Source organism: Drosophila pseudoobscura, chromosome 4 (assembly GCF_009870125.1).
Source record: "Drosophila pseudoobscura strain MV-25-SWS-2005 chromosome 4, UCI_Dpse_MV25, whole genome shotgun sequence".
NCBI classification, from domain to species: Eukaryota; Metazoa; Arthropoda; class Insecta; order Diptera; family Drosophilidae; genus Drosophila; species Drosophila pseudoobscura.
Genome location: NC_046681.1, coordinates 22,079,373 through 22,194,578, shown reverse-complemented (window position 1 = coordinate 22,194,578; position 115,206 = coordinate 22,079,373). Strand labels below are relative to the sequence as shown.

At 44.7% G+C, this 115,206-nt stretch overlaps 13 protein-coding genes and 1 long non-coding RNA gene across 20 annotated transcripts; 5 read left to right on the top strand and 9 right to left on the bottom strand.

The window, feature by feature from the left end:
* Nucleotides 1-1,080: 1,080 nt before the first annotated feature.
* LOC6902941 (pyruvate dehydrogenase E1 component subunit alpha, mitochondrial-like) lies at nucleotides 1,081-2,453 on the top strand. Its single transcript, XM_002132631.3, has one exon. The coding sequence runs from the start codon at nucleotides 1,134-1,136 to the stop codon at nucleotides 2,376-2,378; it is 1,245 nt and encodes a 414-aa protein (XP_002132667.2). The 5' UTR covers nucleotides 1,081-1,133; the 3' UTR covers nucleotides 2,379-2,453.
* A 1,670-nt stretch (nucleotides 2,454-4,123) lies between these two features.
* RpS26 (ribosomal protein S26) lies at nucleotides 4,124-4,917 on the bottom strand. Its single transcript, XM_001356614.4, has 2 exons — nucleotides 4,759-4,917; nucleotides 4,124-4,686 (listed from the first exon to the last, which is right to left on the bottom strand). Exon 2 carries the CDS (start codon nucleotides 4,673-4,675, stop codon nucleotides 4,331-4,333), a length of 345 nt encoding a protein of 114 aa, XP_001356650.1. The 5' UTR covers nucleotides 4,676-4,686; nucleotides 4,759-4,917; the 3' UTR covers nucleotides 4,124-4,330.
* A 138-nt stretch (nucleotides 4,918-5,055) lies between these two features.
* Nucleotides 5,056-9,501, bottom strand: ncm (pre-mRNA-splicing factor nucampholin). 2 transcript variants are annotated; one of them, XM_002132630.3, is made up of 3 exons: nucleotides 8,649-9,501; nucleotides 7,340-8,585; nucleotides 5,056-7,271 (listed from the first exon to the last, which is right to left on the bottom strand). In XM_002132630.3, exons 1-3 carry the CDS (start codon nucleotides 9,381-9,383, stop codon nucleotides 5,224-5,226), a joined length of 4,029 nt encoding a protein of 1,342 aa, XP_002132666.2. In that variant the 5' UTR covers nucleotides 9,384-9,501; the 3' UTR covers nucleotides 5,056-5,223. The 2 variants fall into 2 exon arrangements, with proteins under 2 accessions (XP_002132666.2, XP_033235331.1); XM_033379440.1 differs by having other exon boundaries at nucleotides 7,340-9,501.
* A 1,387-nt stretch (nucleotides 9,502-10,888) lies between these two features.
* bsf (bicoid stability factor) lies at nucleotides 10,889-15,742 on the bottom strand. Its single transcript, XM_001356613.4, has 5 exons — nucleotides 15,489-15,742; nucleotides 14,758-15,283; nucleotides 13,387-14,698; nucleotides 11,621-13,327; nucleotides 10,889-11,554 (listed from the first exon to the last, which is right to left on the bottom strand). The coding sequence occupies exons 1-5, from the start codon at nucleotides 15,626-15,628 to the stop codon at nucleotides 11,007-11,009; spliced, it is 4,233 nt and encodes a 1,410-aa protein (XP_001356649.3). The 5' UTR covers nucleotides 15,629-15,742; the 3' UTR covers nucleotides 10,889-11,006.
* A 16,372-nt stretch (nucleotides 15,743-32,114) lies between these two features.
* On the top strand, nucleotides 32,115-39,264 carry Glyp (glycogen phosphorylase). The gene is made up of 4 exons (XM_001356612.4): nucleotides 32,115-32,543; nucleotides 36,650-37,178; nucleotides 37,249-38,855; nucleotides 38,934-39,264. Exons 1-4 carry the CDS (start codon nucleotides 32,301-32,303, stop codon nucleotides 39,078-39,080), a joined length of 2,526 nt encoding a protein of 841 aa, XP_001356648.1. The 5' UTR covers nucleotides 32,115-32,300; the 3' UTR covers nucleotides 39,081-39,264.
* Nucleotides 39,265-40,501: 1,237 nt separating this feature from the next.
* On the bottom strand, nucleotides 40,502-49,085 carry tho2 (THO complex subunit 2-like protein). Its single transcript, XM_001356611.4, has 13 exons — nucleotides 48,740-49,085; nucleotides 48,422-48,590; nucleotides 48,111-48,358; nucleotides 47,906-48,039; nucleotides 46,682-47,835; nucleotides 45,793-46,530; nucleotides 45,138-45,731; nucleotides 44,357-45,065; nucleotides 43,668-44,285; nucleotides 43,338-43,381; nucleotides 41,006-41,177; nucleotides 40,904-40,947; nucleotides 40,502-40,839 (listed from the first exon to the last, which is right to left on the bottom strand). The coding sequence occupies exons 1-13, from the start codon at nucleotides 48,940-48,942 to the stop codon at nucleotides 40,702-40,704; spliced, it is 4,965 nt and encodes a 1,654-aa protein (XP_001356647.3). The 5' UTR covers nucleotides 48,943-49,085; the 3' UTR covers nucleotides 40,502-40,701.
* Nucleotides 49,086-49,673: 588 nt separating this feature from the next.
* On the bottom strand, nucleotides 49,674-50,732 carry LOC117183957 (uncharacterized). The gene is made up of 2 exons (XR_004469101.1): nucleotides 49,904-50,732; nucleotides 49,674-49,829 (listed from the first exon to the last, which is right to left on the bottom strand). It is a non-coding gene; the product is annotated as an uncharacterized lncRNA (long non-coding RNA).
* Nucleotides 50,733-51,661: 929 nt separating this feature from the next.
* LOC4816777 (uncharacterized) lies at nucleotides 51,662-53,153 on the bottom strand. The gene is made up of 2 exons (XM_001356610.4): nucleotides 52,928-53,153; nucleotides 51,662-52,862 (listed from the first exon to the last, which is right to left on the bottom strand). The coding sequence occupies exons 1-2, from the start codon at nucleotides 53,064-53,066 to the stop codon at nucleotides 51,952-51,954; spliced, it is 1,050 nt and encodes a 349-aa protein (XP_001356646.1). The 5' UTR covers nucleotides 53,067-53,153; the 3' UTR covers nucleotides 51,662-51,951.
* Nucleotides 53,154-53,472: 319 nt separating this feature from the next.
* On the top strand, nucleotides 53,473-57,386 carry Tbcd (tubulin folding cofactor D). Its single transcript, XM_001356609.4, has 5 exons — nucleotides 53,473-54,453; nucleotides 54,510-55,652; nucleotides 55,707-56,129; nucleotides 56,190-56,656; nucleotides 56,723-57,386. Exons 1-5 carry the CDS (start codon nucleotides 53,508-53,510, stop codon nucleotides 57,326-57,328), a joined length of 3,585 nt encoding a protein of 1,194 aa, XP_001356645.3. The 5' UTR covers nucleotides 53,473-53,507; the 3' UTR covers nucleotides 57,329-57,386.
* Nucleotides 57,387-58,581: 1,195 nt separating this feature from the next.
* AIF (Apoptosis inducing factor) lies at nucleotides 58,582-61,870 on the top strand. 2 transcript variants are annotated; one of them, XM_015180573.2, is made up of 7 exons: nucleotides 58,582-58,953; nucleotides 59,027-59,265; nucleotides 59,352-59,717; nucleotides 59,788-59,902; nucleotides 59,976-60,225; nucleotides 60,284-61,098; nucleotides 61,172-61,870. In XM_015180573.2, the coding sequence occupies exons 1-7, from the start codon at nucleotides 58,836-58,838 to the stop codon at nucleotides 61,594-61,596; spliced, it is 2,328 nt and encodes a 775-aa protein (XP_015036059.2). In that variant the 5' UTR covers nucleotides 58,582-58,835; the 3' UTR covers nucleotides 61,597-61,870. The 2 variants fall into 2 exon arrangements, with proteins under 2 accessions (XP_015036059.2, XP_001356644.4); XM_001356608.4 differs by having other exon boundaries at nucleotides 58,583-58,953; nucleotides 59,027-59,064.
* A 149-nt stretch (nucleotides 61,871-62,019) lies between these two features.
* Nucleotides 62,020-62,931, top strand: LOC13036414 (uncharacterized). The gene has a single exon (XM_033381105.1). The coding sequence runs from the start codon at nucleotides 62,128-62,130 to the stop codon at nucleotides 62,626-62,628; it is 501 nt and encodes a 166-aa protein (XP_033236996.1). The 5' UTR covers nucleotides 62,020-62,127; the 3' UTR covers nucleotides 62,629-62,931.
* Nucleotides 62,674-87,585, bottom strand: aop (anterior open). 2 transcript variants are annotated; one of them, XM_015180571.2, is made up of 4 exons: nucleotides 86,449-87,585; nucleotides 65,432-66,669; nucleotides 64,544-65,363; nucleotides 62,674-64,478 (listed from the first exon to the last, which is right to left on the bottom strand). In XM_015180571.2, the coding sequence occupies exons 2-4, from the start codon at nucleotides 66,579-66,581 to the stop codon at nucleotides 64,211-64,213; spliced, it is 2,238 nt and encodes a 745-aa protein (XP_015036057.2). In that variant the 5' UTR covers nucleotides 66,582-66,669; nucleotides 86,449-87,585; the 3' UTR covers nucleotides 62,674-64,210. The 2 variants fall into 2 exon arrangements, with proteins under 2 accessions (XP_015036057.2, XP_001356642.3); XM_001356606.4 differs by lacking the exon at nucleotides 86,449-87,585 and adding an exon at nucleotides 66,873-67,186.
* A 14,593-nt stretch (nucleotides 87,586-102,178) lies between these two features.
* LOC4817359 (coiled-coil domain-containing protein 28B) lies at nucleotides 102,179-104,740 on the bottom strand. 4 transcript variants are annotated; one of them, XM_015180568.2, is made up of 4 exons: nucleotides 104,539-104,740; nucleotides 104,199-104,430; nucleotides 103,021-103,452; nucleotides 102,179-102,945 (listed from the first exon to the last, which is right to left on the bottom strand). In XM_015180568.2, exons 1-4 carry the CDS (start codon nucleotides 104,665-104,667, stop codon nucleotides 102,722-102,724), a joined length of 1,017 nt encoding a protein of 338 aa, XP_015036054.1. In that variant the 5' UTR covers nucleotides 104,668-104,740; the 3' UTR covers nucleotides 102,179-102,721. The 4 variants fall into 4 exon arrangements, with proteins under 4 accessions (XP_015036054.1, XP_001356641.2, XP_015036055.1 ...); XM_001356605.4 differs by having other exon boundaries at nucleotides 102,179-102,942; XM_015180569.2 differs by having other exon boundaries at nucleotides 103,021-103,098.
* Nucleotides 104,741-105,510: 770 nt separating this feature from the next.
* Nucleotides 105,511-106,142, bottom strand: COX7AL2 (Cytochrome c oxidase subunit 7A-like 2). The gene is made up of 3 exons (XM_002132629.3): nucleotides 106,003-106,142; nucleotides 105,800-105,869; nucleotides 105,511-105,742 (listed from the first exon to the last, which is right to left on the bottom strand). The coding sequence occupies exons 2-3, from the start codon at nucleotides 105,842-105,844 to the stop codon at nucleotides 105,599-105,601; spliced, it is 189 nt and encodes a 62-aa protein (XP_002132665.2). The 5' UTR covers nucleotides 105,845-105,869; nucleotides 106,003-106,142; the 3' UTR covers nucleotides 105,511-105,598.
* Nucleotides 106,143-115,206: the final 9,064 nt, after the last annotated feature.

Sequence of the window (115,206 nt, the reverse complement as noted above, 5' to 3'; positions counted from 1 at the left end):
ATTCTTTTATAAATATTTTATATTATTTCTGTGAGTAAAGGAAATATTTTCCTTCGAGGCACACGTGTCTCGACATGAAGATATGCGATACTCGGGCCTTCAGTTTCCTTCTTAATGAATGATAATTGCATACAGTCTATGGATTATTTGGGTCTTATTTTAGCTTATTCCCAGTAGACACAGCCTAAAAGGGTATTTTAAAAAACAGAATACTATGAAATATATCGTTGATATGTCATACGCATTTATATACATATATGTATAGAGAGATACATATGTACAATATGTGCATTGCTTGACTTTTTGCGGCCATTGTTGATGGTGCTCCTGGTCCTGCTTCTGCTCTTGGTCCTGTTTGTATCCCTGTGTTCCTGCTCCCGCTCCTGCCCGCCCTACTCCTTTGTTGTGTGGGGTGTGTGGATGCTGTGCTGCTGTTTTCTGGTGTGCCCAATTGCCTTTAAATTGTACCGAGTGTTAAGTGGCGCACGTTAAAAAAACATTTAACGTTTTTATTTACGATTCACAGAGTTTCCAGCAGCAGCAGCAGCCACAGCAGCACAAAAAAAATATATATACATGTATGTGGGGACAGTGAAAGTGTTTTGTTCTGGCCATGGCATTAGGTACTCGCAAAAAAAGAAATGTATAAAAAAAGGATATTGGCAACGTAAGTGAATGGGTGGGAGGCTCGCTCACAGAGGGACAAAATATAGCGGAAATTAAAGTGAAAATATAGCATGAGAACTCATGAAAGGCTACAGAGTGGAATCGATACAGAGACAGGGACAAAGCGACGATTGTGAATGGAACTGAAAGTGGGAGGAAAAGTGTGTGCAAGTGCAAAAGGTTATCATTCCGACAATGAAATCCATAGAATGGTGAAACAATTGAGGTATATAGTACATGTGTCTGTTACAGCAGCTGAAAGGAGATACAAAAAATAGTACATTTTGTAGTATATAGACGGTTATTTGTTGGCCATGCAACCATGCAAATTATGTAAGCTGAAAGATGAGTAACGACCATAGCTGGCTCTAGACTCTCTCCCTTGGGGCCCTTGAATGGACATTCATTTACCTGCAAAGTAGGCTTTCTTATTCTTCTATTTTCACATTTGAAATAATCGTACGAAAATGTTCAACTTGGCTAACCAAATTCAGTGCCGACTGGCAAAGCTTCTAATGGTGCGATTCTCCTCCACTCAGCTGTCGCGTCCCCCCACCGAAGAAGTACCGGAGGAAGGCCAGCCCACTCCCAATGCCCAGGAGATGGGACTTGGGGACGAATATCGTGTGATGTTGCTGCCGAATGACTTCAAGTTGCATCGCCTCAAAGAAGGACCCGAGCGGGTGGTGGCCATTAGGAAGTCGCAGGCCTTGAAGTACTACCGCCAGCTGGCGACCGTGAGGCTCCTGGAGACGGCTGCCTCGAGGCTCTACAAGGAGCAGTTGGTGCGCGGCTTCTGCCACCTGTACACCGGGCAGGAGGCCTGCGCCGTGGGCATTCGAGCGGCGATGCGAAGCAACGATAATCTCATCACCGGCTACCGTGTCCACGGATGGGCCTACATGATGGGTGTGCCCGCTGTGGGCGTGCTGGCGGAGCTGACGGGTCGCCGGAGTGGCTGTTCCGGCGGCAAAGGCGGCTCCATGCACATGTACGGACGGAACTTCTACGGCGGCACGGGTATTGTCGGCGATCAGGTGCCCCTGGGCGCTGGCGTGGCCTTCACGAGCAAGTATCTGCAGGATGGCGGCGTCTGTCTGGCCCTCTACGGCGACGGTGCCGCCAACCAGGGCCAGGTCTTCGAGTGCTTCAACATGGCGCTGCTGTGGAAGCTACCGATGATCTTCGTGTGCGAGAACAACAACTATGGCATGGGTACCCGCTCCGAGAGGGCTGCCTCGAACATCAATTACTACACGCGTGGAGATCTCATGCCGGGCATCTGGGCGGATGGCCAGGATGTGCTGGCCGTGCGCAGTGCCACGGAGTTTGCCATCAAGCATGCCCTGAACAAGGGTCCCATACTCATGGAGCTCGGCACGTATCGCTATGGGGGACACTCCATGTCCGATCCGGGCACCAGCTACCGCACTCGCGAGGAGATCCAAAAGGTTCGCAGGCAACACGATCCGATCCAGGGCTTCCGAGAGCTCTGCTTGGATCAGCAGATCCTCTCTCTGGACGAGATTCAGGAGATCAATCAAGTGGCCCGTCTCGAGATAGAGGGGGCCATCCGTGCGGCACGAAAGGATGATGAGCCGCCACTCAACAATCTCTGGAGCGATGTCTACTCGGGGCTCTTCGAGGGGAAGCTTCGGGGAGTTCTGGCCCTGGAATTGGAGCATGACAATACAAAGGATGGAGAGGTTTAAACGGTGCTTCTGTCTATGGAGGATGTATCACAAAATTGTTGGTTGTTGAATAAACTCTGGGCCGCGAATCTGCAACTCCTTTCTCCTCATCAAAACTTTCATTAACTCTTGTGTGGTGACGACCCTTTCATTCAGCCTTCGTTCGTTCTATTTAATTTATGCTAAATGATCAACGGCTGCTGCTTACGGCTGCTTATGTCTACGTTTTATTTGCACAACAAAACGAAAACAATAATTCAGCGCCTGGAACACTGCCTGCTGCTGAACAAGCGGAAAAGAGGCAAAAACTCCTCGAAGGCTCGAAGAAAAAAGGCAAGAAGGGGTAAACAGGAAAAGGAAGTGCACACACATACACACGCATGTGACCCCCATTGAGGGGGCAAGCAATATCCCTACCACCCCCCACGAACTCATTTGCCTTTGCGCTCACGTCTGTGTAATTTATGCCAACAAAAAACAGTATTGCATGGGCATGCCCATGCCAATTGGGTAGAATGGGTACATGGGAACATAGGAAGTGTTGGAGAGGTCCAATATAAGTCATATATCATCTGGAAATTAAACTACTTCAACGGATATGTACCGATGTACGGTGAAAACTATGCAAAGACTGATGTAACTTGAACAGAAACATCATTATTACAGAAAAGACTTTAGGGATTACAGAACAATACCTATTTTCATCAACTGAATGTGGATAAAGGGTACAACTGAAGTCGATTGTCTCCGTCTACTTACATCTATTATACATCTATGCTACATTCAATATACATCACTTTGTACATCCACAGTGGCGTATACATTTGGTTATGCACACAAACTCCTCCAAAAAGCCAACAATTCATCCAGGCATAATTATATATAAATTCATTCAGCACTAGTTTTGAGATTAATACTCCACTTGGATCCAGAGTTTATATAAATAGACACACGCGCCTATAAAACTTCTCTACATGTAGTTTACATATAACACGTAATACTGTTCAGTGACGCCATGTCAAGTTCTGAACTTCATAGCGGCCGTTTCCCGAACTATGGCACTTTTACACTTTTTCTACATGCATTTGTTTTGTTCTTTTTTCGCCGCGGCCACCTTGTTGCCACATAAGCCGGCTTCCCTGCTCTATCAAATGCGTTTTTCCTTATAAGAATTGCGGCAGGCAAATTTCGTCCAAGTTGATTCCATTTCGCTTTTCCGATCGATCGAGAATTGGCAACAGGCCACAAAATTCTCGTCAATTTGAAGCATAAATTGCAGAATACAAAGATAATGAAAACCAGAAGTATTTACCTAAGAATAATATGAAATTCAGACATGGGAATAGCTTAAATAGTTCCAAGTATGAAATGAATAATTAAGCCAATAAACTTTTGTTTGTACAATACAAATGCAAAGACCTTAAGCTGGCCACCAAAATTCTCACTTGCTGCCAAAAACTATTCGAAATTCGAGTACAAAAGCAATTATTTAATGGCTTAACCAAGGAAAAACAGTCACCTGAGAAAGTAGTGAAATGAAAGCTGCTGCTCATTCAACTCTTGCTCTGCTCTGCTCTGCTTAACTGGAGTGAACGACGTAGGAAACAGGTGCCGGAAATGAGATATCACAGATGACTGACTACGCCGCGCATCCGTTCAGGAAACAGATGGATGCTGCTGCTGCTGCTGCAACTGCCGATGATGGATTGCTGCTGATTTGTGTGCATACTTTATCCCACGTAAAACCACGTAAAAATGTATTAATATTCGGGTGTAATGTAAAAACTGGATGCTTATATTTCGTCTGCTTCTCGCCGGTTAGACCAGTGCCATATCGAAAACTTGTTCTAGTTTATAGTTGATGGATTCTAGTTGATTTTTACTGCTTTTGCTGCTGCTGTTCTTGTTGTTGTTGTTGCGGGTGTTGGTGTGTAGCATAAGCATCGACCCGATTCTCCAGTTAGATGAAAAGTTTACTTCCTATTCTGGTTGTTGCGGGCCATGTCCTTGGGGAAGGAGCGGAGTGGCGGCGTACGGATGCGACGTGCCTCACGGGAACGATTGCGCACCACCTTGGAGTGAATTGCGCACGAGACGCAGTAGTGCAATTTGGCGTAGAGTTTGGGGAGCACGTACGAGTCCCAGATGCTGGCCTCGGTGATATCGCGCACAGCAGCCGCCTCCACAATGTTGCGGATGACGAACTTCTTGATCGCCTTATCCTTGGGCACGCAGCGGGCACAGTTGGTGCAGCGCACGGGCTTCACATGGCCGCGATTGTGCTTGTTCCGCCCTCCGTTACGGCGCTTCTTGGTCATTTTGTTTTCAGCTGCATAATGTTCGGGGTACATTTATTAGCATTTCCCACATATTTATTTCATCGGATGGCACTTATAATTACCTTATTTAACAATTTGAAAATCCACCAAGTGAAATCCGCGTGTTCACGCCAGACGACACTTATGCGAAAAGGGGGTTGCCAGCTCAAAATTTTCGGCACTTGGACGGCACATTTGGCAACCCTTTTCAGAGTTGCTTTGTGGCGAGTTTCAGAGTTGCTCTGACAGAAAAAAAACAGCTGTGCGTAATCGCCGTTCACGACGGGTAGCAGTGGCGTAGCCGTTGAGCTCAGCCATCTTTCATTTGTATTTCAAATTTAATTATTGATTTAACAGATTTAACGGCTCACAGCAAAGAATTCGTGTAATAAAATTTGTTTATTTTTGCAGTTTTGCTTTTAGTACATTTACAATTGTTATAGCAACATAGATCCGGTTCTTTGTACACAGTTTACATGGAAATATTTATAAAAAAAAAATATTTGCATGTGGCTAAATTTTGTTGTCGTTACAGTCTAAATATCAACCTATCCGCGCCCCTTGGACACGCGCTTGTGAGAGCTGCGTTCTCGTTCTGGTTTTCTGGCGCGATCCTGGTCACGGGAACGTTCTCGATTACGTGGGTGATCACGATCCCGATCACGGTCACGGTCTCGATTGTCACGACGGTCATGATCCCGTTCCCGCTCCCGCTCACGTTCTCTATTTCTTTCCTGATCTCGTTCTCCTCTGTCACGTTCTCGATCACGATCACTGCCGAGGCGGCCACCACGTTGTTCTCCTCTATCGTTTCGGCGGCCTTGGGATTCGCCTCGTCGGGTTTCTGGACGACGGCCACCGGAGTCTCCACGAAGACCTCGCGATTCTCCACGACGGCTACCGGAGTCTCCACGTCGGCCACCGGACTCTCCACGAAAACCTCGTGAGTCTCCACGAAGACCTCGGGATTCTCCACGACGGGCATCTCGCTCCCCTCGCCGCTCCGGATGTCTTTCCTCGTGGGCAGAAAACGATGGCTCCCGCTTCCTGGCACCATTTCCATTGAGCTGATGATGATAATGTGGTTGGCGCTCCTGTTCTCGGCCCATGGGTGGTCCCTCCAGGTTGAATCCATCGCTGTCTTCCTTTCGGGTCTTCAATTTGTTGTTGCTGTTGTGGTTGTTGTGGATTTTGCTGCTCTGCTCCTGGCGCATGATCTTCGGCTGGGGCTGGCCATCGCTGTCGTCGTCGTCGCTGCTCGAGGCGGCCTCTGATGCTGAGGAGGATGTGGAGGAGGCCTTGCTGCTTTCAGAGCTGCTGCTGGAACTGGAGCTCTCCTGGTGCTTGCGCTTGCGTTTCGACTTCTTTTTGGCGGCTTTTTTCTTCTCCTTTTCGCGCTTCTTTTTCTCCTCGCGCTCCCGCTCCTTCTCTTTATCCTTTTCCTTTTTGGATTTCTTCTTTTTGTCTTTTTTGTCCTTTAACTTTTTGAGCTCTGATTTTCGCTGCTTTTTGGGCTTCTTCTTGCGCTTCTCCTTGCGTTTACGCTTTCGCTGTGGCTCGGACTCGGAGCTGGAGGATTCACTGTCGCTGTCCTCATCGCTGGTGCTCGACTTTTCCTCGCTGGAGTCTCCGCTGCTGCTGCTACTGGAACTGCTCGACGAACCGGCAGAGGAGGAAGTCACAGCAATGGGTACTGCCCCCGCTGCTGGGGCAGATCCTGGATCCCGGAATGGATTCCCCCCAGTGGACAGGAGCTCTGAATTGATCGCGGGCACTGCTTTGGGCGCTGTCTTTAGGAAACGTCGCAGATCATCGGTGAGTCCACCCAAACCAATGGACGTGAAGAAATTGATGGAGAATCGTGTGTTCCGGGGATTATCCTTGGGGAAGAGACCCGCCAGACTCTCCACCAGCACCTCTTCCTTGAGCTTGGAGTTGAGTTTGCCCAAGCCCATGTATTCGGCGAGCTCCTGGAACAGAATCTTGATAAAAATGCGACTGGATGAGGTGGTATCGTCCTCGTTCAGCAGGACACAGTCCAAGACATCCCAGCTGATGGAATCGGTGAAGAGCAGATGGGCAAAGAACTTGCTCACATTCCGCAACCGATTCGTGTCCAGGCGATGCGTTGTCTGGTAGGTGTCCTTGAAGATCTCCTCGAACGGGGGTATATACATTCGATTGATGTTGCAGAAACGCTGCGCCAACAGGCCGTAGAACTTCTCGTAGGTCCGCTGCTCGGCACAGCAGTCGAGGAACATGTGGCACAGCTCCACCTCCTGCCCCGGCTTCAGCTCCATTTTCATCAGCTTGTGGGCGCACTCCTCGTAATCCAAACTCGAGTTGATCGTCAGATATATGGTGCGCCGCAGAGCAATCAGATTCGTCTCCGTGTTGTCGATAATATCTCCGGCATCCGTCTTTTTGCCGACATCGGCATCCGAGTTGATTTCACCATCCGAATCGCTGTCGGAATCGGAGCCCGAGCCAGAGCCAGAGCCCGAGCCGCTGCCATCATCGCTGCCCAGGATTTCGGCACTCAGACCCTTGTATTTGTCCTCGTTTTCGGCAAAGTTCTCATCAAATTTGAAGACATCTAAAGAAGGATTTATGAATATAAGGATTAGTCAGGGATTAGAGAGGGATTTAGTGGATTATACTCACTCAGTATATCCTCCGTTTCGGTGGCCTCGTCCAGCATCATGAGATGCGTAAACTGCTCGTCCTCTTCGACCAGCTCCAGTTCTCCCACAATGGCCAGATGATCCTTGAAGCCATCCTTGCGCACTTGAAACAGCACCTCGATCATGTACTGTACTCGTTTGTCCAGCTTTCCCTCGTGCAGGATGTTGCGCAGCATCTCAAAAATGGCCCCAATGCCCTTAGACGAGACCTCCGTCAGTTTCATGCCGCACTCCTTGAGAAAGGCAATGGCCACCTCCACGGAATCATCGGTGGGCGTCTCCACCAGCAGCGTGAGAATCTCCAGGGCCAGTATTTCGTGGGCCACACGCTGATTCACCAGATGAGCAATGAATCGAGTGGACGACAAGCAAACGAGCTTGTCATTGCGCCGAAAGGCACGGCGGAACTGAATGACCAGACGCTTGAGCAGCAGCTCGCCGATATTCGGGAATTTCGAATTGATAATGGCCACCAGAGCGGCATACACGTGCGTGAAGGTGGGCGAGGCGGCCTGGGCCTGGATGATGCTCCTCGACAGCAGACCCCGTCCACGGACAATGTTCTCCCGCAGGAGTTCGCGGGTAATGATGGCAATATTCGTGACATTCACCTTGTTGATGTACCCGTGAATGGACTTCTTGAGCGCCTCCCAGGCGATGCGCTGATACGCAGCCGATGCCTTGTCCGTGATCCCCTCCTGCAGCAGCCGGAGCTTCGCTGGCGGTATGTAGGCGCCTCCGGTGCGCGATGTGAGCACATCCACAGTGCGACGCTGGCGTTCTGTGATCTTGGCCGTGGGATTTGTGACCGTGGCATTGTCGGCGATTGTCGAACCTGCCCTCTTGGAGCCGCCACTCGAACTGGAGCGCCGCTTGTCGCTGGACCTCCGCCTGGATTTCTCGCGAGAATCATCGCGCCGACTGCTGCGCGACTTTTCATTGCGACGACGATCTTCGCGCTCCCTCGCCCGCACCTGATCGCGTTTATCGCGCTCCTCGTGCCGCTTCTGACGTTCGCGGCGTCTCCGCTCCAAGGAGCTGGAGCGGCGACGCTTCGGGCTCTTGCTGCGACTGCGTGTACGGGTGCGACGGCGACTGCGGCTGGGACTGCGTCGCCGGTTACGGCTCTTTTCATCACCACTGCGACTACGTTTGCGCACTTCGCTGGCCAGCGTCTGCTTGGGCACAGGCACAGGCGGCGGCAAATTATCGTCGTCGTCGTCCTTCTGTGGAAGGGATTGCCATGAGTTTTTTTCAGTGGCTTGTAGTTTTGTTTGATCAAAACTTACATCAGTTATTTCGCCCTCTTCGATGTGATTCGATGGACTGGCAGCTGTTGTTGGTGGTGCTGCTGCTGCATTGTCCGCTCCATTAGTGGTCACGGAATGATCTTTATCAGGTTCCTCCTCTGTTACTGCCACTGCCGCTGCCTCTGGCTGCGGTTTCTCATCGGAATTAGTCACAGTTGTGGCATACAAGGGTCGTTGCGGGGTAGATGTTTCGGTTTCTGTTTCCGCTTCAATTGATTTTGTTATAGCTTCCTCTTCTGCTTTTTCTGCTGCCTCTGCAGGCGCCGCTGCTGTCGGTACTGCTTCTGCTTCTGCTTTTTCCACGCCAGCCGACACAGACGTGTCAACAGCAACAGCAGCTGTGGAAGAGTCAACATTTGATTGTTTTTCCGGCTTTGCTGCTGCGGTTTGCTTTTGCTCGTCCTCCTCTTTTGGAGAGGCAACTTTTTCGTCTGTTTGTAGCACTTTCTTTTCTTCCTCCTCCTTCTTTTGCGGCGGCTCCTCTACGGCGGGGGAATCATTAGATACTTCTGCCGGCGTCACTTCTTCTTCTGCCACTTCTTTTGCCTTCTGGCCGCGCTCTTCCTCTTCGTTTTCCTCCTGACCGCTTGCCAGACGGCTGCCAGCATCACTTTTGGAGGCACTGCCGCTGCCACTGGTGGAGGAACTGCTCGAGGAGCCACTGCTGCTACTGGAGCCACTGCTCGAATCACTTTCTGCATCGCTTTCCCCCATTTTTAGTGAGAGGCCTGGAAAAACTACTTTTGTGAAAATTTGACAGGCAAAACGTTGGCAAAACAGTATGGTTTATCGATAAAAATATACGGTACGATCATTACAAATATACCGTCTCGTTTTAAAAATATACCGTAAATATGCTGACGAATTCAAGTTCTATCCCTCGTTTTTGATATACCCTGGAATATTACTAGCTATATAGAACATTTAACCATGACCACATAATTTTAACCGATTAATGAATCAATTTTCTACTTGACCGGCACATTAAATACTTGGCCCTTGATTGTTTTTGCCTTAATTTTTGTTGCTCAACAACAATATAGCGACTCGTATGATGGAAACCCGAGCTTAGCCCACTTAAGCCCCCTATATTTAAATAGTTCAACTACTCAAGGTAAATGGCGGAAAATATTAACAATTGTACATTCTTATAGATCCATCCTATCCTTCCCTTTAACTTGCCAAACCCCACGAATCTTTCATATGAACTGCGCTAAAATGATTACCCCCTTGGCTTATAATAGGTTAATAGTTCTCCGGCAAGCATTGAAACCATATTGCTTAATTTTGATGTTCCGTCAAATATAATAAGCTACATAGAACAGTTAACCATGCCCACATAATTTTAAACGATTTATGAATTAATTATCTACTTGACTGGCCTATTCTAAATACTTGCTTTTAGTGGATTTCTATATACCGTTGAAAATTAAATTTAATAGATTGATGAAATTGACAAAATATGCCGAAAATATACCTTCATATATATATATATATATATATTTTTGTGGAATATATAAATTGAACTGATTTTCCTAATTCGATGCAATCCTAGCCTTTTTTTATGTAGTTTTATTGACGATATGCGAAAAAGAAAACCCACCTTTGGTCCCGCGTTCTGGTTCCATTTCCAGCTGTATGGTTCCGTGGGTAGCTTCCAAAATTTCTGATATTGCACCACTGAAATTATTTATAATTAAATAAATGTTAATAGTTTGTATTAAAATTGATAAATTGTTATTCAATTACCTTTTCTTGTACTCGCTCTTGAATATTTTCTGTTTTCGGCTGGAAATCTTGATCGAATTTAAGCAATATTTTTTTCAAAGCCTTATTCTTTCGTTAGTTGAAAATATTTAATATGTGAACTAGGTTTTTTCGGCAATCAATTGAAATCAAAGACAACTAGATCCGTATTCTCCAGAGCTGCATTTTTGCAGGTTGGATATGAATAGAAATTCAATACATAGGTTTTAACGGGAGAAACAAATATAAAAATTAAATAAATATGTTGAAGCTGTCAACAGCATCCCACCTATAAACGGATGATGGTATATATACCTGATATTACAGATATAAAATATCAAATTTAACTGTATTCTATGCTACTCAATTACTAACCCTCACAACCTATTACATGCCCTCTTTTGCAAAGATTCCTTGTATATAGTACTTATATCTAAAAATTCCTTATATAATAAAAAAAATCAACCTTAAAGCACTTGGAACAACGAGAACTAAAATATATATTTTTTTAGTTTACAATCAATATTATTTATCCATAGTAAATACTTAAAATAAAATTAATTACAATAGGTTTTAAGGCTTATACCCGATCTAGACCTGGTTTCCGGGTTTGCGTGGCACTGTTTCGGGAATATTCGGCGACACATCATCGTCGCTACTGTCCGACGAGGAGGTGGAGGACGAGGAAGAATCAGCCTTGGATACACGCTTCTCGGGTATCGAATAGGGGAACTTAAGATCCTTCTCCTCGACAGCCTGCTTGAGCCTCAGCAGGGCCGTGCGATTGATATTCTCCAGTGAGACATCTTTCACAGCATTGGAGAGCACATCGAGAGCCTTTTCGTGGTTTCCCTTGGTCGTTTGGATGTCAATCAGACAGGAGTAGGCATTGCCAATGGCTCCTTCGGATATTTTGCTATCCCTCAGCTGTGAGATCACCGACGTGGCCAGCTTCTCGTCCTGCTGCTCACGGGCCGTCTGCAGAACGCGCTGGAACATCAGACGCGGCAACTGCGACAGATGCTTGTCCCAGATCTCCTTGGAGGCCGCCTCCTGACCGCTGGATATCAAATGCATCCACAGCACATTCATGGGCCCCAATTGATTGTGGGCGGCAAATTTCTCCGCCAGCGTTTGATCTGTACAAAACAAAACAAGATTTAAATAGGGGTAAGTCCTCCCTCATGCATCTCCACTCTACTTACATTGCGGCACCAGTTCCGGATGCTTGTCGAGTATGCCAACGGCCCCGCCACGCGGGAACTTCTCCGCCTGCTTGGCCGCCTCCTCGGGCGTCTTGGCGGTGTCTATCTCGACGGTCAATTGCTTGAGGAACGGCTCAGCCTTGCCGGCCACAATGTTGGCATGGCAGAAACGATTGTCAAACGACACCATGCGCTTCTGCTCTTCGTTCAACTGCTTGCCAATCTTCTGCAGGGTTTCCAGATCCCCCGCAGCGGCAACTTTGTTCAAATAGAACCTGAAGATCTTTATCTGCGGATGGAGTCCATCGGCCAGGAGTTCCTCCACATATTTTGTGGCCTCGGCCAGACGATCGTCACGCACCAGGAGCTCAATGAGTCGGGAAGTGTCCAGAACGTTGATCTTGTCGGTGGCTGCCAGGTTCTGTTTGTGGCTGATGGCCGCATCCGGATCGTTGGCCAGCAGTGCCTTGCGGAAGCCAGACTTGTGGGAGACGGGCCTTACAGTAGCCTCCTGCTTGGCTGGCTCCTTCTTTGGTGTCGGCTCTTTCTTGACTGCGGACTCCTCCTTGGGCGTATCTGTCTTCGTTTGCTCCGGATTTTTGGGCGCTCTGTTCCTTCTCGATTGCTGCTGCGTTTCGGGCACCACAAATGGCACATCAATGTTCTTGCGCCTCAGAATTTCCGCCAGCTTCAAGAGGAATGCATCGGTGGGTGTCAGAGACTCTTCCTGCATTTTGGTCCACAATCCGAGAGCCTTTTCGGCCTCATCGGCCTTGTCGTAGCTCAGCAAAAGCGTGTAATAGATCTTGTTTCGGTCGATGTGTCCCAAGTCCTTGGTGGCTTCTATGAGACCCTCGAGGGGCTGCAGCAGACCCTCATTCCGATACCGATCGCAGGCACTGCTGATCCTCTGGGGGCGTGTGCGCAGGCCGGGTGTCTCCAGGATCTTCCTGGCCTGACGCACGCGACCGCATTCCACAAAGGAAAAGACCAGATCGTACAAACTGTTGACCTCGCCATGGATGCCCGTGCTCAGATCGGTCAGACGCTGCAGATTGACGGCATCCTCCTTCTGGATGAGACGGCACGAGAGCTCATTCTTCCAGGGTGTCACCTTGTACGTCTTGCAGATCCCCTCGAACGTTTCAATGGCCTTGGGTATGTCGTCCTTCACCAGATGCACCTTGATCAGTGGCCCCAGCAGGACATTTGTGGGCACAATATAGTTGTCGGCTAACAGAGCATCGAACAGGCGACGCAGCTTCTCCGGCTGCCCGGCCTCTGCGATGGCATTGAGCACACGCCACACGGTGCTCACATAATTGAAGCTTCCTTCGGTTTCGCTGATGGGTGCATCCTTTTTGTTATCCGCCAGCAGCTGGAAGGCCTCCTCCACACGCTCCTCCTGCAGCAACAGATCTGCCAGTCGCACTGTCTTCAGGTTATCCAACTGGAATGTAGGTTCTTTGGCCCTTAGCTTCGTGTAGACGTCCAGGGCCTCAGAGCTGCGCTTGTGGTGCGTATACAGATCAACCAGCTGCGCATGGATGCCCAATGGGATCTGGTACTTTTCCGATTCCAGTTTTTCTATGACCTGCAGGGTCTTTTCAATGTTTTGAGAACGGAAACAGGCATTTAGGAGCTGTCTTTTGATGTTGTTTGCATTCTCGCCCTTGGCCTCCACATTAACAATGAAGCGTTCCAATTCTGGGGGAGATTTCAGTTGTTTAAAAGAGCGATAAATAAATTATCTTTCAATTACTCACCATCGATGGACAGGGAATCCAATGTACGCTTGCCGCTGCTTGGCAGAGGCGTCGGCTCCAGCTCTCCGGAGCTTAGTTTTCCCAGCAATTCGGAAATCTTGGGCGTCATTTCGGCACCCAGTTGGTCCGAGAGCTGGGTGGCCTTTGCGCTGCTGATGGACAGCCCCTGCTTCACCAATCCCAGAAGGATCTTCTCCAGCGTGGCCACACGATCGCGATGGAAGTAGTTGCTTGCCTCCTGGACAATGCCACCCACCACATCGGGGACGCTGTTCTTCTCCGTAGCTGCTGCTGCCGCCTCTCCCTGTTCGGCCTCCTCCTCTTTGCCAGCAGACCGCTGTTGCAGACCCTCATGGATCTGCCTCACGCAGCGGATAAACGAGGCATAATCATTTGTGTGGCTTAGGGCGAGAATCAAGGGCTGCCTGAAGAGCATCGGGACATAGTGGGCCCTGTTCTGCTCCATAATCTTGGCGGCATCTGCAATTTGATGCGTGACTAAAGCGGCATAAACAGCAGAAGTGACAGCCGTGGAGTTGGAGACACCAGCATCCCTCAAGGCAGTGATGACACGCTCCCAGTTCTTCTCCTTTAAGCTGGGAATCACATAATCCCTGATCGTTTCCGAGTTGGGAAGCACTGCAAACTCCTGCTGCATGCGACGGACAATATCCAGCACCTGATTGGACTCCACCGAGCAGATGAGGGGCCAGAAGTAGTGCTGGCGGATGGGCAAACCGGCATTCTTCATCTCCTTGAGCAGCGGCAGAGCATTGTTCACGACGCCATTGGTGAGACCCGCCTCCGTGGCAATGGACAAGGCCTTGGGATTGAGTCCTTCTGCTTGGAGGGTCTTGCAGATGCTCAGAATCTTCTCCACCGGGCGATTGGCCTTTACCATTTGTCGGATGAAGAAGGCGCCCACATCCACGGGCTCGCCATTCACGCGATTCGATCTTGGCATCACACGCAGAATCTGCAGACCCACCTCTTCGTGGCCCTTGTTCACGAGACGTAGTATCACGTTGACGGCATCTTGATTGAAGCCCGGGGAGATGTGCAACTTTGCGAGCAAATCATCAACCTTTTCGCTATTGCCATTCACCGCCAGGGTGTACACAGTATCCAGCAGATCCTTGTCCTGCAAGATGATCTCTTTTTGGTCGCATTCTGTGAGGGTCTCCTGCAAAGCAGCCAGATCTCCATGACGGGCAAACGCACACAGCAAAGTCGTATAAGTGTCGGCACTGGGCTCTAGGCCGGCCTGCTTCATCACCGCCAGAATGCCCTTCGCCGACTCCAAATCGTTGGCCTACAGAGTGGGGAATATATGGATCAATCTATACATGCCTTAGGGGTTCCTCCACTCACCTGCGAATGTCCCAGGATCAAGGAATTGAAGACATTCTCATTCACAGGCAGACTCTTGCCCCGCATAAACTCCAAGATTCTGGTGGCACCCTCGATGTCACCCTGCTGGCAATAGCGTGCAATCAGTCGCTGATATGTCACTCTGTTGGGTTCGATGCCTTTAGCCTCAATCTCGGCGAGGAAATCCGTGGGTGCAAAGGGATGCTCGTTCTCCAGGTACACGCGCAGCAGAGCATTGTAATGGGAGATGTCCATGGGTACATTGAGGGCATTCAGGGTCTTCCAGATCTCCTGCACCAGGGCTGTGCGTACCTCGGGCAACTCCTCGGGCACCAGATTCCCACAGCATCGTATGACCATCAACGACTGCGAACTGGTCGCGGTGCGGTGTGTGCGTATCTCATCGAGGATTTCCTCCAGATCCCGTCGTGAAATGCGGCCAATGCGTCGCACATCGTGGTCCAGACGACGGATCTGCTTATCGAGACTCAGCTCCGACTTGGCGGCGGCATTCGTAGCGAAGCCACTGAGAAAAACACAAGCGAATGTTCCAGATCAGACCAGGTTCAATATCGAGGTTATGTAAACCATTTAACAATCTTTTTTGAATGAATATATGAAGGTATTCTTGTGTAAAGGACCCCCTCTGGATGACCCGTACTATTCTTCAGCCTTCCCTTGTTACATTTTCATGAAATTCTTGTCTTATTGCGTAATGGGCCGGTACTTACCTCTGGAATTGGCTGCAAATGCAGGGCGCACTTGTCAGCAGATTGCTCGCCTCGTTCTCGCGCACTGAGTTGACCAGCACATTCCGGGTGAAGCCAGCAAAGTAGCGAAACAGTTTCCCCGTCCGCAGTATGGAAGCCATGGTTCGAGTCGGTTTTAATTAATAAAAATTAAATTTATTATTTAAAAATCAGGAGCGCACGAGTCGGTGCCAGTGTGACCGCGGATTCATTCACTTAACCCACTTAACCCTCCTCTATTTAAACAGGGGAACAGTTTGAGCTAAAATGCGGAAAACATTACTGATTTTAAACTCTTCTTGTAGATCCATCCTATGCTTCCTTTTAACTTGCAAAATCTCTCCAAAATCCTTCACCTGAACTTTACTAAAATTTCTCAAAATTCCTGGAGTGTGTTCTAATACCCACTGGGCAACAATGGGTTAATTGTTCTCTGTCCATGATCGGAAGTCAAATTCGTCTAGCTAGGCAGAGCCCTCAGCCGATTTAACCGATTGATAAATCAATTTTCTACTGACTGGCTAGTTTTTAGTACTTGCGATTATTGTATTTTGACTATTTTGACGTCACAAATGCTCTATTCACCATTAGAATTGCAATAATATCCTAATTTTCTTGAATTTCCTTTAGAGGATATTTTTGATGGTTCTTTTCCCTGTTTCTCTAAACTGCTTGAATTTCCCTGTGATTTGGGTCTGGATAACAAAGTACCTTTCTGCGATGTTTTTGTATGGCGAATTTCTATCCGAAAACTGCTTTATTTTCACAACGTTTACTTTAACAGACTGTAAGAATCCACTTAACACAGCTCGAAATTTGTGCTATGTTAACGTACTGTAAGAATAGAATGTTATCACTTAACTGACTGTAAAGAATATAGGAGGAGCTTTTTGTTGGTGAAATATTTCCCCTTCATACTGTAAGCATAGACTGTTAATGCGAGGAGCTTTTTATTGCTGAAATATTTCCCCTTCAAAGGATGGAATTCGGAGTAAATAACTTTAAAAAAAAAATTAATTAATTTAATACTAATTACGTATAAAAACATCATTATAATTATTCAATTAAAGAAAAAATTTCCGCTAATTTAATTAGCATTGTGTCGTGAATTGATAATTCTCCCATTTTTACCCATTTTGGAGCAACTGATTGTTGTTATCATTTATGATTTTGATAGGCGACAAAATCCATGGTTTATGCTCTAATTCTAATAATTTATATTTAATTGCATTTAGAGCGTAATCAATTTAAACCGCCAATTTGTTTGTAGGTGGTCATGGATATATGTACATACATATATTTATATATAGATATGTAGATGCCTCCCACATACATATGTATGTAATAGTACCTGTTTAAATATTCCACCTCTCCTCCTTCTACACTTCCATTCCGCCCCCTTTCTACACGTATTCCTATCCATCTCCCATCATTCCATTGACTTTTGCCATTCGTCAGAGTGAAAGTGCGCTATCTCTTCTCTCGTTATGCGGTTCATCCTGCACCACCCACAACCCCACTCAGATTCGCACTACCCACTTTCACTCTCTCTCTCTCTCTCTCTCTTAGTCTCCCTCAAGGTGAACTCAATTGAATTCTCAACATTTGCACATCAATTATTTCACAAGTGAGCTTTTTTATGGCGCCAATGCGGAACATAGAAAAAAAAAATTGATGCGGGGAGCAAAAAATTGTGCAAAAAAATGAAATAAGTCCTGACGTTGCCGTCGGTGGAAATCAGTGAGCCAAACACTACAGTGGCCCCTGGATGCAGCCGGCAGTCATATCCTACCCATCCGTCTGCTGATCAGCATAGTCCCGTCGCCCGCCTAGCCTGGAGATAGTCATGCTTTTGCCACATCTCTGGGTGCATCACCTTCTCCACGTCTACCTTCTCTTCGACCTGACTCTGCCACTCCACCATCGCCAGCCACTGCATAACAGATTCAATGTCAAAAATTTGACAAACTCAACACCAGGCGAAAACCAAAACAGAACACGGAACCCAAGAACAACACGAAACTTTTCCAGATATTTTCGCTGACGAATTTGTGGCAGGTTCATAAATCCAGCAGCAACTAGCAGCAGGAAGAAGAAGTGCCATAGCGCAAAACCAAAGAACAACAAGAAAATGCATTAAAAAATCATAAAAAACAAAAAGATAGATAACAACAAAAAAGTAGCCAAACAATCGTCCGACCAAAAAAGATAGAAGCAAAAACTGCAGATGAAGGCTAAAGCGAAAGCATTGGATACGATACACTTTCAGTTCGAGGGAAAATGGAAAAACCGAATTCTATTCTAACGCAATAAACTGACAAGAAAATATAACTAAAAACTTTGAATGTCTTTTATGATTTTACTTGATTTGATTGTCATATATTTTCTTAAGTTTAAAGAGAGCACTTTTTTGAGGAGCATAATACCGACTTTTTCTTATGGGGTTCCGATTTTGTACCAGTTTCAAGGAGCTATATAGAATCATGAGACCTTAGAACTTATGTTTATTTATTGTTTATTCGACTTGATTATTATTAAAAAAAACCCTACGAAGTCGCTTCATTCGTGCGCCTACCCCTGACTCACTAGCTCTGCTCGATGGCGCACCCGTATACTTTTTACCACAAATTGATATATATTTTATAAATTGACTTGAACAAATATGGATAAATACAATACCCTTTTCAAAGCGTATCCAATAAAGAAAAATATGGTATAAAAAAGTGAAATTTTTGGCGCCAAAAACTAACAGAGAGAGAGAGAGAGAGGGAGAGGGAGAACGCGAGAGCAAGCCAAATGAAAGCGCGAGAAAAATTCCAAACAAATTGTGGAGGAAACCCAGCACAAAAGTCGACTTCAAAATTTATTCAGTCAGCGTCGAAGTTCATTTGAGTATCATAAATCAGTGGTACTCCCGGCAGCAGAAGCCCACACCACCCACAAAGCCACCCACGGAAGTCGTCGGCGGGGGCATAGAGTGCTGGGGGAGGGGGCTTAGATGGGGGCAGGGCTTATAGCGGGGCATATAAATGACAACTTTGACTATTGGCTGCCATTGCACGTACAACAAACTGCAGCTTGGGCACGATTCTACATCGTGGATGTTGCCATCCATGTCCCGTCCCTGGCATATTTGTGCAGCAGGAGCCCAGGATGAGCAGAGCAGAGGAGAGGAGCAGGAGCTGCCGAAGCAAAGGAAAATATTTTCGAAATCGTTGGAGCCAAATGTCAGGAGAAATCTTTGCCAGAGAGAGAGCACATACACAAAAACATTCCTTAAGCGGGTGGCGAGACAGAGACACAGAGGGCCAGAGAGAGAGAGCAAGAGAAAAAGAGTGGGTGGAACGTGAAGGAAAACCCATTTCCCCCATCGACTTTATAAAACATTTTCTTCGTTATAAATCAATTTGAATTGCGCGAGCAGCTTAAACGACAAACGATTTGGACGACCCGACCAGAAAAAGCAACCAAAAGAAACGCCGAAACCAAAACCAAAACCAGAGCCAGAAGCAGAACCAGAACCAAACCAAAGAATCAGACCAGAAGCCAGAGACCAGAGACCAGAGAGAGGGTCGCTCCCCGAAAAACAGGGTATGCGTTAAAGCAGAAAATTCTGTTTATTTAGGCAATTTGTTGAGAACACTGCTTCAGTGGTTCCTGCGAAAAGGGCAATTTGAGGGGCAGCAGCTGAAGGCGGCTAAAAGGCCAAGAGTTTGCACATAATATTTTCAGCAGATTACAAATATATGCTTAAGTAGTTCATTAAATAATGTTTTAGACCCGCAATGAAGTTCGAGTATTGTGATTTATAGTGACAGCTCTTTAAGAAGTCATATTTCCGGTTGTTTTAAAGTCCTCTCCTTCAGTAATCTCAGTCCACAAGTGCCTCTATGCGGCTGCAGTGGGTGTGCCACCGAGTGTGTACTGTGACTACAAAATATGCATAAATTATTCATACCAAATTATCAGCAAATTATACACTTAACAGGTTTTACAAGGATTTATTCTCACTTTTGCAATTAGCATATATTTTCATGACTAATGTACAGAATTTTTGTATAATGGAAAATATAATAAACAGATTAGGAAATGGTCTTTGTAGGAAAAATCCCAGAGCTTTAGTTGTGTTTTTTTGTATACAAATTCTGAATAGTTTAATGTATTTCAATTTATTTTTAGAACATCCATTACCACCATATGACACTGGTCCTATTTAACACTGTGGCAGATACAGGACTGATCTAATAATTCCATTTTTTATATGTTTTGACTTCCAAGGAACTATTGATTGATAGATAATAACCTTTTAAGTAAACCAAAAATTGATGAGGCATTGGAAAACCCATACCTTTCCATTTGCTTACCATTTTATAGCAATCCAAACTTTAAAGTAAATAATTTTCCTCAGGCAAGGAAAATAGAAAATGGAAATCTAACCAAGGAATCCACCAAAATCCCACCGCCGCCCGCCCCTCATTCAGATTCCCCTCCCACACTCGAAAGCCACCGGCAGCAGGCACTTGCTTATGTTAAACAATCCACCAAAAACTTGACATCAAATTTGTATGAGGATAAGGATATTCTGTCCCATCAACCATCTACCATGCCTCCAATCCCAGCCGCAGCCCCAGCCCCAGCCCCAGCACCATCCTACCGCTCCCCATTCGTGACACCCTTCATGGCCCATCTCTCTTTCAGCTGCTGCTGCTGCAAATGAAGCGCTAAATCTGCAAGTGTCAAGCACAGGAGCTGCAACAGCAACAGCAGCATCAGAAAACAACAACGGCAGCAACAGCGGCATTCAGCCCCAAAAGAGAATACTCTTTTTATCTTTTTGTATCCATTTTATTACAGTCGCTTTTCCCTGCACTCTCTGGGGGTATTGTGCATTTTTTGCAAAAGTTTGTCATGCGAGCAGAGCGAATCCACTTCGGAGACTGCAAGGACGGCCATAAAAGTATACTTTATTGGAAGGCACAAACCATGTCGCCACCGAATATGTCTCCACATACTCGTAATTCTGTGAAATTGTACCACCATTCAATGTATCTGTAGAACTGTATCTTATATAAATGGCAGACAAATCTATTCAATTTCTTGAAATAATATTCATATAAAATATGGGCTTGTGGTTTTTCGGTAAATTCTTGGCTTGAATTCTTTTTCGTAGCAAGAAAAACTCCTTCAATTCTTACAAATTTCCCACATGGGAGCACATATTATATAAAATCATAATAGCAATGGCATTTTGTAAGGGTATCCACTGCCTCGACTCTCCTTAGACAGCAGCTCTCCTTCCTTCTTTTTGTTTTGTTTGTTGTGTGTGCTTAATTTTTTTGTTGTGTTGTATTTTGCTTTGTTTGGACAGCAATGTGCCGCATTTCGCTGCGGACGGACACATGGACAAAAGGACGAATGGACCGAGGGACGGGACGGGCCTAGCCCATTTGCATAGTTGAGGGATGGAGCGATGGCTAGAGCGAGAGAGAGGATGCGGAGATGTTTCCATTTAACCCACTGAGCTCGTTTTCCCAGCCGCCAAAAACAACAAAACCACAAAAACCGGAAGTAAAACAATGTACAGGGAACAGGCAACAGCGAACAGGTTACGGAGGTGTGCGTATGTGGTATGGGTGGAGATGGTGGAGTGGAGTGGAGTCCCCGGAATGAGGGTTATCCTGGCCTAAACACATGGGGCACACCTTTTGAATGCTGCTGAAAGGTAAGCAGCATAAAAAAACCAACCAAACAACTTTACACCTGCCGTCGGCAACAGGGCGACCGAAAAGATTCTTGTTGTTGTTTGGCCTAATGTTGTCCTAATGCTGAACCGGGGAATCCCCCGCTGCTCATACGTATGTACTTTGCTCTCTCTCTCTCTCCACTCTCTTTCTACTTTTGTCCATCCCGTGGATTGTTGGCAGAACAAACGAAATATTTGTTTGCGGAAATCATCAGCATCATCATCACTTCCGCCATGAACTCCACTTCCCGTTCCCGGGGGCAGACCCTCACGTGCCGGTACCAGTTTTTTTTTCATATATATAATTTCACTTTGACTTAAGCTTTGCTCCTGTACCATCTACCATCTACACTCTGCACTACTGCTTCTTATAGCAGCAGCTAAAGGACTCAAGTATCCTGTTTGGCAGTCAAGAATTGTTTAGCAGTTTACGGGCCGGGGGGTAGGAAGGGAGGAAGGGGTGCTGTCAGAAGGTGTTGCTGCAATTGAGAGCAAGATGAGCTTCAGGTCCCCTGTCCCCCGGAGTCGCCCCGGGGCCCCTCCACTCGTCGGTGGTCACTTAAAGGGTCAACAGTCGAGTGCCAATTCAGAAGAATACCCCCCCGTACCGCCCCCTGCCTTCTGCTGAAAAGTTTTAGCTTACCTTTAACGCTCGCTTTGACTTGGCTTTTTGGAAGGGAAAGTGGCTGCAAAAGTTGTGTCGCCCAGCCGCAAAGTAGAAAATGTGCTTCGGTTGTACGTGGCGTATGTGGAATGGAATGGTCTGCCATCAGCTCTATTTCTGCTAGTTTCTCACTTAAATTCATTGAAATAGTGGTCACATTTCAACCGAAAACCAACTATAAGGCGTACCAGGACTTTGTACTTTCTTCTGCTTTCACTTTTAGCTCTAATTGTTTCACTCTTCTTCGTGGCTTACGCATAACTAATTCTCTCCACCCGTGTCTGCTCCTAATTAACATATTTCAAAGAAAAGCAATAATAATATTATAATTTATATTTAAACCACTTAAAGCCGCTCCGCTTAGCCTCGTATCTATAGTCGTAGCCCCAGGAACAAACTGCAATATGACAGGTCGTATACTTGATATGCGTAAGGAGAATATGTTGTGTTGTTGTGTGCTGTGTGCTGTGTTGCATGTGTTGACACTTGTCAGGGACTAATAAGCTGCTTCTGCCACAGAGAGACAGAGAGAAATACAGAGCGTAGCATGGCATTGAGTCGGGTCCACCGCACTAACGAGTGGCACACGCAAATTGCCAATTATGAGAGGAGAGTAGTCGCCTTCTGCTTATTTATGGCACGATACGAATATTTGATATATTTACGACAATATATTTTTGCTCCAACCTGGCCAAAAAAAGGGGTCCCCTCGCAAACTGTTGTACGTGCCGGGGCTGAACTTAATGCGGACCCAGGCATGTCAACAATTTATATGCTAGATCGAACCAGGCACAGCCGCAGCCACAGCCACAGCCGAAGAGCCACAGGGACAGGGACAGGGACACACCCTCGAAGCCGGAGAGCATGCCAGCATATGCATTGCAAATAATTCGCATAGCTGGCCAAAAAAAGTTGCCCTCTCAAGCAATTGGCATTGACTTGGCTTAATAGTATGCGTCGTGCGGAGGTGGAGGGGATCACATATATTTCTGAATTCGTGGGGTACAGGAGGCGGGAGGCGGAAGGCAGGAGGCAGGCTCGGGGCACTGCCAGTTTATAAGCATTTAAGCGGCTTAACTCGCCCGTCTCTGACTTATCGCATTGTCATCAATTTGGTTAAGTAGATTTCCCCTCAATTGATGTCCTTCGTCGTTGTCGATGTCGATGTCGTTGTCGTTGCCGTGCCTGTGGTACTCTCGTACTCTCGTACACCCCTCCCAAATTCGTTGATTGAAAATTTGGCACACGCCATTGGGCACGACATTGGGAAGGACGACACATAATTATTTCATTGATTGAAAATTCGCCAGTTAGCTCAAAAAGATAGGGAGAGGGGGAGAGCAGAGCGGAGCGGAAGAGGGAAACGGAAAAACTGGGCTACTCCCTGCTGCTGCATAATCAATCACGTTTATCAGGATAATTGTTTGGCACAATCCTCTCTTCCTCATGGAATAAATTGAGTTGGCTTTCCGCTATCGAGCGAGTCAATATCTTATTATTTGCGCTCAATTTCATTTCATTTGCATGGTTTTCTTTAAGCCAGAAGAGCGTGCCGCCAACCGCCAACCGCCAACCGCCCCCCGACCTCTATTATGTATTCATGCAACAGGGCAACAGGGCCAGGGCAAGAAGGCAAACAATTAGAAGCACAACAAAAGGCGCCAAAGAGTTGCAGCCTCAGAGGCATTCGCCATACCATTCGCGGCATGCAACTACAGGGATTACGAGCGAGGCAGGCATTGAAATTGTGCATATGGAATGGATGCTTATGCAAATATTTGCAATTAGCCCACAATTATCACACAGTAATTAATTTTCGGTACCTCAAATTATTGATGAGACTTTTGACATTGCGCATACGCAGTGTTGACACTCTAGAGAGGGACAGCCTTTTGGGCTGCTTTCAGCGATGACAAACATAAATCATACTACGTTTTATGACAGCTTAAAGAAAGCAGCCAGCGAAAATCCGTTGAATTTTTCATTGGAAAATGCATTCAATTCGACGGGTGTTTCGGCGTCCCCTCTGGCCCACAGCCATAAAACTTTCTCTCACTGAAAAATAGAATAGGACGAAACAAATAAAATACAAATACAAATAGAAATGCTGCATTGTCGGCCACAGAAGGTCAATGAATTATTGATGCGCCCAAGGACAAGCAGGACAAGACCACCCAAAAAAAAAATCAAGAAAAAGAAACTCTCCCCCCGAAAATACTTCCAGTTGAATGAAGTCGAAGCTGAAGCCAAAGCCAAAGCCATGACCATGCCCATTGTCCAAAGAGTTGCTACCAACCCCTCCCCATCCCTCCTTGGAAAAAACCAAACGCCTTTAAGTAAATAAACGAGAAATAATTTAAAGCCCAGAGCAAATAAATTCTACTCCTTTTGTCTGTCAGTTATCCTTGGGGAATTTTCGACTTTGCTGCTCACTTGACAAGTTTCAAATTTATTACCGAACCACTCAAGTGTTTCCCCTTCTGGGGGCCCCTCCCCCCCCCAGAGCAATTTACCCCGCCCCCCGACCGTCCCCGGCGGCATAATTCCATCAGAGTGAGAACAATCATGGCCGTAATAATGTTATGGAAATTGATTTCTATTATTTTTACCGCCTCACCTCGAAAAGCAGCTTAGCTTCTCATTCTTCTCCCATCAGAAATTGAATGCACTTGCTGTGCAAAAATTATACAGGCATTTGACAAGACCTGCCAAATGATAAACGAATTTTCTGCAACAACTAAAAGAGCAGAAGGCGCAGAGGGCCTTGGAGGTGGAAGGTAGAAGGCGGGACACAGAGCGAAAACATTCGGGATAACAATAAATCATATATGGCTTGTAAATTGATTTATCTGCTTGACAATGATGCTCGTAAATCATATTAAAAATATTAAAAAAAAAAACAAAAGAAATAACGCAACAGTTGAAGCACTAGACTGCTGCATACCCTTGCAAAGTTTCTACGGAAAGGTGTGCCCTTCCTTAAATTTCAGAACAACTTTTACAACTGAAATGAGGCACAAGAGCTGGCCAGCGAAACTTTCTGCAAAGAGCCATCCATCTCCCATAATGTGAGCAGCCTGTCATACCCTCTTGCACCCCTCATAGATGGTACATAAAAATCAGATAAAAACTATAAAATATTATAAATGCATTCGCATGTATCCCCGACTGGTTTTCTGTCTGTCTGACTGTCGGCGGGCATGTGTAAATGTGGCATTGTATTTCCTATAAAACACTCATTGCAAGATTGGTTTTATTGAATCAATAAATATAAATTCAATAAGGAAATTGTATATTCTTCAGTGGTATAGAAAGTATAGAAAGTGGTTCTAATAAATTGATAATTGGCAATCGGAACTGTCTGATAGTTTTAGTGCGATTAAATGAACAAGTGCTAAAGCTCGTGAATACTTAATCAACATTTTTATTCAAGTCGATGATGGTTTTGTTGTGTATAAATTTCGTTGGTGTTTGAATTATTTTTGCAGAGTTTTGGCCTAACAAAAATGATTTGTTTCTTGTTTTAATTGAAAAGGATTTTATTTTTCGGCAACGTTTTGTTTATTTTTAGAGCGTTGAAAGAGTGTTTAATCCTAACTTAGTATGCACTTTTATAGAGAAGAATATGTGCATTGTTTTTTTTTTTTTTTAATTATTGAATAAATAAAATGTATATTTTAAGTTCAGAAAAATAAGCTTATTGGCCGCTTTTGGCTTCAATAGCTTCATAACAGACAGCTTTAAAATGCTCTAGAAAAAATAGGTATATTTTTCGAAACCGTTTCCCACAAATCGATTCGTTTGTATGGCATATTTTCCATTCATCCATTGATATTTGCACACAAAAGCTAAAACAAATAAATCGAAATCAATTTCTAATTCATAAATTTAAGTGTTTAATGTGTTAATTAATTTTATGATTGCCTAATGGACTATGATTATCAATATAATTACTCTCTCAAATGCATACAATTACCATCACAATTAGCATCATTATTAATCAAGTGACTGGAAACGTGCTCTCTATTGTCTTACAGCTACGAAACGCACAGTATTTATGGCTAAGTCCCGGCAGGCAAAGGTTCTATTAAATCATGTTGCTGTCCCACAACAAATTTGTTACGCATACGCATAGTTGTTCCAACAGTTTGTTGGTTGCTTTTCATTGAAGAATGCCCCTCCCGGGCATACATACATGGGTATTTTTGTAGTTGCACATTGCACGTTGCAGGTTGCAGGTTGCAGGATGCAGAGTGCTTGAATTCAAATGGCACAGGCACGCATTGTTTTAGCCAGAGAACTCCCCACAGACAAAACAGAAACCAGATTAAACATTGACTTTGGCCACACACAAGTGAAAGTACGGCATGGGCATGGAGAAAGGCCTGCGAAATATAAGAGGTAATTGAATAGTTGTCGCAACAATAGTGCCGACTAGGATAAAACCAAGTTGGCTCCATAAATCGCATACAAATAGCCACATGGGAGTGTTCATATCGGGCCAGCCATCGAATGGAGTCCCCATATTGAGTGGGGTATTGGAACACAAAAGCCACAAAAGCAATTGCCAAACAAATACGGAAAAGCGGGCTAATTACATTCGTGTTTGTGTGTTTGTACGACGTTCGGTGGGAGGCCGGACGAGAGGGACACAGAAAACAATTTGTTTGGCTAAATTATCTGCTAAATTAAGCAATTTCAATTCAACAAACGAAACGAAACGAAACGAAAAACAAAGCGATACGAGACGAGAAGCGAAAGAAAAACAAATCCAGCGATTCCACCCTAAAGCCCTGGAACGGAGACTGAGACCCTCTTCGACACGTAACACTAATGCCGAGGAGAGTGCTTATATATACGAGTATATGTATATCCGTGGGATGTGTTGGAGGTGCGACCAAATGCTGCACAAATCGGTTGCTAAGTAGCTCATAATGGCCGCGCTCGCTGGCTTCCAAATGCTCCCATTGGGATTTTATTCCTACAGCAGCAGCCGTCCGTGTACCCCTTTAAAGTGTTTGACCGTCTTAGCCAGCAATTGCCGGCCATGGGAGGTGTATGATATGCTCGTAAAGGGATTACGGTAGAGTAATGGGCACTTTGAACCCGAGGTGTGTGGCCCACTGGTAGCATCTCTCTAAGTATATTTTTATTCCAATCGTATTCAGTATGAGCCGGATCAGCATCTAGGAGGAGTTTTCAATGAATTTTCATGAAATATCAGAAGATGTCTCAATATAGTATCTATGAATTCACAGTTTATAAAAGTCTTTAACCTTACAAGAGAACTATCAAAGCACCAGTAAAGACGCAGTACTGAGTATCTGTTCTACGACCAGCTCCAAATGTAAAAACATTAAACATTTCTTCTGCATAGAACCCTCTACTATTTTGCTAGGAGTCTCGTTCTAGTTGGTTCTTAGAACTTCTAAAGGGGTCTACCCATCAAATATCTATTCAGCAAGGATGCAACTCGGCAATTTCAAAGTTCCTTCAAGAGTATTCCGACTTCAACAAAAGCAAAGCAAAGTTTTCCCATACTGGGTTTTTGCTTTTGTTGCACCCCGAGTATTTTGCTTGATGCCCGGGGCCATAAAAAGGTTAAAGGTTACAAAATGGCACGCACACACCGAAATGCCGGCTTGCAACATGTTGCATGTGTATGAGCATTAGTGTGCGGACGTGTGTGAGGCCCTGCTTCCGTGTGTGAGTGTGTGTGTGTGTGTGCTTTGAACTTTGATAAATGCAGATTTTATTGTAATTCGATATAAATTTGTGTGGCAAGGGAAAGGTGGGGCCGAGGCAATCGAAGCGCACCTCTCGATATTGATATTGATATTGCATTTTTATGGCCAACATTTAAACTGCAAAAATAAAGGGCCTAAAACGGAAATCGAAACATGCAGGAAATTGGAATATACAAACAATTTAATAGCCCTCCAACAGCGCAGAGAATTCAAAATGACAGGGATTCACGGGGTTTTAGCTTACATTCATACGTTGCAGAAGGTTATAGGAAAAAGGAAACTAGAGTTGGCTAATCATGCAGTCATCAATACATCCTTTAACATAGGATTGTTATTCCTAAGAGTCATTTGAATCTGATTAAAATCTCGCTAAGACGTTGCACTGTAATTCAATGTGGGGAAAATTGCCATTGGCACAGAAAATCTGATGTTGCACTCACACTGATTGTCAAAATGCCAGTTACACGTTAACGTTGACTGATGGACAGACAGCACTCATTGAGGAAAGAGAAGGACTGGCGCAGAAAGCAGTATGGTAGGGGCAGGCAAGAGAGAATATGTAGTGGGAATGGGTTCTCAAATTAGAAAATTCTCTCGCTCTTCCATATCCATTTCTATTTCCAGTCGCTTTCCAGGCACATTAATCAGGCCTGTTACAGGACGCCCGCCTCCTTCTGTTCCGCCTCTGTGCTGGCAGGCAAATTACATCAGTTTTGTATGGAAAATGTTGCCATTTAATTTAATGAGGCATCATTATGCCAAAAACTTTAATCTCATCAGGAGGGAGGCTGGCTGGCTGGGAGGAAAAAAAGAACTGTAATTATTGAGATGCCGTTTTTTTCGGGCCTTTGGGGCGGGGCAGGTAGGTGTTTGAGGGTGGTAGGCGGTGGGTTATGGGCGTGTCCTGCTGTTAATGATGTTTGGCAACTTCAACTCCAGGCCGCCACAAACCCTTACACCTTCCACCCACACACACACACACACCCCTTCGCAGACATAGACACCTTTAGCATCCAATTAGCGGCAAAACGAGTTTCTGGCTCTCACGTGTTTTTCTATCTGTTCCACTCTTCCACTCTCCCACTTTCGCCAGCAGCTCCATCCGTGCCGTGCCCCTCTGCGTCTAACAAGCACTCGAATCGCTCTTTTTTTTCACACGAAAAACGTAGCTCACATATGTTTCATCTTGTTTGCTGGTGTGTGTGCTCGCACTACACACAGACGCAGGGGCACACCCACACTCGAGCTTTTGTGCAGTCGAAGGAGCAGCAACAGCAACAGCAACAGAGCAAACCAACAAACAACAACAAACAGTGTGGTGGAGTGACCAGGAGAGGGAGCAGAGGAATGGGAATGGGAGCAAACACAAAAAAAGATGAAAGGAAGAGTTTAGTTTCGAGGACGGAAGTTTGTGATACCCTGGCAGATCTAACGTTTTTAAACATTGAGCAATATACTATAATGTTGCATTCATGGTGGTTCTGGTATATATGGTTATCTCCTAGAAATATTAAGGACCGTTTGAAAAAGTTTTAGCTGCAAAATGAAGAGACTATTTGGAATCTGAGCTCTGATCTGCTCCGCTCTCTCTTGTAGGTCCAAGGTGAATTTACGGAACACGTTTGCTATCTCTTTCTAGCGCTTGTCTCCCTGAGAGCCACGAGAGCGTGGATAGTCCTCACCACAGCGGACGACACCACCTTTTAAGTAAATTCATCATGCCCTGGTCTAACACATACTACCGCCTGCCAGGGTATGCACATGAATGTATGTAGGTACAAATGAAAAATGGCAACACTTTAACTTTTGAACGGCACCCCACCCTGTCCACCACACCCTACCTTATCCTACCTGTCCTTTTTTCAAATGCGTTTTTTAAGCCGAGATTATTTTTTGTTTTTCCCACTGCCCGCCCTCACTATTTTTTTGTTGTGAATGGGAGTGCAAGTGCGAGTGTGGCAGTGTGTGTGTGTGTGTGTGTGTGTGTGTGTGTGTGTGTGTGTGTGGGCATAACTTTTGCATAATAGTGGCACAAAACAAAAACGGGCTGTGTTGTACATATGGCGGGGATCGGAGTCAACAAGCGTGAGGGTTACGTTCCGCTGCCGAGATTCAGCGGATTTCAGATTCCAATTAAGTTTTTTAAATTTTACACAGACAAGCGTATGAATGATGACGTTCATTTTGGTTGGCAGGATGTGGTACGAGCTTACCCCTACCCGCCCTACCACCCTACCTCCCTACCATCCTGGCAAATGTGCTAATCATTTTCATTTTGCAATGAACAGAAGGGGAAACGAGAGAATGGAAAGAAAAGAATACAAGAAACAAGATGTTGTTTGCCCCCGGAACTCGCACTCGTGCTCATACTATCCTGCCTTCAGCCCTACCGCACCTTTCAAGGACTCTTTCCGCGTGCATTCCCAAGTAGTGGAACATGGGAGTGCCATTATGGAAAGTAATAAACAAGAAAATGGAATAACTAAATTCCTTTCAGACTGAATTCTAGATGCCCTTTGCCCGGTCCCAACGATTAGCATTTGTTGCCAAAGGGAAAGAGATTTGTAAACAAAACTATAAATAGTCAGAATGGAGTGCTGATGGGATATCTTCTGAGTGAATGACATCATCAATATGCTAATCACTTCTCAAGCGAATGCATCGACAATAGTGCGAGTGCTCTTATCATCTGGAATCTAGATCGCAGATCGCAGGACCGGCTTAATCGCTCAGGTAAGCAAAGCATAGGCGACTGCACGGAAAAAACACAAGAACTAACGACTTAAGAGGAATAAATATATTATTCTCTGCAAAGTAATGCATATATTCACTAACTTGCGACTACTAGTGTCATGTTTTGTAATTCCGGGGTAATTAAAGCTTAAAAATATAAAGTTTATCAATTTTTAGTTGAATAGGTAAAAAAGACTGGAAGACTGGAAGACTTATGGATGAACTATTATCAAAAATCATATTTCTTGTAGAAGATAATAATAATGCCAAACATGACCATACAAATAACAACATTTGCTGATTTGAATAGGTTTTGCACATCAAAGTTAATGAAATTTTATGTCAATTGGTTAAATTAGTTGATTTCAATAAATTTAGAAAATAATATCGGTACAGAATTATTGTTTTTTGGCCACACTCACAGCAAATTTCATTCTCAGCGTTAAAATGTAGCCTCCTTATTGGGATTCAAATAAAAGATTTGAATAATTTATTATACGCGCCTCCCAGCATTTTTTTTAAGCTGGTAACGCGCACCCCAACATTTGCTTAAAAAGCTTTCGATTTGACAGCTGAAAGCTCTAACTAACCCAGCCGCTGCTCCCTATTGGCTCTGTTTTCTCTTTTCAAATCGGTTAATTGTCTCTTTTTGCTTCCTTTACATCGGTTAAGGATCTCTTTTTGCTTCCTTTAAATTCTGACTGAATAGGCCGAGCCTTTTTATTACGGTGAAAATGCTGCAGAAATTGGGGAATCAGCACATGTGTCATGGTGTCGTGATAGTTTTCTGCCAGCTATTCAGCGTACTTAACATGTTGTCACTTTAAAGGACCGACTTTTCCACAGGTTTGAATATATCGTACAATAACCGAAACTGTTTTGGTAACTCAAACGGGTTTAAAACGAAAACGACAATATTTATGCTTTGAACTTCACTTTCAAAAAAATTCCACTTTGCCGCTACTCTTTGAATCGGCGAACTACATAAATATGTAGTTGACATGTATCAAAATGTTAAGACATGTAACATGTAGAATAATTACCGATGTTCTTGGCACTGCGAGGTTTCGTTTATACACAGTTTTATAAGTCAATCACAGTACATTCTTCACTATACACTTTCCCATTCAGGCTGGGGGTCGTAAAGATCAAGACAATGATAAAAATTCGACGGTTAGAAGAAAGTTTTAGACATAATTGACCGGCCCGGACACAAACAAGACGAGGACCCGAGCTACAGCGTTTGTTTATGCTGGCAACCTTAAAGAACGCGCGCCACAACAGCTGTTTCGAAAGCTTTCCATTTGACAGCTGTAAGCTTACTCGTCGCAGAGGGCGCCACCATCAACTGAGCAGCTGCTCCCCAAACAAGAACAAAAATCATGGAAACAAAAAATAAAATACGCATGTATGACCTTCGTACAAGGTGACTGGGGCAAAGAGAGAACAACAATTCAGAAGAAAGAGTGGAGAGGAGAGAGATTGGCCAACAAAGCTTCAGGTAGGAGTGAGGAGAGAGAGTGCATAACAGAGGAATGGAATGCAAGCGACGCTTTGCTGTATGCTCTGTTCTGGTCTGCTGCTGGGAGAGCCTGATAAGAACCCCAACTGTGTGTCACAGAGAACTCACAATCAGCGCCAAAAGTGAGAGAGCCCGAGAACGAGAAAGCTGAAAAGCTTTGATGGACAAAAACAAAAGCATATAATGCACAGCGTCGCCTGAGAAGTGCTCCGGAGTTTGCAGCGAACGGTCCTCTTGGTTTCTTGGTCGATTCTTTTCGCATTCGCTGACGGGTTTTTCACACACGCGCACCCACGCATCGGAACAGAATCCACCCATATACATATATATATAGTATATATAAATTGTTAAAAAGAGACATATACCGTATATAACTAGGACAACCATGTCGAAGCCCCAATCGGACGCGGATCGACGCAAGCAAATCTCGGTGCGCGGCATTGCCGAGGTGGGAAATGTGACCGAGGTGAAGAAGAACTTCAATCGCCATCTCCACTACACCCTGGTGAAGGATCGCAATGTGGCCACTCTGCGCGACTACTATTTTGCCCTGGCGAACACCGTCAAGGACAACATGGTTGGACGCTGGATACGCACACAGCAGCACTACTACGAGAAGGATCCCAAGGTAAGTGTTACCTCCCCCCCTTACCCCACTCCATTAAGGGCTATTGATTTTACTCCCCCTTCATGGAAATTTCCCAAAAAAAACAAAACGTAACCTAACTTTTTCCCTGCCTTTGACCCCCGAAATGTGTGCGCGCTCCAGGCTAAAAGAGCCCATAGAAAATGGATTCAATTTATTTTATATTCCATTTTTTATTTTTTGGGTATTACGACATTTTATTTTTGCGGCCTGTTGTCCGCCAATTTATTGCGCTGTCCGCTTTAGTGGCCAAATTTATTTTTCTCATCTGGCCGCTTGCTGCACTTCTTTCGCTTTTGTTTTCCTACTTGTTCGCAATTATCTCTCGCCTCTCCTCTGCCTAATTGCACACCGATTTTTGGCAACATATCCCATAGTGCAATGGGATCAATGCCAAAAACGTGAGAACGATGTGTGACGAGAGAATGCCCAAAATTGCAAACTTTCACTGCACACAAATTGGTAGTGGAGGTGGACCCAAAAGCCGGTTACTGCGGGTTCCCCTCTAGCAGCTGATTTTAAGGCCTATAACAGCTTATAAATAGCTTCACATCTGTCGTCGTATTGCTTATAGAATCTATAACTATATACATATGTATATCTACATCTATCAAGTGGCTTTCTTTTGTATGTTTTTGTGATAACTCAATTGGCATACAATTTCCTTGAACGAGCATCTCAATTTCGTATTTATTTATTTTCTTTCAACATTTCTATGGCTATTGAAGATATCCGCCTTAGAAAGATGATACATGTTGTAGCAAAATTCTTATGAAGTACGCCCAAGCTTAGCCCGCCAACTGGCCGTGTATCCAACAGATACACAAGTTGCTCAACACGTGCCCAAAGCGTGAGAGCTTTTCATTAGCAAATATTGTACTTTCGCAGCACATGACTACTCTTTGTCCTTGCCTGAATGTCAGCTTAAATCACTCTCAATTTCGTGCCCCCGTTAATATCTCACAGATACAGCATAACTTCACCGATCTATTAATTATTCATTGAGTACAAATACTCGCGGCGCCACAGCAATTTCGGCACCCAAAAACTTTCCGGGTAGTACATATACTTTTTTTTTGGTCTCATAAATATTTTCAATTTAACTAATTTCGGGGGAAAACTGCTGTTGTTGCTTCTGTGTATAGCTGTGTATGACAAGATATGTACATATGTACACATATACCAAATACATACGTATATAGGCAACCGACACACATATTTTCAAGGTCAATCAAAGGTTATTAACAACAAAACGAAAGCGTCTTCTTGACAAAAATATAAAGGAAAATTTTTGTATATGCAGTGTCTATATTTCTTTGCAGGTCTTTCTCTTATTTTTATTTCGGGTACACTTTTGGGGGGGTGGGATGGGTTTGCTATGCGCTGGTCGTTTGTCATTTAGTTCAGTCGAATTTTTCCTTTACGTTCAGGTTTTATGGAACTTTTATGTTACCCATTAATAGATCCGATGTTTGTGTTTAGTTTTCGGACGTGCGGACACGGGCATACAATGCAATTAACTCACGCAATCATCAGAGCAGGGAGAGGGGGAGTACGCACGAGTATAGCATGGGGTTGATTGTATCTCATGGATACATTGAACAGCTGTTGTGGTGTGTCTAGAGTTGGCTCTAATTGAAGAACCACTTTCATTCCATCTATTCCAATCTGCAGTAATTTATGTAGATTGAAGAAAGTTCATTGAGTTGGATGACCAGATGCCACTATTGGGGGTAAGAGTTCTTCGAAATTTTCCTATATATATAAGTGGAAAACTTTGTGTCACTGAATCCATATGCTTCCACAACTTATCACCTAATGGAAACCTAATCCAGTTATTAATGGCCCTTCCTATGCACATCTGCCATACTTATACATATGTACATATATTGTGGCTATAATGTGGGATCCATTATATAGGTACCTATAGAAAAACAAAAGCAAACAAATATCATTTATTGTTATCAAAAGCAGCAAAGAACAACAAAACATATGTACTCGTATGTCTGGCAGGTAGGGCCAGAACGTTTGCCAAAGTCCCCTACTTACCGACTACAGTTAGGTGAAATGGCAACCAAATTCTAAAGTTGAATGACTTAAAAAGCTTTTACGGGAATGTTGACCCAAAATTTACGTTTTGCCAGCTTTTCGATTAGATAAGCCAAACAATTTTATTCACATTTTGAGAGTGAGGTAGGGTCGTGCTTAGACTTGTGGCTCACAACAGCGAAATATGTATGGGATCTTACCTTAGGGAAATTCTTACCTTATGAACATTTAAATCACAAATAAATTGTTGCATATCAAATGTCTGGTATAAGGGGATAAGGAAGTATCTAATGATGTTTTCCACCCAACTGATTACATTTAATGGTCCATTGCTATTTGTATCATAGTGTTTAATCCCGAATCAATCATTGGACATACTCGTATGTATATCTGATCTCTAGCATATGATCCTAAGTACTCACATGACGATCGTCTCGAGACGCACAAGCGAATTTTTCAAAAAGAGAGAACCCAAAAACCAATTAACTGGCTTGTGCATGACGATTTATAACTAACTTCTTTTCTAAATTATGTTAAGAATCTATATACTCGTATAGTTGTAGAAAATATTCAACCAATTTCACCCTACTGATTCCATTTCCTGGTGCATTATTTTCTTGAATCACAACCCAACATTTATATTATCGGAAAGTTTGCGGAATGTTTCTAATCAATAAGCTCAACCCTTTAACCCCGTTACACGTAGAGATGCTATGATGAGTATTATGCACAAACAAGATTCGTCAAACAAATCTCAGACTTCTAATTAGATGTGGGGCAGGGAGCCAGCATGCGCCTGGGGTATGCGTTTTTTAGGGCATAATCTACATATGTCCGCTGATAAGGATTGTCCGGCGCATAGTCGCATACCTTGAAGCCATTAAGTGGCGACACTGTCAACGATGATGTCGACTGTCGACAGTAAACCCGATCACCACATCACCCTAGCATTGACCAGAGATGCAATAGATAGATTTCCATTCCGATGCATTACATTCATGCTCTGCACTCAATCATACAAAGTGCAGCCCGTATCGACAGTACATAATCCTCCTGATAACTGTTGCTATAAACAATCAAATGCCCTCGTAACATTATGGCAATCAGTCGCAACCGATCGGAATCGGATCGCATCGGATCGAATCGAACCTCTATTAATAGTTTCCATTAAGGCTGCCCTGAAATTAGCAAACGATTCCAGCGATTGATAACGCCTATGTTGTCATTGGGAGAACTGGGTGACCTTGTGAGGCAAGCCGGCACCGGCACCGGCACATGTCCGGCATAACTGGGCATCCGATCGATACGGTTCCTTATCAGGCATTGTACAGGTATTTGGGTGTATGCTGTACAGTTGAGCCTGGGCTAAGAATGGAACCTTGCACTTGGCGAATAATTCACGGGCAAAACAAAACCGGTTCTGCTTGAACAATAATCTTAATCCGATTTTCTCTCTCTTTTAAACCCATTGTTGATTTGCTCTTAAACTCTTCCAAGATACGCTCTTAAAAGCATTCTGATTCACTGAAAGAGTTCATCGTTAGTTTTTGGGTTTATTCTGGAGTGTTTATGGAAGCATTAGACTTCTACTCGAACAGTGGGCAGTTTGGAAATAACTTGATAAACTTGGTTCAGTGTGATATCACAGGAATCTGCATACAACATCTTATGTGTAGTGGTTTATTGTGTAGGGACATTCTTTGGCCATCGCTCCAATCAGCACTTTCTTAAGAGCGGAATATTCAGTATTGGGCTCGTTCTTGTTCTTGTTTGCGTTGTCTGCTATTTTCTTTGTGTGCTTGTGATTGCGATTCGATCAATTACGACATGCTCATATGCACAGTTTCGTTATCTTGTTGCAGAAGAGCAGAAGGCTCTTCTATTTCGTATCTTGCTTGTTTCTTGCTTTATTCGTTCAACGGCCCAATGGTATTTTTTTTAATCTTGTATTGTATCCAATCTTTAGAACTATTGATCCCTGTTCCCGAATGTACCTTTCCTATGAATTAATCGCCATCATCCCCTGGTTTTTCTTTCAGCGTGTGTACTACCTCTCGCTGGAGTACTACATGGGTCGCTCCCTCACCAACACCATGATCAATCTGGGCATCCAGAGCGAATGCGAGGAAGCCATGTACCAGATTGGTCTGGACATTGAGAATCTCGAGGATATGGAGGAGGATGCCGGTCTGGGCAACGGTGGTCTCGGTCGCCTGGCCGCCTGTTTCCTCGACTCGATGGCCACTCTGGGTCTGGCCGCCTATGGATATGGCATTCGTTATGAGTACGGTATCTTTGCCCAAAAGATCAAGAATGGTGAGCAGGTGGAGGAGCCCGACGATTGGCTGCGTTATGGCAACCCTTGGGAGAAGGCACGTCCCGAGTTCATGCTGCCCGTCCATTTCTATGGCCGTGTGATCGATACCCCTGAGGGAAAGAAGTGGGTGGACTCCCAAAAGGTATATGCCATGCCCTATGACAATCCCATTCCCGGCTATGCCAACAATCATGTCAACACGCTGCGTCTGTGGTCGGCCAAGTCACCGGCTGACTTCAACCTGAAGTTCTGTAAGTCTTAAACAATTATACTCCCCCTCAAAGAACCTCCTATTAAGTGATTTCTCATTTTTGATTGCAGTCAACGATGGCGACTACATTCAGGCCGTGCTGGACCGTAACTTGGCCGAGAACATCTCGCGTGTGCTGTACCCCAACGACAACTTCTTCGAGGGCAAGGAGCTGCGTCTCAAGCAGGAGTACTTCATGTGCGCCGCCACTCTCCAAGACATTATTCGTCGCTACAAGGCCTCGAAGTTTGGATCCCGCGAGGCGGTGCGCAACTCCTTTGATCACTTCCCTGATAAGGTGGCCATCCAGCTGAACGACACCCATCCCTCGCTGGCCATACCCGAGCTGATGCGCATCCTCCTCGACGATGAGCATCTGACCTGGGAGAAGGCATGGGACATTACCACCCGCACCTGTGCCTACACCAACCACACTGTGCTGCCCGAGGCTTTGGAGCGCTGGCCCGTGTCCCTGCTGGAGTCGATCTTGCCCCGTCATCTCCAGATCATCTATCACATTAATTTCCTGCATATGGAGAATGTGAAGAAGAAGTTCCCCACGGATCTGGACCGCATGCGTCGCATGTCCCTGGTGGAGGAGGATGGCGATAAGCGCGTCAATATGGCACATCTGTCGATTGTGGGCTCCCATGCCGTCAACGGTGTGGCTGCCATCCATTCGCAGATCCTGAAGGACTCGCTCTTCCGTGACTTTTACGAAATGGAGCCCGGCAAGTTCCAGAACAAGACCAACGGTATCACTCCACGCCGCTGGCTGTTGCTGTGCAATCCGGGTCTGTCCGATCTGATTGCCGAGAAGATCGGCGACGAGTGGCCCGTGCATCTAGACCAGTTGGTGGCCCTGAAGAAGTGGGCCAAGGACCCGAACTTCCAGCGTAATGTGGCTCGTGTCAAGCAGGAGAACAAGCTGAAGCTGGCCGCCATCCTGGAGGCCGACTATGGCGTGAAGGTCAATCCCTCGTCCATTTTCGACATCCAGGTTAAGCGCATCCACGAGTACAAGCGCCAGCTGCTCAACTGCCTGCACATCATCACCCTGTACAATCGCATCAAGAAGGATCCCACAGCCAATTTCACACCGAGGACCATCATGATCGGTGGCAAGGCCGCACCCGGCTACTATGTGGCCAAGCAGATCATCAAGCTGATCTGTTCCGTTGGTAATGTAGTCAACAATGATCCCATTGTTGGAGACAAGCTGAAGGTCATCTTCCTGGAGAACTATCGCGTGACGCTCGCCGAGAAGATCATGCCTGCTGCGGATCTGTCCGAGCAGATCTCCACCGCCGGCACAGAGGCATCCGGCACTGGCAACATGAAGTTCCAGCTCAACGGTGCCCTTACCATCGGCACGCTGGACGGTGCCAATGTGGAGATGGCCGAAGAGATGGGATTGGAAAACATTTTCATCTTTGGCATGACCGTCACCGAGGTGGAGGCCCTCAAGAAGAAGGGCTACAATGCCTATGACTACTACAATGCCAATGCCGAGATCAAGCAGGTGATCGATCAGATCCAGGGCGGTTTCTTCAGCCCCGGCAATCCCAACGAGTTCAAGAACATTGCCGATATTCTGCTCAAGTACGATCACTACCTCTCGCTGGCCGACTTTGATGCGTACCTGAAGGCCCAGGATCTGGTGTCCAAGACCTACCAGGTAAGCATGGATATCTATGGGTAAAACCTTAAGATCCAAAACTCTTTCTAAACTCTGTCCTTCTCTTTTTCTGCGCAGAACCAAGCCAAATGGCTGGAGATGGCTATCCACAATATTGCGTCCAGCGGCAAATTCTCGTCGGATCGTACCATTGCCGAGTATGCCCGCGAGATCTGGGGCGTGGAGCCCACCTGGGAGAAGCTGCCGAATCCCGAGGATCAGTAATAATTCAATTGACATTTTTGATATTATGTTATTATTTATGCACTTTACTTTTGTTAAAGTCAAAGTGCAAATTTTAGGAGCCAAAAGCAACACCAACTAAAACTAACCAACGGGCATCTCAGTCCTCACTCCTAAACCCCCAATTGTTAATATTTTATTTAATAAAAATCCAAGGTAAACTATTGAAGAACGCTCTCTAATATAAATCTGGAAATAAATCATAGGAGCAGCGACTGGCCTCAGCCAATTAAAAACCTCAGGAAAACTTTCAAAGTTAAAAATTATAAAAGAAAATATATAGCAAAGGAAATATTGATAGTGGAACGAAAACCAAAAAGGTCTTGGAGTTGATTAACAAAAAAATATAGTGGAAAGCTTTTGTTTAGAAATCGGATATGCGTGTTTTAAAAATGAGATCAAAACTCAAAACTGTTAAATGTAAAAAATAATTTAAATTTAATAAAATTTGATTCGAAAACAAAGGAAATTTAATGAGTTTTTGCTAAGGAATCTAAAGGATCCATGTACACTTTATAAATCTACATCTCTCTACTATTTTTGGGGCTTGCAAAGGACTCTTAAAATATGTATATGAAAGTTGTTTAAGAACTTTAAGAACAAAAGTGTCATCTATGGATGCCTGAAGAGTTTACCTAAAGCTTTAACGTAATATTATTCTGAGACGAACTATATGAACAGCATCAATAGCTGAGTCGATATATGTATGTTCGTCCCTTCGTCCGACTTGTTTGATGCCCAGTTCTTAAAGACTACAAGTGCTAGAGCAAACAAATTTTGTGTGCTGACTGGATGTGATATCCCAAAAAATATTCAAAAAGAACTGGTTCGGTTTTGGCCGTGAATTATTCAACTGTACAGCATACACACGTACAGCTTTACCCGCCTGTACAATGCCTGAGAAGGAATCGTATCGATCGGAGATTTAACATCTTCAACAACAAACTTCGCAAAAACAAAGCTAAACAAAATTTAAACAACAAAATACAAATGAAAATTGAATAATAAATCATACAATTTTCCAGAAAACGATGAATATCTTCAATGAAATATTGACTTGGGGCAAGATACCACAGGAGGCTATTGTGGAGGATGCAAAAGTTCTGGCTATGGCACAGGAACACCGCTCAATGTTTATTGATTTTGTAGATACTATTTGAAATTTACTATATTTTAGTGTATTCTGGCAGTGTGCATTAATGACCGGTTAAAACTACATTAATATTTAGTGAACATCTTATTCGAATATAAACGATTCATTGTTTGATGTTAGACCACTTCAAAATGGCTTGCCTAAGTTCTGGGAATATCTTATGAAATTCCAACAATTAATCTTAGCAAAACCAAAAGAGGAAGCTCTTCTTGGTATGCTGATTCCCAGATCGTATTAAATAAAAGGTTTCTTTCTAGATATTTTTGTACAGTGTAATTGATTGGATTTTCTTTTAGGTAGGTACCTAAGACAATTTTAAGTCTTTTTAAAATAAGAGTCGCATTGGGTGTTGATGTTATTGTTGGTTGAAGAGACAATTCAGAATTCGTTTTAGAAATGTTACAAAATGCATCAGAGAAAATGATACGATCGATCCCAGGATATGGTTGATTAGTAGTTGACCCTGGAGGAGCGTGTTGTTTTGATAGAGTACTGTCGATCGTCGCCTCGCGAACTACTGCCGCCCGCGGCTCCTCCACCTCGTTCTCTGTCAAACTTCTCATGGGAACGCTCTCGTGGGGATTTATCCTGAAAGACAAAACAAGGAAACATAAGTAAAACCAACGTTAGGGGCTTCTTCGAAAGAACTCACTCTGTGTCGCTCTCGCTCACGCAGATCATCATCGCCGTTTTGTGCTAAAAACGTTGATTAAAAATTGGATGTCTTGAAATCTTGCTTGGGTATAGTCCTTACCTTCGCGCCGTCGCTTGTGCTCGACATTGTTGGACTCCTCGGCGCGGTCCCGCTTGCGTCCCAGCTTGCGATCCTTGCGGGCATCCCTTTCCTCATCGGACATCTTGTCCTTGTTGCGCTCTTTGGTTTTGAGACGCGCCTTCTTCACGCTGTCGACGAGCTCCTCAACCTTCTGTAATGGCCATAGGATTAATAAGAATAGGCTTCCATAGCATCCACGATATATGCGTGTGTGTGTAACTAATTATGTGTGTGTGTGTCCCTTGTGTGTGCGTAGGTTGTGTCTTGGTCTGATTTGGAGTCCCTACGATTGGTATGGTTATATATACATGGGTGTACAAGTATTGTCCGCCGCCCTCATCATCTCGCGTTCATCACTTACCCGTGGCACGGAATTAACAACTAAACTGCAATCAGGTGCAGTACCCACAGTACAGTACAGTAGGCACAGATATCGCGTATCGGCTAGCAGAGTCAGGACAATAGCAATGTAAGGCCGAATCACGTGTCCACAAGGATGAAGAGAGGTTCGTTCCCATCGTTTTTACAACCAAATGGGTCAAGAAGATTGGCAACGTGGTTCCCACAAAGGGAGTCGACAGATGGATATGATCCTCTGCATCCAGAAAGAGAGTTGACGGAAGCTACAGCCTCTGGATCCACGAAGAGAGTCGGACAGATGTTACGACCCTATGTTTCACCGAAGAGAGAGCCGATAGAGTCAGCTATGACTCTCTGGATCCACAAAAGCGTTGGCAGATGCTCCAAGCCGCCGGATCCCCGAAGAGAAAGTCGACGGATGCTACGACCCTCTGGGTTCAATAGATGCTACTAAGACACTCTTAGATGCAGATGAAGTCCAGGTGCACGCATGTACAGTGTTAGCCGTAGATGAAGTAAATGGCGCCTCCAACGTTCCAGACTGTTTCATATTATGGAGGAATTCCCCCTTTGAATTTTGTATCGGAGGGCCAGTTGTTCCTCTGCGCAGGGGGAAGCCAGATATTTTAGCTCGATCAGACAACCCATTTTCCAGCTTCCAGCTTCCAGTTGTGTCCTCGCTCAGTATAGATACAGAAGATGAGAAAACATCCTCTTGGCTTGAAATTTGTTAAAGAATGCAGTTGGCCCAGAAACAGCAGTCCATTTGCGAGACTCCAGTTGTTCCTTGGTGGCGTAGATCCAGTTAATAATCCCTTGGAGACAATCCAATTGATTATCGTCTCCGCTTCCCTTCTTCTTCGCCTTCTACTCGTACTCCTCTCCGTCATGTTGAGAGCTTTGTGTTGTTTCTTCAGACCGATCACGTTAGATTCAAGGAGCTTCCCAGTAATATCTTCCTTCGTGTAGTCGTCGGGTCGTCAACGGCTAAGATGAGGTCTAATTTGTGAACGCCGAATTTATACGTTTTATGGAATGATTGAAGTTGTAAATTTGGAATTTCTTCAAGTAAATTGAGTAGTAATTTTTTGTAAGTAGATGCTGCCTTCTTCGGTGGTTGTGTAGAATAGTTTTTTGAAGTTGTATCGTGAACAGCGCCAGATTCGATTTTAATTTTTTCGCAATTATTTGAACCAATCTTTGAATGTTTTACTTTTTCGAAGACGGTGGATATAAATGCTCGATGATGCTCTCTTGATTGAAGACTTCTTCTCTTTTACTTGTGGCTTGGATTACGATTAGTTGGTTTTGTTCGTTGTAGCTTTCGTTTCTGATGATTTCGTTGGTTTTTTGATGTTTTTTTTGTTTATTTGTTTGTGTTGATTTGGTGCAGTAAAAAATTGCTTTCCTATCTTGTTTCTTCTTAGCGTTGCAGCTCTTCAGGTCTTAGATGTTGTGGTCTGGTCCTAATTGTCATCGTCATCGTGTGTCATGACAGGCGCGGCGACGTTGCATTGCAGTTGATTTACAGATTAATTTTAAAACTACTAGAACTATTTAACAACTATACAATACAATAAAATACATTATCAAAAATACTAAAATTTCATTCAATGAAATTCAATCATGCTCTTGCTTAATCAGTATATGTATATCAACTTGAGAGTCCAGATGGATGTGTTTTTTTTTTTTAAATTTATGTTTGGGTTTGGGGCTTTCTGCTTTTTGTGTATCGATTGAAGTTTTGAAGTAGTAGATTGTGTTCCGCAACTGCTGCGAGATTGGGGAGTGTTCGAGAGGGAGTTTTGATGTTTTTGGTTGGTTGGTGGTTGGCGGGCCTACCCCCCAAAGAAGTCTCGCGCGCAGTCTGCTCCAGATTTTGATCGCCATCGCAGATTGTTGTATTTTTTTTGTCTTAGCGTACTTATGTCTGCAACCATATGGTACTAACCTTTGAACTGCTCGACGATGATTCCAATTTGCGACGCTTTGAATCTGCAAGGTAAAGCAAGGGAAGCATATTGAAAAATCGTTGTAAACTGTATATTCTATATGTTCTACCAAAGACGGTACAATCGGTATTCTCTGGGTATTTGATTGTTTTTTCGATTTTTCGAACCGAAAAGTAAGTATTTTCTGTTGTTTATATTGCTATTGGATTCTTGGACTGACGAACAGATGAACCACCCACACGCGCTCTTCTCCTTCATCGGGTCATCACGAAAAACCCCGCCATAGAAAAGTTTTCGGGTCCTTAGGCAACATATTTGATTCCACTTACCTTTTTCGTATTCAATAGCCTCAAGGCTGCGTCTGTGTTGCATGGAACCATTGCTCTCGTTTGAAACAGAGCTCAGATCCCGATCCCGATGGCGGCCCTCGTACTCGTCAAACTGTCGATGCTCAGTTGAGTTGCTGGCCACCAGATCCACTGTTTCCAGACCCTCGTGTCGATGCCGCTCCTCACGTCGCGATGTCTTCTCTCGCTTCTGATTACGTTGGGCTGCTGCCGCCTCCAGTTCTTCCTGGCGTTGGGCACGCTCTCGGGCACGCTGATTCAGCTCCGCTTCAGTACGCTCCTTGGGGCGATTGTTGGTCTCTCGGGAGCTGCGATGGCTGCTGGTGAGGCTGCTGTGCCTCTGCTCGTGCTCCCGTTCACGATCCACTTCACGGCTGTGACGATCGTTTTGGCTGCTGCCATTGCTGGCATTGATGCTGCCAGACTGGAACTGCTGCTCCTGATGCATATGCAGCTCATCCTTCGTGAGGCGGGAGTGTGACTCTCTGGCTCCAGGCAGGTCTCTTTGCTTGCTCTCCCGTTCGGACGGCGCTGAGTTGGCGGTGGATGATGGTGGCACCCGGGGATCGGTGGGTTTCGAGTCGTGGCGCGTGCTGAGAGCTGCAGCGCGGGAGAAACAATAATTAATGTTAAATTTTCTTACTATTGAAAATCCCTGACAAAATGCTTACATGACTTTACATCTCGTTCTTTGCCGGTTGCATTTTGTTCGCTGTTGTAGAAGGACGTCGCACTGCCCCCCGACTTGGTGGCCGTTGGTGAGGTAGGACCTTGTGTTGCCACCTTATCCGAGGCCAACACTTTGATGTTGGGCCCACTACCAGTGCCTGGGGCTTCCGGCTCCTGCGAATCTTTAGTGGGCAACCGCTCAGGCAACTGATGAAAGTCACTCTCCTTGAACATGTTCGGTGTCTTCAGCTTTAGTTTGCCAATATAGCTGGAGGCTATGACATACAGATCAGGTCGTTTGGTCTTCTCCTCTTCGCGCACTTTGTCCACCTTCCGTTCAATAATCTGCGCCAGCTTGGCCAGCACGGGATAGTGTGGAAGTATACGCATGAGAATGATCAGTGCATTCCGTATCTGCATAAAGTCCTTCGAGTCTAGACAGAAAACAATGGCCTTGGTGATCTTATAGTGCCACTTGTGGCACACATGTCGATAGTTTTCGTAGCCCACGTGATCGTTGGCCTCTGAGAACTGATTGCTGACACGAAATTTGGTCACAAAGCCGGGATAATTGGCACACTCCTTGTTAAAAACGGCCTGATCGGCATGCCAGCGCATCACAGTCTCCAGCATGGCGCACAGAAAGCGGCCATAGCGTGTCGCCTCGCCCTCCGTGCAAGAGGTCACCGAGTAGGTAATGTCACAGAAGATCTACCCAAAATAACAAAGAGGAAATCAGAGCTGTATCCAGCTTCTAGCAGAGCTAGAGCTTCTAGAGCTTACCCGATCGTAGCACAGCAGGGTGGAAAAATTAGCCGTCTTTAGATTGTGGATGGTATGGACAAACTTTGCGCAATAGAGCGCATCCAGGGCAGTGAAAGTGCAGCGCGGAAACAGGCACAATTGCAGGAACTGCGTAATGGTATCGTTCTTGGCGGACTTGGCCGAACGCAGCAGGAACCAGCTGTCTCTCTGCTCTTGCAACCGCTGCTGTATCTTGTCCACATGCTCGTGTTGCTTCTTCCGCTCATCATTTAGCTTCTCCATCAAAGCAATGTATCGCTCTTGTTCTTTTTTATTCTTGGACTGGTTGGAGTCCTTGCCCTCGGCCGCCTGATGGGCCAATTGCTTGAGTTTTCCAATCTCTCGCTGGTAGCTATCGTTGGGGACATGCAGATCGTACATGCTGAGGCTCCAGAAGGTCACCAAAAACTGCGGACTTATGTCCTCCCACACTTTGGCACTATGCAGCGGACGCACAGACTCCACAATGGGGTTCATGATGAGTTGTGTGGCGTCCAGATACTTTTGCATTTTCTGTGTGGTGGTCAGCTTTTTGGCATTCGGATCGGATTTACGCAATTGATCGTACTTTTGCTAAGGAAAACAGAGAGAAAAGATTAGATCCGTGCTCAAAAGAGCCAGTTCCTCAACTTACATTAATCTGATGTGTAAACATGGGCCTCGCCAGAAAGAATGCCACATCCGTATTGATGTGATACTCCCTTAGCATCGTTATGATCGATGGCAGTCGCTCCACATACTCATCCACCGAATAGGTGGAACCCAAAAAGGTGCCAAATTGCACTAGCGTGTCCTGGCACTGATCATAAAGATTCCCCACCAGCTTCAGATGACTATGCGCCGCCGTTTCACGATAGATCACACAATGTTTCTGCTGGGCCATCAGCAGACAAATGGCCACAGCCAGGTCATTGTTGGCCAGGGCCTCCTTCAGCCGATTTGATGACTTCTTAGTGTTCCTCACTTGACTGAAATATCCCGCCTCGCCGCGCAGCTGTTCGCCCCCGCACAAGGCCTGCAGCTGTTCGTTGGTCATCTCCTCGCACGACTCCACGCCAGCCATCTTGTGCACGATCTCGCGTAGTATTAGCAGATCCAGGCTCTTCTGTGACTTCAATTGATTGGCCACATACTGCAGCAGGCCGCTCAATTCGATGCTGTATTTTTTGTAGATGGTCCCACAAAAGGAGGCCAGACTTTGCAGCCACAGGGAAAGCGAAGTGCCGTCGTCTTTGAACCTGCCACGACCCGTCAGAGTCAGCGATTCAATGATGCAATAGCCCAGGCAATCAAAGGACAGAGATGTCAGGAACTTCAACATGTCACAGACAGGTGCGATAAGGTTGTCGTACATCTGGATTTGCAGGAGTATCTATTCAGCAAAAAAAAGGGTTTAAAACGACATACATTTTAAAGATAGACTCATTAACTCTTTACGATGTTGCACGAGGCACGAAAAGCTCTTCTATGGTGGGAGATACCCCGCGTACCATCAATTAAATGGAATTACTTGTTGTACTTACATAATCAAACATCAGTCCAGGAGCACAGTGACAGTACTTGCCCACCAGTCGACCCAATTGCTTTACATTTTCTTTGCTGACACGCTTCATTAGTCCCTTGATGTCGCGCATGGCCAAGCCACTGCGTCGTATCAGATTCGGATGCAGCTGGTAGCTATCGTTTTTCCATCTGGCATACAAACTGTATCGAAAATGATACGGGAAATACTTGAGCACAGCCCAAATCTCCTCGGACATGGAACAATTATTGTCCAAATACAGCAGCGATGGCAGTATGCACGAATCCATGCAGGTCATTATGTCGTAGTAATGCTTCTCCGCCTCTGAATTAGGCGGCGGGCCATTCATGCTGTCGACACCCATCTCCACAATTAGCTTGCTCATAATCCGTATCAGTTTGTACATTAGCACCGTGTCACAGTGCATCGCCGGGCCCAAAACATTAGCCATCGGCCACGTGTACTTCCGCAGATCAACAAATTCACGGGCCTGCATCTTGGCCACCAGCTTGGCATCATCGTACAAACGATTGCGACTCTGTTTGCGTCCGGCGGGGGCTTTGAAGCATTTCTTGTAGTAGACATGCTCCACGGACAAATGAATCAGTTCGACAATGGCACGGGCAATGGGCTCTTGTATTACCACCGATTGTTCCGGCAGCTTTTGTATGATTCTGTGGGCATTCTCCCAGTCCCCCACTTTGAGCAGTGCCTCGCAGAGACCAAACTTTTGATTAAGATTGTACTTTTCCTCATCAAACCGCTTAACGGTTGGCGGCGGTGGTGGTGGCTCTTTGTCGTCTTCCTTTTTGTTGGTGGAGATCAGATTCAGTTTTCGCACCATTTCTCGGGCATCCGACAGCTCGTGCTCCCAGTTGGCCTTGATGCTGCCATCATTGGGGGTCAACCAGACGTACACATCGTTCAGTTCAATCACCTCGTGCTTCAACAGCAGCGCGCACACATGGTACAGAGATCGGGGCGTACGAGAGTCCTTAAAATGGCAGAACTTGTAGCCGAGTACTTCACAAATAATGGCACCCGTGGGCATATAGCTGCGCAGCAAGGGTATAAACAATTGCCAACGATCCGGGCGGGTTTCAAACGATTCAATTATGATGTCCAGCACGCGGTTGGGATCCAGATTGAAGCAACCTTTGCAGGGGATTAGCGTTTTAGTACAATCTATATATATATATATAGATCAATGGATGTTCAATCCTACCTATCAGCGATTTTATAATGTCCATAATGCTCTCGGGAGTGGTGCTCTCCTCAAAGTCCTGATTCAGCTCGGTTATCAGCTTGGCAAAGCCTTCGCTTTCCTCGCGGAATAGATTAAAGCGTCGCTGCTTGTAGCTGTAGAAAAAATAAATATATTGGATAGTACATTTTTCACAAAGAAATCTCATATTTTTGTTATTACTTACTACAACTTGGTTTTGACCTTGATGAACTTGGAGTAGAAACCCTTGTTCTTCACAATCCCCACCTCCTGCAGCGTATCAATCTCCAAGCGCTCTTTGAGCAAACTCTCTGGCACCACCTTGTCCATATCCTTGACGAGCTGCACAAAACCATGACGCTCCTCTTGCAGCCCCTCTGTCATAAGGGAAGTCTCGCTGTCCAAAATATTGACCACATCCACAATGAGACTAGGGAAATCCTTATGTATGGCCTGGAATATATATATGGTTTATATTAATAGAAGATCCTTTTACAGATCGATTTATTAGCTTACCACAACTTCTGTGAGCAGATGAAGGATAAGATCCTTCTTGTGGGTGAAGCGCAATGCTTGCCAGAGCAGCTCGTATATGGCATTCGAGACGCCCTGCCTGAAGACTCCATTCTGATCGTATACGGGACTGTCGGCACTTTCTTGCAGCTGTTGTTTGAGGTATTTCAAACTAAAACGAAATGTTCAATATGCAGGCTACAGTAAACGGGGAAGACTACATCAGCATCCGACGCGCGCGCGGATTACGTGTGGTGCCTGCTTGGCTGTTTGTTTGTATCTATCTATCTATCGTTGTGGTAGAAGGCATTAAACACGTACAATTCACTTCTGCCGGCCTTGTCGAAATGCTTAAATATATCTGGATTCAGGACACTGCCTGCGCCGGACCCTCCATTTGTGTCGGACGCCGTCGAAGCAGCCGCTACCGTCGCCGTCTCCATTGCCGTCGTCGCACTGCTGCCATCGCTCTCCGGTGTAACCGTCACGCTGTGACTCTTCGACAATTTCTTCAAGCGCCGCATAAAAACTGTTTTATGTTACACGCAGTCAATATGCTGCTCAATGCTTTTTAAACAATTTTTCGTTGTATTTTTGATATTTTTAATAAATTTTCACACTTTTCATTTGCCTTCGCTAGTGATGTGTGTGTGATATCGATAACGATAGATATGTTTGTCGCATGGCTACTATGTTTCATTTGGATTGGGATGTTCTGGAAATGGAACATCAGTAAGCCCAATATTCCAGTTTTGAGGGCCGCTATGAACTTCGGGTTTACGGAAAACTTAATTTTCAGTATTTCGTGTTAATTTTTTAAATATATACAAAATTTGGTTCTCGACGGGGCTGTTCGGCTTCAAGCGAGAAATTTAATAGGTCAGTAAATTTTGTATACAAAATGAAATCTGCTAATACACGGGAATCAGTTGCCGATGAGGGGGATTGTAGTAGGAAAGCAAAACAAACCGGGCATCTCTCTCAGCTTTGTTCTAATTTGTCATGACAGATGGGAAAACCGCTGAATATGTTATACAGCCAGGCTCCGGTTTTCACTTTCAAAAAAGTGTTTCGATTTACTTTTGAATTACCATACATAAATTGGTGCTCCCGTTTTCACATTCCGCAAGATTTCTTCGTTTTCAAAACGAAATAAACAGTAAACGGCTTTTCATACAACAAAACGAATCTTAATTGCACTAACATAAATTTGACACCATTACCAGGAAATTTAGCTTATTCCTTCTGTTTATAATTTTTTCTCAACACAACCTCAAATTTGGTCCTAAAATAATTGGTGAGGGCATTTTCGTTTTGGTAAAAATAGCTGATCCAGTCCGATTTGATTACCGGAACGTTGGCAAGAAATACATTTTTGCACATAACAGCACAGACTGTTCTCGTCTCGCATCTGCAGCCAATTATGCAACCAATAAATTGTTTGACCATTAGTAATTTAATTTTCTGTAACATGCTCTTACTCACAGCTTGTCAGACATGTTAAATACAGAAGTGTCGTATCGAATATGTCTTGGTCTTCTTAATTCACACACTTTCTAAAGTCGTTTTGCTACAAAACAAGCGATTGAAAAAAAGTAAACGCATTTTTATGATGCTGTTTATTTAGCAAGCAACCAGGTCAGCTGGTTTTGTGTGTCAGAATCGATGCGAAAGTGAAACATATCGACACCAGCCACGTGGAATCGTTTCATTCTGACTATTCTTGATGCGATCTGAGCCAAATGTTGCAACCTGGTAGATAATCGGGCAGGATTTGCGTTTTCAGACAAAACGTTCCGTTTTCGTTTTCAGGTGCTCCCGATTTCCCACATTATTTTCATGGATATTTTTGATTTTCTCAAACAGTAGACCTGGTTGTTTCCTAAAAATACAGCATGCCAAAAAGGTCTTTTGTTTTTTCAATTGCTTGAAAGCGACGGCAGAAAACGCGCTATTAAGGAAGATCAAGACTTCCTAACAGTAACAGCAATATTTGGAAAATTAAATTGGTAATGGAACGTTATATGTAAAATCTGAGCGCTTCCACTGTTATGCGCAAAAATTTATTCTTAGCCACGTAACCGAATCGAGCTGCCCCAGCAGTTAGCACGAAAACGTAAAGTTTTTTTTCCGTTGACTTTTAATTTTCTTTTTGAAAGCGAAAGAATCTTTCGTTTTATAAAAACGGGAGCACCAATTTTTTTCGTTTTCAAAAGTAAATACGAACATTTTTGCCAAACTGAAACCAGGAGCCTGCCTGAATGTTTAATTCTGCCTATTGCGCTAACAAACGCACTACAAACATGAGAAAGTATCGCTGCGATCGGCGGAAGCACTTCGTACGTGTAAATGTAACGTAAATGTATAAATTTATATAAATCTAATATACCCCTACACTCTTTGAGTCATAGGCACACAAAATTTGCAAATTTTGCAGTTTTTGTAAGCGGCATTTCAGAACAGCGTGTTAACCCATTGCTGGCTTATATAAAGATGTGCTGCTTTAGGTGTTTTTAAAAATGATCAAACTTCTGTCCCTGCAGTTTACTTTTTTATCGCGTGGCTCATCACAGCTGTTTTTACACGTGAATGACTCCCTCCTTTCCAGTGTGGCGTTGCGTGCACTTGAAGAGAGCCTACTCTATCACTCTCTTTCTCTTCCAGTGTGACCCTGCAGCACGATTTAAACTCTTATTTTTTCGCCACGCTGTTTTTTTTCCTTTTTGTTGATGGAACTTTTTAATCGATATTGTCAATTTTTTGTCTATGATCATATTCCACTACACTAAATAAAAAAATAATAAAGATAGCCTAATAAATAATACGATTTGGCTAGCTTTTCATTTTTTGCCGAATTTTTTCCATGTTATGCAATAGAGGGTGGCTTTTCATGCACTCAAAGAGAGCGCAGCACCACCCCCTACCTGTCCTGTCCACACGCCTTTGTTTAGCGTGTTTCACTTTTTTCATAAAGATACTTGTCCATATACATATATAACTTAATTACCGAGGAGCATCTTAATGTCGAGACCCATGTGCCTCGACAAAAACGTTCCGCATATTTATTATTTCACATTTATTATTACCCCATATGAATATTGATATGCAGTGCATGTTAGATATAACTAAAAATTCTCAAATGATTTTATTACTTAACTTTTTACATAGAATTTATCAGAATTAAGTACACCCATTGTGCTAGATGTGATAGATGGTAGTAGGATCCCATATCGAAAAACACGATTTTGTTGGGGCATTATCTATCTGCAACCATTATATTTTGTGAAAAATAGGGGCATAATAATTACAAGAATGTGTGTGTAGCAAAGTTCTATAGTATGAATCGATGTAGAAATGTTCACTCGAGTCTTATGTATACAATGAATGTAAAAATAGTAAATTAAATTTCAATCAAGCGCATTTTGTCTATGCTCTATATAAAGTTATATTTTCTTTTCAGCTCACCGACTATAGTTTCTCCTCATGAGAAACGCATGAGTGTAATAAAGACTAAAATTACACGTCTATATACCTTAAAGCAAAGGTTCGTTTTCTATCTTAACATCGCACTCGACCATCGAACTGTCTACATAGCCGTTCAGGTAGCTTAGAAATTTTTCTGGAGCCGACTGCAGCTGGTGTTGGGATGATCGCTGCGTGACTGGAGCTGGCGTTAGCTTTGGCATGGCTGCAGGCGAGTATTGCGGCCTGGGGGGCGGATCGGGGCGTACAGGCGTAGTCTCTTCCTTTTTTAGTTCCACCAGAATGCGGCTGACTTCCATGCGAAATTTGAGATTGCCCATGTCCGAGAGGGACTTCATGTGCGGCATAAGGCTAAGCAGAAAATTATAGTCAGCATCGTCCTTGGCTTGGACAAGTTCCTTGCTGGCCGCTGGCGTTGTGTCCACAACATTTGTTTTTTTCATTTGACTATTCTTTGTGTTGTTGTTGTTGTTGTGGAAATGGCCCCCATTCGTTATGGGGTCTTCATAGGAAGGCGAACTCTTTCGCTGACAACAGCGCTTCGTTGGCGGCGGCTTGTACAGTTCCATGTCCAGGCACCTCATAAACGACGCACCGGACTCAAAGTCCGTCCGCTTCATCAGCGACATATCGGAGCTCGAGTCCTGCTGCTCGGGCGAGTCACGCTTGAATATGTCGCCCATTATCTCAAAGTCCACTGAATCATCATTGTCCAGATCGATGATAAAGTCATCCAGATGCGTCTGATCATAGTCGTTGGAGCTCTCTGCCGACTCAAAATCGAACTCGAAATGCTCTGGAGCGAATCCCACGAGGCCGGTGGGATCGAATATGCAGCGCAGGAACTCCAAGGGGCGAAAGTATGTCCAGTTGGACATTTGGATGCGACCCTGCTGTATCTTTCGGATCTCGGATCGGTAGCTGTCCCTCAGTCCTTTGAAGCGCTTCTTGCATGCCGTAACTGCAGGAAGACAATAATGCAAGGCATGGGTACTAATATAAAATGTGACGAGCACCACCACTTACCGTCCAGCTGCAAAGTTTCAGATACATCCAGCCACTGCGAGGTCCATTCGTCCTTGCGGCTGGCAAGGGCGATGTTTGTATCCCACAGTGCACGCCGCGGCCGTACCTCCGCAATGAGGCGAAGTACGTCCTTCTTCATTGGAATATACAGCTTGGCTTTGCTAAAAAACACCTCTCGCGGAACGAAAAAAAGTTCGTGGCGTGTAAACAAATGCGTTGCCAAGCCCAGCGACGACTTGCAATAAACCAACAGCACAGCAACAACAACAGCAAATGCGGCAGCGCACGTATGTACAGCACTTTGTGCCAACACTCAGATTAATTTAGACGAACGATTTTCTTGTTAAAATCGAAATTTCGATTGGAATTTAGCAAGAGATTCTGCATTTTTCTGCCCACATCGCGCTTCTCTTTTTCTGTCCAACAGCTGGCAACTCTGATGTCAACAGCTGGAACAGCGTGAATCAGATGAATGTGTGTGCGGTACGGAACAGTGGAAACCAAACGAAACACTGCAACAAAGCGAAAAACAATTGTGCACAGCCGGCTGTTTGATTAATCATTCATATTCAATTTAATAATGATGTCCAACCCAGGGGGGGAGTCTAAGAATGATGACCTGCCGGCAAATACCCTGGAACTATTCACAGAGCTGGACCAGGTGCTGCAAATGATCGAAAATATCAAATCAATCGATGACGGCTCTTTTGAAAGGGAATTTGAAAACTACGCCCAAGTGCTGTCCCGCTACCAAGAGCAACCGCATTTGCTAGATCCCCATCTAGAGCTGCTGCTGGGTCGCTTGCTGGACAAGATTCGGCTGCAGCAGGCGCCGCCGGGTGAACGTGATGCAGCCTTCAAGTATCTGTACATAATTTGCAAAGTACGCACATATAAAGTTCTGGTCAAGTTTATGCCCCACGAGCTGAGCGATCTGGAGTTTGTGCTGGATCTGTTGGGCCAACAGGATCCAACTGAATTTGAGAAATGGGAGACCCGATACATACTCCTACTCTGGATGTCCATTGTGGTCCTGAATCCCTTTCATATGTCACGACTGGATGCATATGAAACGTCGCCCAGTGTCGCCGTCAACTGCGTGCTGGCCAACAATGTTGAGTCCCACAAATCCACCAAAATGGAGCGCATCTTTGAGCTATGCAAGCTTTATGTCTCCACCAACGACACGTGCAGCAGCATGGCCGCCTATCTGGCCGCCAAGTTTTTCGTACGCATCGACATCAAGGATCTGTATTTGGAGCGTTTTCTCGACTGGATCATTGGCCAGCATCAGGCGGACACAATGAATGTTAAATTTGGCCAACTGGCCGCCGTTGCGGCCATTCTGAAGCATGGCAAGCGTGAGGATTTGCTGCCCTATGCGGAGAAGCTCCTGCGCTGGATAACATCCTGCCAGTACAAGGAGGGCAATGATTTTCTCAAGTACAAGTTCTATGTGAAAATTGTCCAGAGATTGGGCCTGGTGCACTTAAAGCCACGCATTGCCAGCTGGCGCTACAAAAGAGGTGAGTGGAGCAGTCCGACAGTAAAGATTCGTATCCCAAAAACATATTTTTTTCAGGCACACGTTCGTTGGCCACAAATCTCAATCAGCATCCGGGTTCGGCTGGCGCTCAGTCGACTGCTGCTCTCGATGGCGCCGATGGAGATGCTGGAGAGGAAATTGTTGTTCCCGATGCCATTGAGGAAGTGATTGAGGAGCTGCTCCAGGGCCTGCGCAGTGGCGGCAACGACATTCGATGGAGTGCCGCCAAGGGCTTGGGCCGGGTGACCAATCGTCTGCCCAAAGAGCTGGCCGACGAGGTGATTGGCTCTGTGATTGATATACTAAACCCCCTGGAGCCGCACGAGGCTTGGCATGGCGGCTGTTTGGCTTTGGCCGAGCTAGCCAAACGTGGTCTGCTGCTGCCCCATCGTCTCGAGGAGCTGGTGCCGCTGCTCATGCAGGCCTTGTTCTATGACGAAATGAAGGGCTACATGTCCGTGGGTCAGCATATACGCGATGCCGCCTGCTATATGTGCTGGGCCTTTGCTCGTGCCTACAATCCCGATGATGTCAAGCCGTTTGTCCAGAAGATCTCCTCAGGCCTGCTCACGGTGGCGGTGTTTGATCGCGAAGTAAACTGCCGCAGAGCTGCTTCAGCCGCTTTCCAAGAAAGCGTTGGCCGTTTGGGCAACTTTCCCTTTGGCATCGAGATCTCGGTAACCACGGACTTTTTCTCTGTGGGCATACGCCAGAATTCCTATCTGAATATCAGCGATTTCATAGCACAATACGAGGTATATCGCGAGCCACTAATCACTCATCTGGTGCAGCACAAAGTGGGCCACTGGGATCCGGCCATACGCGAACTAACAGCCAAGGCGCTGCACAAACTAACGCTTTGGGAGCCAGAGTATATGGCGGCCGTTGTGCTGCCTCAACTCCTGGCCAAAACGGACACCATCGACATCAACAGTCGGCATGGTTGTGTCCTGGCCATGGGTGAAATCACCCTGGCCGTCCGCAAGCTGGAAATGGCCAGTGATCCAGCCATTGTGTACATCTCCAATCAACGGATTGTGGAGCTGAACGAGCTGCTAAAGAATTTCCTCATGAAGAACTATTACCGCGGTATGAGCGGGGAGCTGCTGAAATCCAGCACAGCCGATTTTATACGCAACTGCAGTCTGGCCAAGCTGCAGGTGACGCCTGATTGTCTGCGTAAGTCCATTATAATATTTAAATCCCTATCTATCTAAAATGGCATCCTTTCAGTCTCCTGGCAAACGGTCATTGACTTCTGTTTGGTGACCAAAAACCCTGTCATACGAGCCTCTGGTGTGGAGGCCTTTGCCGAGCTGTGTCGTTCCTACTACTGTGTGGATAGTCGCAGCGACCAGAACGAGGCCATCATCAGGTCGTATCTTAAGGGCGCCGAAAACGATCTGGACGAGCACATACGCATGGGCTATATAGCAGCTTTGGGGGTACTGCCCTCGTTTATGCTGAGCCCTCATCTGTCCCCTGTGCTGGAGAGTTTAGTAAAGCACTCGCTGACACCGCTGCAGGCCGTCCTGGCCGGGGATGTGGGGCAGCAGGAGGAGCATATCCAGACCTACCGGTGGAGCGAGGCGCGCATGGAAAGCATTAAAGCCTTAACAAAGGTGGTCAAAACTGTGGGCTACGAAGGAACTATTGGTCTGTCGGTATGCCGCCCTTATATTCTGCAGATTATAATCCCCCCTTCCCTCCCTTTAGATACCTTTTCAGAGCATGGAAATTTCAACAAAGTAATCGCTTGCCTGCTGCGAGCCCTGGATGAATATACCCTGGACAATCGTGGCGATATTGGAGCCTGGGTGCGTGAGGCATCTATGTCATCGCTCTACCAGATAGTAACCCAGTGTCCACCGGCTATGCTAACGGCCACGCATGTCCATGAGATTGTCGTGGGCTTCATGCAGCAGGCGGTGGAGAAAATCGATCGTACGCGTGGCCTGGCCGGACGTCTCTGTTGCCAGCTAATCCATGCTGAGCCACGCATCCCCCATATACGAGAGCATGCGAAACTCATTGAGATATTCCCCACGGATGTGAATTCTGTTCTCTGGCTCTTTGCCGATCATACATTCCCCTTGTTCTGCCAGCTGTTGGGCCTGCCGGATTACTCCAAGCGTGTCCTGTTGGGTCTAACCGCCAGCATTGGGCAGCTGACTGAATCTCTGGTGAGTCCGATCACTAACTGGTCCCAGAAGAATTCATATTGATTGCTCTCTTTCTTTTGGGTGCAGATCAAATATGCTTCGACGGCTTTATTCCAATTTTTACGTTCCAATCCCACGATGGTGCCGCGTCTGTGCAAGGAGATTGTGGAGATCTTCCAGGAGAATCTCTTGAACGAGCGCGTGACCTATCCAATGTTGAGTTTCCTGGACATACTGATTGGTTCCGGCACCACTGACATGGTCCTGCATGACGAATCGAATTCCTTTGTCGAGGACATCTATCGCCTGCTCAATCTGGAGGTCAAGGGCTACAAGAAGTTGTACAAGACAGCCAGCAGCATAGGTGCCTTTTGCCAGCTCATCCAAGTGCCGCGCCTCAGCAAGCGTGTGCTCTCCAAACTGTCAGTATTCTTGGGCCTGCAGCATGTCCATGTCCGCAAAACTGCCGCCACCAAGCTCTACGAAGCATTGGCCCTGCATGGCGATGTTACCGATATACCCGAGGATAATATGGATGAAATCCTGACAATCCTCTCGGAGACAGACTGGACTATGCCCCTGGTGGAGGCGCGTCCGTTGCGGAATCAGCTATGCCATTTGATGGGCATCAAGCCACCAGTTAGTGGTGCAGCAGCAGCTGTAGCTGCCGCCTCAGAAGCAGCAGATAAATGAATTTCGACAAATGTTTAACATATTTATTATCCTTGTGTATTAAATACTTTTACTAATATACATTTTGGATCCAACAGAAAAAAGAAACGCAGTAGCAAATTATTTCAAAATTGTAATACTTATAGCTAAGCCTCAGGAGGTTTCCCCTTGATTTGAGGAACAACTATGGCCATAAATATGGGCATATTTCAGAAACAGCGTAAGCCGCGGGGAAGTCCTGCTAGTAAGTATCTAGATCTGTGTAAAGCACCTTGTTTTACAGTGTTATCAGATTGTTGTCAATATAGCTGTAGCGTAATTTTTTCATATTTCAGTAAATATAACGGCTTTTCAATATTTATGTTCGTCTTCGACACTGAATTTTTTCGTAATATATTTAAGCGAGTATGTAGTGTGGCGGACCATTGAACGAATTCTCCCAGTGCGTACTCTTTGTCCTTATTTCCAAGAATTGATATCGGGATCAAGATATACAGGAATCAAATCCATGAATACGTCTAAGACATATCTATTTGAGAAAATGTATTTATTAATTACGTTTAAAAAAGTTTGCAAAACAGTACCTTTAAATAAAATTAACGGAATATGGTATACAAATGGCCATACACCAGCAACATTGACAACATTGCGACTGGTTTTTTGCTGAACTTTTTTGTTTAAATAATAGGAAGGACTATCCTCTTTCTTTTTTTTTTTGTAAACCATTTTCGCTACAACCAAGTATTTAAAATAAATCAGTCAAGTAGAAAATAGGTTCATTATTTGGATAAAATTATGTGGGCATGGCTGAGAGTTTTATCTAGCTAGTAATGTTCGACGACATATCAAAATCGGAGGGTATGGTTTCCAATCCTTGACAGTGAACGATTAACCCCTTGCAGACCAAGGGGGTATTTTAATATTCCACCGAAAATAATGAAAATTGATTGCAGCGCAATTCATGTGAAAGATATCGTGTTTTTTTATTAAGTTCAGATGAAAGATGTCATGTACAAGAAGAATTTACAATCGTTAATATTTTCCGCCGTTTACCTCAAGTAGTTAACTATTTAAATGAGGGGGCCTATTTCGTTTTTCATCATACGAGAAAATTGGTTCATTAATTGGATCAAATTATGTGGGCAGGGCTGAGATATAAGAAAGATAATATTCGACGGAATATCGAAAACGAGGAATATGTATAATGGAATTTGAATTCGTCAGTATATTTACGGTATATTAAAATGTGACAGTATATTTCGGTATATTTCTGAGGGTCAGACCGTAGACATGTTTGACTAAAAAACGCAATAAATAATAATAATAATAAAACATAGCAAACATAGTAAATACATTTGAAACAAATATCAATAAAAGCACCGCTGATTTCACAGGGACATAGAATTATTTTGTATTTCTGTTACTACAGATTGTTAGTATCACACACAGTTACACAATTTAAATCTTAGTGTGAAATCTGTGGGCCTGTTTCTATTTTGTTAAATCTGTGCCCTTCTCAATAATATCAATGATGAGTCTATGGACGGCCCCATCGGTGATGTACAGCGCGATCCGGCGTGCCCATATACTGGCCAGAAAGAGAACCATAGTGCAGCCATCATCCCAACATGCCGCGCCGGTATTTGGTGAGTGTGTGAGGTTATGTGCCTTGTCGAATGATTCTTCATGTTTTTATCATATCTTCCTCCTCGTTCGCAGATCTGCAACGGTCATGTCATGGAAAATTATATGAAATGGTAAAAAAGCGCTCGCTTGACGCACGCACTAAAGCTCATGCTCAGAAAAATCCGAATCAAAAAGTTTGTGTCCGAACAGACATGGAGGAGGAGGTGGAATACGATACCGATGTTATAGATCGTCCAAAACCACCGCCTCCGCGTCAATTTCAAGCCAAATATCAAGATTATAGCCAGGCGGCTGATCATAAGTTCCCAGGGGTACCGCTGCCACACTTCATCAATCGTTCACCAATCCACTCAATACCGAGAAACTTATTTAAAACCTCGTTTCCTCCCCATTCCAGGCCCCTGCGAACAGCAGCAAGTACATGCCCACGGCCAAGCAGGTATTCTTCAAGTCAGTAAAATATGACACCAGCACTGCTGGGACACTATTGGATTGGCAAAAACAATCGGACATGGATAAACACATGAGCAAGGATCCTTGTCGGCTGATGACCAAAGAGCCCGGTAAGCAGCCACCCGAGGATCCTTGTGAGCAGTTTAAGCGAATGCGTTTAAAAAACGATCCGAAACAATGTCCGCCGAGTGGATCAGCAGCTCCAGACGGTGGTGATGGCTGCAACGGTAAGGATAGTGGAGACCCAAACCAATCTCTGAAATTAAAATGCCTATTGGGTGCCTTGGCCGCAATGGTGGCTGGTGGACTGGTAAGTCTTAATCCTATCAAGGACTAATCAAAAATATCAATATATTGGTTGTTACTCTTCAATGTTAAAGATTGCCTGGTTTCTGGCGAGTACAAAAAACGACGATAACAAAGGAGCCGGCGGTGGGAGTGACGGTGACAATAATTCGGCAGACGCTAAACGCGGAGTATCAGGACTTGTAACAAGTGAGAATGGAAACCACTCTTCTTTATTTAAGGGATGAGCTCATCGAAAATCGAAATTATACTTTGGATACAGGTCCCGACAGCTCTGAGAAGCTACCCAAACATGTGCCTTATTTGATCATTGGCGGTGGCACAGCCGCCTTCTCTGCCTTCCGTTCCATCAAGTCGAACGATGCCAAGGCCAAGGTCCTGATTGTTAGTAATGAATACCACAAGCCCTATATGCGTCCACCCCTATCCAAGGAACTGTGGTATACGCCCAATACCAACGAAAAAACCATCAAGGATTACCGCTTTAAACAATGGGCTGGCTCCGAAAGAAGGTCAGTTACAGAGTACTTATCTTCTCTTCAGACTCTAAGCTCTTGTTTCTCTCTGCAGCTTGTTCTTTGAACCGGATGAGTTTTTTGTGGATCCCGAAAAGCTTGAGGAGAGTGTAAATGGTGGTATAGCCGTCGCACAAGGATTCTCAGTGCAGAAGGTGGATGCCCAGAATCACACTGTGACATTGAACGACGGCTATAAGATCACTTACGATGAGTGCCTCATTGCTACGGGCTGTGCCCCCAAAAATCTGCCCATGTTCCGGGACGCAGCGCCCAGCGTGCGCGAGAAGGTGATGGTGTATCGCACACCCGATGACTTTGATCGCCTGCGACGCTATGCCGCCGAGAAGCGTTCGATTACGATTGTGGGAAATGGATTCATTGGCAGCGAGCTGGCCTGCTCTCTGGCCCACTACTCGAAGGAGAATGACGGTGGCAAGATCTATCAGGTCTTCCAGGAGAGCGGCAACATGTCCAAGGTCCTCCCCAACTATCTGAGTCGCTGGACCATGGCGAAGATGAAGAATCAGGGTGTGTGCGTCATCCCGAATGCCAGCATCAAGTCGGCCACCAGAGACGAGGAGTCACTCAAATTGGAACTGAACAATGGCATGACACTGCTATCCGATATTGTGGTGGTATGTGTGGGCTGTTCGCCCAACACAAATCTAGCGTCGCCCAGCAAACTGGAGGTGGATCGCACCCTGGGCGGTTTTGTGGTCAATGCAGAACTGGAGGCACGCCGGAATCTGTATGTGGCTGGCGATGCTTCTTGCTTTTATGATCCTTTGTTGGGCCGGCGACGAGTTGAACATCATGATCATTCGGTGGTCTCTGGCAAATTGGCAGGAGAGAATATGACAGGAGCAAGTAAGTGTCTACGCTCTCAATATTTTTGAGAAAACACTGTTTCATTAAAATTCTTGTGCATTTCTATCCACAGAGAAACCCTATGTGCATCAGAGCATGTTCTGGTCTGATTTGGGTCCTGAAATTGGCTACGAGGGCATTGGCTTGGCTGACTCTTCTCTTCCCACCGTGGGCATCTTTGCCCTGCCCTCAGCAACCGACGCACGATCGAGCACAGACAACTTGACCGTAAATCGAGAGGAGGACGATGGCAGCAAGCATACGATTATAGTTGATGAAAAATCAAATTCAGATGTGGTCACCTGGGATGATGATGCCCATGGTGAGCAGCCGGACTACGGCCGGGGTGTGATCTTCTATTTAAAGAATGAAAAGATTGTTGGCGTTCTCATGTGGAACCTCTTTAGCCGCGTAGGCTTAGCTAGGACGATAATTAATCAAAATAAGAAGTACGATGACCTCAATGAGGTCGCCAAGTTGTTTGAAATCCACTCTTAGTAGTGGATCTTCCTCCCATTACCACCACCACCACCACCCCCCCTAACAACAACAAAAACCAAATATGTATATATGCGATTTCCGCCATCGAACAGAAATTTTAGCTCCAATTTTTCGTTTTTTTTTGGAATCCCGCTTTAGTCAATCACTCGTCGAATAACGTATATGCACATAGATGATGACCATATAGATAGATATCTTACGAACGTATATGTAAGTGATGTGACGAGGACATGTGTTGAACTTTTGTGTGTGTTTTCCATAATAAATTATCCTTTAAAATGTTATATATACCTGTTCGTAATACTGGCAGCTGGAGAGAGGACTCGTACCTAAATCCGCGGGGCCATCTGCTTATTAGGGGTCTGCTCGGGATTATCAAATTGGTAGGTAGATCTCTAATAAGCAAAGGTCCCGCGGATTTACCCAATCGGTAGGTAGATTATCTTTATCCATCAGGTACATCCTTTTGGCCTATAAAAGCCTTACCCTAAATGCCAATGGACATCAGTTCCTTGCCAGCCAGCAATCATGAAGTACCACCGTGTGATGAACAAACGAAAGACCAACCAGACCCCATCGCCAGCCAGGGAATCCGAAGTGAATATCCACAAACAGGATTTTGATGGCCGCATCTCGTATGGTGCTTTGGAAATGGAGGCTGCTGCCGCTCTGCTCATGTTGCGCTATCAGTACGATAGGCAGTCGGTGCCAATGCCCTCCACCTCTGTAACACGTTCGCCCACACCGCCGCAGCATATCGCCGACAAATTGACGCCCAAGGATCAGGCTGTGCGCACTCCCGACTCTGCTCAGCCTATCAAGAAGCGTTCGATTCCCAACCATCTGCTGAGACGCTCTTTGACTCCAGCCAAATCTACTACCAATGCAGGAGGATCATCATCGATAGTGAAAGCCAAATCCCGATTGACGCCTGTGCCCCGCCGTAGTGAAAATGACTGCAACAAAGTTCTGCTCAAGTCCTGCCGCAATATGATACGCGAGTTTTTGGACAATCAGGAACTTATCTAGGGAGGAGAGGACGATGATGATCCATAGGATCTTCCAGTGTGTATATCATTTTTCATTTATTTATTACATATAAATTTGTTTCCGTTTTCTTGAATATTTTTTTAATACATATAAATTGTATATGTACCTATTGATCGAAAGATATACTAGGTAAAGGTTTTTGCAAATGGAAGAACAGGTATTGTGGCGACACTAGAGTGCTAATTATTAGCTATTGGCGGTGTTTAAACTTAATGCGTAAGCGAAAAAACAGATAAAAAATATATATATATATCGTATGTACGAAAATTAGATGTACTATAAGATCTATGCAATAATTAATAATAATTACAGGCACTAAAAGCTAAGTTGGATGAGCGTGTGTGTGGTGTGGGGTTGATGGTCTGCGCCTCTCCATTCCATGACATTTCATTTATGTTTTGCATTTAATATAATTAATAAAGTGTGCTTCAAAATGTACAAAATTTCTATTGTTTTTTATGGTTTGTATGGGGCGACGTGCAGTTGTTTTACAAACTAAAATTGTTAATGCTTAAATGAACACTTCTGCTTTTTGCTGCGAATCCACACATCTTTCCGTGAGGGCGCAGCCGCTTAGAAAACTAACATACAAATTATATAATAATAATAATAATCGTATGAATAATGTTTTAATTGAAAACTAAATGTGTATATGCTCGTAATCATTGCTATAAAAATGGAAGCCAATGTTTTTTTTCTTCTTCATGTTCTTGTATCTAAGGGCTAAGGGGTTTTCTCCAATTGAAATTGAATTTTGAAAGCTCTCTGTTTGCAGCTGTCGAGAGAGGCAGGCAGGCAGCAGGAGAGGCCGCCAGGGAGAAACAGAACGGAGAAACTGTTTCAGCTTCCACACCATGGATCCCATAGCTCCTGGATCTCTCCTGTGGCTGCATACTCCTCCTTCTGTGCTCTCCTCTTCTCCAGCCAATGAATCTGTTATCACAAGAAATCAATCTCTCTATCTTCTCTTCTCGCTGATTATTTTTTGTATATCAATTAACAATTTTCTTTCCTTTCTTTCATATTTCGTATCGTATTTTTAACAATTGTTTTTTGTGTTTGTTTTTCGTTTTCATAAATTTGAAACCATTTTGTTGAGGCAACATTTGTAAAGCTCAAAGGTGGCAACACTTACTCGCTAAGGGGCGGCGCTACTCTCGCTACACGCTACTCGTATGATTGTTGTTGATGCTTGGGGGGTCGGGGCGTGTGATAACTTATAATTTAATTCTGATTTAATGTAGAAATTGGCACATAATCAAAGGCTGCGCTGCGCCGTGTTTTTTTTTTGTTTTTTCAAGAACTCTACTTACAACAAAACGAAATTACATTCACTCTCGCTCACTCGCTCCATTTCTCCTCTCTCTCTCGTTAGATTAGCTTAATAAATAATTTGATGTATAAAATATATATATATTGATGCAAATGTTTTTATCTATGTACAAAAGGCAACCACATCCAGCTAGGGGGCGGGCATAGGGGTGTGTTTATGTGTGTGCTGGTCCCATTTTTAGCTCAGGTAATGTTTGTGGGGGGAAAGGCAATGATGGGGGTGCTACTCCTACTGCCGCATATGCCTAAACGCAGCTAACGCCTCCTCGGACACCTCAACACTGCCATTGCAATCACTGCTGTCCATAGGCACAGGCTGGGCCTGATCGCTCGCTTCCATGGGCTTTGGCGAGTTGGAACCAGCGGGCAACTGTTGCTGTTGCTGCTGCTGCTGCTCCTCCGGCTTGGGTGACTGCTCTGCGGGCGAGGGCGCCGACTGATGATCGTTGTAGCGTATCAGCTTGATGGTCGTCAATCCATCGGCATTGCGTATGAGCCTGCAGATGGAGATGATGCTTGGTATTAGGAGGCAACAGAAGCGTGTAGGCGGGGGGCCACTTACGGATAGCAGTCCTCGTTGCTGGCAGCTGCGGCGGCGGCACTCTTGCCGCTGACACTCAGATCCGTGGGCTTCAGGTCCTCTCCGGCGCTGTCCGATCCCGAGCTTCCCCCACCATTCTCCAGCTTCAGTGGATGGAATTGAAACTTGTCCGGCCCTGCGGCACCGGGCGTTTGCAGCGCTGGGGAATTGGGTGGCGCTCCTGCAGCGGCCGCCGTCGCGGACAGGTAATGGAAGGCTCCGTTGATGGCGTGCATGAAGAGCGGCGATGTGGGTGGCGGTCCATAGGCGGCAGCTGCTGCTGCAGCCACTGCTGCCACAGCGGGCAGACTCATGGGACCATTACGGGAGGCAGGACGCTGGGGGGATTGCTGTTGTTGTTGTTGTTGCTGCTGTTGTTGCTGCTGCTGCTGGCTCCAGTTCTGGACCGCTGCGGGGCTGCTGGGCGCTGGATTTCCATTGCCCTGGGTCATCCCTTGTGCTCCTCCATTGCCAGCACCCGCTGCAGGGGTGGACTGCCGCAGAAGCGATATATTCTTAATGTTCTTCAGTTCCGTGGGATTCCTCAGAAACTGATAGCAATGACGTTCGCCCTGTACTTTGCGCAGGATATTAACGCGATAGTAGTACCGCAGGGCGCGCGACATCTTGTCGTAGTTCATGGATAGATGGTTCTTCTGGATGCCCCACAGCTTGGCCAGCCCAGCGGGATCCACAATCTTGAAGACGCCCGTGTCGCGGCACTTCCAGGCAATCAGATCGCTGTACTTTTGATTGCGATCGTTCAGCAGTTGCTGCAGAAAGTCCCACAAGAGGCGACCATCTAGAAAAGGAGCGAAAAGTGTGTTAGGAATGGATTTTGGATTTTGATCATTGCAATGTGCCACTTACTTGTATTGGGCTCAGAGTTCTCTGGAAAGAATTCCCTTTTCGCTTTGTACATATAACTGGGCGTTGTCGGGGCGGAAATGGATCCTCCGGCGGGTGCCACCACTGGTCCGGCTGTGTTGTCCAGCGTCAGCTTTTGGGGCTGCTGCTGTTGCACCGCCTGCATCTGCTGCTGTTGTTGTTGCTGCTGCTGCTGCTGAGACCACGAGTTGACAAAACTATTCGTCAGCTGCTGCGTCCAATTGGGTTTAATGTCCTTCAGTATGGGCGTGCTTGGGGGACTGGCCGTACTGTAGGAGAGCGGCGCTGGTGGCATGCCGGTGGCCATTTTTGGCTCGGAAACAGAGTACTCCTCCTCGGAGTCGCTGTGATTGCTGCTGGCACTGCTGATCCCCTTCATGGGCATGGCCGATCCATTGCTGGCCGTGCTGCTGCCAGAGCTGGAAGAGGCCGGCGCCGACGGTCCGCTGTTTGAAGTTCCCACACTGCTAGATCCGCCATTGGATGTGTGTGCCGAGGATGATCCTGAGCCTGGTGCTCCTCCTCCGTTCTGGTTCTGGTAAGGGGCCTGGGGCGGACTGCTGGCCTGCGAATCAACCGACGGCGGGGGACTGAGCGTCACCGAATTGGGCGCCATAAAATGATGCGCCAGGTGGTGGGTCGTATTGTGGAAGGGATTATTGCTCTCGGGCGGGGCATTCAATGGCGGCCATGTCATTGTCGGCGGATGGCTTTGCGGCGACAGTGGGTAGCGGCTGGTGGGCGTCACCGGGCTGTTGGGCAAATGCCACTGCATCATGTGCGATTCGATGATGAGCATCTGCAGCACATTGTGCAGGACATCCCCGGCCCCGGGGCACCTGTGTCCGAAATCGGCACGCGTCAGCAGACACAGCGCCTTGCCGTTCATCTGGAAGAGATCAAAGTCGAGCTTCGGTAGATCAAACTCGCGCACGCAGAAGCGCAGGAAGACCAGCACATCCTCGCGACTCCACAGTCGCGGATCCGAGGGTAACGATGGGGGTAACTGGGTTTTCAGCTCCGCCAGCTGGCTGGACGGTGCCGGTGGGCAGCGCCACAGCACATCGCTCCAGATGCCGGGATTGAGCGAATTCAATGATAACTGTACTGGGAGCATTTTCATTTTGGACATGCAGCCACTTTTAAAATAAATGAATCCTGCACGCGGGACGCTCGACTAGTGGCAGCCACTAAATATATCCGTGTTTGGGATCTGTGATCTGCAATAACAAAGGGAAATTTCACAAAATTAGTTGGTGTATTTTCTATATATCTTATATGTATGTACATATATATTTCAACGGTCAAAGTGCAGAGGATGTACACACTTCCGCTAGCAAAAATTCCAAAGAAGAGGAACACTAGGAATCAGAGAGCATCGGCGTGTGTTCTCTTTCCAGACACAACAACAACACACACATACCGCGATCCAATTCGAGGAGAGATGAGACTGAGACTGAGAGAGAGCGAGAGAGTCAGACAGCCGCTGCCGACATTCGCATTCCAACAAAATCAAATTTCTTCATAATCGTCGCCACCGCGCAGAGTATCCAATGGATGGTTTGGTGGAAATAAACAAATAATATACAAATATCTCCAACGATGCGGACGCGAACGCGATCGCGGACGCTACTATCCAACAACTACAACAAATATTTGTATGGCAGGCAAGCGCATCCGAACAAACTGACGGACCGGACCTCAATATCGGAGAGGCAAAAAGATAGTGTGACTCACTGGAAGAGACAGAGACAGAGACGCAAGGCAGAAGCAGAAGCAGAAGAAGGCAGAGGCAGAGACAGAGGCTGTGCTGAGTTGCTCTCTTCTTAGCGCTCTCTCTCTCTCTCTCTCTCACTCGCCTGCTCTCGATCCCATCTTCTGCGGCACACCCCCGCAGCGACGGACGTTGTCTGCTGTGGGGCAAAGAGGAAGATCTTCGGAAGAAAAACAGAAAAAATGGTTCGGCATAACAGAACACAAGAATGCGCTACAGTCGAAGGAGTGGAATGTTTCATTAGATTCCAATTCTTCTTAAATGCAGGCCTGTTGGGGAGGGGGCAGCACAGACCGTTGTTAATCGGTAAAAATTAAGAACATAGCGCATTCGGTAGTCGCCTAGTCAGACTCGTTTAACTTTTTAATTGTAAATTTCTCAATATGGTAATTTCCATAAAAATGTGTGATCTCTGATGGTATGCATGTATTTGTGCGCATGGGCGTCCTGCCCCACAGTCATATTCCGGATGTGTACACACAAACAAATACGAGGAGATGTGTGTGTGTATCTTTGGCGGGGATCATTTTTGTTTTTTTTTTGTGCTGTAAAGATTTCAACATAAACGAATGTATTGATGGCACAAGTGCGCTGCAGGGGAGGGGAGAGGGGGAGGCGAGAGCGAGGGATCGTGGAATAAACGAACGAACGTCTCTCGAAAACTTGAAAGCCGTGCCCATTGCCCACTCTCGGGCCATATCTTGCTGCAGCAGCAGCAGCAGCAGCAAACGGAAGTGCACATTCCACACAACAAAAACCCGTTTCCAAAGGCAGCAGCAGCAACCATGTTGGAGAAAGACGCTGGGCGACGATACGATGGATGGGGAAACTAATAAATCCGCCAGTGGGTAAAGAGAGCAGCAAGCCATGAGTAAATTCAGAAGAAGAAGCAAAGGATTAGCATCTTGTTCAGGCACCCTGTTTATTCCCAGACAAAGTGCCTGTGCACTCATACACACACATGTGCTGATGCTGCTGCTGCTGCTGCTGGCATGTTAAAATTTATCTCACATCTCTGCTGACGTCTCTGCTCTGCTTCTGCTTCTGCTCTGCTCGCACACAAGAAACTTCCTCATTCTCCGGGAAGCGCTTTCAACAAGTGAGAAGAGAGCAGCGCTAGAAAGGGATGGGATGGCGGCAGGCAGGCAGGCAAGTGGCTTTTTTGGGGAAGAGTGTATGGGGGGAGGGGTGGGATCGACTGACTATGCAATGATGATGTTCCCTGATGATCATGATCATCTTGAATATTTTATTATGCATGTACATGCATGTCTCTTAGAGGGGGTCGGATCCGATCTATTTGTTTTCGAAGAGAGAGAAGGAGATGCCCCGCTGCTGATTGTGCTCCACACACACACACATACACACACACACTCGCCCACATATGTATGGTTGGAGATGGGGGAGATACGAGTATGTATGATATATATGTATGTACACGATCCTACGTGTTATTTTGGTTGCCACAAAACACAGAAAACCCAACCATAACACATGGTAGAATTTTCACTAAAATAAAAATCATATATTCCTCTAGTGGCAGGCAGCACACATGTTTCGGGGAACAACAAATAAACATTCGGACCAGAGTTGGAGTCGGTGGCACGTAGTAAAATGACAAATGAATGCTCATCATCAGGCCAGAAGCAGGCGGGGCGGCAGAGGAAGAGGGCAACGGGCAAAACAAGGCAGAGGAGACACAACAGCAGCCAAGACAGACAGAGGAACAGGCTAAAGCTAAAGCTAAAGCAGAGGCCGAAAGACAAGAAAGGAACGGAGTACTAGCGTTGTGTGCGGACTGCTTTGATACCCTTGCAAGTGGAATTTTCGTATGGAACTTATAAGATTATGGTATTACGGTTTGGATCAATCATTGGTCCATAAGAAAGGTGAGATTTCCAGACTGCTCGGTTATATTGTTCCTATGTCCAAGTTTTTCTTTGTCAAATGATTCGCAACATCATCATACCCTCGCAGCAAAGGGTATGGCAACACGCAATAAGAGAGTATAAAGAATATTTCTAAATCTCAGCAGCAGGAAAGGAGGCGCGGCATGAAAGAAGAAATTGAAAGAGTGGAAGAGCAGTAGCGTAGCAGCACCCCACCCCCCCGCACCACACCGTACCACACCTCTACACAACGTAAAAACGACTCTCAGGCACACAGGTAGTTCGAAAGGTATGCGGACGATGTCGAACCGGTTTCAACGGAAATTACAAACGAAAATTATAAAACGATCAGTTTAGAAAAAGACAAAAAAAGAGGACAGTAGAGGGGGAGAGAGCGAGAGAATAAACGCCAGCAAGGGGGCTGATGAACGGCTGGAGTGGGAGGTGAAAAGCAGATGAGAGGCAGGAAAAGGAGTGGGGGCAGGAGCCGAGGAGCCGAGGAGCAGCCAAGAAAGGTGAAAAACTACATCACTGCACACAAATGGGTTAAAGAACGCCGTCTTCTGCTCTCTTCGCCTCTCCCCTCCCCTCCCCCTCGATCTCCTCTCTCTTTTTTATTTGCAATATTTCCGCTTTTGGTTAGAAAGAAAGAGAGAGCGCGGGAGCAGCATCGCATCATCGCAATGTGAGCGGGGCGTGTGGGTGACAAGTTGATGATGTTGGCCGTGGGATCGGAAATCCACAAAGAGAAAATGGGACACGACCGATTGAGAGAGAGAGATGGAGATGGAGATGGTCGCCGTGGATAAGGAAGTCGTAGAAGAAAAAGTCAGCCAGCAGCAGGCCAAGAGAGAGGGCGAGAAGGATTAAGCGAAAAGCAATACTAAAATGATGAAGAAATCAGATAAGCTGTAGGAAAAAGAATCGTATGTTTTATCTGTGCCTCTCCCCTTAAGATGACACTTGATCATCCACTCCTAGACCCAGCTGGAATTCCAGTTCCAGCGGCGGCGACCTGGAATGATTCACTAAATGTGTGTGAGTGTGTGAGTGAGCTACAGGGTCGGGGCCCGGAGCCCGCGGGAGTTAATGAGTAATTTCCGCAGGCGCATCCTTCTTTGGGACCCCCCTCTGACGATGCCACTGCTGCACTCCCTGACGGTGCATCAAGTGCTGCGCAGTAAGAATGATGAGAAAAGGAGAAAAATCTGATAGCAAACAAACACACACAGAGAGAGAGGGAGAAGAGAGACAGAAGCGACAGCCGCCATGGCGCATTAAGATTAACGGCTCAGCAGTCGATCGGAGTAAGGTGCCAGAGGGAGACGGCTGCAACCAAGATGCTGATGGATGCTATCTGCTCTCCCTCACTCTGTCAGGTAGAGAAGGAAGAGAATGAGGAAATGCGTCCCATCCCATCCTCTTTACCTTATTCTGTCTACGGGCATATGCACTTTACATCTTGTAGGACTTCTTGGAATCCCGGACCGAAAAAACAAAACTACCAAAGAATGGAGATATGGCAATGGCAGGGAAGGAAGGAATGACAAGGCATGTGGTGTGCTGTGGTGTGGCGTGGTGTGGCATGGATGGTGCGCGGTGTCTCCTCTCTGTCGTTGACATTTGATCTCTTTTATGAGGTCTTTCCTTGGGATTTGAGGCTCAAGTGCCTGTGTGCTGTGTTCGGTGTGCCCTCTGATATTGCAGCTTCGTTTTCCTTTTCTTTTTGTTTGTTTCTCTTTCTTTTTTTTCCATTCTTCTTTTTTTGTTTTGCCCTAAATCAACCCTTATTGAAAAGGCGAGGGATTTGACCCTACTATACCACAAAAATGTTGCATGTAATTCAATGAGTTTGCTCAGGGTTCGAATTCGATTATTGTTCGATATGGTACAGTGAAATCTCGCCACCGATTGCTCACTTAAAGGCATATTTGCCATGGTTTCCAGTGTTTGAGAAATCAAACGCAAATATGGTCCAAAGGAATCTCCCTTCCGGGGAGCGTGTCACAGGTGTAAAGATCGAGGGAATCTCTATGGATATCTGAATGGTATATTGAAGGAATATCCACCCTAGAAAGCCTTCACTGTATTGCTAGTTTTTTTTTTGCACGTGTATGCCAGCTGTTTTTTAGATCGATCACCTTCTTCCCATGCCATACAATACATACATATCAAATACTCAATTAATAAGCATAAAAAAACCGATATATTCAAAAATCCGAAATCCAAAATAGTCGTGTCAACGACCTGCTTTGCTTTTATAACTGCTCTCTTACACAGACACACCACCACACTCTCAGGCTCGTCGAGCGTCTCGTTTATTTAAGAGAAACAACAACAAGAGCAGCAGCAGCAGCAACAGCTTATAGAGGGTCTCCCCCACCCCCCTCGATCATGCTCACACATGATTTACCTTTACCTCCGGATACACCTCTCTGGTAACTGCTCTCCGCCCCCCCTGCACCACTTTACTACACCCCCCTCTATGCCTACCTACCAGGTGCTCTCTCTTCTTCCCCCCCCCCCCCCCCCCCCCCCCCCCCCCCACCACCCACTCAAATAGACGCTGCGCTGAGCGTGCATAACAAGCGCGTGAGCGTATCGTGTTTGCTATTTGTATTGGCATTTGTATTGGTACTCACGTCACACACACACACACACACGAACGTACACACACAAGCAACAACAACTACAAAAACGACGCCAATTCCGGGTTCTTCTTCGCGCGATCGGCGACAACAACAAGAAAACAAGCAAAACGAAAGACTAACTTCGGTAGGGAGTCGAAGCTTTTGATACTCTTTCTACACCAGCTACTTGATGTGCATATATGGTATGGTCCTTCGATATTGATCAACTTTAGGTAATACATATAGCATTGCATTCTACTCAAACTCTTGAGACATTTCCTTTGAAATGTGCATGAAAATGCTCTAGTGCCCATATACCCTACCCATATACTAAAAACAAGAAGCAAAAGTAGATAAAGAAGAGGCATGAAAAAAACAAAAACCAAATGTCTGCGGTTCAGTTTTCTGTCTAGCTCGTCATTTTATGCCCCCGCTTAGAGACAGAGCCGCAGACCTTAAGCTTTAAGCCAGCCACCAGCCGCCAGCCCCCCTCCCCTTCAAGCGCCGTGGGCAATTTTCTTTTGTTTCTCCTCACTTTTTGGGTTTTTTTTTTTTGAAGCCCTCAAACAATAACAACAATGAAAGCTCAAAGCTCAAGCCCAAGCAAATCAATCATCGTTACGCACTTGGTAGACGGGGGGGAGGGGATCAGCCGAAGCTCAGTCGGACCTGAAGCTGCGATCATCAGAGGGATGGATGGGGGAGGGGGGGCCTTTGCGGTGGCTGTAGAAGAAGGAGCAGACGCAAAAGAAAGGGCAGAGTCGAAAGGGGAGTCGAAACTGAAGATACCCTGGAATGCCATGCATTTGGGAGGGGTTTTGTATCTATAGAAGAATTAAAAAAACAGTCGTAACGTTTTCCTTGAGGCACATGTATCGAGTATAAAATCTTTGCACCAATTCCTTCCAAACAAAAGAAAGGAGAGCCAGAGGGCCTCATAAGATACCTCTTTTTATTCTCCTTCTTTCTCTAGTATTTCTAGTCTGTTATTAATTTAGTTTTCTCTTCGCATTTGATCAGGCGACAAGATCTCCCACCTCTTCTTTCACCTTGAAGATCTTTCAAGTTCTTTTGTTTTGAAGTTCCAAGAGAGAAAGAGCTAGAGAGAGGCAGAGGCAGAGGCAGAGAAAGATCTTTCTTTCCATTCCTCGAAAAGAACCCATTTCTTGTACGGCTGTAGGCGTTACGTGACGTGTTTTTGGTTCTAATGTATCTCGAAACTTTGGCTTTAACCCAAAAGTATTTCTGTTTCTGCTGCCTCATTGTTCCATCTTTACATAAATCGTATGCTGTGTATGCTTTGCACATATCGGAAAAGAGACAGAGATAGGGAACAACAAAAAAACTTAATGATATCAAACGTTCGATAACCTTTTGGTATTTTTTAATATGCAAACACGAAAGACTCTGTTCCGTTGTTGTTGTTGAATGGAAAAAAGTGGAGGAGAAGACAAAAGACTGCTTCGGTTTTTGTTTTTTTCGGATCATCATCGTAGTAGTAGATTCCTCTATCATAATGGAGGGGCTCTCTCAAAGAACAATAACAATAAAGACAAAAAAAAGCACAGCATCATCATTATGATCATTATCGGTAGCATTATGATTGGAATCATTATCATCGGATTGGGATAGGAGCTACTATACCTAGAAATGGGAGAGACAGAACCCGAAAACGAACAGAGATCTCTTCCAACCAGATATTCCATTTCCATTTCCATACGATGGATGGATGAGTTCATCAAACGTTAGACAAGAGTTCAAAATCATTTCTACTCCTCTCCTCCTCCTCCTCCGAAGAAGAAGAACCAGGGGCATGCGTGAGGCATGGGGCATGTGGCATACGGAATTGTTGAACGTAGACCTAGACCGCATCAACCGCATCATTTGTGCCCATTACATTCAATTAGTCGCAACTGCTGTTTTTTTCTTGTTTTTTCTCTTGTTTTTACGTTTTGTTTCAACTCTTTGCGATTTTCTCGCACTTGCAGCCCCATCTGTGGCAGCCACTCCACTGCGATGGTCCCTGCCACACCGCATAGAACCCCCCTCTGCCACATATGTATCTCCTAACTTAATAAGGCATCATCATCATGATGATTGGCACTGGCACTGGCACTGGCACTGGACTGCTGCCTGCAGCAAGAATTTAATGTTTTGCCTCTTAGTACAAGGAGAGTGGGGCATCCCTCACTCTCTCTCCCTCTTGTCGGGGTCGGGGTCAGTGCGGGTTCAATTGGTTGACATGAGATGCTTCCGTGTTTGAAGACCACAAATAAGTGGACGGGGATGCCCAGGCAGTGGGTTAGATTGAGAGGAATGGAACAGAACAGAAGAAGGCATGCCACAAAGAGGGCACCAGTACTGCCCCAAAGATGGGCGGTTGGGGAGGGAGCATGGACCTTGGTTGAAACTAAAAGCAAATCAATAGTCCCACAAATTAGTTTTATTTGCGGAAGGAACTCCCTTCAGCAAAGTAGTTTCGTTTGAGAAAAGGGAAAGCTTTGAAAAGGGTTTAAAACAAAGATGTTTGTTTATTGGAAAAACCCCTGAAAGATCACCTTTCGAGAGAGATTCCCTCATACTTTCTCAATCACCTTTTCGCCTATCAGACCTAAAGATATTAGATACAATTCATGTATCCTTATTGATGTCGATTCGAGTTGCACAAGCGAAGAATGCAAAAGAGAATGCTTGGGAATTGAAACCCACAACAACATGCATGTCTTGTGCATGACGGGTCTAACCATTGAGGGTTTTGTCCCACCTGTGGGAGTAGGCGTAGAATTCCAAGGAGGTGGAACACCTTGTCCGTCAAGCCAACCGAATCCGCGATAAGAATCCACAGAGTTCGAGTTCCAGTTGTGTGGCTCTTCTGCCACACAACACCTGTGCGCCGTTTGGAGGCCTTTTTGGTGGCAGCACCAAAACCGAATACATGTGATATACGTACGGACGATAGTGGGTATGTGTATCTGTAAACTAGGATTACTTGTTGTCTTTGGTGTCGCGAGCTGCCTTTTGCCTTTTGTGATAAAGAGACGACAGAGATATAGACAAGAGCCCAGAGCATATAGTCGTAAAAGATACAACATGTTCCGTTGGAACAGAGTGTCCCACCACCAGCACCACTTCCACCCCATCATACCGACACCGACCATAATGTTTATGTGTATTATGAAATGTTTACGATTTGCTTGAGGTTTTTCAGTAAGTTGACAACAAATATGTATACCGATAAGATAACGCCAATAGATACAGCACAAGGAACAAAAAATAAAAAAAAAGAAGACAGCAATTTGTCTCTTTCTTGACTTCCCGTTCCATCAACGGATGAAGACTTGAGCTTCCAGTTGGTCTCTTTGAAGAAGTAGGAGTACGACCACAGAGTTCATATAACTCGAAACGATTGTGTCCTTTCGCTTATGGGAGTTATGCGTTTCCTTACACCCAACGTATAACACCTCTGATGAAAAGGTGTGTCCTCTCGCTTATGGGAAAATGCACGAGCGATGGAAAGACCTGCTTCCTGCTTTTATGCGATCGAGGGGCACAGAACTTCCTGTGAACCAGAGCCAAACCCATCGATCGTTTAACCAAACCCAAAGTCAGGTCTCAAGCAAAAGAGAAAAAGAAGCAAACCCAACCAAGCGATCGCTTCGTTTCACTTCTGTGTTATGTTGTGTTCTGTTCTGTACGTTGTATCTGGTCGAGAGCATCTAAACCGGTAGTTAGTATTTGCACTAGTAATCAAGCATCATACAGAAAGACGGAAAGACAGACAGACAGACAGACAGACACACCGCATAGCTAACATCTAGGCATGCATGGAGATGGAGCCAATCCGATCCGCAAAGAACTTCCAACGATCGCGCGCTTCGCATCTTAATTACAGAGAGCCAGCCACTAGCAAAAAAACTAGTGAAACAAAGCCCCAGCCGACCAGACCAGACCCGACCAGAGACTGAACAAAAACCTGAATTGTAAAAACGTTCTAAACGAACGAATCCAAGCTTGAACTGAACTCAAACGAACCGCGAACCGAACAGAAACTCGGAGGAACGACGAGACGTCCGTCTCGTGGAAAGACACTTAATAAATGCGGAAGCGGATGTTCAGAGACGCTCGGAGAGACCGGCCAGAGAACCAGAGACGATGACGCTTGTCTATAATCACAAATCAAGTTCCAACAGGGAAATGCACAACGACAGAAAAAAAGGAAAGAGTACAGAACATCTTTTGTGAAAAGAGGGAATGGCAATGGTGGAAGCGAAGCGTAAGGTGTAAACATCATCCACAAAAGATCTCCAAAGAACCCCCTGAAAAGTACATACATATATCGCTCTTTTGATGTGTAATATCCGAGTTAAGTGTTCAGGAAATTGGCTCATATCTTTTCGAGTGTATCGTCGAACCACGAATTATTGATTAAACGAAGAGCATTACAAATATTGTATAAAAGCGGAACCGGATTACAGATAAGATGTCCGGGGCAGAGTGAAGACAAGGGTAAAGCAAGGGCAAATCGTGTTTCAAGATACGACAAGTCTCTAGCAATAAATTCCCAAGAAAGTGGTATTCTTATAGAAAAGAAAACTCTGTTCGATAGGAAAAAGAAGTGTAAATTACCCCTAAGTGATAGGATCCACTCGTTTCGAATAACATAAACAGAGAGAGCATTTACTGACTTTCAAGGATACACATTTCACCGACCAACCGAGGGGCGCTTCCGCATTACTTGAGCTCTACTGACTACATCTAGGATTACAGAGAAATTTTCTAAAAATAAAGTTCTCTTCCATCTTAATCATTCGGGGAAAAACACTGACTCAAAGCGGAACCCACAACAGTCTCTTCCTATAGCACTTTTCTATATGTTTGAACTTACGATTATCATTAGGGAGATGTTTTGAAATCAGTTCCTACCTATACGAAGCCATAGATCTAACGATTATCATTAGGGAAATGTCTCTAGTATAAGGTGAATCAATCAATTTCATGAGTTGCGGATGCATTCTGCCGCCACCGAATCTTGTTTCCAGGCGGAATTTCCACAAGTAGAGTACTTTGGTGGAGAGAGAGTGAGAGAGAGAGAGAGAGAGAGGGCGGACTGATAGCGAGCGCACTTTGAATAGGCTTCTCCAGAGCTTCGACGGGGGGAATACTTGTGTGCATATACGAGTATTTTGTATATATAATTGTAGACACAAGTCGCCCCAACAATCCAACAAATGATGATAATTATTACAAGTCTAGAGGGAGAGTGGGGGTAGAAAAAGCTTCGTGATAAGCACGGACGGACAATGCCATGCAACGGCAGCAGCAGCTCCTACAAACAATAAACAATTGCTGTATTGTAGATGATGCCGCAAAAAAGTTGCACTTAAGTAGCCACTAAAACGTGGCAAAGCGACCTAATGAGATAAAAGACAAGTGTGGCGTCAGGACGACACAGCGAACAATCCGCCAGAACAGAACTAACAATTGTGATAGACAGACAGACGACATGTGAGCCTCTTTGGGGATATGGTATCCTTTATCCTTCCTCTTGAGGTTTTGCCACTGCTCGCCGTGCTGCATTGCCTCCAGCATTAGGCAGCAGCGACTCATTTGAGACGACGAGTCTTTTGCTAATTATGATATGAATTTGGCGAAAAAGGAAACTCTTGGAACTCTTGGACACCCAAGTGGCTGCCGTCGTGCCCGTCTCCCATCTTCATCTTGTGGAATAATCTCAGAATATGTTTCTTCCTCCTTCAACATCATTTTGCTACGTGATGTTCGTGTCAATTTTGTTGTTTGTTTTAATTTGTGTGCGCCTTACTTGGAAATTATAATATAATCTGTTCTGCTCTGTGTTGTTCCTCTCTGCGCCTTCAGGGGGTTCGTTTCTACTCTGTTGTGTCTTCATTCTTGCTGTTATTGTTGCCACATTTGACACTTGTGTCCATCCAGACGACAGGGGCGGCAGGGCGGCAGGGCGAAGGCGGCATTCTCTTGAAAATATTTCTCAGCATCTTCCCAACTTGTAATAAAACAATTTTCCTATTAGGTGGGAAGCTATACACAGAGAGAAGAAGAGATCCCTCCAGTGACTTCCTCAAGAGTTAGAGCAGAAGTTTCAAGAGGGGCGTACTTTGATGTAAACTGAATTTCAGTGGAAATTGACCTTAAGGAGGACTATTTCCATGAACAAGTCAACTTCGGGAGAGATTTCTTTCCATGAAATATGGAAATTTTGCAAAAGAAAACTTGGAAATATGCAGGGAAGAAGGAAGTCCTAAAGAGAATGCCTGTGTATGTAAAAGATATAAAGCCTATCGGGTCACAGAATGCATGTCGTGTGCATGACGAGGCACATCGCTAACAAGTAATCCTCGAATTCCGTAACGCAGTAACGTCTTTTCTCTAACGCGTACGAGTGCGGCCATAAAGTAATCGGGCAAAAAACACCTCCATCCGAACGTCCGTCCGTATCAAGGTGTAAATAATTGAACAGCCCAATATTCCGATTCCCATTTCGTGCCGTGGGTACAACCGATAGGCACAACTGCTGCAATCATTATAATAACACTTGTGAATGCCTTCTAGCCGATATGATTAACAAAAATAAAATGCCATAAATGCCACTTTTCTATTTTACGTTTATTTTGTGCTGCTTCTTCAAGATGCGAAGCTATAAATGATAATAAATAAAATATATATATATATATATGTATGTACTGATTATTTTATCAATTAGGACCCCCTCCCCCACCGCGCTCTATGCACAGAAAAAAACCCCAAAATAAATGAGAAAAAGAGGAAGAACAATGCGGCATTCGACGCAGACCCCCTTCAAGAACCGCCCGGACCAACGAACCCCCTTTTGGTAGTACTCCAAAACGAAAGCGTAAATTTTTCGACTGGCGTCATTTCCGGTTCCCTATCGGCCCCCCCCCCACTCACGCCTGCCTCCTATCGTAAGCACCTTTCAGCACCTCCTCCCCGTCCCTATAGCTTCCTTTCCTTTCGTTTGCCTCCCCTCCCACCTTCTAGCACTTCCCCCCACACACCCACATGACTTTCGTTCCGTGTCGCTTATCAGCCACTGATTACACACAGATACAGATACAGAAGCACCCCGCTCACACAGATACACACAGATACAAGAAGCACACACATATGTAGATACACCTATACTTGATTCTGCCTCCGTCAGTTGGAATTTTGTTTATTTCGGCCACCTTATCAATCCCCTATCGACACTGAAATCTAATTGATTTATTAAAGATTTGCCAAAATGCGATTTCAAACCTACACAAATGTATTTACATATGTACATGAATACATACATGTATGCGTACAAACGAAACGAAATTGAAAGTGTATTACGAGTAAATAATTTGTAGTAGAACTTTTATGAAACGAAAGACCATTATCTACAAACAAAATTCGATTTTAAGAGATCTTAAAGTATGACCAAATCATTGGGAATTAAACGGTTGCAGACCCATAAATGCCGTAGATCTTCTATTGTACGAAATACTATCGAAATTCGATTTTTAGATAGGTGCAGATCTTCTATAATCCACTACCATAGAAATTACATTATAAAAAACATAAAATTTATAAGAAAACTAAAGAGAACTATCCAATTGGTGACCTCAAATCTTCTACAATCCAAAACACCATGATCCATGATCTTAATTTATAGCAAAAAAAAGAATAACCATTTCGCCTAAAATGTTCTACAATAGATAATCGACTGTTAAAGACTTAAAATTATAAGAACATCAAAGAGAACTATCTTCTAGAGAACTGGTTTTGGCAAAAAATCAAATATAATTTCCATATACAGATCTAATACTGATCTACAATTCATTAGACATCTTAAACGATTCCTGTCCTAAAACTTCAACTATTTTATTTTGCGTTTCCTTATTATCGGAAGTCGTAGAACTAATAGGGGCTTTGCAGTACATGGAACCCCTACCCGGCATTATTATTATTATCATTTGGAACACGCTGACAAGACGGAATACTAACGATATAATAGCAAAAAAGCGTACAACAGATAGACTACCTATTATTTAATGCAAACGATGGGAATCGCATAGTATCTTCGTGTGCGTCAATCAAGATTCTCTTTTCAATTGTGTTTGTATTATTTTTTGTGTTTAAATTGTAGAGAACTTGAAGTTTTGAAGACTTGAAAGCTGTTCAAATCGGATATAGCGTAATTTTGCAACACGAATAGAGGTGGATCGAAAGAAAAATGATATGCGTTGAGGGTTTTAATGAGATTCAAGAGCATTTTGTATCTAGACTGAGTTTGATATGGTTCTTAAAGATATTTTACTTTGTATCATAGAACATATCTACCCATGTCTTCCGTTATGGACTTTACAGATAATACATCATAGAAAAATCGAATTAAAAAACTTCCAGCAATAACATATTCTCTTATTATGTAATTTTCACTACAATAGCCTCATAAATACAAATGTATGTACATATGTACCTATGTATATACTTTACTTCCCGCAGAGTTTTCAAGTAGAAGGACGAGGAGACTTAGCGGAAAAGGAACAGGAACAAGGACAACTAGTGCCACTGCCACTGCATTGTTCTCCATTCGAGTGGCCTCTCTGCTGGCCATCTCTTCCTTCTTCCGCGCTCGTTTTGAATGCAATTTCCGTTGAAGTGCCAAATGCCAAAAACTTCATTGTTAAGCGAAAAGAGAGAGGGCTCGGCTCGGTCCTCCTGCCGGGTCGGCTAAGAGTCGGGGGTCAAGTCGTATCGAATCAGGGGTTGGAACCACAGCGGTGGTCCATCCATTCTCAAGAGCGACAATTAGTGTTGCAGGACCACCCACCAGTCCGCCGAAAGTGGCAAAGACCTGTTCCGCTTTTGCATTCATTGTTGTTCAACAGGTAAGAGTGGTTCCTAGGGGTTCCTTCATAGATCCCTAGGGTTTCGTTTCCACTTCCATTCAGGTACTAGGGGTAGTTCTTTCAGTTTTCCCACAGATACAGTTAGAGATACAACAATATAACGAAACAATCAATGGTAACAATACTCCTAAGGCCCTCTCTCTCTCTCTCTCTGGAGGCGCGGGGGTGTGGTTCGGGATTATAAAACTGTGTTTCTACTCTTGGCTCTAGCTCGAGTAACTCTCTTTTACAGCCGTTACAGATACTTCCTTTTTTTGGCGTTACGCCATCATCAAACGGAGGTCTGTGGTGCACCCAAAAACTGTTACGTCTAACCACGCAATGCTGCTCCCTCTCCCTCTCTCTCTCCCTCTATCTCTCTCTCGTTTCGCCTCCTGGAAGTTCAATAAGAAGAAAGAAAATTACCTAATTGTGTTGCATCGACAGCAGCAGCAGCAAGCCACTGAGACCAAAGCGATTCGACTTTCCACAACATTACTCCACTTCTTGGTTGATGTACTTTTACCCCCCACGGTACCCCGCCCCGCCCCACACCAACCGCTGAAACTGCGCTATCGCCGCCTGTCTTCACCCGCTTCACCCATAACCCGTATGTGTGCCAAAAGCTACAACAACAGCAACAAAAAATGTGCCACAAACCTGCAAAATGCGGTGCATATTTGTTGCTGTTGTTTTTGTTGTTTGTTGCCTTTTTGCTTCTTTCTTTCGCCGTCTCTCCCACTCTCTTTCGACACTCTATCTCCCCCGTCTTTCTCTTTCTGTAACTCATGCTCTTTCTCTTTCATTTTAGTTAGATAATACACATCAAGACACCGTTAAAGCTCTGGCAAACAAACAGTAAAAGCAGTGCACCCAAACGCTAGCTTAGGATTGGACGCAGAGGCAAAGCTGCGCTCTTCTCTCACACGATCAGTGTTTTACCGATGCATTTTTGCTTGAGTCTTCTAATCATTTTGTATATTTCTAATCCCAGATGCATCGGTGCACCGATGAAACCACCGGGTGGAACAATTTGATAGTAATTGACAGTGTTTTTCCTTCAGGAAAATCATTGGTTACAAAAACAAAAACCATCGGTGGAAATCGTATAGTGTGACAGCCGCAGCATTAGGATCAAAGTTTGGCCTAGCAGCAGAGTCTAGGCAGAGCAGGGGAGCGCTGAAGTCAAGCTGGGAGCAGAGCAGAGTAGAGGAGCGCTAAGCAGTGCTTGAAGCAGCCGAGCACCTCGCTGTTGCTATCGGCAGCGGCGACGGTGGCGGTGCGGCGTTATAGCTCAAGCAAGACTTCCTATATTTTGAAACACGTTACGTTCGTAACATAATTCACACAACAGGTTACCCCCAAAGCCAGACACAGAGACACAGAGTGACAGACAGAGGAGAGGGCGGCAGGAGAAGAGGTAAAAGCAACAACTAGCTATAAGCAACAACAACAGAGATTATATGGAGTCGCTGGAGTTGACTTTTTGCAGAGGCGCAAGCAGGCAAGTAAGCAAGCAGTGCAGTGCAGTGGAATTGTGCGCGGGAATAGATTGGGAAATATAGGGAAATGATGATCGTGAGAAAAGATTGCACTAGTCTAAGACAAATGACCGATCTTCTATGTTTTATATATAGTATGGCCACTTCCTATCAAGGAAGTTGAATCATTTAATATCAAGGAAAGTGATAAAGAATACCAATCGAATGGATTTCCTGGATGAAATCATCGCATGAATGAATAAGCCCTAGAATCGAGTTTATTTCATTCCATGATTTCATCGATTGCAGTGGCAGAGAAGTTCCCTCCCTGAGACATGCTTGATCCTCAAAACCGCACGACCAGTGCATTGTGTGAGCAATCGTTCGACCACAGCAGCCAGGTGGTTGCCATGCCACTAGTTGTGGGGCGGAGGGGGGAGAGAGGAAGCGACACAGAGCAAGCTTTTTTTGTGATGGGTTTACCGCTTTTAATGGCAAATTCGCACGATCGTTCGACGTTACAAAGATGCAAGATAGGCCACCCCGTTTTCTTGCCACATACACATGTGCTTTCTTGAACGAATTTGATACGACATAGTAGAGGCTGCGCTGCCGATGCAGCCCCCACTGCAGACGTCTCCCCGTCTCAAGCATTTGGTGGCATAAACCAGGTTAGTGTGATTTTTTGTTGCACTATAAAATGGGTTACAATGGGAAATGCAGCGCACAAGTGGTTTGCAATGAATGTGCGTTTCATATCATCTCCATTTCTATATAGAGGGTTTACTTATTTGAGTCTGTGTGTGCATATACACATGTACTTATTAGAGTAAGAGTGTGCACATACTTATTAGAGTGAGAGTGTGCGTGCACTTTTGCGAGAAAGTCTGCGCGTGCACTTATTGGTGTCAATGTGTGCGGTGCGTATATTTATTTGTGCAAGTGTGTGCGTTCATATTTCAAAAACATCAATATGGCACAAGCAGTGCATGCAAGCCTCAGCTTCAACAGCAGCAACAACAATAGCAACATCTGCTGCTGCGATAACAACAAGAAATACAATATATAAATATGTTTTTACACACATATACATACGCAAATTTACATATACACTGCACTGTACAGCCGCTTCCGCATGCAATGTGGAAATAAAAACAACAAAAGAGTCATCAACAGCAAATGTCTCGAGACTCTCCCTCTCTCTGTCTTGCATTGTGCATCAAAAGAGAGAAGGCAGCGAATAGAAGAGCAAAAGCAAGCATAAATAGAAAGAAGCAAGAAAAGCCACAACAAATACGGTTGGGGTCCTGGGCCATCCCCCCCCTACGATGGCCAGAATTGACCCAAGCGGTGTTTGTGGGCTAAAAATAATAGGATGTAAAATGTATGGCAGTAATTTTTCCCGCCACTGTGAGTAGAACATATGTTATCCCACGTACCACCCGCTCAAGCATATCCATCAGCAGTGTAAGACTTTATTCTTAAACTTTACATCATTTATCCCATAGTTGACCCTCCCCCTCTCTCGTATATTTAACTGCGTTATGTCTCGCACTGTTCCCACTTGTTTTTATAACACTCTTGAGAAAAAGAGAGCGAAACACCAGTCAGAGAGTAGCGTAGCGTCACACTCTTGCTCACAAACACACACACACACACACATGCAGTGCTTTGCTGGTTCGGCATTTTGTGTTAATATCTCTGCCGCTTAAAGGCGTTTTTTGTTGCTTTTTGCTGCTTGGCGTTTTCTTCCTCTTTCTTTCATTATTTTGCCGCCGCTGCTTATATTTTGTTTCTTTTCTTGGCAGTGATTCGGCGTCGGCGTCGACGTTGACGTTGACGTCGCCGCTGGCTGCGATCGCACGTGTGTGTGAGTGAGTCAGCCAGTTTCACACGACTCTCGTGAGTGTGTCCATGTGTGTGAGGGAGTGTGAGGGAATAGGTCGACGTTTTCTTAGCGCGCTCTCGCTCTCTCTCCCTCTTCCTCTCTCTGTTTTTCGCTTGGCTGCGATCAACAATTTTTATACCTGTTTGCTTTTACCTCGCCCCCCCTGCGCACTTCTCTTTTCCTCTTTCTAGCTGCCAGTACCAACAATTCCCAAGCGATCGCGTCGCTGCCCCTCTTTACCCGTTTTTGACCCGCTCTCTTGCTTCCGTGCACTTGCCATGCTCTTACGTCGTTTGTCTTTTCGCCTCACACACTCACCCATTACGTTGTCTTTTTTTTTTGCTTTTTCGTTGGGGAGGGGAGCAATGCGGAAGTGAATTTAATTTATTGTATTTACGCTGCGCTGCCGTCGCGCTGGTGCTTTGCTGCTGTCTGTCGCGCTGCTTTTCTGCTGCCGGCTCTGGTCACCAGGCCACCTAAGAGCAAAGCAGAGCAGAGACGGGAGAGAACCGAAAACCAGGAAAGGAAAATAAAATTGTAAAGGCAACCAAATTGAGCTTAAAGCGCAGCTTCTAAAAGTTGTTGTTACGTTTTCCGTTAATTGAAGCGAGCGGAGAAGAGAGAAGCTAATTCAAATCTCAATAAAGCACAATACTCACACACATTTGCACGTGTATGGGCGCGATTTCTGCTCTCATCTCTTAAGAAATAACGGAGGTGTGGCGGGCGCCCGCACAAGATCAGGTGTGCGGTTTGCACCCCCCTCACTCACACTCGCATGCTCATCACATGGATGAGGGGTATGGGAGGTAGGGAGAGTGTAGCAGCGGCTGCGGCAGAATCAGAAGCAGGAACTGTTTGGCTGATTTGTTCGACGTCGTCGTCGGCGGCGCAGGCAAATAAATAAACACAATTCTGCTGGCATTTTTTACGTGTTTTCGCAATACCCTAGGCAGGAAGAAGTGTAATATTATTCTAGACGGAGAAGGAAACAGTTCCAAGAATATTTCTCATTTTATAAGAAATTTATATGCAACTTTCGAGAGCAGAGATTCTCGCAATCATTTAAATCGAAACATTCTCTTTCTTCTCCTTTTCTGATCCTAGAACGGAAAAGAGCATTTAAACTTCGTTGACCCGAAGTTGTGTATGTTTTTCTTTAATTTTTGTTCTTCTTTTTTGCCATAGCGCCCCAGCGATAAGATTTCGCTGACGTGAGCCACAGAGAGTCGCGCGGCACCCTAATTGGAGCTCAACGCTCCGCTCCACTCCGCTTTTGTTTCACTTCCATAGAAAAGTGCATGCAACAAGAGACCCGTGAACCGAACCGAACCGAACTTAAGTAAACCGTTCCATGCCATACCATATACCCCATTCTATGGCATACCAAGCAGTCCAGTCGATACAGTCCAAGACATGCACTCGCACTGGCACTGCCACTAGACACTGAATAATTATGGTTTCCAGCCAACCAGCATGATGCAACAGGCAGAACTCGTGCACACTCGATAAAACAGTAATATCTCGAATTGCAATGTTCTGTCAGAAAGAACACCCAATGATCTCTTATATATTATAGAAGGTGGGAGCTTTCTGGGTCTGTGAAAGCAGTGGAGCGTGCACTTTACTCCATAATGTATTTTAAAGGTTCTTACACTTAGAAATTACGCAAGCTAATAAAAGAACTTCCCTGGAATAACTCAAAAAATGTTGCATTTTTTTTTTCAATACTGAAGAATTCTATTTACAGAATTCCTGTTTTTAAGATTCTTTCAACCTCTAACCTCATATATGTATGTTCATATGTATTTTCCATTTCACAGTAATAGACACCTTTTAACCTCTCCAGCCATCGAAACAATCAGATGCGAATGACTTTTGGTACTTGAATAATAAAATGAAATTAGTGAAATGATTGTGTATGAACGATGAGCAATAGATTGAGGAATGTATTCCACAGAAATGGCATGACGAGTCCCTGGTTAAAGAGGGCCTTCTTTACAAATTTACAACAGTCTTATAAAGATGCCACAATTAGATCCCCACTAAAACCAAGTTAATAAATCAACAAAAAACCCTAGATAAACCCGTTGTTACTGGGTCTCATGCCCTATCTAATTTTACCCGAATTATCTTTTTACACGTGTGTAGATCCCACAATTTGTTGACCTCAAGAAACTCAAACATTGTAAGACTCGTTCGTCGTCGCAGAGACAGAGGGTACAAAATCATATTTAGCAGAGAGATAAACCATAAAGATTAAGGTGTGTGGTGGGATGGGATGGGGTGGCGCATTTATCAGTTGTTTCAGACAATCGTCTTGTACTGATATTTCATGACCAATGTGACGTAGTACTATATCATGTTTTCAGCGAGAGATGATAATCGCTCAATTTGTGTTAACACTGTGGTTGCGATTGCTTACCTGTTTGCTCCACTGTGCCTCAGAGGTGTGAGACTTTCTGGCGGGGGTGTTTCGCGGGGCTGGGGACTGGGCTTCGATTCTTGAGCAATGCGGAAGCGGATATGTCCAGATCCCAGAATGGCTGACACAATCGACAGGCGTTGTGTTCTTGTTGCTTTGTGGTTTGCCTAGAACTGCTGCAATACGTGTCGCGCGTATCGGCTACGTATCGGTGTGCGACGTAGGGTAATGCATGCACTTTGCTAATGCACTGCTTGCTGTTGCTTTCTAGCTGTAGTTCTCTGCTACTGCTGCTGCTGCTGCTGCTACTTTGATGATTTCCTGGTTAAGCTGCAGCGCTGTTTCTGTCGCTGCTGTGGCTATCTGCTGCGCCAAGGGGCCATTGTCGTAGGGTGGGGTGCTGTCTGGTGGGTGGTGCTGTGTTTTTGGGGCTAATCCTGTCTCACACTGCTTGCTTTTGACCGTTACTCGAAAGCCGTTATTGTTGTTGTTGGTTGTGTTGTCTTTGCGAATGTCAGCGCCAAAGCAGAGCAAACAAAAGAGAGCGTGTGCAGGAGGAGCAGAAGAACAAGTCAAAGGTACTTCCGTCTGTGTTCCTTGCACTCGCTTACGTACACACAAACGCACACACAATCACACGCACACACACACAGCCCTCTCACGCGATGCACTTGCACTTGTATTTTGTTTGTGTTAGCATTTCCTACTCTTTTGCGGAGGAAGAAGAGTGCGAGTAAGGAAAAGAGCGGGCGCCGCGCGGTATAGAACAGTGAATTTTTGTCTCCTCCTTTTCACTTACACTTCTTCGTGTCGGTTCGGTTGTTTCTTGTTTCTTGTTTATCTCTTTATTTCCGTTTCCCGCACACAAAAACACACACGCACGCACGTAAGTGGAACCGTTATGCCGTCATTTAAATTCTATTAATTGTGCATTAATCAATTTAAATCGTATATTAATCTTGTGTATTTATCTTCTTTGCACAAATTTTTGTGAACAACAAAATGTCTTGCTCTGTTTTCTGCTTGTGTGTACAATTTCCTCCCAAGCGCTGCACGAACAACGAACAAGAAACCACACACGTCCGTTCGCCACGACAGTTTCTTACGTTTTGACGTGAGCAAGAAATAAACAAAGCGAAAACGAGAAGCCGAATACGTGAGAGTGCATGCGCAGAGAGCGAGAAACAGATTGAAAAGAGCATGGTATGTTGCTGAAGGGTGGGAAGCGCCTCGATCTTCGAAAGGTAGGTTTTTATGGGCAATCTCTTTCAATCCGAGTGAGAAAAAATAATATAAAGCAGGGAATAGTGAATGGTGGGATTGTCATTGGAACGTTTCAAAATATAAATTTCACTTGAACTATTTTTCGAGCGCACCTTTAGAATGGCTCACCCTATAGTAATACCCCTTGGACGAGCCCAAGTCAGAGCGTAAGTAACGCTCCATCTGGCGCCATCTGAGAAGAATACAAAATTAAGAAAATTATTTAAGGAAGGGAAGTCGAGCTTGTTTCGATCCGTTTTACTGGCCGCAAATGATGAGACAAATATAAATCGAAGCCATATTTAGAGTACAGTGGGACGTCGCTATGATAAAATTTATTGAAAATGTGTATTATTTAGAAGCATTAACAACTAATGAAAGTATGCAAAGTATAATACGACCAAAAACTTGAAAAGATCATTCTGTAACGTGGAATCGATAGTACTATATATCTCTTATTATTGGATCTTTTTGCAGGTTGCCTTGGTGCAAAAATATCAGCAAATAACATTATATCTTTCTCTATCATTAAAAAAAACGAGAGGGATGTTATACACATTCACTTTCGCCACAAATCTAATATACCCCCCTACTCATTTTGAGTATCGGGTATAAAAATGCTTACATATATTTTTAAAAAATGTACAAACCATATGAAATGCAGAGTCGTTTCTCCGTTTTCAAAAGTTCTCAAGAAATTTCAATTGCGATAATAATCTCAATTATGTTATTACGGAATCCACACAGACAACAAACAAATCATTTTATGTGTAAACATCAACCGATTTTCTTTTTGTTCACTTCCTTGGCAACAACTACAGCAGCAACAATCAATGGTAATAATTTAAATATTTTAAAATGTTTACTAGGGAACATCTCAATGCGCGCCGCCACAGCTCGTATTAGCCCGGTGGCCTGGTGGGCGGCGGCTCTCGCGTGGGGGGCGCCAGATATATAGTTGTTAATCAATAGAAGATAAAGTTTAAACAAAAGTTTCTTCATCAAGCTGATAGAATAGGCAGGGGCTCGGCAACAAAGGGGGTTCACACTAGGCAATCGATTCCAAGATTGGTGGTATACGGATTTCGATTTGGTTTAATATTCTTAAGAGTTTCTTCCTATAGTCACAAGATATACATAGGTGTTTAATTCCTAAAGTACAATTTAGTTGATTAGTTTATCTGAAGTTTTGGGTTATATTCCCAAAAATCGTAAATAATTTCCACTTCTACAAAAAAGTTCTCTAAAGAAAGGAAGAGTATTGAAAAAGTTATAGGAGCCGATTTTGCGATATACTAAAGACATATTCCCCTACAACCACTTTACACAATTCTATGGATTCCCATTTTTGCTTGACAACCTGTTTACGGATCCTAAGTATACGACTTGAGGTCTTACTATCGGTACGAGTACTCGTGTCTTCTCTTTAGTTCAAGAGTTTGCGAATATAATTATTGTATTGTTGTCTTTTGTGGAATTACGAAAATGTATTTGCTTTTGCATTGATAAGGAGAATACCAGGAATATTTAGTTCCAATAATTTGGCACCAAATATATTTTAAAAATCCCTCGAAAAAGAAAACATAGCCCCGCACCAGTGCAAAGGTCTTTTATTGTAATACTCAACGAGAAGATTTCAGAAGTGAGGAGGTGCTAGCAGATATCTCTTTGCGATCCCATAAATTTGGAACCCATAAAAACCAGTTGGCAATCTTTAATTATAAATTGTTTGTGGCGTTTCCGCTTCGCTGGAAACTGAAGCAAAGATCTCTTCTTCGGTCTTTAGGCTTCAAGTATTCGGTGCGATGGGGTCTACAGATGGGGAAATGGGAACTCTCATCAGGTTGATGGCGACCCAAAGATGCGCTCAGTTGCACTGCATCCGCTTTGTATGTCGGGGAGTCTCTCTCTCTCTCCCTCTCTCTCTCTTGCTGTTGGTTAACCAGTTTTTCCCTAAGCAAACGGTTGACATTTCCAGTCAAATGCCCATAAACGGCCAACAATCGTGGCGACCCTGCCCCCGGGTACCCGCCCACGCCCCAGATACCATTCGCTTCCCTCCTAGTATGCTTTTTTTAGTGGTGTCTTCCCCATCGATTGCTCTACGACGACGACATCGACGGGGTTTCAAGTGATCGTCATCATCATCATCAACAGCACGACGACGACGACGATCACTGGCCCAAATTAGTAGCTTTGGTCATGGTGCGTCGCCCAGCGGGGTTTAGAGTGAGACTCCAGATGAATAGGAGGGTCTTTGGGGTTGGGTTTGGAGGAAAAGAAGAGGAAGACGAGCTGCCGATGAGCATGGTCGGGGTTCAGAGTTCAAATAGTCGTCCAATTGAGCCAATCAACATATATACGTTTGTGTGTCCATATATCCGCAAGTACGAATATTTATGCCAGTTACTTGGGCATTACCAGGGTATACCGATTTTTTAGAATACTTTGAGAGCTAGAGGGATCCAAATTACCACAAAGACTACTGAGGAAACCCCGCAGATCTATAAGAGAAAAGTTGTTAAATCGAACAAACTTCAAAAATTATTATAATCGGATAATATTGACACAAAATATGCATGCATCTTTTTATAACGTAATCTTTATACTTATTTTTCTGTATTTTCCTATAGGTGTCATCAGAAAAAAAAGGTGTCATCAGAGCTACAAAGCTCGTAAAAGGTATCCATTAGTCAAAATTCTCATATTATAGATAGTTCTTTGTATAAATAGTACACCAGTGCTTTTTACAAGCACTTTTTACAAGTGCTTTTTACCAATGTTTCCTCAATTTATGAGAGTATAAAAGTCACAAAAGAACCCAACTATCGGGTATTTTTATAGTCGAAATACAACAACTAGTAGATTTATTTTGCCATTGCAATGCACCCATATTAATACTAGAATATGTTTTACTGCCTATCATTGCAATGCAACCATAGCACGTCTACATATTATAGATAACTCTTCCTATCCCTATCCCTGCCTACTTAGAACTCTATCCATTGCTACTGAAATCTCTGGCTGTTCTGTAATTCCACCCAGTCATCATCTAGTCATAGTTCTTACTTTTTAGTTCGATGCCTAAGTGCAGATAATTCATTAAAATAGAATATGCCAATGTCCAGAGGCAGCCAAGTGGCATCCACTTGATGCCTAGAGTACACACAACACTAGATTCATTTTATGTGTAGTATAAATATGCATATAGACAAGAGCAGACAGCCAGGCCAGCGATTTGATATATGCCCTGCACTATATAGCAGTCGCTGAGACCTCTATAAATAGTCCGTAGTCCGTAGTCCGTAGCCCGACAAAGTCTTCTCCCGATGCGGAAGTATTTCCAGACGCGAATTTTCATCGTGTTCTTCTTATTTCTCGCCCATTTCTCTTGTTGGTCATTTGCCAATTACTAAAACGCACTGAGAGATGGAGAGGGTTGGGAGTGGGTTGGAGGGAGTGTCTCGATAAGGTGTGTGTCTGTCTGGATGGTATAAGACACAAATGCAATGTCTGGAGCGGAAATATAGAGTGGGATATAGAGGAAAGTTAATCTCAAAGGCAGGTTTTTTCTTTCCACTAAAAGAGATATGTATGTCTGCCTGAGGATGGAAGGATAGATAGTTGAGGATATTTCAAATGCAGCTTAGATCGAAAGATATCTAATAGATCTAAATGATTGCATTATTCTATCTATAAGTCTATGATTAATCTATTCATTCTCCTAAAGTTCTTCTGAATAACTTTAATGATTCATTATCTGGAAGTTCTTCTAATTAACCTTCAAATATCATACTATATACTCGTATTAAGATCAAGAAAGAATCATAACTAATGCGTTTCCCTATAATCCACATCAAAAGGTGAGATTGACAAGTAATTCCTTTAACAATCATTCATTCAATCAAACAAAATACTCATTTATATTAAAGGAACACCTCCATTGTAATAATAATTTTGCAAAACAATATACTATAACCGGATCATTTCCCAGAAGGAGTGGCGGAACACACAAATGTTGCCGCCCTTCTCACAGAAGCGGATCCAAAGCAGGATCCTGCACGATCCTGCCTACATACACCACCCACACAACATGACATCATTTTTTAGCATTAGGAAGGGATCTAGGATCGAATCGGATCGGATCGGATCTCTCTTATCCTTTTCGTTACACTTTTTCCTGCCTAAGAAATAATTGAATTGCTTTGAATGCCTCTTTTTGATTTTGTGTGTGTGTTTGTGTCTGTGATGTAAAGGATATTACGTGATGATCCTGAGATTCTAGGACTCTCTCGCCCTCGTCCTGGCCTAATTGTTACACATTCCTCTTGTGCAACAATGGGTAATTGTAAGATTTTTGCCGCCAGTGCGCACATTAAGGATCTAAGGTTGCTTTGGTCCTTTGACAGTTGGTCCCCGACAAATCTCTGCCTTCGACGATGTATGTGCGTGTGTGTGTGTTTATGTCTGCAGGATATGAAATATGCACCCTGCAAAAAGGGAAAGAAGAAACCGTGGGAAACCTGCCCGCCTGTCTGGGCCTCTCTATAAGGAAGGCGACCAGGAGAGCCCCGAACAAAGGCCGAAAACGGAAAACTGATCGAAGAACCCACAACGAACACTCAAATATCGTATCGATCTTTGGCTACAAATCGTCGATGCCATCGTCGTTGCTGGCGACGTTGTTGGTCAGGATTATGGCAGCCCAGTCCCCAGACCCCAGACCCCAGACCCGGAGAAACGTTCCAATTTAGCGCCCAAACGAAGTGTAGCCAAGCAGAACGGAACGACCGACTCTGAAGAAGGAAGAATATACATCAGAATAGGACATGATCGAATAGAAAGATGACCTGTAGGAAGAGCAGTATACTTTTCTCTATGGAATTATATACATATGTACATGTGTTTAATGAACAACTGGAATGCATGCATTCTTTAGCTAGTGTTTAAAAGGTGTTTAGTTCATAAGCATCCATTAATCCATCCAGCATATGCCATGTGCAATAGATATGTAGATATTCTATTAATTTTGGTGATTTTTTGGGGAAATATGATAAACGATATGATCCCATTGGAGATCCTTCAGATATTGGAACACCTGATGGCCGCGGATACATTTTTTTCTACATAAAAAAAGAAGTTTTGGCTTAAATTGACTAGAAAGAAGGAATAGGATCAAAGGAAATTATTATTTAATATTTTATTTCCCATAAACATATTAACTACCGAAGAAATATTCAACCAAATGAAGCATAAGCACCCCCTTTCACCTGTTACACACCCATTCATCTGCCTAATATTCCCCGTTTCAATGCCACTCCCATTCAATGGGTATGAAAACCCAAGAGTGCACTTAAGGGATGGAAAAAAATCAGTGATCGCAGATCGATCCACAAGTGTTGGCAGGTTATACTTATACCCACTCTTCCGTATCGGTGTATGACCTGTGGTGAGTGTGTATGGGTGGTATATGTGTGTGTGTGTGCGTGTGCGTGTCGAGAGCACCTTACCGCAAGAACGCCAGAGCAAATGACGGTGAAAGGTTTCAGATTTCATCTGGTAGATGTTGTTCGGGGATATAGTAGGGATAGGGATAGGGATAGTGGTTGGGATGGGGGGTATTCGAAGTTTGTTCGGGGTTGGAATGGCATTCGAGTGCATTGTGCAACTGAGATTCGATCCTCGCTGCCGCCAGGATAAACAGAGAGTGTCGTGTCCCCTCCACCTCCTCCTCCTGCTGCACTGCTTCTTTGGCTTCTTTCAGGCTTCATCTTCATCGCTCTGTGTGTGGAATGTGGAAATCTTTATCAATTAAATAATCGCTGTAGAAAGGGGCCTCATCATCATCAGAGAAGGCATCAGGCCTGAGGCACCGAAGGCATCTATAGAATGTATGGATAGGAAGAATACTTAGAGATGGATAGACACAGAAGTGGATTGAATGGCTGCTGGCTGCTGGCTGCCGTTGCACGCACACGCACACATGAGGCACAGAGTGGCTGGAAAATGTGCCCAACATCCGCTCTATGCGGCTCAGCCTCGCCTCTGTCTGTCTTTCTGTCCGTCTGTCGTTCTTCGATCTCTTCGAGCGTTTCTTGGAAATCGTTTAAAACCAGAACACAACACACAACCAATGCTGGAAGATTGAACGTTTCGAAGCGTGGAAATGGCAGCAAATGAGAAGCAGCAGCGGCAGCGGCAGGAAGATCTCTTCTCTTTCCAAATGAAAATGCTGTGTAATTAATTACAGAGTCTGGGTAGGATCGTAAGGGAAACGGGAACAAAGACAGCCAGCAGCAGCAGCAGGTTGGAAACCCACCATATCGAGTGGCATGAGAACCTTTTCGGTGTACAGAAAGGAAGTGAAGTTATCCTTGGGTTAGCACATGGCTTATCGACTTTTATGCCCCTCTGAGTTCAGGCGGCGACAAAGGAAAAATCATTTCGTAAAAAATACATAAATTTCCCCCCATTTTTATGAGACTCTCGAGAGTAGATGTAGAGTGTTGTTTGGCCTCTAATTGAAAATCCTGTTTCCCTTTTTGTCGATCAGGAGTGTTGGTTATAGCTCTTTGTACAATTAGATAGTCACACCATCCATTCCACGGTTATTCGATTGGGAATAAGTGCAGTTTTTTTTGGGTGGAGGAAGGCCATAAAAAATGAGGTAGAGGAAACACTTCAATAAAGTAGATGATGGATATTGAAAGAATAGATAGAAACTATCGATCCTCAGGGTTATCATAGGGTTAGAGAAGTTTTAGAGATCATTTGGTCAGAATATTATGGTAGAAATGTCTTTAAATAGTATCGTATTTATTGTATGATCCATGATATTGATGGATCGTGAAATCTAAGGTTTCTAACTACCTAAAAGTCGACGGAGTTTCCTTAAAAAGTTAAATATTATTTAGTAAATATTATAGCCATGTAGTCGTGAGACAAAGTGTAAGGACAACTTTTTACAGAACCAAACCAAAGATTTTCAATCTCTCATTAAATATGTCGCTAATTCAATTCAACCATGAATTCAGTATTATATAAAACCATGCAATTTTTATTGTAAAAGTATCATATGTTCATATATTTATGATCAGTAAAAGAGTATAATAATTGAGAAGTGATCAATAGTGCACGATCACTACTACTCTACGATCATTTTTCACCAAACAAGTTTCATATTTTTATGACCTAACCATTTCCAGTAAAACGAATAAAAACCCCTTTAATGGATCGATCACTAAGACTTCGATTCCAATCGAAATAGCAACCATAAAACTCTTGCTCGCCCCAAAAAAACCATTCCCAGGAAAGTGTTCATGTTGATCGATCCTCCTTAAATGCTAAACGATCATTTGATCCTCGTATCGATCACCTCCTAATGGGAATCTCAGGAGCACCACACACCACACCACACCGCCATGCACTCTCCGTCTCGTCTCCGGGGCTTAATGAGGAAGCACCACCATAACAGCCTTTCGGTGGGCACTCAATCGGATCAGTTACCTCTCTCTCTCTCTCTCTTTCCCTGGCTCTGTCTCTTGTGCCACTCTTTCTGTCGATCGTCCCAACCTGATTGCCCACCCACATAATCCCCCAAGACGAGAGGCCTCCTCTGAAGCCAGAGTTTCGCATTTTTGTTGTTGGTTTTTGGTTTTTTTCGGTTTGTTAATAACTTTCAGGCTGGGGAGAGCGGGCTCATAAATGTTAAATTGATTGAGGCATATTGCCGACACATCGCGATGTTGTCTCGATTATATAACTTCCTCAAACCAGACGCAAGACTGCAGACCCGCAGACATCAAGACACACAGAGCTCCCCCGAAGCTCTACCCCGAAACTCCAGTGTTGAAGAAAAAGTGTTACAGACACGCTACCGTCTAACGATACCTCCGATACCATACACCATACACCAGACCCCGACGCCGGCACCAGCCACAACTTGGACCCCGACTCAGACACCCACTGCCTTACATTCATAATCTATTTTGCCACCACGCGTTGCACACTAAAACTTTGCTCAAGCCCCCCAGAGAAAGAAAGAAAGATAGAGAGGGAGTCAGAGGGAGACAGCATCCGGAATCGTTATGCCAAAAAACGAAAGAAAGAAACACGAGATATATGAATGAGAGGGGGTTTTTGAATAAAGTGATCTTTGTATACTCTTGTGGATTGGGTGGAAACTAAAGAGATCTTCTCCTGATTTTGGGAGAATCTTTGCTTTAGGGTAGTCGCTTAGATTTGAAGGAAGTGAAAGCTCTTCCAGGGGATGAGGGCTTTGATTCGAGAGACCCGAAAATTTACGTAAAGGTAACTTCTTGTACATACAAACTGATCCTAGATTGGTGTTTCGATTGAAAGGCAAGATATCTTTACCAGAAAAGAGTGAAAAGATAGGTTTATGGATAGATCCTTTGGGTACTTCTTGGGATCCTAAATAAATATAAGTAAATATTATTGCAGATTCGAAAGGAATGACGTCATATCATGGCTGATCGGCTAATTACATATTTATTTGGTAGATTCGAGAGAAACACCTTTGCCTCTTTGCCTAAAATTTCATTTTATTTTATTATTGTATTGTTTGATGGTATACGATCGTTCCTACAGCAATTCCATAGGCAATTAGTTCTATATGATTCGTCTTCAAACTTCTGCAAATAGTATCTCTATATCTTGCCACCTATTTAGATCTTTATGAGCACCTGCTCTCTCACCCGTAAGAGTATTATATTAAAAGACAACGCCGAAGAATTCAGGTTTGCAATGCGGTAATGCACCATCCAAAGCGACGAAGAAGAGTCTGAAGATGGTAACCAGCCTCGGGTATGGGGTCTGGTGTCTGGGGTCTGGGGTATGGGGGTCTGAGAGTCAGCCAGTGGGTCGACGGCGTCATCATCAGCTCTATCTGCATCGCCAGAGCTCCAGTGTGACTTCTGCACTGCGCGCATGCGCCATAAATGGGAAGAGGAAGACACAACAAGAAGAAGCTGGCGACGAAGAGGATGACGAAGGAGAAGGAGAGGATGCGGACGAGAAGAGAAACTGGAGGAGACGATCACTGACAACCGACAAGCGACTACTGTGCCACTGTTCCACATTCGGATTACGGAAATATCTGCAACAGCAGCAGCAACAGCAACAGCCGCAGCCACAGCGACAACAGGTCGCCGACAGGTGGGGTCCGGTTCGGTTGTCGTTTCGGTGTGTCTTTGGTTCGGTTTTTGGATCGGTTTTCTCACCGTTTCTTAGCCTGACCCGCTATGGAGTAGTGCCTCCGCTTTGGTGCTCGCCTTTTGCCTCCTTTGCGGTTCTCAACAACTTTCACCTTTCACGTAATCCCAATGTCCAACAGAGGCCTGCAGATCAGGCTCCGGCTGTGTCTCTGGAAGCTCAAGCTCATTCTCTCTGTGGCCAAACAAATCTCTTTTGGCGCAGGCTTTCTCAGCGCCCCGTCTCGATGAAGATTCATTTATTGTCTCTGCTATTTGCCAATTGACCATTTCCAGATGGAGGAACTCAATTACAGCGCCGCATTCTCATTCTCATTCGCATTCGCATTGGGGATCTCTCTCTCTTTTTATGGTCCAGGCATCGGCATCTAGCGGTACATTCACCATAGATTGAAGATTGCCCCAAAGAACGGAACGGGGGGGAGGGGGTAATCATTGAGGTAAATTACATACCCCATATCCCCACATTTCGCTCGCTGAAGATTCTCTCGTTCTTCGTGGCAGCAGAAGCCATTGGTGGCTCCCGATTTGGCTAACGGGCATGGCAGCATCTTTTGGGATACCTGCCTCTGCAGGCAGGATGTAACATTTTTCTAATGGCATCGCAAGGAAGTTGGCTATTAGGAGCGGCATCTGTGGAAACTGTGGCATTCCCTCGTGTCGGCAGGTGCTTTGGCTTTAAAAGTGTGCTGGTAATGGGAGTGCAGCTTTGAGATTTTTCACTCCAGTGGATCTAAGATCGTCACAAGTTGTGGGATCTACTAACAAATTTCAGTTATACATTGTGCTTCTTGGAGAAAATTTAACAACCAAAATAATGAGATTCGGTTCCCCAAAACTTCCTTGAACTCCATGATATATTATATTAAGCCTCAACTCGGGTAGAGCAGCAATGGGTCTTGTATTATGTTTTTGCATTCTCGGCCACGAGTCTCTTTACCAGTCTCGCTTTACCAGGCTCTCGGCCATTCGCTCGAGGAATGGTAGCCAATGGAAACAAGGGCGTTACATTCTAGATATTTTATTAGGGATTTTGAATCCCCAAATAAAGCGTCGAGTATAGTAAAATATTATATAGCTAGAGAGTCGATTTGGATAATTCTGCAGGGTTTCTGCATCATTTAAGTCAAAGAAAGTCTAAATGGGGTAGATGGAATCTTTGACAGATTCTAGAGTACAAATCTCAGGAGATCTCTGTATCCTCAAAGCATTCCTTTGGGGTTTCTCTTTGAAGCTACAGCCTTTAAATTCCCTTTAATTCAACTAAGTACAATGTACATCCTTAAGGAATATCCTTCCTTGTCATTCCCAACTGAAAACACAAGTAGATTTCCATTCTATTCCATAAACTCAATTCAATTTGATATTTATCCATCACACACACACACACACACACACACATTCTCTTCCGTTTGCAAAAGGCTTCCTTGGCTGTTTCCCTTTTGCTCCATGATTTATAAACTTTTAACATATCATTCACCCATAAATCCCACAACCACATAGTGCATGTCCTTTGCTTTCCATGGGGCATCGCATCTCTCCAGCTATCTCCTCCCCCTGCCTTGAGGAAATAGTTGTACCCACAGTACGCCCCTCCTGCTGGTGTCCTAAGCATCTCTCCTCTGGCTCTCTCGCTCTCTCTCTCTCCATCTATCCAAGAGATAGAGTCTTGGGTGGGTGACAAAAATTAACTTTGCATGGAATTTAATTTACGTCGCTGGGACGATGATTTCCTGCCAGAGCAACGGTGTCCTGTGTGTGCCCCACATCTCGCTCTCTGGCAGTCCAAGAGGGAGCGGGAGTCGAGCCGAGCCGAGTGTAGTCGAAGGAGCCCAGTAGCTACTGCTGAAGCTGCTTCCGTCATTTCCTTGATGTAAAGGCTTTTGCCTCTCGGATTCCGTTTGCCATTTTGTGGAGGCGGACGCCGAGGCGAGTGGGCGTGGGAGTGGGAGGCAGGCCGGCGGCAACCGTCACGCTTCCTGCAGGATGCGACAACGTAGAGATGTCCAACTCTCTGTTGCTGCCCCCCCTCTCTCTCGCTATCCAACGCTCTTCCGTTTATCCTCCCGTGTCCTGTTCCACTTGTGTTGTTCTGTTGCTGGTCCTCGTCCGGGGTCCTGCCTGGCTGCCGGGCTGCCGAGCTGCCGGGTCCTCGTCCTGTCAGTCGTCGCTGTTTACCCGCTTTAATCAAACCATCCAAATCCACATTCATGTCCATGTTTTGTGCTCTCTACCTCCTCCTCCTCCTCCATCCCCCCCCGCCTGCCTGTCATCATCCTCCTCCTGCTTCCTGCCCCGTCACTTCCTTGCAAATGCTGCAGCTTCCGTTTCCGGGATATAATGTTCATATTTTCGAGGACATTTTCAGGAAATAAAGTACGTCGCCCTCTGCTCTGCGCCCCGTTCAACGCTCGGGGATAACGATAACACACACACACACACACAAATAGAGGGAGAAAGAGAGCAAAACCACCCAGCCACCCCTTGCCCTGCACTAGTCACTTCCTCTTTGGGAGTCCTCCTGGCTTTCGGGCAGGAAACTTTTTGCCTTTTCGCCGTGTGCGCATTTATGCCAGCCCAAAACCCAATGTGCCACAGCCACCCACTCAGCCACTCTGCCACACGGCCATACAGCCACACAGCCGCATAGCCAGGCCCCCTGCCACCTCCTCCCAGTGTTCTCTCTCCATTTGCTTCCGCAGTGGCAGCAGGATGCAGCCACCAGCAACAGAGAGAACGACTCTCTATCTCTCTCACTCTGTCTGTTTGAATTTTGTCGCACTTCCTGTAGGTAGGAAAAGCTTCGTGCGTCTTCCGCTTTTCCTTCAGCTGCTCATCAGCAACGTAATTTCCGCAAAAGGTCTCCACCAGCAGTAGCTACTGCTCCACCAGCCCCTCCTCCTCAGCTCTACCTAACCCGTCTCTCTGTCTCTCCGTCTGTGTGTTCATGGGTGGGCAGGATTAAGTCCAGACAGAGGACCTTTAAGCCAAATGCCTGAAATGTTCTCCTCGGAAAGTCGGAGTTCAGGTTAATCAAGTATCGGATTCCTTTGAGGCAACAAGTGACAGTGCACCTTCCCCAGACCGAACGATGACTGCACCTTCCCCTCTCTCCCTGTCTCTCTCTCTATCTCTCTGTCGCTTATGGTAGATACAGGTATCAACGACTCTCCACCGCCTTTGGCAGTTCATCAAATTCTCATGTGACCAAAAGCCAAGTAAGTTCAATTCATTCGAAATTTGATATGCGCTACACATATTTAATGACTTCTTTCCCTGCCTTGGTTCTTTACACACACACACACACACACCCTGGGGGGAAGGGGGGTTCCGATGAACTGCCAACGATCCCAATCCAATCCGTTTCGGATCCCCTGTTGCACCCACCAGCAGCAAGAGCCACAAGCGGCACTTGTCGCGCACATTCTAGGGTTGGGCACACAGCACAACACAACACAACAAATGCCGCGGATATTCCCCATTTCCATGTCCAATCCTCGATCAAGAGAGGCGACCCCTGCACGTGATGGAACGCCGGACAAATGGAAGTGGGGATGGGATGGAATGGAATGGGATGGGATGGGATGGAGACGCGATGCATGTCTGTGCATGTGGTAGAAAGGAAGATTGTGCGCCAGAGAGAGGTGGGAGTAGCAGTGGCACTTTGTGGTAGCAATTTTTTGTTTTTTGGATAGATGTGGCGTGTGTGTTTTCCCTGCCACGCCCTGTCCGATCCAATCCAATCCGATCCGATCCAAACACTGCATTTGTATGCAGCATAGCGGATGCGACGGTCCAAGCGTTTATTTCTTCATTTCTTGTTCAGGCAAATGATGTTCCAAACCCCAGACCCCAGACAGAGAGCTGGATGGAATGCACTAAACCGCTAACTAAGCAACGAACCCCAAAAGAACCCGAGAGTTACGGCACCACAAAGAAGGAGAAGGAGGAACGGTGTGGCATACAACAAGTGGGAGTACACTCGAGAAAAGATTACAGGAATTACAGGTCGAAAGTTGTAGGAAATTATACGAAATTTAATGCTACGGGATATTAATTAGGATAGAAATAATGGTTAAGGGTAATCTCAGTCGTAATTAGGGTAGGATGATGTTTAATTGACTATGGAGTTCTAGAAGATTATTGTTTATTTCTGTATCGTTTTTAGGGGAAACTTTCAATATAATTAGTAAACAATATAATCAAAATGTATTTAGAATGAAATGAGCATTAGAAAATATAATTGTAATTATAGTTTTTAACATATAGTTTAAAAAAAAACTATGTCAAAAACCGCCATTTAGCATCTGCCATTTTGAATGGCAAATGTTGGGCAAAATCAAAACCTGAACCTAAATCCTCAAATTTCGATAAGTTGCGGATCACATTTGAAAGAATCTTCCGTTAACTTTTTTGTCGAGGGTTTTTGTCGTTCCCAAAATGTTATTTAAATGTGCTCTAAAATGTGTATGAGCTCAAATTCAGACTAAAACCTTTTACTAAATACATATATGAAATTCGACATCCAGTCCTGATTTTAGTAGCTTCGTAGCCTTATTAAAACGTAGCTCCTGATAATTTACAATCTGTTATTAAATCCATTCCATTTCCTAGTCCCCACTCAAAAATTAAAATTCCAACATTTCTCTCAGTGTAGAGTTCTTGTTATTTGAAACCCGGATTTACACCAACATTAAAAAGAAAGAAGAACGAACAACAAATTACTTTTACCGATCACAAAACAAAACGAAACACAAAAAAAGAAGAACAGAACCCGGTGCTGCGACTGCGCAATGACAGCCCAGAGACTCCCCGCCTGAGAGGAGTGGAAAGAGGAGGAGTAGTTGGAGGTGGAGCCATTGAAGGAGTACACCAACGGAATACAAATCCATAAATTAAATCAATGTTGAATAAAATTTCCTATGTACGAATGCACTTGTCGAAAGGTTCACATCAGACATTGATATGCCCATCCAGAGTCTCCGGGGGGATACGACACGATACGATACGGATTGTGCATGCAGAACGGAACATGCGGTGCGGTGCGTTGTGGGGGCGTCTGTCACTGTCGATCGGTATGGGGACATTCTTCAGGCCGGACGAACCCTCCTCAATTATGGGGAATTCCGTTTCAGCAGAACATTCATAAGGGGGGAAAGGTTCCTTAGGCGACAGGCCACATAAATAAGTTCATTTAATGATAATGCTATGAAACCATTTACTAAATATTTGTGTTATTATAAAAATGATAACTTTAATGGGTTCCGCGATGTATGTATATGGGTTTATGTATGTATTGTATGTATGCAAATAACTATAACAAAAAAACAATCAATTGAACAAATTTCATTCGTGAATCATCAAAAGCCTGATAACAAATTCTATTATGTAGCACTCAAATGAAACGCAAACAATGTTTCTAATGGTCAATCTTTTTTTCGTTTTTGTTTTTGTAGCACCCACATCTTGGCACTGTCCTGTCTTTGAGGAAACTATTGCTATGCTATGCTAGGCGAAAGATATAATCTAAATTAGTTCACAATCATTGCGAGTGTGCTAAACATTAGTTAGCATAAGAAGCTTATCGTCGAGTTCTGTCCTACTACTTAAGCATACAACTTAGATATTTACACAAATCCTATATTGAAAATCCTATGAAAAACTTTTGCTAATCTCGTTTAAAAACATGTTGGTTGAATCCCATTGCAAGTGTGTCTATGTGTTCGTGTTCAGAGCCAGAGCAGGCGTTGGTCCCCCCGTTGGGGCTGGGCCAAGTCTCAGAGACCCGTGTGACTCGTCTGCAGCTGCTCAATGGAGATGGACAATTGTTCGAGGCGCTGCATCAGCTGCAGCATATTCTCCTGAGCCTTGTTGGTGTTGAACTCGTTGCCATGCTCCAGGGAGTCCTCCTCGGCGGCAGCCAGTTCGAAATGCAATTTGGCCAGACTCTCCTGCTGCTCTCGTATCTTGGTCATCTGATCCATGGTGCAGCCAGAGCCTGCTTGTTTTTGTGGAGCAAAGAATATTATTCAATTAGAAGAACTATCATTTGTTTTCAGTTTCGATTGAAGCTCACCGAATGCCTTCAGCTTTCCCGAATGAAAGTCATCCAGCAGGCCGAGGAGGGCGCGTTCCATATGCTTGACATCGGGCACTTCGGAGACAAAGGAATGATGTTTTATTGGACGATCGTCGAATTTGTCGCTATGGACGCTGGCATTTGGCATCGATGCTGCTGCTGCTGTCGCTGCTGCTATTGACGGTTTGCGACGCTGCGAACGCGGTGTATTGGTGTTGCTATTATTATTAATATTACTACACGTGTTGTTGATGTTGGTGTCGTTGTGATTGGGTTTTGTGCTGTCGTTGTTGTTATTCATGGTGCTGGTGGCGGTGGTTGTGGTGTTGGTGGTGATAGTGGGATCTGGGGATAGCCACTCGCTGCTCACCAATGTAATGGCATTCAAACTATTTGCACTGCTGTGTGTGGGCTCCAATGCATCACCATCTGCACCACCATCATGCCAAATCATACGGGTGGAATGGAATTACATAAAAAAGTATAAGAAAGAAAAAGTACAAACATAAAAAATTAATAAACTAAACATCATCAAAGAAAATTATATATACAATATTCAGGTGCAAAAATCTATGAACTATAAATAAATAATGCTCCAATTATAAATTTCTATAAATATATACGATAGAACGTGCGAATGAACCGACTTGTGCTGACACACAGAACCTAAAGGAGAGCCACAACCAGACACAAAGCCAAAAGGGGAGGGCTAGGCTCCAGGCAGAAATCAAAGCCAGATATAATAGGAGAGGCGCAGGCCCACACGGAACTAAAAGGGGAGGAGAGGCATAGCGTCATACGGAACTACAAGGAGAGGCCCGGCCCGGCTCCGTCTAGGCACTAGGGAGGTTCTGGGCAAAAGTATTGTTATTTCAATTATTAAAATTATAACGAGATATCCAAGAATGTGGGTGGACTGGGCTGTGAATAATTTAGCCGTAATGTGTCGTCCCGCCATATGGCCAAGTGGACAGGGGCACGGCTGACTCATAGCTAAAAAGAGGTGCGGGCGGGCAGTGACCCGATAGACACCCATCCATTCGACAGCTGGTTCTTATCAATAAAACGAAACGGAGACAGCTGACAGATCGAATACCAATACCGCGCGTTCATGGCAACTGGAAGATAAGGAGAAAACCACATGAGTAAGTCTGTTTCCATCGGCAGGAACCCACCTTTGAGCAGTTTGCGTGGCCTCGTCTTGAACTCGAAACGTTCATCGCCAGCACCACCGCTGCCGCCCTGGGCCTGGGGGCGTGGTCGTCTCTCGTTTACATAGGTCACCTTGGCGGCAGTGGGCTGTTGTCCCTTCTCTTTGTCCTTCTCGGATATGGTACGTTCTATGGAACAGGAGGCAGAGTTCCGGCTACGCGTGGTGTCCCCACTGGATATGCCTTTGATTTTGATCTGGAATATGGAGATATGATGAATCTTTGACCAGGAACTTGTCCAACGAAAGGGATTTGGGCGGGGTTTGGGTGTGATTATCTGTTTGGGGGAAGTGGGAATCTTTACATTTGGCACTGCGGGCGAGGCAGGGGTTTGAGCTGATTTCGGTGCGCTTTGGCTTTGAGCTTCTTCCTCCGTTTCCACATCGTTTGGCACGAGTTTCTGGCGCTCTACCACTTCATCGTTGGGCTCCATTTTTTCTTTTGTTTTGCTAAATTTTACAATTTCTGTTTCTACCAGTGTGACCGCGGATTTATTGATAAAATATACCGTCCGACCGTCCGAAATATTCCGAAACATACCGTCTTATTTAATAAATATACCGTAAATACACTGACGAATTCAAGTTCTATTTGTGAGCGAAAATTCAAAAAACCTGCGTATGGAAGTTTCTATATCCTTTCTTCTTAAATATACCTTTGAAAATGGAATTTAATAGATTGATGATATTGAAAAAATATACCAATATAACACCCCCCAACCCACCGGCATATATAAACAGTTTTAGTATTTATTTTTGGTTTGTCTGCAAATGGCACTAAAAAATACCATTTAACGTATATATGGAGATTTCGTCATTCCCATCATTCATCGACCTCCAGCCCGCCAGATTTGAACCGCAAAGGCGGCAAGGGCCGTTGTGTTGGTGCAGATAAATACCATTTGAAACGTACGCGACGTTTGATTGAAAAGCGTTGCAGGTTGGCCTTAATGACCTTTAATTTAATTTCCGGAAGAGCATCCTGTAGCTGCCCAAGAGTAGCTGCAATCTGGCTACAGGATCGAAAACGTCCAAAAGACGCTGCTATAGCTGATACATTCCCAATCCGTTGCTCCGTTACAAGGAGGCGATGAAAGTTCTCCAGGATATATAACAAACATCTACGATGACGGGACGACCTTTGCGATTCAAATCCTGGCGGTCTAGGGACCGATGAATGACGTGGAATGACGAAATATCTCAACTCAATCTATTTCTGAAGAACAGTGCTGCTCTGCTAGATTTGAAAAAAAATGTCCATTGGCGGGCATTCAAAATGTAGATTTCTCATGTATTTAATAATTAAATCATTAACAATACAGTGTCTTGCTTCAACAGATAAAACATGACATGTGAGCGCTTAGATTAGGCCTTCTTCTTGGCAAATCCCATTGTGTAGATCATATGGACAATGCTAATTAGTCCGAGTCCGCACAGTCCCGCCGTAATGCCGAACAACGCCTTGTCTATGGGGCCTCCTTTCAGGAAAACTGGCACATCGTTGACAGCCTAAAGAAACTATGCTTATCAAATGTGATTTACTTGAAATATGAATGGATAACTCACCTGGAAGACCATCATTTTGTTAGACAATCCCTCGGGCAGCGCCATGGTCTTAATGATCTGTTATGTAATGCTGAAAATATGCAAAAAAAACCTCATAAGAAAGCAGCCTGAAGAAGTTTAAAGTATTGTAGCACTAGCGAAATTGATGCAGCTGTTATTTCATGCATTAGTTTCGTTTTATTTCAATAAAAATTAGCTCTTACCTCAAGAAGCTTCTGTGAAAACTTACGAATTGCAATATATTTGCTGCAATTTCTTTGTAAATTCTAAAAATAGACTTCAACACAGATGTTTTTGACAAAAAAATGCATTCAAGAGTTGTCAGACGCTGAAGAGCAAAAATACTGCCAGAATTTGAATCCACGCGGGCTCCGCCAAACGTTAAAAATTCAAAATGTGCGACGTAGAACAAAGAACATTCCAATGGAACTATTTACAATTAACTAATTTAACCATTTAATAGCATTTAAACAATAAAGACAATACTGTAAAAGAACAGAAAACTAAAAACAAACCCCAAGCAAGAAGATATTCAAATTAAATTTTGTGAAAATACAGAAAAAGAGCTAGTTTTGTCAGTCTTTCCCTAAAGATTGCCAAGCCGCGGAACGTCCAGTGTACCCGATTTATACGTTCCGCGCTATTTTGGCTTTTTGTGAATTTTTCAGCAGGCGCACAGCGAAAACAACACGCGGATTGCGTCATTTCTGCACTATTCGATTTTACGGCCGCATGTGAATGCAACACTGGTCGAGAGCGGGACGCATATACAGGCTCGGTACAAAGGTCCGTTCGCTCTTTTGGGGCGCGGCAAAAAGCCGTTAAGCACAGCAGTTGTCCCGCTCGCACGCACATGGCGGAAAGCGCTGCGAGCTAAAAAAGCACTCCGAAGACATTTGGCGATAACCGTCTGCTGGTTGTTTCTGTGCGCCTGGTGGGGATTACAATAATTCTACACCGAATGAGTTGTGCAATTTGGCGGTCGGGCGTTCGTTGTGTGCAAGAGGCGGCCGGCTTCATAAAATTTGTAGACACAACGAAAGCGAACACCGAACGGCCGCAAAGATTCCGTTGGTTTCGATTCGTATTTCTCCATTTCTCGTCGTGTGGGGTGGTGGCTGTTGAGATATAATTTCTATGCGACAAGCTAAAATGGAACTTAATTTTAGACCGACAGACAGCTAAGTACTGCAGCAGCAGCAAACAAATAATATAATTTCTTTGGGTAAAAAGCTGTTTAAGCTCTCAGCAAAAAAAGAAAACGCTTACGCTCGGATCGGTCTCTGCCGCTTTGTTCCCCCCTGCGTACACCGGTGCCGACCATCGACCTGTTTTAAAACAAATACATATCGCCCTGCTAAAGCCTTCGACGATTTTCAGCGCCCAGCACAAGAACTTTCAAAAACTGTAGCTTCCATCAGAAATTAACTTGCCAAAGTTGCGATGCGGCGGGCTGCTTTTTGGTATTCCGAAACGAAACTTGAAAAAAGTTAAATCTGTCAAGTTCACCTCCGAGTGCTTTTATTATTACACATTCGTATGCCAGGGAGGGGCGGGGGGTACGATTGAAGAGAGAGGAGAGTGTTGTTCATGAGTGTTCGGTTAGCTTGGGGCTGCGGCTGGGTTCAGTACTGTTCTTTGTCTCTCTTTGCTCTCTCTCTCGAAAAGTTCCAAGCTAAATAATTCCAAGTTCTGAACTTGATTTGCAAGCTGCATCGTCTGACCATGTCTTACTCTCTGCTTCTGTCGCCGCCTCGCCTCTCTCTTCAGGCTGTGCGGTGAGTGTGTAAAAGTTTTGAGTCTAAGCAAATGGCGCTGAGAACATTAACCAAAAGCGTTATATTTTAAATACATATATAATACGTATGGGTTGGGAAACTAATATAGAAATCAATAGAATCTGATCACTTTTTGAAAAAGACTAGAATAACATGTTAGCCAAGATCGCTTAAGATGACGATCTGTTAGTGACTCGGAAGGTTCAAGGGATTCCAAAAATATTATCTGCCCTGCGCTTGTTCCCCAAATTGGTATAATCTATGGATCAAAAAGCACCTATGTAAATTCTCACACACATACACACACACACAACCATACCCACACACCCTTACAAATCCATTGAAAAGCGCTGTTAATGCTTTTTTTGTGCTTTGCGGATTGAAAGTTTTATCAGAAAGCCAAAATGTGACGGGGGTTAACCCCTCCCTCGTCTACAAAGGGGCTGGCAGCCTCAATCCCGGCCTGAGAGACAAGCTTATTTTCGAAACAAAAGTTCTTTAGGGCAGCGCAGCAGACCCGCAGAGCGGAAAAGTCAGAGGAGCTTATGAACGACAGGCCTTCAAGCAGATTGAATAGATTGAAGCAATTACTTATAACCATTTTATATGTTCTTGATCAGCATCAATAGCCGAGTACGTACAGCTACATATGTATGTCTGGCTGTACGTCTGCACTTTTTCGTCCGTCCGTAGTTTTCGCAGACTATAAGAACAATGGCAACCAAACCGTTAATACAGAATCGTAAAGAATGGTCATAACTACCGAATTGGTTTAGATCGGCCAGTCTTTTGGTATACATCACCCTCTGAATTGTTAGGATAACAATCGTGATCGTGGGCCAACCATCGATTCACTTGCTTATGCAGCAAAAAATACCCTCGACCACGATTTATCAATAATTTACGTGCAAAACCTATTATGACTCAAATGTCACTGATGTAGTACTAGCTAATTTTAATAATATTAAACGGATGACAGTTTCAGGGACCGCGATTTATCAAGAATTTACGTAAATAAACTTTTTGGCAGTCAGAAATGGTTAGACGTTTTTGTCCACATATGATCCCGGATCCCTGATCACTCACGTATTACTCTCTTCTGTCGCCTCGCTCATCTGGGAGAGTGTGTTAAAGGACCTTGGTCAACCATCGATCAAATGCCTCTGAGAACTTTAATTATAAGCGTTACATTTTTAAAAATTTTGTGTGTATGATATGATATTGTGTCATCTAAAATATCTTCGAAATATCTTTAAAAATATGTACATAGTCGTATGTTTATTTTTTATTTTTTATTAAATCATAAGCACCTTAATTCTCATATTAACGCGACAGACACCTACTAACAAATATATTGAAAAGCGCTGTGAAAACTTTCAATCCGCAAAGCACAAAAAGCATTATCAGAAAGCCAAAAAGCGGGGTGTTACCCCCCTCCCGTCTACAAAGTGGCTGACAGCCTTAATCCCGCCCTGAGAACCATTTTTATTTTCGAAAGAAAAGTTCTTTAGGGCAGTGCAGCAAACCCGGAAATCCCAAAAGCCATATGAGCTTATAAAAGACAAGCCTTAAATAAGATTAGATCAGAAATAAGGAATATTGTATTTAAATTTAATAATAATTTCATTTCCAAGAAATGTTTTGTTTAGTGAGCTTTGTAAATAAGCTGCGTTTTGTTTACTGAAGATAGCATACAAAATGCTTAATTAGCTTTTTGGCACTCAATGCGCTTAAAGCTTAAGACTCAAATATCAATTAATCATTGTGTAAACAGACACGTCTTGTTGCTGCAGTCAAACTCAAGAAATCCAAGTAAATTATTGATATGATATAAACCGCCATAGTTTTACTACCCTTTTCGGGAGGGACGATGGCTCGCCAACAGAAGAGCACCCTCAGCATCTGCTACTTTTTCGCGCAGCTTTGTCTCACGTCCGTTTCTTTCTCGCAGCTTTGCCTATGACGAACCGACGAGACGGCAATAGTAGCAGAGATGCGAGACAGCAACAACAGAAATGGGGGCCAGGCCAGAACATGAACATTGGCGCTACTCCTTTTCCTTTTCGCAAAACAAAATGGATTGCTCTTTAACTAAAACAGTTATCAGGCGCGCAGAGAGAACAGCAGAGAGCGCAACGAACCATCGAACACTGAGCAAACATGTCGTATATTCATCTCTCTCGCTCGGCCGCACTGCTTTACCAAAAAGCACACCCAACCAGGGGCCAACATGAGCACGCCCGCTACCTTTGAGTGCTGAGAACCTGTTACAAAATTCACAAAACCGCTACGAATATAAGGCATTCACAGTATTCACTCACTCGCTCTGTGTCATACTCGTACTCGTTTGAGAGCAAGCAGTCCGCCAGCCCTAGACATAGGAGTACAGTGGGGCTTTTGGGGGCTGGTTGGGGAGTATTACTGTGACTTTTGCACTGCCTCTGAAAATCGTTTCGAATTTGAAGCAGCACTCGGAATCGGACTCGGTCTCGCACTCGCACCCGGAGTGGGTTCGGAACTGTGAGTGATTCAACAACGGTGAATCGGTTCGGGTTGGCTCTCCACTTGGCTGATGATTTTGTTTTCGATTAATGTTGTAAAAAATGTTTGAACTGTTTTAAGTTTAAGTTTTAACGGTAACAGTGACGCAGAAACGGACAGCAGGCTGCTTCCACTCTTGAACGCGGCATTGCGGGTGACTGAGAGAGCAACAGAGAGCAAGCGAGAGCAGACGAGTGACACCTTGACAATGAAATACGCTCACGCTCATTCACACACACACACACACGCGAGCAGTTCGTTTACCTTTATTTCGTTTGGAGAATTAGATGCCCCTTTGCTTTTGCTGTTGTTTGCTTGTTGCTTCTGCGTTAGAGCGGGCCAGCAATATAGTAGCCCTTTAGCTAAAAATGCTAATTACTGAGAGAGGAGAACTATGAGTATGAGTATAAATATAAGAACTCAAATGTTTGCTCATTCAACATGTTGTTGTTGGTTCGTTGAAGTTTGTTCTGCTTATGCCCTCAGAGAGGGTACTCTTACCATACCGTTTATTTTGCTCCACGTATGTTGGATACCTTATGGTAAATACTGTTTTCTGCCAGTGAGAGATATATAAGAATGGATTGGAAAGGGTATAGACCGTGAATGTTTTGGACGGACGCCAGTGCTGGGGGCCTTGCGATGTTGTTGTTTCTCTGCAAGGGTATCAAAAGCTTCGGTCTTCTAAGCTAACTTGCTGCTTCGGTCGTGATCATGAGCTTTTGCGCCTGTCAAATGTGTTTCAAAGTCAATGTCGTGTGTGCGAAAGAGCAAACATAACGTATGTGGGCCCTTTTCCCCCCTTGTTTTGCGTGTGCGCTACCCGTGAACTTGCTTGCTCTTCCTCTCTCTCTCTCTTACTCCCACTCTGTGTTGGGGTTTGTTTTATCATTCTAAGTGGCTGTTGTGTTTTTTGTTACTGCTCTCCTGCGCCGGTGCTCCCGTCATCATTTAGAACCGTTCTGTTCTGTTCGGTTCTCCGGCCTGCGCATGAGAACAAAAAAGTAAATGGGGCGGGCTCTGAGCACCCCGCCGCAGCACATGCGAATATACATATGAGTATCATCATCATCAAAGTGTCGTCGACATCGTCGCTGGCAGAGGCAGAGGGCAGAAGCAGCACCAGAACGGAACAGAACCCGAACAGAACCAAAACCTGGGCTACAGCCCTACGAATTTGCTGTTCGCCTATTCGAAAATTTCACTAAAAATTGTTTGCACTCTCTCGTCGGGCATGAAATGAAAGTATCCTTTTGGCGAACCCCCCCAGCAAACATTCAGGTGCCCCGGCACTGCCCCACCCCACGCACAGAGGGGTATAAATACGTGGGGGACTTCAGTGGTTTTTTGGGCAAAATTGTCGTTCTGTTTCAGGTGGTCTGTTCTGTTGGCCAGGTGGGTTGTGTCAACTTTGGCTCCAAGTTGGAGAATTCATTTGATATGTGGTCGGGTATGCCATAATTTTTGGTGGGGTTGAAAGGACAGTGACGTTGTCTAAGGGGGATGCGACTTAAAAAAAAGATTTTTGTATTCCTTACAAAGTTCAAAGATAACACGAATTAAAGTTAAAATATTTAAAGAAACTTATCGGAAACGTAACATTTTGATGCTTGGAACTATAATTTGATAATATGTCCATATCAAAAGCTTCATATCAATATTTCCTTATGTCCCTCACGTAGATTTCTTGAAAGAATTGTACTATCCTGTCGATATTTCAACACGATTTAAATATTTTGCAGTTGGATCGTAGGAGCTTATCTTTTATATAGAAGGAAACTTTACAAATATAATCCTCTATAATTTGCATAAATCAATTAAGAACCTTTAATTTTCCCCAAAAACAACGCCCCTGTTCCTCTAAAAGTAATTGCCCTACCCTACCGAACTCTTATACAATCCAATAAAAACTGTTTCAAATTTATTCAAGCCCCATTTACCGAAAAAAGCCTCTCCTTCAGAGTAGTATCCTGGCTGACCGTGGCTTCCCCAAGCATGCCCCTACCTTGCCCAACCATTCCCCTTCGGTGAGGTCAACAAGTCGCCACAAAGTTCATAAAAGCGTGATGTAACCAACAGTCGAGCGAAGCACGAAAAGGGCGGAAAGACAGAGGAGGGGCATGGCACTCATTTTACTGATACGCGAAACAGACACGAGTACTCGTACGATTCCGAGTGTCGGGTAATCGCATTTTCCCCTGACTACTCTGCCTACCCCTCCGCAACACCGCGCCACCCCCCCCAACCACCCACTCGCATAACAAACAAACAAGCAACCCACCATTACCCCACCTTCCCAGACCGAGATAGAGAGAGAGAGAAAGAGAGAGCGCCACGTGGTCCCTGTGCTGCCGCCTTCTGATCGCCTGCTACGATAGTCAAGACTTCCCCATGTCGGCGTGTGTGCGCGCGTCTCAACTGCGACTAAAAAGTGGAGCTCCCCCAAAGGTAGAGTCTCCCCAAAAGTGGAGCCTCCCAATCATAGGCCACAACAGCCTTGAGAAGGTCTCGTGTAATGGTGGTGTGCCCCTTAAATAATGCCATCTCTCTCACTCTGTGGTTCGGTCTCCTCTTTCCTAGGGCGTCCCCAACATCCGAATCCGAAGAATACTCACGAGTGCTCGGACTCGTACGCGTACGTTCCCCAACCGATTGTCGATGGGGAAGTCTACGAATACGAATACGAATACGAATCTTCGTACGAATAGTATCCGCAACATTCGCTATGCTATGCTTTCTGTTAGCCCGCTTTGCTAGTAGCCATCTTTTTCGATTTTTTGCCCAATAAGACAAAAAAGAAAAGTAAAACTCACATCGGTTCGCATCGCATCATCGGAACCACGGTCTCATTGAGGATGGTGGCCTGTTGTTCTCGTTTCGGATTGTATGCATGTCTAGGCGTGTGGTTCGGTTCTGTGGTTCCCCTGATTTTCGGCATTGGTGTGTTTCCATTTTAGAGTGCACAACTTCTGTTTTCCTGGTGTAATTAAGCAAACGAAATATAATAATAATAAATTATAATTTTAGAAGGCCCCATACGCAAAAAAGGCCTTACCCTGGCCTAAGAATTGGTGCGGTGCCTTGCCTCGAGGAGGGACACAACCTGGGGGCTACTATCTCTCCTGTGGCATCGCATCGCTCTTCGTTTGTGTGTTTTAAACATAAACGAACAGGCTCTAAGAAATTATCAACGCGGCAAAGTAATGCCCCGCCCCATTGTGCTATAAAAAACGTTGGAAATTATAATTCGAAAACGGAAAATGCCCCCCATCTATCTATTTGTTATGTTAATTTTACAGCCAGAGCCAACCATTTCGATGTTAGTAGACTGAAAACCTGAACGCCAGTTGGAGTCCACAGCTGCAGAGCGCACTACAGTACCCCCAGTCCGGTCTCCAGTCCAGCCCCACACAGCCCAGAGACCGACCATTCCAAGCCCCACTTAGCTCAGCGCCATCTCCGCCTCTAGTTCCAAGCTCCAGCTGCTCCATCTCCACCTCTGGTTCCAAGCTCCAGCTCCAACCGTCGATTACCCAGTTCCTGGCAAAGTTGCGGCCAGATTTTTGCCATTTCTATGAAAACTTGGTAGCTCTCGGGTTGCTTCTAATGATTTTCTATGCCCATCGCTGTTAAAGAGCTCCCCAGCTGCGGCAACCACTCGGATGTGCGCCACGCCGCCGCCGGGCGAACAATCTAATCTGTTGAATGCGGCCTTCTGTCTGGTGTCTGGCCTTTCGTGGCGCGCGGTTGAGAAATGTACGTTCTTGGTGGAGTTTGCGTCATGCGATGTTAAGGGAACAGGCGAACAGAAGGCAGCCGATGGATGACGTAAGACGTAACGGCAAACGGCGCAACGAACCGAAAGAGATGGCTATATGCCGGGACAGACAACAGAAGGTCGCACAACTTGTTCACTGTGTGTGTGAGTGTGTGTGGGTGTGTGTTTGCTGCGAGATAGACACTTGCGAGTGTGTGCCTGGTTGAGTGGGGCCAATGTACTCGGTCGTTCAGTGCATTGCACTCACACTCACACCAATCCTCTTTGTTATGCCCCTTCGCGGTGTTCTGTACTCGTATCTTGAGTCTGAGGATCGATCGAACAGACGGGAGAGACGCTCTTTGGTATAGGGTGGATCAGCTCCATCATTTGATCAGAGTTCTCCTACATAAAGGTTTCCGGTAAGAAGATCAGCAGATCACTAGATTACGGAGTTAGAAAAATCATATTCCGAAACATTTGGGATCTTAAAGGTAAAGACTGTTAAGGTAATGCAACAAAAAAACACCTGAATGCCTATGAGATCATAAGAAGATCAAAAGTCCTATTGATGGATTATTTCAGAATAAAACTTATTTGAAAATCTCTTCAGTTAGCTCCATTTTTAATTATAACTGAGGTATATGTAGGTCCAATTTTTGAAGCAATATGACACTACATGTTCCCTGAAAGATTTTTAAAAGATTTCCTGTGTGTATTAGAATATCCCCTTTTTCAGCTGGAACTATGGATCATATGGAATATGTTCTGCTGTTATCTACCTGTACTATAGTATGCACTCTATAAATAGACAATCTGTCAGTAGTAATACCACAGAGATGTTCTTTCACCTTCAACTCCCTACCTGTTGCCAAGTCAACTTATAGAGGAGATCGACATTGCCCGCCGCCCCTTGCACCTTATCGGCAGTATGTTGCAATTACGACAACGTCATCGCGTCTACGTACAGTGTGGTGTGCCATTTCTTCTTCTACTCGTAAAATGCACGTAGCTGCAGCTAGCTCTATCTCCCTCTACAGAACTAGCCCTCTCTCTCTCTCGCTCGCTGCCTCTCTATAGCTCTATAGCTCTATAGCTCTCTTTGGTCTATGGGTGTGAGAGTGAGTCTCTAGCCGGCTCCTATTGCCGCCCCCTCCAGCCCAGTGCAGCCAGAGAGCGGCTGATGGAAAACTGTTTGAAAAGTGCATCTCCCGATGCACGATGCACCGAAACCCGCCACCCGCCACCCGCTGTCGCCCTGCATCTGCCGAAGCGCAGTCCCAGACCGAGGCCTAGTCGAGCCTAGAGTCCGACGCGTCGTCTGCTTGGAA

Bases quoted from the DNA above. Each gene is read 5' to 3' on its own strand.
- LOC6902941 (XM_002132631.3), top strand. From the start codon at position 1,134: ATGTTCAACTTGGCTAACCAAATTCAGTGCCGACTGGCAAAGCTTCTA.
- Glyp (XM_001356612.4), top strand. From the start codon at position 32,301: ATGTCGAAGCCCCAATCGGACGCGGATCGACGCAAGCAAATCTCGGTG. The intron at 32,544-36,649 runs GTAAGTGTTACC...TTTTTCTTTCAG, and splicing joins ACTACGAGAAGGATCCCAAG to CGTGTGTACTACCTCTCGCT. The intron at 37,179-37,248 runs GTAAGTCTTAAA...TTTTGATTGCAG, and splicing joins TGACTTCAACCTGAAGTTCT to TCAACGATGGCGACTACATT.
- LOC4816777 (XM_001356610.4), bottom strand. From the start codon at position 53,066: ATGAAGAAGGACGTACTTCGCCTCATTGCGGAGGTACGGCCGCGGCGT. The intron at 52,863-52,927 runs GTAAGTGGTGGT...GTCTTCCTGCAG, and splicing joins TGAAACTTTGCAGCTGGACG to TTACGGCATGCAAGAAGCGC.
- tho2 (XM_001356611.4), bottom strand. From the start codon at position 48,942: ATGCGGCGCTTGAAGAAATTGTCGAAGAGTCACAGCGTGACGGTTACA. The intron at 48,591-48,739 runs GTACGTGTTTAA...ATTTCGTTTTAG, and splicing joins AAGGCCGGCAGAAGTGAATT to TTTGAAATACCTCAAACAAC. The intron at 44,286-44,356 runs GTAAGCATTTTG...CCCGCGCTGCAG, and splicing joins AGAACGAGATGTAAAGTCAT to CTCTCAGCACGCGCCACGAC.
- LOC13036414 (XM_033381105.1), top strand. From the start codon at position 62,128: ATGAAGTACCACCGTGTGATGAACAAACGAAAGACCAACCAGACCCCA.
- bsf (XM_001356613.4), bottom strand. From the start codon at position 15,628: ATGGCTTCCATACTGCGGACGGGGAAACTGTTTCGCTACTTTGCTGGC. The intron at 14,699-14,757 runs GTGAGTGGAGGA...CCCACTCTGTAG, and splicing joins TGATCCTGGGACATTCGCAG to GCCAACGATTTGGAGTCGGC. The intron at 13,328-13,386 runs GTGAGTAATTGA...AATCTCCCCCAG, and splicing joins GGATTCCCTGTCCATCGATG to AATTGGAACGCTTCATTGTT.
- COX7AL2 (XM_002132629.3), bottom strand. From the start codon at position 105,844: ATGGCGCTGCCCGAGGGATTGTCTAACAAAATGATGGTCTTCCAG. The intron at 105,743-105,799 runs GTGAGTTATCCA...TAGTTTCTTTAG, and splicing joins ACAAAATGATGGTCTTCCAG to GCTGTCAACGATGTGCCAGT.
- ncm (XM_033379440.1), bottom strand. From the start codon at position 9,383: ATGGGGGAAAGCGATGCAGAAAGTGATTCGAGCAGTGGCTCCAGTAGC. The intron at 7,272-7,339 runs GTGAGTATAATC...ATCCTTCTTTAG, and splicing joins CGAAACGGAGGATATACTGA to ATGTCTTCAAATTTGATGAG.
- Tbcd (XM_001356609.4), top strand. From the start codon at position 53,508: ATGATGTCCAACCCAGGGGGGGAGTCTAAGAATGATGACCTGCCGGCA. The intron at 55,653-55,706 runs GTAAGTCCATTA...GCATCCTTTCAG, and splicing joins GGTGACGCCTGATTGTCTGC to TCTCCTGGCAAACGGTCATT. The intron at 56,657-56,722 runs GTGAGTCCGATC...TTTTGGGTGCAG, and splicing joins GGCAGCTGACTGAATCTCTG to ATCAAATATGCTTCGACGGC.
- RpS26 (XM_001356614.4), bottom strand. From the start codon at position 4,675: ATGACCAAGAAGCGCCGTAACGGAGGGCGGAACAAGCACAATCGCGGC.
- LOC4817359 (XM_015180568.2), bottom strand. From the start codon at position 104,667: ATGGAGCCCAACGATGAAGTGGTAGAGCGCCAGAAACTCGTGCCAAAC. The intron at 104,431-104,538 runs GTAAAGATTCCC...TCCATATTCCAG, and splicing joins CCTCGCCCGCAGTGCCAAAT to ATCAAAATCAAAGGCATATC. The intron at 103,453-104,198 runs GTGGGTTCCTGC...ATGGTGGTGCAG, and splicing joins GCCACGCAAACTGCTCAAAG to ATGGTGATGCATTGGAGCCC.
- AIF (XM_015180573.2), top strand. From the start codon at position 58,836: ATGATGAGTCTATGGACGGCCCCATCGGTGATGTACAGCGCGATCCGG. The intron at 60,226-60,283 runs GTCAGTTACAGA...TTCTCTCTGCAG, and splicing joins TGGGCTGGCTCCGAAAGAAG to CTTGTTCTTTGAACCGGATG. The intron at 61,099-61,171 runs GTAAGTGTCTAC...TTCTATCCACAG, and splicing joins AGAGAATATGACAGGAGCAA to AGAAACCCTATGTGCATCAG.
- aop (XM_015180571.2), bottom strand. From the start codon at position 66,581: ATGTCCAAAATGAAAATGCTCCCAGTACAGTTATCATTGAATTCGCTC. The intron at 65,364-65,431 runs GTAAGTGGCACA...CTCCTTTTCTAG, and splicing joins GAACTCTGAGCCCAATACAA to ATGGTCGCCTCTTGTGGGAC. The intron at 64,479-64,543 runs GTAAGTGGCCCC...CTCCATCTGCAG, and splicing joins AGCAACGAGGACTGCTATCC to GCTCATACGCAATGCCGATG.